A 122,227-nucleotide genomic window follows, 5' to 3' on the forward strand; every position below is an offset into this window, starting at 1 on the left:
CCCTGGGCTGCTGCGTCCCCTGGGGGTCCCCCAGCCTCCTGCCACCACCCAGCAATGGACACAGGCTGGGCCCCAGAATCTGTGGCTGGTTTCTAAGAAATCGGAATTCAAGATTTGGGCTTCCAAGCTGATGTCTAATGGCTCAAAGGAACGGCCTAAATGTTGCTGCCTTTGGCTCCTGTGCTGTGTGTGGCAGGAGGCACATGCCAGCATCCAGCAAAGTCCCAGAGGCCAGGTGCCCGTCACCCCCCTGTGAGGGGGCTTCACGGCACCCCTCACCCAGGTCAGGCTCCATGGCTTCCTCCGTCAGGGGAAGGCAAAAACCAAAATACGCTCCGTGCCAGCAGCTGGGCACAATCGCTTTTCCTCTTCCTATTTTCCTCTCATGCTTTTAAAACCTGGTTACAAAACCACCATGGAGGGGTTTGGCCCCGCTCCCCTTTCTCTTCCCAGGTATTGACCTAGCAGAATTATCTAATGTCCTGGAAATGGATTAGTATTGCAGCTATGTCAATAAATTAGCTTGATTACGGTAACAATGCCAAAGTTAATAATTCAGCTGGTATTTTGCTGGACTACTCAGTCATCACCTGCTATCGATCGGTTTTACACAGACAGTTCTTGCGAGTAAACCCAGCGCGTGGGTCACAGCTGTGCTGTTTGCCTGCCAGCGGGTTTGGAAATGTGGGAACTGCTGCAGGGGCACACCAGGAGGGCTTGGTTTGTGGGTCTGGGCCGTGCCTGGGGAAGCAGAGCCTCGCGGGGCCGCCTTGCACTTGCATTTCCAAGTGACTGCAACAGGGTGGGAATGAAAGAGTAGGAAGAAGCCTGGGGGAGGAGAAGAACAAAGCTCTCTGTGGAACATTTGACCCAAAAACATTTCAGGAAAAGCTGGTGACATCAGGTCCCCAGGCTCTGAGCGGCTGTGGGAAGCGATCTGGGGCTGTGGCAATGCCTTCTGGTGATTACTGACAACCTCTGAAGCACATCTTCCCACTGCCACTGCCTCCTCCGTGAGCAGGCGTGTCGGCGGCCTTCTGCTGTCACCACATGAGGTGTGAACGAAGCACAGGGTACAAGGTGGACCAGATGACCTTGGAGGTCTTTTCCAACACAATTCTGTGACTATGTGACAGGGTATGGGGACGCAGTCCGGCCCTGCAGCACCCCAGAGGACGACTGGCACCTGTAGCAGCCCAGGAGTGTTCTCAGCTCCAAATGCCTCAGAGGGGATCATGCGGCCTCTGCTCCTTGCAGACAAAGCAAACATTTAGACATGCTGGGCTGTCCCGTTGTCCTCCTCTTTCCTTAAACAACTGGGGCAAGCTATATCCCACAAAACACAAGCCATTAACCCAAGCGGGAGGGCTGTTGTGCAAGCTGACCTCTGGGCCTCCTGCAGCAGCCACAGGCGCGTGGTGCTGCCCGGCCAGGGTGGCGAAGGGCGGCCAGAGGACGGGGGCGACGTGCGAGATACAGCCGGGCCGTCCCCACGGGACACTTGCCACCCGCCAGCCCAGTGCCGGCAGTGCCCAAATTGTGCTCGTGACACCAGCAGGGCATCGGGCCCAGGCCCAGGAGCCTCCTTGGTGCTGACGGTCACTGCCTGAAGCTTTAAAAGCTGATTCTGCCGGTCACTCAGGTGGCACAGGTGACACAGGAGAAGGTGAGGGCGTGTCAGGAAGGGCAGACACAACACAGTTAGAGGAACAACCTTTGTACATTTTTCATTGATGACTCTTGGCTGCTGGCAAGGCTTGTTTTTTCATTTCATTTGTTTGTCAGCAATCCTTTTCCTTTGGAACGCAATGTTACTTTGGCAGTGCTCCTCCGAGGGATCTCTGCTGGAGTACTGAAAACATTTCACAACAGAGACTGGCAGCCTCAGTGAAACGCTGCTTGTGTAACAGAAAGGGCGATTATTAATTACCACCCCACGTGAGACCTATGGGAGGTACCGGCAGGGCTTTACTCCTCCTCAAGTGTTTGCACCAGGGCTTGGGAGCCAGGAGGAGCAGGCGAGCTGAGCTCAGCCCTGTGCCTGGCAGGGGGATGTCCCCACCGTGTCCCCCCGTGCCGAGCTGGGGCAGGGGCTCAGCTGGGCAGTGGGCACGCAGGGCCAGACAGTGCCATGCCAGCCAGAAATACCGCTGTGCTCAGAGGCCATGCCCAACAGTTGTAACACAATAGGGTTTGGCCCCCTGATGATTTTTCCCCTCATTTTTTTCCCATTATAAAGTGTTCTCCTTCCTAGAAAGCAATGCTTTATGGTAGAGAGGAAAATACATCAATGACAAAAGCATTAACAGGGAAAGAAGTTTCTGTGTAGCTCAGATAGGCACCGAAATTTCAGATCTGTGTTTAAACACTGAGTAGGTGACAGCTCAGCCCATGTAACTGGCCAAAAAAAGCAACCCAGTAGGCACTCAAGGGAACCAGAAAGCGGCACCATCCATCGAATAGTGCCGGGAGGGTGGGGAGCGGTGGGGCCGACGTGTGAGTTATCCGTATGGCCGAGTGGGTGCAGCGAGTCTGTGGCTGTCTCACCAGGCCGGCCCTGTGCCCTGAGCTCCCCCAGCACAGAGCACGTCGCTGGGCCACGAGCAGGAGGCAGTTCTGAGGAAGCAATACTCACCATTTCCACCCCTGCTCTTTTTTCCCCCTGACTCTGAAAGCTCACGATTGTGCTTGCAAGATTTGATTTTTTTTTTTCCTTTTAGCAATAGTTTTCACAAAGATGAAGAACTAGCTCATCTTGTTGCTGAGGGACATACGCAGTTTCTGCCATTTCAGAGCACAAACCAACACCTATATCACCAGTCCCTGCTATGCTGGATGAGGAGGGACAGATGTTTGCTTTCCCCTGGCTGCCACTGACATACCGCTTCGTACGGCTGCCTGCGCTGTGCCACGCTGGGTGGCAAAACAGAGGCTGAGCAGAAGCAGAGACCCTGGCCGGGGTTCAGCAGGCTGCTCCTTGTCTGCCCGGAGGCACTGTGTGGGGTGTCCTGGGGGCACTGAGGGGGGACGTGGAAGGCTGTGGGACTTCAGGAGCAAGGGGAATAAAGCAGAGGTACAGAAGGGTGGGCTACCTGCTGAACTTGGGCTTTGCAACTGCTTTTGAGTATGATTCATGCTCTAAGACTAAGGGAAGAACCCAAATCTGTAGTCTCAAGGAGGTTTTGGAGGCCCTTAAGGCACAAAGGATTTCTTGGGACCATCAAGGCTGATGCTGGTGCCATGGAGGAGCTTGGCAGGGGTGAGGTTTGGTGTGAACCCCAAACCTGGTGGAAGCGTCCAGGACCCCCTTCCACACATCCTTTTGGCCCTGAACCTCTCAGAGCGGCAGGACGGACGGTGGTTGGGCACCCACAGCCATGTGTCAGAACAGTTTGGGTAGGCCCCAACTCTGCAGAGTACTGCCCTTCTCGGTTGTATTTTAGGATATGACTTAAACAGCAATTACTGATTGTCTGACTCAAAAATGGTGTACCACAGACCACACGGTCCTCTCAAAAACCTCTTTCCTCACTGTGGCACTGCTGACATAGCATGGGACAGGACTAGCTGCGGAGGTTGCACCTTGGGTTTCTCAGAAGCCTGGCTTATCACCATAAATTCGGTACAACAGCAGTGATTTATTCCTTTTATGGAAAGCTTTGCACAAAGCAATTTTTTATCTCATTGGAAACATCTCTGCTGCTCACCTTGCAGAAAAAAAATCCTCCTCCCGCAAACCCGCAGGGAAAGCCCAGCCCAGGAAGTTTGTAGAGGCCAGGGGCATGCAGGGGCGGGTGTAAAACACTGTGGGCATGCAGATGGGTTGTGCACTTCTGGAGCTCTGCGTCACCAACACACTGCACCTGTACCTTAAAACTTCATGGGGGTGGCAGTGAGGTGAAGGAAGCAAAGGGCAGTGTCGCTGCCTATACGCTGCAGCAGGATTTCAGTCAGAGTGCAGAGGCCTGACAGCATCTCACCTGACTTACTTGCAAAGGGATGGGCACAGTGAGTAGTTTTATTTGGACTCTACCCTGTGTTTTAAGCCTAGCATGATCTGAAGGTATTCAACAGAGTCAATCTATTTGTGCACTGGTCACTAAATTATGCTCTTTTTTTATATATATAAATTAAGTTTTCTGATGTTATTTAACATCCAAGTATATTTCATTCTCTTAAGTACATCAAGTAACATCAGGGTTTCCAAGGCAGAGAAAGGCGGTGTCTTCCAGTCTGATGTGTGGTCACAGAGGGCCGTTCTCTGCAGTGTTGCATGTTCCATTGGGAAGAAAACCTTCACACGTTTTCAACCTCGTGTTGCTTTTTTCCTGTTCATTTGTCACACACATTGAAGATTTCTTTCAACCTGACTTTTTTTCCCTGGATGTCTATGACAGCCTGCTGGAGCCAGCTGCCCACCTCATCTCCCCGGGAGAAGCAGAGCTCATCACCCAGCCTCTCCTGGTGATGGGGTCGATGCAGGACAGCCCCGCAGGGAGCAAGGCACCTCAAGGGGCTGCACCTCAGGGATACCTGAGCACCTGAGAAGGAGTGTTTGCTGCCTACAGCTCCGCATGTTAAGCCATCAGGAGCCTTCTCCTTGTGTCAGAAAACCCTCAAGGGGCTGCAGTGCTCAACCTGAGACTTACCCGATCGGAAGGAACTATGAACTCCACCTCAAAAAGGAAGGAAAAAGCTGCTCCAGCAGCCACCACTTCTCCAGCTGTCACCTCCTCCACCTGCCCACACATAACTTGGGTGCAGCACTAACACATCTGTCACCCTGGCTAACCAAGCAGAGGGCTGGTGGGGTCTGCTTTTGCATCGTAACACTCGCATGTATGCAAAGCAACTGAATGCATTTTGAGGGAAATTCAAACACTGCTAAGCTGAATAATTCCATTAGGGCAATTTCTACAGCCTAGGAGAACATAGAGAGTTACCCATCCACCCACTTAAGGCTGTTAGTAATTCCAAAGAAAGCCATCTAAAGCTGCTTCTGCTATTCATTCGCAGGCTGAAATTAAACACGTGTTGTAAGCACCAAAGTGAGATAAGATTTTATTTTTTTAATTTTCACTTTCAAACATAGCATTAAAGTAAATATTAACTGAAGTGAAGTGTGTTTTACAAAACACATTGATTCATTTCCTGTGCAGTGCAGAAAGGAACGTCCTTTTGTATATATATGCGAGAAGCGCTGAAGCATTCAATGAGACGCAGCGCTGAGGCCAAGGGAGCCAGCGCCACGCAGGAGCCCGGGGCAAGGAGGGGGAGGCAGCTGGGGCTGGGGGCTCGGGCTGGCAGCAGCAGCACGCACCCGTAGCACCACCCACCCACTGCTCCCCAGTCTCTCTCCTGCCTTTCTCTAAGCTCGTTAGGTTGCTGATCTGTGCCTCTGGTGCTGCTCTGCGAAGGCATGAATGGGGGATTTCTTGAATGGGGGAACGTTCCAGTCTCTGTTTAAGAGTACTGGTAGCCAATACTTTTTGCAGGAGAGAGAAAATTAAAGAGTAAGTGTTCATTTGTCCTAATGCCAATAGCATGCATCTCTGTTACACCGATATGTCACTGATGCATATGTAAGTGTACATGTATACTGTTACAGGTAAAGTCTGAATATCAAATAGAGCAAGAATGGTTCAACTACCAGGTTCTGTCCTCTTCTTGTTTCTTATAAAAATGATGATTACTGACACACTGTCAGTACTCACACCACGTTGGAGCATGTACTATAATTTGGGGAGGACATGTATTTCAGATATTCACAGTAGCTGAATCCCTCCTGGAAATGCAAAAAATCATGTCAAAAGATGATGGCAAAGCTCACTTCTTCCTTTACTCGCTTGCTATGGCTTTTGCTAAGAAACCAGCGAGCACAGAAACAGCAACAGATTTGCAGCAGCTCAGTGCTGCTACAGAAAGCAGGTCTGTGTACCACGAGGTGGTCTGGCAACCCTGCTGCTACAGAACGTGTGAGCTAACACTGTCCTTGCATTTGTGGAGGCAATTCTGAGGCAACATTAGGCAGTGCAGCAACTAGGCTCAAGCAGCTCATTTCATAATTCAGCTTTTTTCCATCCTGGGTGAGTGATGCTCCTGGCACAAACACAGTGTGCTTGCAAACAGCAGCAGCACTTCTAACGAGGTGGCTAACAGCCAGAGTCCCTTAACAAGCACATCCACTACCAGCACAGCACTCGCAATGCTTGCTGATGGACAAAAGGACCATCGCCACCCTTATGGATTTGAGGTTTGTTTTTTTGTTGTTGTTTTGTTTTGTTTTGTTTTGTTTTCTGGCCCATTAGCCCTTGAAGAATGAATTACAGCAGCATAGTGGACTATACTGAACGTAGTACCCAGGTTTGGAGAGCAGGATTATGAAAAATGTCTTGGTACAGCCTCATATAATCACTGTAAAGAGGTGGTGAATCTTAAGGTAGTGCCATAAAATTAGAGAAATAGCTCCTGAGAAATAGCTCCGGAGAATAAAACATTGTTGAAGGAAGTTGACCAGGACAAACAAAACCCACAAGTTGCAGCTTGGGCCACAGCACACGAAACACAGATTTCAATAGAACATCCCTCTGTTTTCAAAGTACATTGATGGGCCAAGGGAGATAAGAGCCACACAGGCTTGTGGCAATGCAAACCATAGTTTTTTTGGAGACAAAAACAGTCAGTAAGACTGTGAAGACACATAGGAGAGCATTGTTGTCCAGCACGCCTGGATGAGGGGGCTCTCCAGTGGTGGACCCCGCAGCGATGCTCACTGTGGTGGTGGTCCCAGCAGACACCACCTGGGGCTCCAGACAACACAAGACTGTAGTGCGAAGAAACTTGGGCATCACCATGGGCACTTCAGTGAGAATTTCTGAAGAGACAGCTAACACGGCGCTAGTTATTTCCATGTGCTAGAGATACATGTAGAAAATACTAAAAATTTATAGTGCTTGTGTAAAAGACTGAGGAACATCCTGACCTGGACTGCTAACATGGTATTCCAAAGGGACAGACATGAAAGGGTCCGGAAATAAGCACCAAGATGATTAATGGGATGGAGGACTCCAGTGGCAGGAGGAATGGAGGAATGTTTCCTTGGGATTACCCTGCCTTTTTAAGAAACACTACAAACACAGTACTCCTCAGCTTGCCAAGCACTGTTGTTCAGACCTGTTCCAGCGGCGAGCCCACAGCATTGGTACTGCTGCAGACAACCAGGGCGGTCGCCTGGACCTTGCCCCAGCAGAGGTTTCCTCCCAGCTTTCTGTGCTGCTGGAGGCCAGCCTTCGGCACCCGGCCTCTTCCTCCTTCCCCTCCCGGCGTGGGGCCGAGCCCGTGCCTTGTGCTGGCAGAACAACACCAAGCCCTGCTCTGATCTTACACAGTGGCCTCTCTTCATAAAGAATTAGAGACACTCTGCCTCTAACAAGTGCAACTTCTAGAAGTCTTTCTTGAGAAGGGGGTGAATACTTTTACTAAAAGAACTAGGAGAGGTACTTTATGTTTTTAGCACATTCTGTCCTTGCACGTGCACAGCATCCCTGGGCAGGCAGGAGCAGGGATACGGTGGTGGCCAGGGGATGAGCAGGGCAGCAGGCAGGACGGGGACAGCTCAGGCTTTGTGCCTGGGTGTTGCTGTTAAACCAGTTGAATAAAAGAGGAAAGTAGTCATTAACAGCCTCAACTCTTAATTGCACATGGAAACCTGGCCCAACAGATACTGTTTAGTGCATTTGTGGGGAGTGGAAGCGGTGCAGCAATGTTAATAGTCTTTTTTTTTTTTTTTCTTTTTTTTTTTTTTTAATCTCGAAAGCAACTAACTGAATTTGACACCATTCTGTGAATGTTTAAAAGAATTCTTAGGAAGTAGTCATACGTTTCTGTTTCCACAGAGCTCAGAGCTCAGCCTGCCTTTAGCCCTGTATTATTGCGCAGAACCTGACAACACGGTCATAAAACACCACAATGAGTCTCTTGAAGTTAATGAGTGACCCTAACGCACAAGGGAAAATAAAGAATCCAAATATTGCTACTGCTAAATACTGTGTTATTTATACTTGAGGCTTCTTATGTTTATCTGCTCCTTCACACCTGCGTTTCCAGATGTCTTGCACAAGAGTTAAACCCTGTGTCTGAGAGAATTGTCCCAACACTCCTTGAAATCCGGCAGGCTCGGTGCTGTGCCCACATCCCTGGGAGCCTGTGCCAGTGCCCGACCACCTCTGGGTGCAGACCCTTTCCCTAACCCCCAGCCTGACCCTCCCCTGTCCCAGCTCCATGCCGTCCCCTCGGGTCCTGTCGCTGTCCCCAGAGAGCAGAGCTCAGCGCCTGCCCCTCCGCTCCCTGTGAGGGAGCTGCAGGCCGCCATGAGGCCTCCCCTCGGCCTGCTCTGCTCTGGGCTGAACAAACCAAGGGACCTCAGCTGCTCCTCATACATCTTGTCCTCCAGACCCTTCACCATTTTCGTAGCCCTCCTTGGACACTGCCTAATTATTTTACATCCTTCTCATATTGTGGCACCCAGAGCTGCACGCAGCACAGAGGACAGCAGGACGAGGCTCACGACGGCCCGGCGGTGCTGAGCCTGATGCTGCCCAGGACACGGCCAACCCTCCCGGCTGCCAGGGCACGCAGCTGACTCGCACTGAGTCACAAAGTTATTAGGCATATTTGGTTTCGTGCACTTTTATTTCTCTCTTTTATTTCTCTAAACCTAAAAAGAGAGTTCAAGCAGAAGCATGTTGCCCACATATCTATGTGTTGACTGGCACATGCGGGTATTGATTATTTCGCAGTTACCCAGTTGCTATGACACCAAACACCACCGATCCACAAGCAAACGTGCTCTCTCTGTAGTTCATAAATACCAATTACGGTGGAGTAGCTCAAAATTTTCCGTTCAGAAAATCTCTCCCAGTTTCTCCCCATCTTTTCTCTAAATGACATTCTTGCTTTTTGTTAAAAAATTACCTTTTTTAATTACCTTTTTGCTTTTACCCATGCTAGAGCGAGGTGCTGGCAGGGCACTGATTTCAGTTAGAGGTTAAAGTGAAATGCACTTCTGTGTTTCTTTTAAGCCAAGAGAAAGAAGAAAGCAGGCAAAAGAGCATTCCTAGCACCCCAGGGAAGCAGGAGCGGGAACGTCCCCAGAGACAACAGAGCTGGAGGGACCCGAGGGCAGAGCACGAGTTTGGGAGACTGATACACAATGTGCTAGCACGTACACCCAGAGTGGCGTGCATAGCTGGGATGGTGAGCACAGACACCAGTACCAGCATCTGGTGGAGATTAAGGCAGCCCTGCATCTTCCAGCCACTCATCTGTAGCTCTCAAGTCTGGATCATGCAGAGGATGGGCGGAAAGTCAAAGAAAAATAAAGAAACAAGCAAACAAATAAATAAAGCGCCATCACTTGATGTGGCTACATTGTCACATCCACTTCACCTCATCTGAGGCAATCTCTCAGCTTTGACTCAAACTCCATTTGCAGTAGAAGTTGATTGCTGTGCAGCACATGCGCTGTGCAACCCAAGCATTCCTCAGGGACTGGAAAGCTGCACGTTTTGAAGTGTAAGGCTGTCATTCCAGATCACTCGGTGACATGGAAGTGGCAAGCTGGCGCATAGCTGAACCTCTCCTAATGTTAGTGACTGAAAACCATCATGTAAATAATTGCGTTAGTACTGGACTCCACCAGTGCCGCACAGAAGCACCCCCATACAGCTTTTAACCTCAAACCTCTAACGAATGAACTAACTTAAACTCAGTAATTTAAGATATTCTTTAGAGTTTTCAGGCTGGAAGGTCACTGCGTATAATTTTACAAGACGCAGGATGGAGGAGGGGAAGTGAAAACTCTGTTGACATGGGAATGGTTTTAAAGATATTCCAGAGCTGTGTTCTGCTGAGATTCAACCTATCTTTTAAGCACCAGTAGATTGTTTTTGTCAAGTTATAAAACAGCAGCACAGTATTTGGTTCAGCAGGATCTGTATACAATACTGGTGATGGAAAGCAGCAAAGAAATTTGTTTAAATAAAAAAAAAATCCAAGTTTTTTTGCACTGGTACCAAGCCAGGTTATGTTCTCCTAAGTATCCTGCCAAGATATACAATGTATGATAGCCGTAGCTTCCCATAGCTTCCAGAAATTCGAAAGACACGGCAGTCTGCAGCTGTGCTGTGGCCTGAGCATGTCACAGAGCTCATGAGACACACAGGACCTGCATGGACTTTAGAGTGGCCCCACATTTCCATGGGTCTCCCCAACGCAGTGTGAGCTCGGGCACCACAGGCCAGGCGGGGAGGAAAGCAAAGGGATCGCTGCCGTGTTTGTCCTTCTGGCTTGTTTACTTAGCACTGCAAACCCCGCTCCGGTTGCCCAGCTCGGGCACAAGGAGCAGAGCTCTGGGTATTCCCCCATGCACCGCTGGTGCCTGCAGATGGGGTTTCCCCTGGGTCATGCTTTGGGAAGGGCTGTCCTGCTGTGCCTGCACACTGTGCTGCCGCTCCACAGAGAGCACTGTGCGGGATGGGGACGGTCCTGGGGGAGCTGGGTCAGAGCAGCAGTGGCTGCTGGCAAGTGGGGCTCCTGCAAATGTGTATGGCACAAGGGGGTCAACTGAGAGCAGAGTTCATCCCACAGATTGTATCCTTGCTGGGGATCAGCAGCCAGCCTGACACCGGTCAGAGCGCTCCAGCCCCAGCGCCGTGGCAGGTCCCACCACCCCAAGTGGAGCAGAGTGCGGTGGCTCTTCCTTACCACCGTGGCAAATGGAACAATGAAGTCACCAATTCCCGTATTTCTTATTTTTCTGCTGATCTTGTCTCTGAGATTCCTCATCCCTGGGACAAGGCTTTGCCTTATCTGGAAGTGGAGGAGGAACTTCAGTTGCCCTGGTAAGCAACTCTGACTCTCCAAGGACGCAGCAAGACGCAGCGGTGATGCAGTTTGCCCCAGCTGCTGCTGCTGCTCCAAGCTCACTCGGGAGTTTCAGGCACAGCAAGCATCAGATAGGGGCCTGGTGCTTCATCCCAGCATGTCGGGCAGCATTTATACACCTCTGGGCGGCGGTGAACCTCTGTTCGTTGGCTCATCCTGCTGAAGCCTCACACAGGGGCTGTGGGGCTAAGCCCTGGGTATATGCTGCTGAAACAACATCAAACGCCATCTGTGCAAGGCGTTTTTCCAAGTGCTATCAGCGTGAGCTCTTGTTTAAATACACGATAAATCTGAGCAAAATGTTGTTCCTATTGAGACAAGTTGAGAATAACCATAAACTTCGAGAGGCGACGCGCGAGATTGCACAAGTGGACGGGACCCTCATATTTCACCGTCCCCAGCCTCTCCTGCGACGGCAGCCAAGGGCTGCACTGGAACTAAAAATACATGGCCGTGCTAGCCAGGGCCATGCAAGTGTTTAAAGCTCCAGGCTACTTTTGCCCTTCAACACATGCCCTTCATGTGTTGGTTGGTTGTTTTTTTTTCTTTTAAAGACACAATGTTTAAATGCAATTTGATCGTTTGATGTAAATGCATGCTATGTACAGGCTGGAAGCAGGGTGCAGCAGGACCAGCAACAATGCAACAATGAGCTCTGTGGGTGCAAAGTGTTACACCCAGGCAGCTGAGTGTAATTGCTTGCATTTTTCATAGAGGAGGGGGGAAAAAAGTGTTCAAAACAAACAAACAACAACAACAAAAAACTGTTGAGGGAGAATGGTGTTCCCCTTCAGCAATCAAAGCCAGGGCCAGTCTTTCAGAAATACTCCTGCTTTGCTGTGCCATGACACCAGAGGCCAGCGCCCCGTGCTGTGCACCAAGCTGCGGGGTCCCTCGCCCACCCCAGTGCCATGGCCAGGAGCCCCACAAGGAACAACTCCAAGGCATGGGGCAGCTGCTCTCCTGCCTTGGACCTTCTCTCTGCAGCCCCTAACGAAATCCCTCCTGGCAGATCTCTGCCCCATGACAGGGAATGAGGGGCTCCTGCTCCTCCCAAACGCTTACAGCCCATGCAGGGGGAGGTGGTACTACGTCGCTCGCTGTGGGATCAAAGTCACTTCCTCGTTAGTAGCATTCCCATTAAGGTGTTTAAGATTCAGTCACGCATGGGATAAATATCGACTTCAGCACTTGTTGTTTCCCAGCTCTTTTTTTCTGGGCTAAGGTAACAGACCAAAGTGTGACAAACTTCCATTTATGTGTTTGCAAGTTGATAGCTGTAAATCTAATTGGTGAAATATTGGGCTGTAAAATAATGAAGTAAATGTGGGGCCTGTAATTAGCCTGCTGCACCCATCTGTGGCTATTTTTTTTCTGAGGTTTAAAAAAGACAAATCAATCCGTGCCTGACCAGAGAGGCATGCCGGCTGCACAGCACTGTGGCCGTATAAATGGCAGGAGATCAGGCCAAGCAAGTTTTGCTGCTTTGCTGTGATTTTGTCTTCATTATCAAATCACAAAAATCGTAAATAGCTGAAAGATAACTTGCATGCTCTTAAGGGCATTTTATACATAAATGCATTTGTCTTTAGCAGCCAATGTTTATTTCCATGTATTTGTCAGCATGGTGGGCCGTCGTTGCCAGTGTACATTTGATGCTTAATGTGAATCCATGCTATTTTACAGAGCTTTTTAAGCACGCTTTTGAGAAAAAAAAAAAAAGAAGTCATGTTAAAAGGTAGGTTCAAATGGGCACAGGACACGTATACGAGAATACTTTGTATGCAACCTATTGTCGCAGGTGTCCCCTTGTGTTCCCAGGTGGGCTCACTGCCCACCACCCATCCCTCCTGCGCCCTGTGCCCATGGGCAGCAGCATGCCCATGCAGCCGGCCCCAGCCACAGCGAGCTCCTGCCTGCACCTCTGCTGCTCTCCGGCTTTGGAAGAGCATGAAGAATGAAAATTAATTTCCTTACTTTACAGTGACCAGTAAGAAAAAACAAACAAGAAGAAGAAGAAAAAAAACTACCCAATTTGGACAAGAAATGTTCGTGTACACAAGTTTTTCTAGATAAGAAAAATTACTGAATTTGTTAATATGACACTTTGCAGTGCATTTGCAGTTCACGGCAGCAAATTTTCAAAACAACTTTGACTTTTACGAGAGAACAAACCTTATGAACATTTCTTATTTTATTTTTTTTTTTTAACGAATCAGCCATTCCATCTCCAGTCTGAGTCCAGATCCCCTAAAGGGAATCTATAAATACTGTCAGAAGAGGATTTGGGGAACCGAGAACGGAGGATTCGTGGGAGACAGTTATTTTATACACGTTGGGAAAGCTAAACCCAGCAGCCCCATCCCGTCCCACCGAGACATACCCTCTGGCAGGTGGCTGTGCTTCCTTTAACACACCGAGGTGCTGCTGCCTCTTCCAGCCCACAGCAGTCACAGGTACACACACCGATGCACAGGGCTACAGCTGATGTGAAGCCAGCTTGCACACGAGAAAGCATTTTCCAGGCTTGTCTCTACATTTACTCAAAGTACCACACAGACTTCTGCTTTCCCCAAGAAGTTCAGTCCCAGGGAAGCAGTTAAATTCAGTTGAAGACACCCTTGCAGCAAGATAATCTGTCACCGTGCATGGGACAACCGGCCAGACCCCCCAGTGTGCAACACAGCTTAGGGCTGGCCTTACGGGAAGGGATTCGCCATGTATCAACCATGTCCTGGGCAGAACGATGCTTCAGGGAAACGCTTTCAAGCACTTCAGAAGTGCTCATGTGAGTGTGGAGCATGAAATCCAGGGCAGGAACCAGGGCCCTGAAGCCGCAGCTGCTGGGGTCTGGCTGCCTGCCCCGGAGTCAGCAGAGGGAGGAAGAGGCACTGTGCTGTGTGCCGTGTGAGTACACCCTAAGCACTGTGGAAGTACTCATTTGTTTAAAACAGCACGTTGACTAAAACCATAATAAGTTTGTTTCTCTCTTATTTAATGCCAAATCCGGTACAAAGCTCCAGCTTCACTGCTGTGGCACGTCTGACGGGCATGCCTTGTCCCACATCCTCACTCACTCTGCTGCTGAGGCTGAACTATTTCTGTGCAGCTGCTCAAAGAGCAGCGGGAAGAGCAGTTCTCAGCACAAAGCTCACTTACAGGACTGCTACACATTCAGTTCCTGTGCCGCCACTCCCCAAGCTCAGTTTTCCTCATTCAGTTGCATGTCGGATATGCATATGTGTAAAGGAGAGATGGTGCAGACGTGTTCCAGGACAGAAGTTACTCTCTCCCCCTTTGTAACAGTGAGTTTCTGTGTATTTCTGTGTATTAACACACACACATTTCCCCATGCACACCTCTGCTCCTGGCAGTGCATTGGTTCGCCCAGGTGCCCACAGAGCAGCAGCAGCAGGGCGTGAAGCCCAGAGACCTGTAAGCAGCCAGGGGAAGGCTCGCAGGCATCACAGCACACCCAGCACAGGACAGCTCCAGGCCAGCCGTAGCACAGGCTTTACTGAAACTGCTCAGATCACAGCTGGAGGGCAGGTTTCGCCCTGGCCACATGCCCTGATTTCCCGAAAACCTTGCCTGCAGAGCCCAAATGGCCGTGTGGTTTGCTCTCCGCTTGGCACCAGTGCCATCATGGGATGGGCTCCACATCCACGGTATCTGTGCTGTTCTCACAGCAAACTGAGCAATGAGCTGACAGCAGGAGGGTTCGTGCTCACCCCATGCTCCAGCACCAGCTCCAGCCAGCCCATGCCCTGCCACAGGCCTGCAGAGCCCCAGCTGCCTCCCAGCCCCGCCGTTCCAAAGTGGGGCTTATTAAATTACATCTTTAACCACTGAGTCCAGATGCCCAACACTAAAATTTCGTTTGGAAGACAAAAAAGCAGAGAAGACAAACAGCCTTTTTGTCTTTGGTGCTTTGTGAAGCTGGAGAGCCATGGAGCAAACGAGCGCTGCCCCCGGGCACGCTCCTGCTGCATCCCCGGGGGGAGTGGGGCTGGCTCCAGCGAGCCGGCCGCAGCAGGACACGGTGTGCTGCAGGAGGCTGAGCCAGGTTGTTAAACAAATCCAGCTGAAGATGGGCCAATAGTTGCTCAGGATTGGTAAAATAAACATTTTGAAGTGGAAAGTAACTCTGTGCAATTGCTTTACAGGGACGTTGCCCTCAAGTCGCCAGTCCCCGGGCAGGCTGTGGACCCTCCATCGCCACAGCTGCTTGGCAGCTCTGCAGCAGCTCGCCTTTTCCCCAAACACTGCAGTGTGGCCGTGGGACTGGCGTGAGGGATGCAGTGTGGTGGCAGCTCACAGCCCACACCAGCACCCAAGGGTGAGACTCCTGCGTCTGCACCCAGCCCCCTGGACAGGAGACCAGGCACCAGCCAGCATCCGCGCCTTGGACATGCAAGCTCAGGTTTGACACCTGGGGCTAAGGAAATGCCACCTCCCCTCTGCTGCAGGGGGGCAGAGCAGCAGCTTCTCCACTGGGGAGAGTGGAAAAACTACAGATAACTGCAGATATCCTACAGATAGCTGCAGGAGCAGCTGCTCGGGGCTGCCCAATCCCAGAGGCACAGCTCAGCAGCAGCTCTGCAGGGTCCCTGGGGGAGCTTTGCGGAGTATGGAAATGGCACGAGTTAGAGTTAAACGCTGTATAAATGTAGACAATTAGGTGAATAATAGCCCTTTGGAGAGTGTAAAATTACAGGAATTTGTAGTAGCTGAAATTGTTTTCTGCTAAAGGAAGGTGGTGGTCAGGAATGCAACACAGGCAAGATAAAACAGCACATAAAATCCACCCTAAAGTGTAACAGCATCAGTGCATCCCGGCACTGCTCCAGCACTGTTTTCTCATTCCATTCCTAAGTACAGTCCTCGCGTGCCTCTCCTCGAGGTGCTGGGGATGTTGGCAGGGTCTTGCTGTGGACATTTCCAAGCACAGCCCTGGGAAGCCTGTGTGCCAGCCCCTGTGCTGTAAGGGTAACCGCCGGGCCCCTGAGCACCAGGAGATCCTGGATGGGATGATACCCAAGAACCTAACTCTCTAATCTTCCTTTCAGCTTGAATTATGGGCACTATAAAGGCGTGTTTAAAGAAATTGCTTTGCTTCGAAAGCCGCAGCAGAAGTAGTGAATTCTTCAGTGCTTTATCCCAGTTCTGTGCACATGCCATGCCGAATGTAACTAAGACGTATGACCTGTAATACATGAGGACAAGCAGGCAGGCAATAAATATGCATTATTGCCTAAGAACTGTTATAAATGTCTCTAGGATTATATAGATGCCCATTAACAACAGCCAGCATCCAGTCTGTCTGAAGCCCGTGATAATTATTTTGTGCATGTGAAGAATGCCTCCCTATTCCGCCTATTTCATCCTTCTTCTCTCTGCTCTGTTTTTATGACTTCTAATAATCGATTGAAAATGTGAGTAGGTATGAGAAAGGAGAAGAATTTATTGAAAAGCAGGGGAATAGGACAAACACAGCACCCTGCTGTGAAGTGTATAGACCGACCAGGACGCCTTTGTGCCCTCTGTGTCAGAGCCTGGGGCTGCGGCACCAGCACCTGGGGCCCCTCTGCCCCCAGTGGGATGGGGACTATTTTGGCCATGTACACAAAGCCGAGTGCTCACCCCCCTTCTGAGCCCACCTGCGTTTTGGATTCAGGCAAGAGCACACAAGGAGTTCAGTTCTCAGTGGCTGGTGGTGTATTCATGAACTTTCAGGGCAAAGCCTGCCTTTAGGTCACAGGAGGAAAGGGAAGAAAAATCAGGCTTATTAGTGGATTTGCATTTCCAGCTGATTTAAGAAAGGAGTTGCTCGGTAGAACTGAATTTGGCATGACTCCACTCGAGCAGCGTCCATTCAAGTGAAGTCAAACCAGCATTAAAGGGAACGAAAACCTGGCCTCAGTCTATAGGGCAGCTAACGTTAGGGCAGATTTAACCTTTTCTAAAATGAGAGAACAGATGCTGCTTGCTCCCTCTGGCTGAAAGAGACACAAAAAAGACACAGAAATGAGTTACACGAGATGAAGAGTTAAAATCAGATCCGCAGACGCTGGTAGGCCTAAGACGCCGTCACAGGAGCTGCAGGGCATGGCGACACAGGCACGGCTCCACACCCCAGCCCCCTGCTCTGGGCAGGTTAAACAGGAGGAGGTGGCGGCTGCTGTGCTTTGCTCAGCTTTGCAGAAGGCTGAGCTGGCTTTGTGCGAGTCCCTCACAACCTGGTGACGTGACGGATGCGAGACCGCCTATAAATCATGGGCCTCGACCACGGGGACTCGAAGCAACAACTTCCTCGACTGTCTTACATAAATAGGAAAAAGAAGTTTACATTTCCCACACTGCCATGGGAACACGCTCTGAGGAGCTACAACTGGAGATCTGCGGGGTGCAGCTTCAGGGGAGGGCTGTGCCGGGAGGATGCTGTGTGCTGCAGGCGGCAGGGAGCGAAGGGTGCTGGGCGCAGGGGTGCTGAGCTGGACGGAGGCTGCCAGCAGGTTCCTGCGGGGCACTGCAGGGTTAAAGGAAGGGGGTAACACTGGCAGAAATTTCTGATGCTGGCACAAGGGTTTAACACTGTGGTGCAGTGCGTGGGGGATTTTATAGTGGGAAATATTGGGGTATAACGGAGCTGCCACCAAAATCAGCACAGACCTTGCAAAATCCTGTCCTTGGTGGGACAGGGACCGGGCTCTGAGCCTTGCCTGTTAGAAGTTAACGCTAGTCTTTGGTGGTAAGGACCAGGCAACAAGTCTGTAAAGAACTGGTGACACATTAACCCGTTGGCTATCTGCTGCAAGGCAAGGATATTTACGTGCACACATTTCCATGTGCAGGGGGGTCTCTCAGGCCATGTCAGTGTCCCAGCTCTTCAGTGAGCGTTTCTCAGTGATGTGCTCTGCCCTGTGAGCAAGGAATGCTGCAGCGCTCGGCGCAGCACAGTGATGGGGCCCAGCAGTGACTGCCCTCATCCTGGCACATCCCTTCGTAGCTGCAGAAGGCAATTCAGAAAGGGCTGATAGGGCAAAAAAAAAACAACCGGACAAAGAGAAACCGCACTGTTAGCTGACCACCAAAAAAAATCTCACACACAAAACAATAACAAAAAATGCCATTATATTTGACCACAAAGAGATGCTGGACAAACCAAAGTTACTCTAAAATGATTTCTCCACACACACCATTAGCAAAATAACTCTGGTTTGTGCAGGCTCAGGGGACAGGAGGACGGAGGAGCCAGGGCAGCCGCTTGCTCTGAACACCGCCGCTCTCCGGCCCCCAGGCCCTGCTGTGTGGGCAGCTCGGGACCAGGCTGCACGCTTCTGCACCCCCGACAGCTGAAATTCCTCCTCGCAGTCACCATCCCTGGAAGAAAATGTTGCTGCCATGGCAACTGGCTGTGATAAGCAGATTATCCCTCCCGAGGCCAGCCACACATCACGCAAACCGCACACAGCCGCCCGCCCTCCTCGTCCCCGCTCGCTCCCAGTGCTCCAGCACCGAGGGTGCTGTGGGCCCAGTGCCTTGCCCAGCCACGGCTGTGGCACCAGCAGTGACACCACTGCTTGGGCAGGTGATGGACATCACTCATTGCTCACTTTTCTTTGCGTGTGACAGTGCTTTGAGCATCTGCCCAGCCTTCGTGCTCAGGCACCCCACAGAGCTGCGAAGCTCCGGCTGCGATGTGACCAGCGGCGCGTGCCAGGAGCACCCTGCTGGGGGGCACTGCACGGTGCTGGCAGCTGGGCACCTCCAGGGACAGGCAGCATCGGTGTTCCTGGCCATCCAGTCCTGATGAAGCAGATACAGCAAAGATCTTTGTGGCAGATCTGCACAGTGGGGCAGGAAATCCCTGTCTTCAGTTTTACGAGGTGGTAATGGTGAACAGGAGGTAGGTATGCCCTCACCAGTTATTGTCATCCGCATTTATTTGCCTACTCATGGTTATTGTATCTCTACTCCAACAAGAGAACTCAATCTAGTCTCAAAAACTAAAAATAAAATAATTAAAGAGACAGTTTTCCCTCTGGAATGAAGAACAAGTTTTTCCTCTGAAAATTTCCAATTGCTTCATAAAATCCATGAATGCCACACCTCTGCTAGCAGATGGGACTGGTGTCACTGCGAAATCGTAAAACAGATAAATCACAGTAAGATGAAAGAGCCCACTGTACCTTTGGTTTATGACTTTGAAGCCAGGCTGTGGGACACGCTGCTGACAGCACCCCGGTGGCAGCCACCTCCCCTCCTACAGCAGGTTTACCCTACAGATCGTGGGCAAGGGGACTGCACCAGCCCCTCCTGGAATAGCACGTCCCTTCAGAGCCCCAAACATTACTTATCTTCTGATCTGTTTATGTTTAATGGGGGAGGAAAGCTCCACTGCTACCTTCTTCCTCATTTATTACAGGCATCGAGTTAAACATCACTTCCTCTTAAATTCAATCTAATAAAATTAATATCAGCAATGCACCGAGCCAGGCTAATCCAATTAGTGTCAATATTTAATATATTTTCTGCAAGTTGTACTGGGAATTAGCTTCTTGCCTTCCATCATGAAGTCTGGAAAGAAGAAGCATTTTCTTCCAGTTCAGGAGTCCACCCCAACTATTCATAACGGAGGGCTGGCGAAGCTGCCATTTGCTATCCTGGCTTCCTCCTGCCCTCTGGGTACATCAGAAACGCTCCACGAGCTGTGAGAGGTCTGGCTGCCCGAGCATGGGGGGAGTTGTCTTGGAAAACAACTGTGAAACACAACAGGGGCACTGGAACAAGGTGATCTTTAAAGGTCCCTTCCAACTCAGACCATTATGGGATGCTACAATTTGATGGTAACTGAGTCACGCACAGCTAAATGTACCCTGGAGTCCTGCTTTCAGGAAAATGTTCATTTTGGCAGCCTGGCTGAGTGGCCAGGACTTTTCATGACATGATATGGTGTGGTGGGGTGGGATGGGATGGGATGGGATGGGATGGGATGGGATGGGATGGGATGGGATGGGATGGGATGGGATGGGATGGGATGGGATGGGATGGAATGGGATGGGATGGGATGGGGGTGGGATGTTTTGGAACCAGCAGCAAAAGAATAATCTCACGTCACGCAAAGAGCTTGCAGTGACAGTGCAATGGGAACGGACAGGGGACATGCAGGAAGAGCCCTGGCCACTGCTGCGTGCCACGGGGCCGGGACAGCGAGCAGAGCAGGCCCAGGCTGGGCTCACCTCTGCCCAGCCCTCTCACTCAGACTTCCCAGCCATGCTGCTGGCCAGAGGCAGCCACAAGGCTCATTTCCAGGAGCAGTCAGAAACAGGAACGTCACCCTGAGCCATGCAGGTGGCTGCAGGAGCACCTCAAATCCAGCTGCAAAGTGAGTGGCGGTGCACAAGTAGCTGTGGTGTGAACAGACACATTTTCTATTCAAAAAAAAGCAAAATACGGCATCAATTTAGAGGCTGAACTCTGAAGCGGAGATGTAGCTGCAGCTCTGGTGCCAGCAGCATCTTTCCCAGGGCTAACCCACTCAATGCTCCTGTGGTCACCACCTGTGGAAACCTGTCCCTGTGCTGCAGAGCAGTGGTGCCACATCCCCTCTCCTGCCGCCTGTCCCAGGCTCGGGGCACTCAGCTGCTCTCTGTGCCAGGCAGCGTGAAGGATGCTTGTGTGTGCATGGGCACATGCACGTGCGCCTGGCTCTCCGACAGCTCTCATTTATCTGGAGCAGATCTGAACCGCTGTGTCCTGGAGCAGTTGTTACCTTTCACCTTTTCACTTGTTTTTCAGGGCAGGAAATTTGAGCCTCAGCAACCCAGCGCTTGCTGCTGCTGCTGCGTGTGTGGCTTGTGTTTTGGTGACCCTGCCAACATCATTTTCCCTCAGAAACTTGACCACAGCTTCAAAATAAACAGACGCTCACACCTTTTACCTGGATGCAAGGATCTTTATATTTCTGCTATTTGCAGTGCACATTTTGGGAACAGCCAAGAGGGGCATGCGGGCTGGGTGGCTCCAGGCACGGAGCGGCTGCAGCCCGCAGGAAGCCCCGAGCCGCCCGCAGAGACCTGGGGAAGTTCTGCAGCTGCATAAATATTTTTCTTGCACAGTCAAACACAGACACTTTATCCTTCCTCACCGCGGTGATAAAAAGCACACTTTAAATAAACACAGCTCCGAATGGATGGCTTGCCTTCGCCTGCTTGGTGCCTTGGTTCATTCACTGAAACACGGCGTTGCTGCTGGGAGCAGGTGAGAGCCCCCGGCCCGGCTAGTTACATGCACATGGAACATAAGCTACATTTTCCCAAAGCCTTTTATTCAGTTACCTTTGATTTTAATAAATAACTGCTTGTGACAGAGACAGCTCAGGACACTGGCTTGTGCTCTGTGGCTTTTTCTCATCCCCGCCGCTGGAAGCGCTGCCCGAGCCCCTCCTGGCCGAGCCCCCGCGGCCCCGGCGGTTTGACATTAACAGACATGATCCGATTACAAGTAGTAAATTGGTTACTCGCGGAAACAGACTTTTTTCCCCATTAAGGAGACATTCACAAACTGCTGCAGATTTCAGAAGCCTATTTATTTTCAATCGACAGCTGCAAAGTAATTTGCAAACAAATTTCGGCCTGGCGTATGTTTGCAAACCGCCACGCGCCGCTCCTTGCAGGCGTTGCCTCGCTGTGGTCCAACAGCGCTGCGCTGCCTCTGGTCACAGCACCAAGCCTTTGTGCCCCTTTGCCACATGATATTAATATAAATGCTCGTGCGCTTGCTTGATGCATGACAAGTTCTCTGGCATGCACATGCGTGACACTGGGCTCACTGCTTGTACCAGTTCTGCACAAAGCATCATGGCATCAGAGGGGGCAGGAAAGGTGTAGCAATGTCAAACCTTTCAGGTAGAGGATGCTGTGGGTCTGAAGGAGGCTTGGTGTGAAAGCTCTGATAGAACTGGTGAGTTACCATCAGTCACAGTGAAGCTGTTACTCCAGCCCTTGTTGTCTTGGACACCTAGCAGCCCCTAGCCTAGGAGGTATTGAGCACTGTCGGGCTTCTTAAACACGCTGTTTAGAATATGTCTGTCTAAAGCTACATCTGTTTAAATACTTCTGTCTAAAAACAGCATCGTGAGGATTAGACACCCACGTCCAGACGTGTCGGAGGCGTCCCCAGCCCTTCCAGGCAGCGCGGGGCAGGCGCCGCACGCAGAGTCTGACCGCAGACCTGGAAAGCCCACTTGGGCCTACAGGATGCGTTTCCATTCCCCTGACACACAGAGAAGAAAAATCACCATGATCTTCCTCGGTCCGCTAGCACATGTCATCTCGGGTAGTGCAGACCGACGCGAGGCAGCTGCCAAGAACAAATAACTACCGTTTCGATAGATTAGAAGATGAATCATCCGCAGTATTTTTAGCAGGTCGTTAAGAGCTGGCAGCAAAATTTGCAAACTGAGTTGTGTTTTTTCTTATTCATGTTAGCATAACCTTTTAAAGAAAACATAAATGGGATTTAGTACAAAGGAAACTCAAGGACTGGAAGTAATATCTCCGAGTTTTGAAATGGCAGCGAGAAATTCAACAAAATAGACTTCTGCTCACTGCTCGCTCATTTGGGCATCATGCAGCTAAACAGAGCAAGGTGAGAGGCTTTAAGTAAAAATTGCCAGGGAAAGGATTTCCCTTTGTGCTGTGACCATTCCCGTGTCCCGGCAGGGATGCTGTGGCTGCCGGGAGCAGCAGGAGACGTGGTTTTGGCAGGGCCCAGCCTGTTCGTGCCCTAGCACGGGCAGGTTTCTGCTTGGAGGGCCGGAGGAGACGCGGTGCAGGTGGCTGATGCGAAGCCCTCGGCCCCTGTCACAGCTCGGGGGGTGGGGATGTGGTGCAGAGCTTCCCAAAACGTGTTTTACGAAGAAATCATGAGCTGCTTAGTGAACATTCAGCTTTTAACAGGTACTTCTCCTTTACTGTGGTTTGCTGGTGCGAGCGCTGTTCTCAGAACAGAAAGGAGCGTCAGACCTGGTGCAGTCCCTGAGCACCAAACAGCACTGGCACAGCTGGTGCCCTGGGCTGCCTGGGCATTTTGGGCTGCCCCACGCTCACCAACACACACACAGGGATGCAGGGAAGCTCCTGGCCTCAGTGAACAGGGAGGTTTTGAGCCAAAGAAGAGCAGTGCTCAGGGAGGTGCTAAAAAGCCATGTGCCTGAGCATCCCGTGAGAGGGGACGGCTGCTGCCTCATCACCTCTCTGCAGCTCCTGGTGCAGCCCCCGGCTCCTTCATGAACGGGGCAGCACAACCCGCTTCTCTCTGGGGATGAAGTAGGCTGTATGAAACAGGCTGTGTCCACTCCTGCAGCAATGCCACCAAGTGATGAAAGTCAGCTCCTGCCCTCCCCTGCGTGTCCCCGTGCTTCGTTATTTGGTCTCCTGCACAATCACATCCATACATGGATGTGAACAACACTCTTTAGAAAATAATGGAACAGATGGCACTGTTCCCAATGGCGAGGGTGACACTCCTTTTATAAGAAACAGCCACACGGCTGGACAAACACCACACACCGACCGGACGCTCACAGCTCCCTCGGCACGGCACGGACACCTGAGCCCCGTGGGTGGGGGACAGGAGGCACACTGCAGTGATCTGCTGCACTGAAAATCCTGCTCAGGTTTTGCTTTTATTTTGCCTTGAAGAATGGGTTTAATATGGAGCAAATTGAATTTATCGTTTGCTGTAAATGGAAGCATTTGTTTCTTTGAGCCTCAGGGGGATTTTTCATTAATTATATTGGGTCCAATGATCAAGCTGGCAAGAAATTTGCTTCCAAGATAAAAAAGAAAGCCAAACGTAGATTTCAGCACAGCTTTTGTATACAATATAATAAATGTTTCAGCGCTAGGAATTAGCAGTGAATTTTCCCACCTGAAATATCTCTGAAGGTGGTATGCATGGGGGACGGGCTGCCTGCTGAAAGCAGTGCTGGGACCCCGCTCCAGCACGGACCTGCGGCCACTGCAGGAGAGCAGCACCCAGCGTGGGGTGTGCTCGCTGCACTGCTGCTGGTGGTGTTCCCAAACCCAGCCAGAAACACCAGTCCTCCTGCTGCCTGGGCACAAGCATGGGGACAGAGGGAAGGGTGCTGGGTGGAGGGAATGGTGCTGATGATTGGGAACTGGGGCTGTTGCTTGCAAAGACATCACTTCAGCTAAAGCTGCAGTAAATTGTGTTCGGTGTGGAAGCCCTCATGCAAGATTTGTTATCAGGAACCGAATCTATTTCAGAAGACCCTTTTGGAAAAGGCAGCACTAGGCTTGAGGGAGGGCTTCAGCAGAGTTCTCCAAGTGCAGACGTTTCTGGAAGGAAGGCAGGGAGGAATGGAGAAAAGGAGGGCAGGCTTTGTCCACGGATTTCAGTGTGCTAATTGAACTTTTTAACCCTTTTTAAAAATAATGAATTTCTTTTGTGAAGGTAATTTTCCTCAAAAAGAGACTGATGAATCACTTTCTCCCTCCTGTATGTGGAAGCAAACCTGTGAGAGATCAAGGACAAGAGGTGCTAAGCACGCCGGGCAAGCACAGCTCCGCCTGATGCTAAAAGAAGGATGAAGCTGCCTTGCTGTTTGGCATAAGGGAAGCTCAGCAGCTTAGAACAATCTTTTAGTAATAACACAATGTACATGTCAGAGATGAAAGGATGAGAGGGATTTAACTGAATTAGTCACAAAGCTCTTTTGCTTCATTTTTCATGGGAGGTTGCAACATGTGAGCCATCGGTGACACGGCTGTGCTGGGCAGTCTGCAGGAAGAATTAGGAGGGGAGACGGGCTCTGGGGCCTGGGCCAGCCGGGACGACCTTGCACTGATTCTTGTGCCACCGCTGTTCGTGAAGCAGTGGGTGAGGAAGGAGATGGTGTCCCAGCCAAACCTACAGCAGAGCTCAGCTGCCACGCAGAATATGCCCGTGCAGGAAGCATGAACTGAGACCGAGGAGACCAGGTCCCATCTAAAGGCAACAAGATAAAATGAGGTTCAGTGAGCCAAATATTTGAGATCCGGGGAAACCTTTAGGATTTAGGATATTTGATTGGTTTTTCTTGCCATTAGGTTATTCTCTGTCTTGGTTTTCATTCATGTTCACCCTCCTTTCTATTTTGCCTACAGCAGAAGCATCCTAATTTCACTTTCTAAGTTCTCACTTCAGGTGAATGTTGGTCTTGATATCAGAAATAGTCTAAATTTTAAATCTGAACTCCCCATTTCTCCATCTTGACATGCTGCTGAACGTAGCTGTGAGCTTGCTCCCTGGACGAAATCACTTCCCAAAAGCAGGCGTACAAGCTCTGACATGAAGCCTGGGAACAGAAAACATTTCTTGTGACTTCAACAGATCTGTTTCTGCTCCTCTCCATGTACCCAAGTGAAATAATTCCATTTACATTCATATGTCCTCATGAAAACTTGAAAGAGGAGAAGAGATAAATGATTAACATAATCTAAATATAAAGATTTTCTTCATTCTCAGAGCCTTGTGACATGCTCTCCTGGGAAATATTCCCAAATGAACTGGAATTTCACTCCATTCTTTGCAGATCTGGTATTCCTCTTGTGAAGTGTAGGAGGTCTTTCAAAGCCAACTTCAAGCAGTAATCATTATGTCAACAATTGTGCCACAGTGAGAACTCATCTGGCATCTTGAAAATACTGGCAAACGTGCAAATATTAATGAATAAATAAATAAATGTTGTGTTTCCTACCCAAAGGCGCAGCAAGGAGAGAGCCATGTTGCCTGCAGACACCACAGTGGTACCAACCTGACAGCACCGAGGGCCGTGTCCATCCCAGCCAGCAGGAAATGTCTGTGTATTTATGTATAATGTATATATTTACCTGCTGCCCCGTGCCAGCCCTGCATGCAATCCGCAGGCTGCTTGAAGGCTACCAGATCTCCTCATCCACACCTCAGCCAGGCAGGAGAGGCTTTGCCCATGTGGGAAAAGGAGAGGGGCGAATAGCGTGCACAGGTTGTGCTCCCCAAACCATAACTGTGTGATGAAAGGCCTTGCGTGAGATCGGATGTTGGAGCTGACCTCACCTTCTCATTAAATGGGCTTTGCAGATAGGCTTTAAATCACGGAGGGGAGCTGTTGGAGCACTGGGAATGTTCCCAGTCCTTATACGGGACCCTGCAGGATCCTTTCCAGCTCCTCTGCCAAAGATGAATTCACGATGAAATTACCAGTGCCAGCATGATTGTCTCAGCTATATATAGTGGGTTCCAGCAATGCTCTGATTTACAGGCTGAGGATTTTGCAAATCTAAATAAACTGATCACAGACAGTTACTTGAAGTTAACAGAAATACACGTCTGAGAAAACCAGACGGGAACTGGTCTCGAATGTGGACGACAGTCTGAGCTTCATATTGCTGTACCTTAAATAAACTCTGCTGCTACCAAAACCACACCACATCTAAGAGGAAAACACAGTCTCACAGTCTTGACTTGGATTTACAGGCTAACATAGGAAACATAGATGTCCATTTTCTCAGGGAATTGGTAATCTTAATTTCCTAGTTGTCCTTGGAAAGTCATAAATTATGAATCCAACAAGTACTTCTACATACTTCAGAAATACATGTAAACAAATACTGTATATTTTTAATAATTGCAGTAATGATAAATCAGAAAAGAAATCCAGAATTTGCTATTGAGGAATCTTGGCAATTCAGGAACTAATTCTGTGCCAATGTGAGTGACGGAGCAGCAGCACTGCAGCAAGGCAGGAGCATTCCCTGAGGCGTGTGTCTTGGCCAAGCCCTGAGGAACCCTGGTCCATGCCTCTGAGGACTTTGTTTTCAGCATCTCTGATGCACTGACTTGGGCTTCTGCAGCTCCCAGCTCTCCCTGGTGCTATGTCTGAGTAAAAAGCTGTTCAGGCCTCAGTTTGTTCTTTCCAAGTCACTTTGGTGTATCAAGATACGGGAGAAATTCTCATCCTCCACTTCAGTTTCTTCATTAATTCTAGACACTAATGTAGATTTATGATTTTCAGGCTTTTTAAGAGCAGCTTGTTCAGCATTCCACATGCAAGAAATTCACCCTAAATTCCTACTGACCAACCTAATTAAAAGAACGGGAGGAAATAATTGCAGGATCCTCTGTGATTTCTAAAGGATATCAGTATCTGTGGTCATTAATTCATATTCTCTCTCTCAAAGACCACACTTCTAAGGGCAAATAAATCTTCGCTAGATAGAGCAAATACTCCCAATTAATAGGTGTTGCTAATGGGATCTTTTTCTTTTTGGAAGTGGCAGCAGAGCAGGGCAAGGACGCCACACACGCAGTTTGGCATGACTTGTACCCTGCAGGGCTGGAAGCCGATCGTTCCCCATGCAGCCAGGAGGGGCTCGGTGCTGTGGGGGTCCCTGGGGTGCACAGGCAGCCAGCAGCCACCCCATTTAAGCCTCTCCTCCATCGTGCAAATAAACCCAACCTTCTGGTTTCCATTTCTGCAACCTGTGCTGGAGACATGCAGGCACTGCTCAGCCCTGGAGCAGGGAAGCAAGAGGAGGATGGGCATGGGGGAAGAGCCTCTGGGGCCCTGCGGTGGCTGAGCCCCCACAAAGTGGGGACTAGCAGGGTCCACAGCAGCTTTGGGAAAGCAAACTGCTTCCACACCACAAGGACCTAAATCCCTGGCTCGCTGGAGGCTCTCCAGAGAGCAGTGTCAGGCTCCAACATCTTCTCTAGAGTCAAATCTTTCCCTTTCTTTCCACTTCTTCTCCCCTCAGGCGGCAGCCTGAGCCGTAAAGCTGTCACTGGGATGGTTGGAGCTCCCAGAAGCTGCCCTACAGGGAGCTGCACGGAGAGGGGTGAGCGGTGCTGATGTGCTGCTTCCTGGGGCTCACCTGGAGCAGCGACAGATGCTGTGCCTGTGCCCACTGAGATAAATGTCTGGGGAGGGAATCCGCACAGTGAGCAGGGCCTTTTGGTCTAATAAATCAGTAATGTGATATAATAGGTGAAAAATGTGTTGTGCAACTGAGCAAAAATAAAAGTTTATGCTTACTTATGGAGATAAGGCTGAAACACGGAGGAAAAAATGCTGGAATTCCCCCTGCTCTCTTGAGCGTTGCTCTGGCAACCCGTGGGCTGTGCAATGGGATGGAGACACGGCTCCAAATCCAAGCACTGGCCTGAAACAACATCTGTGACTACAGAGACTGAGGTGCACTCACCCCAGCACCGATAGCATCAGAGGAAACCTTGGTGGTGCTGAGCTGGGTTTGTCCGAGGTACAGCTACGGGGTGAGAGCCGCAGCTCTGCCCCCATCATATGACACACGTCTTTTTAGCAGGGTATGGGAAGATCAGCATTTCCCTATAGGAAGATGAGAAAAGGGAGGAACAAAAAATGCATTTGTAAGTCAGCTACCACCCACATCAGCAGACAAAACAATTACGAAGCACTTACCAGTCTCAAACTCCCTTTAGTGTTTCCCAAAGGCATGGCTGCAGTGGACAGCAAGCAGCACTACCATGAAACTGCGTTTGGTTTGCTGGCGTTAATGCCTTCGAGGCCACGAAATCGGTGAGCACACGGGACACCGTGCTGCTGCCTCCAGCCCCGTGCTCTGCCCCGGACCTACAGCAGCAGGACGCGAGGCAGCAGCACCGCTCGCCTGGTGCAAGGTCCCCGGTGACAGCCAGGGGTCAGCCGGCAAATCTGCAAAACGGGTGAGCCTCTGCGCTGAAGTGGAAAGTATGCACTGTCTCACTTGACATTTTCTATCTATATTAGTTTATATCATTATGACAAATAGCAGATTTCAACTACAGCAACTTTCCTGTAAGTAAAAGCTGGAGGTTTCTAAGAACTGTTCTGACTAATGTGGTGCGGCTCTTGGCTGTACTGTGGCTGGAAAACAAGAAAGCCCTCCAGCAAAAGGCTGCAACTGTGACGGCGGCTGAAAAATGCCAAAAAAAAAAAAAAAGGCCGAGTTCAGGGAATCTGAGGCTTGGAGGGAGCACGGGAGCTGAGGACTCCCAGACTTGCTGCCATTTATAATGCTGCCTGCCCCCACTTCTGCGGGCATTTCCCCTTGACCCGTGGCTGATGGGGATGGCTGTGCCTGGGCGCTGAGCTCAGGGCTGCGGAGGGGCAGGGGAGAGGCATGGCTGCTGCAGCCCCTGCTCCCCTAGCCGGGGAGGTGGCCCCGTGCTGTGGGGCTGACCCCGGCCCCGCTCTCTCTGGTCTCCCAGGTGCCGTGCTGGGGCACAGCATGGCAATATTCTGCCTTGGGCATCACCGCCAGCAGTGGAAAACAACCACAACCAAACGCACGTGGCAGTGGCCAGGCCTGCAGGCATCGGGATGGATTTATGCAGAGCTGCCACACCTCATAAATTTCACTTTATCCCTAATAGCATTAGGCTACCTTACAGTCTTCATTTTCTTTGACCAGACGCTCACTAATTGTTCTTATTTCTGGGCCTAGGTCTATACCGTGATTTTCTGGGGAGCAAATGTGATCTTTATTTAATACAAGTGTGATCTGGACACAACATAAAAAAGAAATTCCCCTTGAAGTGTAATGCAATCTGTATCCACATGTGCGAAATCTAATCAGGGGATGAATCTCACCCTTTGAACTTCAGAAAGCTATATGTGAAATACACATCAGGTCAGGATTTGCCCACTGAAGTCCAGAGGGAGATATGCCAAAATCTTTTTTTAAATAGCCTTACTTTGGGGGGGGGGGGGGGGTATTTTGAAACATTCTTTATTTTTTATCATTTGGTGACCATACGCCAGGTCTATCACGTTTATCTTATCACTTCCCCAGTCCCGTTGCTTGCAATGGGTTTCGTGTTATTTACAACTACACAGAATGACTTATTCTGGGACAGATCGATTGCAGAAATTTCCATAGTGAAATAGTGTGATGGTTTCCTGGGTCCTCACCTCAGTGGTCTCAGAACTGGAAGATGGGAAAATATTTTTTTTATTTTCCAGTTCAAGTAAATTACTGTGTTTGAGGCTTCTGAGGCAGTCCCAAGAGAGCTAGGGAAAGACTACAGCTAGCTGGTGGCATTGATGGACCAAGGCCAGGAGAACATCAGCACTGCCTGGCCGTCAGAAATTGGGATTCCAGGCGTGTTGAAGGCATGGTGGTCAGGGGGTCGGTGCTGGGGCTCCTGCCGGGGAAAGGGGACGCAGGGAGGATGACACCAGGAAGGCTGTAGGGGGATGGATGTTCAGAGAAGGTCTCAAATGATTGCCTCCTCCTGGTTTGGATTTATCATCAGCTTTTTAAATTCCTGTACCGTTCGCTCTGACTCCCCCACAGCAGGAGACAAGCTCCTGGCAGGCCTAATGGGGGTGAGGTTGTCCTCCTGCCGGCCGCCTCCACATGTTAGGAGACCCAGTGAATGGCTCTCCGGGAATCCAGCTGCTGGCAGTTTCATCTCATTTCCCCATAAATACAGTACAAAGGAAATTCTTATCTGCAGAAGCCAGCTGCCAAAGACTTCAGAAGCACACAGGCTATTTATTTAACGCTGGATGTTCTCTTGATGGGAACCAGGCCGTGTGCCCCATGGCAGGCTGTGGAGCAGCCGTGTGGTTACCAGAGGCTTTCCGTGGCCTGGCTTCCCACTGCTGGCTGGCAGTGCCCCTGTCTGCATGCTGACCTGGGGGAGCCTCAGGGGAAGGGAGGCGTCTTCATTGCTCAGGTGTTTTACCACAGAGTCGTTTAGGTTGGAAGAGACCTCCAAGATCACCGAGTCCAACCTCTGAGCTAACACTAACCAGTCCTCCACTAAACCATATCTCTAAGCTCTACATCTGGACGTCTTTTAAAGACTCTCAGGGGTGGTGACTCAACAGCCACATTTAAAACTTTCCAGAAGACAAGCACTTCCAAAAAAAAAAAAAGATAAGCCGGAAGGGACTGAAAGTGCCAACAGCAGCAGGAGAAAAGTTAAGAAAGGCAGCGCTGTTTCACATGCTTTACAATTGCAGGTGTTGCTGAACTCGCTGCCACGGGGCCTCACAGATCGGCACCACAAATGCCCTAAATCTCATTTAAGATCATTAGGTGGCATTGTTGGGCACGGACCAGATGGGAACACCAGCTCCACTGCTCCGCTGCCATGCCCAGAGCCCGGCCATGCAAGATGCCTTGCGGGGTGGCACAGGGATGGCATGGGGACAGTGTGGGGACGGCTGCTCCTGCTGCTCTGACTCGTGTCCCCCTTTCACACAGCTCCTGCACCAGCCCCTGCCCCAGTAATAATCTCAGGGACTGCTCCTACGTGGAGCTGCCATATCCAACATCACCGTGAAACTGCACTTTGACCTTTGTGACTGAGTCTGGAAACGTTGGTCATGGATATTACATGAAGGAAGAATGATGGAAACATTTCTGGTTCCTGATCTCCTGGGAAGGGGAAGACAGCGAGCTGCAGGCCAGGGAGCTCCAGGATCCAGCCCAGTGCTGCCGGGAAGGGGCAGAGCCCCGTGGCCTTCCCGCTGCCCCCAGCTCCTCACACACAGACCCACCTGCCTCCTCAGCTCATCGCTCACACTGCTGCATCCACCGCTCCTAACGGTAGCAAAGACCCTACAAAAACTCTCCTGGCTGGGAACAGAGTCCGGCCAGAAAGTTGAGAAGTGTTGTAACCACAAGCACGAACAGTGAAGCTAGAGGTTCATGCGGAACAGGAGATGGTTTCACGGGGATGGGAAGCAGCTCACACCGCACGATCACGATGGCTTTGAGGCTGCTCAGCACCAGCTATGAATTTTTTGAAAAATTCTCAAGATCTCCTGGTTTTCACACCATCCAGCAGCCTACCCCCCACAGAGCATTTTATTCATTTTGCACATGCTTTTATGATGTACTCAGCAATGCAAATAAGTAAGACATTTGTCAGGCATGCAGGCCTTCGTCTCGGTTTTCCCAAGACCTAATCTCCATTTAATCATTCTAGATAATCGAGACTGCTCTGTTTGAGTGTCAATACATGTAATTGTTTGCTGCTCAAAAGGCTCAGTGCCTAGACAGGTTGATAGGGTTCTGCGTGTGCTCTGTTCTCCAGTATTGACCCGGTGCAGAAAGCAGTCTTAGCTTTAATTACAACAAGTAGAAGTCTTTATTTAAAGAGGTGCCGTCCAGCAGCGGTTCTGCTCCCAGCGCTTCAGGCCACCCCAGAAGCTTGGAGGCAGAGCTGGGCAAGAAGGCTGGGCAGCTTTAAATCCGCTTCTTTTTAAAAGAGGTGACTGCTGACAGTTTAAAAACTATGCAAAAGGAAGGAAAGCCGGAGCTTAAAGCGGTGAAGTCTGAGCAGCATAGGGTGCAAACCCGGCACAGAGGAACATAAGCAGAGCATCTTCAGCCTGACCTGTGTGGGTCCCTCTGAAAAACAGCCTCAGCAAGGAACCCATGGGCAGCTGGCCTCAGGCCAGGAATGTAAAGGCTGAATGGGGTAAGTAAGCAGTGCAACCATAAAACACACCTGGCATGCCCCCTACCCCCTTTGCCAGGCTCCATCTGTGGCATCTCACAGCTCCTTCAGAAAGGAGAAGGCAATACAGCTGCAGAAAGGAATTAAAAACTAACACGAACCCGGACGACATCTTCTAGAACAGCAAAAGCTCCCTGCTCATCTATGCAGAAAGCAGTCTCAACACCCCGGGTTCTATCTTGGTGTGCTAATTTATTTTTCCTGCTGTGTGACTCACACTTCAGAAGCATCATCATGATGGTTTGGTTAAATGCAGGTTGAATACAAGGGCTTCCATGAGTCAGCAGGCAACAGTGGTCAATATAAAATATAAGGAAAATCCTTAATCATGCCAACGCTTCTCTTTTTTTCCTCCCCCCCTCCCCCCTTTTTTTTTACAACTCTAATCGTTGTCCTAGATTATGAAATTTTGGTTTGCCAGGGTTGAATAAAGTATTTTTTTTCATAGAAGTCATCTATTCTACACCCACTCTTTTAATGTATAAAAGATAGCTAAAAAAATCTTACAGTCTGTATGTGATAATCACTTCTTAACAAGTAAAAACAACGTCTGTGCAAGCCAGCCACTCATCTTTTTTCCAATTATGAAGGATGGGAAGTATTATGAAAAGAATGAAAGTAGTGGAGCACTTTGTCCCCCTGTTATCTTTGCCAAAACAAAAAGAAGGAAATAAAAGGAAGAGTGAATAATCCTATGGTTGTACTTGGTCGATCTTCTAGGTACCCAGGGTAACCAGTATTGCTAAAGCTGTACTCATAATTATGTATGCAAAAAATTACTTGCCAAAGTTTTTCCACAGAAATTAATACAAATTTGCTGCTTAAGAGTAAAAAAAAAAAAAAAATAAAAAAAAAAATCCTTACAGCATGGTAACAATGCTTATCCTGTAGAAGTCAATGAAAAGCTATCTGCAGTGTTTCCCATACCTTACAGACAAGTTCCCCAAGAATGAATCATACAAAACACTTCTAGGGCCGAGATGCAAATTGAAGGGTTTCATCTAGACTTTCAGCTTTTCATCAGCTGATGAGGGAAAAGTCCCTGAGCTAGCATTCCCTATCAGTTCCCATTCTCAGGGAAAGAAAGAACCCCACACCCCAAAGGCAGTTTCCTGAGGCCGCTGGTGGGTTCCCACCTGTGGGGTGGGAGCCCCAGGTCCGCCTGCCCTAGGGACCACAACTGGCAGCAGGTCCAGGACGGCAGGGATGGGCTTGGTGGCTGCACTGGGGCCAGCTGCAGCTTCCTCCAGCACAGCGCCCAACGCTCTGCTCCTCACTTACACCACGGAGCTGACTCTGGTGTTAGTATCAGTACCCACGCTGCCCTCCTGACCCCAGGGACCAACACACAGGCCCCTCAACCTGCCCAAGCACCAGCAGCTCCCGTGCAGGAAACCATTCAGCTGTGATCAAACGCCTCTTTGTGAGACAGCGTCTCCTGTCCAAGAGAAATCCTTGCTTGCCTGAGTATTGCAGCTTGCAGAATAAGTTGTTATACATTGGAATTTATATTTCTTTTTCTTGGCAAAAGCAAAAATATTAATGACATCATTTGCCTTAGAAGAATATAAACAGACCCAGGGTTATTTTATCAACCGATTCTGAATGCAAGTAGCATACTCAACTGTCAAAACAAGTAATACATCAGGGAAATCAAAAGCATATTTTAATCAAAACTATCCCAATTCTAACTATAAACCAAATCATTAGTACAATTAGCATTACATGATTTTTTTTTTTTTTGAGTCAGAGAATCACCTTTAAAAAGCTACCATTGTCCACCAGGTATTGGATTTAGTTTCAATACTCCATACAATATCATGGGGTGAAAAAGTACTACACATTTCAATACTTGATTTTTAAAAATCTAAATTTTATCAACATAATTCAAGTTGGACTGTTGGATTAGAAGTGATGAGAACAAATAATTTTGCATCCTGAAGAGCAGTAACAGAAACAAACCCTACTGACCTAATACCCTTGCAGCATTAGCAAGACAAATGAGCAACATTCATCTTCCTGGAGAGAACCAAGATAATATTCCTGAGTGTGTATCACGGCTGCTCTCAAACACGCATTACTGACCCCATAAATTCCAAAGACAGAGGATTACAATACAGCAGAAACAGACACACAGGAGACCACAGGCTACGTGCCATGGTGCACAGCAATGTACAGCCAGACACAAGGTACAAAGTGAAAACTCCCTAGGCATCCAGAGTTTGATTGAACAGATTTCAATTCTCAAAGGCAAATCAAAGAAAAATTGTTAGCAATTTGGCTTTCCGTGTCATCTTCTTTAGATGTTTCGATTTCTAACGACCAACTCCAGCTTTCAGTTGTCACTTCAAAGCATTATGGTCTGGGAACTGCAATAAGAAGGAAAAATATAATTAGGCTATACACCTATTTTGACCATGCACCTTTCTTTCATTTTCCATAAATAGAATACGGTTTAGCATTAGATTGTCTTCATGGCCTGTACTGGCATATAAAAACACGTGTAGTTACTGATGCTAATTTTTTGTTGACTTTCCCTATCACCAATTAGAGAAAAGTAATAATTTCCTGACTGTACAGTACACCAAACTACTACATGTCTGTTAAAATTGGTGCAAGACTTAAATTTATATTTTACTCACCAATACCATCATGTTCTCTCATACAGAGACAAAATTCTGTATTTCAAAACCCTTTATTTTTCTAAATCTTCTTTTGTGTACCTGCCAACCAAAGTGGCAGAGGAAATTAAGTGCTGAACCCAGTTCTACTTTGGCCATTGACTTAGAGTTGAGTCAAAGTCCACTAAAGACTAAACTCTGTCCTCTGCATCGCAAGGACTGCTGAGGAGTCACCAAATCCACTGAACTGCCAGTAGAAGCAAACAACCCAACAAACCAACAAGAGCTACGGTGCTCCAACAGGGAGAAAGCACAAGCTGGGAGAAGGGAAGAAGGAAGCTCATGCTTTTTTAGTCTGTTTTTGAATTAAACTTCATTCCAGGATTGTTGAGGCCCCTCTTAATGGGCTTTGCTGCACTCCTTGGTTTGCCTGGGGCCTCTCATTCTCATCAATCCCTTGCTGATCTCAGGAGGGAGGAGAACACTTGCCAGGGCACAGTGCGTGCTGCCCCAGTGAAACTTTCTCACAGCATGGCAGCAACATGTCCTGTGTTTGCCTGGGTGGGAACAATACGTGATCAAGTGGATACAAACAGGTTAGGAGTCTATTCTGATCTTGTAAATCAAAGGTTTTGACTTTCCAGGAGTAAACCTCTGTGTCAGGCACACAGGATACTTGGGAGAGGAGTCTAAAAGCTAATAAATATTGAGAGAATAATAAATTTTCAGGGTGGAATTCTGTGACAGTAGTTGGCAGTTCTGAGAACAAAAACTAAGCTTGTATCTAGAATCAAAGATTTAGTGCACATCCTCGAGTAATGGATGTCCTGAGACATCCATTGGAAATGCCTTCCAACAGCATTTGGAAGGGCTGGCTGACACACTGCCTGCAGCCATCCCATACCTCTGGGCTCTGTTTCTTGTCTGCCGGGATCAGGAGGAAATTCCCCTTCCTCTTCCCAGCACATAATTAAGCTTATGAAGGCTGGAAGGATTTTAGCCTTCCATTGAAGCTCTGGAGAACAGGCAAAATTAGAGATTAAGGTAGGGTGCCTGGGTAAGCTCAAGGGCATCTGGTTCACATGTCTTGGTCACACATTCAGATCTAAAGCTGTCATGAGACTTCACATCAAGGGGAGCTCTCCTGCATGCCAGACAGTCAGGGGCCTCCTTCTGGGGAAAGGAAAGGACCTTGCAGATGATGTGGCCTGCTTCCGAGGATTATCCAGGAAACCTGCCTAACAATTTATCTGCTACTGCAGAACCAAAGACATTGGCAAGGCCTTTGATACGCTGCAGCGTGACAAATACAAAGTACAGTAAAACACAGCATATTCTGCACTGAAATACTGGTGCATCAAACTTCAAGTCTGCAGTTTGGCAGTTTCCAAAAGGGAACCAACCATCAGACTGGTTTAAAGTCAGGTGCTCATCCCTTGTTTTTCAGTTATGTCTAGTTCATTCCATTGAAAAAGAAGGATGTAAATTATTTATTTTTTTGCAAAGAAACATTAATCCTTTAGTCACCATATTAGCCCATCTCAAGCACAGCAAAAATCTGTGTAGGACCAAAAGTCAAGAAAGGTTTCATTAGTTTCTCCCTTGGACATATGTGTGTCAGTGTACTCATCTACCAGCACACATACACCTCACATATTTTAGGAGATCTGTCTTGAGAAGACATGATATGGCATCACATTAATTACCACATGTAAGGAACAGTTTCATCTACTGTGTGAAATACAGAACTTTGGATAGAGGAGTAGAAGTAGTACCTGAGTAGAAATTGTACTTGTAAAGAAAAAAAAATGTTACTCAAATATTGGAGTCTGATGGAGGCTCTTTTGAAGCTGCTCGATGTGTTTCAATGCTCTCAAAAAATTTGTCGTGAAAAACTGGTAGTGCAAACACTCCTATTAAGCAATGTGATGCCTGCACAAGTCTCCGTTCAGGCTGACTTTAGCAGCTATCCCCATCACTCAGGCTCCAGGGATATCCCGTTTACAGCAGGAATCCACATGAACATCACATCACATCCACATCACATTCAGTTGTGACTGACAAGGATCACAAACCTTGCTGCAAAGGGAATGCTAATGATGAAAGCTTTAACAACACACATGCACGCTGTATTTTTTTTACTATTTAAAAGTAATTTGAAAGTTAAGTGAGGCAAGGTATACCAAGAGAACAGTTGCTGCATTTGTTCATTAACTTATTCCTGAGATTCAGCATAAATGATGAAAGAGCTCACGTGTCATTAGTGAGGAAGGGAGAGGACTAGAGAGGAAATTATTTTTAGAGTGATGGCACTAAGTCAACACCCAACTTACTGCAGCTTTCAGAGCTTGATCTAGGTCTTCCAGTAAATCTTCTTCATCTTCCAAACCAATGGACAGGCGAATTAATGTATCACTGATTCCAAGAGCTTCTCTATCTTCCTTAGGCACTGACGCGTGAGTCATGATGGCTCTGGAAGAAGAATTAAAAGCAGCATTTTTTCTAAGACATTTTATTTGTATTGGCAAAGATCAATCAAATTGGTTACCTGCCAGCATTCCCTGTAATTCCATTAAAACTTTATACCTTTTATGTACAACCTGCTGGAGAGCCACAGATTGAAAGGGATCTTATCATCAAATTATGCAAATTATGTCAACTGCAGGGAAGTCAGTGGCTTTTATCTTCCAGCCAGCACAGTATATCCAAACTACAAATGATAAGTACGAAGTGGATACTTAAGAATCTGGAACGGAAGTAGGGAAAAAAAAATCATCTCTCTCTTCCTTCCAGATATATTTTAAATTTTCTGGTACGGAGTATTTAAAAGCTCTATTTTAATGGTTTGGAGAAAGATCTATAGCATACAGCATCCCATATAAAATCCCGTTACTTGTTTTTAACTTCTGGTTTCTAAGATCACTCATCAAACTACACCATTTATGATGAAGAGTTTATTTTCCCCAGCTATGGAGGATATATGGAAATAGCTAAGAAGCTGTTTTTCCCGTGTGCTCAGTCACTGACATCCACCACTCGGCACTTACTTAAGTATTTAAAGATTTGCTATTATTGTAAAATGAGAAACTGAAACGATTTAGAATATGTTTAGTCATAACTTTCCTTGTATTTTTTGACAAGCAAATTGGATTTCAGTAAAATAATCTAATTATGTAAAGATCCTATTTTTAGCCTTTTAACCTAGACAGCAGCAACCAAGTATTACTAAAATCCCCACAGTCTGCTTGACGTGAAGACAGACACCGTTCAGAGCCGCATACCCAATATGCCCTCTTGTGTAAGCTGCCAGAACGGCAGGGCTCTGCCCGCACAAGCGGGATCAAATCCACTCAATTCCACTTATCCAAAACCACACTGATTACTTGGAATTGTGACCATAATAATAAATTGCAGCTCAGTCTCCCAGCAAAACCGAGGAAGTGTGGAAAGTATTAGCAGTAGTACTGCTGAAAATAGTGTAAAAGCCTTGCTAAAATTTACAGTGCTTATGGAACAATTTGTTCCACGGATCCAAGAGCTATCCGGTAATTCCGGACGCAGCCAGTGGCACCATAAAGCAATTCTGAGGAAATGGAAAAGTGACCGTTGCCGAACCTGCCTTGATATTTGTTTAAAACACAGGTCTAGATATAGCCAAGAGAGTTAGCCAAGAAGACAGAGAGGAGCAGAGCAGCTCAGGCCATCTTTGCGCCCTTGCAGACGCTGCAGCTTCCCAGTGCAGTCCCCGGGCAGCTTCCAGGGGCTGCTCCTCTTCTGCTCCTACTAAAGCACTGCGTCCTTCTTACCTCTCTGCAGTAGGTTTGGAACAGCCTATTTACTGTAACTGGGCAGTGCCATTTGTGTGTGTGTGTACGGAGACTGCACATGAATAAACACAGCTCTGAGAAGCTGGTGCCACACAGCCACATTTCACTACAGACGCTGGAGAGGCAGTGCAGAGCAGTTTAGCTTTGACAGGACAGAGGTACATACGTTACTTAAACTACGTGCACTTTTTCCTCCCCTATTGCTGGTTGTGTTAGCTGTTGAGATTTTTGAACAGGTGATTTTGGAAGAGGCCCACAGCAGGGAAGAATTGCACCCATCTGACACCCGCCTCGGCAGATGGGTGACTACAGCCAATTCCCAGGCTGTGGGCAGGGAGCAGGGGAACCACCCAGCCCTTGCCCACAGTGCCTGCAGCAGTGGAGACTTCTCTGCAACCACAGGTCTGCACGTTCACCTCACACCACTCTGACTCCTTCACCGGGGTGAAAACAAAGTGCTCCTCTCTCGTACTCCTAAGGAGGTCTTTGTACTTCTGATCCAGCCAAAGCACAAAACTGATTTTCACAAAGGTCACAGACATTTCTGCAGTAGACACTGGCTTTTGTGTTGTACAACACAGTATTCTTGTATCTCAACTATATGCAAACTATCTTAGCTTAGTACACTAGAAAATTTTAGAACTGCCATAAAAATAGACCAGGAACTCTTTTGTTACTCTGAAGCTTCTCTCAGACTGTTAGGATGAAGAATGACTTACGGATGCTCTGCTAGGCTCTCATATCCTCCCAGACTCTCAGCCAGTGCAAAAACCTGCAGGAAAACAGTAAACAGATGTTAACATAAAAAGTGTATGGTTACAAATACTTAGAAAGAGACAGTGAAAGAACAAGGAAGTTCCATTTTTAGTACTTCTGATTTTTTTCTATTTCTTCTTCTACAGTAACTTTTGTATTTTAAAAGGTGTCAGTTATAATAAGGGGAAAAGAAGTATACATTTAGCAGTTAAGAGTTATTAAGATTCAAAATAAAGTATGCCTAAAATGGCTCTAAAGAGATGCTAATGCAAAACTGAAATTAAAACATGCCCATGCTGAGCAAATACAACTTAGAATTAGTTCCTATATCACACAGCACAGTCAGCAACACAGGACGAGCAGAAAGGAAAATAAACATTAGGGCGCAGAGGCTGCCTGGACACCACCAGAGCTCTCATTCTGGTCAGAGGAAGTTTGGAGCAGGCTGAGGGAACAAAATAGTCTCAGATCCCCAAATTTTCAATTAAGGTTTAAGTGATTATAACCTATCCTTCCATACTCTTCTTCCAGCACCAGCACCGCTCACCCATATTCGCAGGTGACACCTCTGCTTCTCAGAGCTGCCAAATGGCAGATCTGTTTGGGTGGGGAGGGGTTGGGGGCTGGAAATTAAGATTCTTCCCGCAAGGCTGCACTGATTTTTCCACTCGTTCTTCCCTGGGCCTGAAGGCTAGTTTAGTGTTTTGAAAAACAGCTTAAACTTCTCAGTGCCTAAAAGGACACCTCTGAGAAATGGTTGCTGTTAGCTAAGTGGTATTTTTTAGCATTGATCTTTAAATTACGGGCATATATTTACAGATGTCAAAAAGGCTCTCTAGAGAGTCAACTGCACTCAAATACGTACGCACAATTCCTCTGCTGTGAACGCATTTACTGCCCTCAACAACTCTTCTGTATCAACCTAGTGACGAACTGATGGCTAGTGAAGTCAAAAGGGTGAAGTGACCATATCACATGGAATTATTCTGCAATGTACTTCATGGTGCTTGTTGCCAAAGCTGGGTGATTTCATGTACCGGGACCTCTCAGGCAAAAGAATATTTTGTGGGAAAATTGTATTTTTAGTATATCCATTTTCAGCTGATGATATTAACTGGTAAAGCAGACAGAAGTTCCATTTCATCTTGTCAATTATTACTGGTTTGTTTTTCCAGGAGCAAAACAAAAAAAGTGCAAGAGCGGGAGGCACACTAACCAGAGACACAGAGTAGGAAACACATGAAAGCATACAGGCAGAACTGGTGTATTACAAAGACAAAAGAAAAATTCCTATGGTTCAGGTAAAATAAACAACTATTTTCCAAATTGAGGAACTCCCTCTTTGCTTCACGATCCATGTCATTTCTCAATGGCTTTTTCTCTTGACAAGTACTTTGAAATATTACAGCAGTATTACACCAGCCACAGCTTCTCTGCTTTCAAATACTAGGGGTAATTGCAAAAGGCTGGTATGTCAGCTCTTTGTGAGGAGCAATGCCTGGGCTAACCTGGAAATGCTACATCATTCCGTGTAAACAGACACCTCAAATGAGCTGAAGCACCCTTTTCTTCCCTCTCATTAGTGTCGCATTTATGCATAATCTATTATTTAGAGATGGTTACACCCAAAAGAAATTAGGAGCTTTAAAAGTACAGAGGAAGACTCCCTGCCCCAACAAAAAAGGCTCCCTGCCCCACTTGCTTCCATCATCGCACTCAGAGAGACAGATTCAATTCCCTTTAGGGCAGAGTATATTTACTGTCATTTACCTTTAAATTGTTGAGAAAGGCAGTAGCGTTTTCAAGATCTCCTTTAATGTAAAAGGTTATCATCCCAGGACAGCCAGTGCACTGCCGCTTGATCAGCTCATGCTGAGGGTGTGAAGGCAATCCTGGAATTTGTAAGAATTGCTGTAAGTTATTTAACATCACTTCAAAGAGTAAAGCAGCTCACCCCGAACTACGTAAAAACATCCTTCAGCTGGAAAGGAATGCAAGGGCCATTGCCAAGGCAGACACCTAACTGAGAGTCATCAGACGTGAGGAGTGTGCAAGCGACACGTACTATTGCAGTACCCACGTCCAGCCCCACGCCAGGACGCCACCCGCTCTGAAGCCTTGCCAACCTACCAGGGAAAATGACTTTCTCCACCCGGGAATCTGACTCAAGAAACCGAGCAACAGCTAGTGCATTGTGGAAATGTTGATTCATCCGGATCTTCAGTGTCTTCAAACCACGGTTGCACAGGTAACAGTCAAACGGAGACGGGACAGCTCCAAGCGCTGCAGAAATTGAAACACAAAGATACACATGAAAAAAAGAGGGCTTTATTTTTCAGTAAAACAAAATGCCGTCCTAATTTCCCAAATTTCTTCCGCAGAAGAACAAGACGTACCACATAACTGCAGGTGCTGTTCGTGGGAGAAATGTGAGCTGCCCTGCACCTGATGCTTTCTGTGTGTGCCACATCTCCTGCCCTGCTGTGTGACACACAGAGCATGTACTTGCGTGCGTGCACCATGCTTCCTCCTATGAGCCGGTATATTCAATTACATAGATTTTAAGATATTTCCTATATTGACTACTTACAGTTTTGTAAGAATTTGAGCCTTTCGTAGAGGTCGTCACAGTTCACTGAAACAAGCCCCATTACAACATCGCTGTGCCCTAAAAATGCAAGGAGAACGTAAGAACAAAGTTATCTGCTCCGGGGTTCTGTCACAAACCCCCTCTTTTTCTCAGCCTCGGTGCTGAAAGAGTCCCATTTTGGCAAACCCTTGATTCCTTCTCATTACCACAGCTGTCCTCCCTGCACCCTCACATGAATCATAGGCAGATTTGTTTTATTCTGAGGCTCGCCTTGGCGGTGTGCTTTGCTGCACGCTGCCCTTATGCCCCCAGGTGCCTACCAAACCCGCTGCAGCTAGCTGCCAGAAAGCAGGACTTTGTACAGACATCGCTGAGCTCCTGTGGGGCAGCAGCAGCAGCCTGCTGTTTAACGAGAGCAAACCCCAGCCAGAATGCTTCCACTTTTATCTGCACCACAAGCGGACGTGTGGTTACAGCGCAGCCACCGCAGCCGAGCTACCTCTTAGCCTGGATTGTCTGGGAAGTGCATGTGCTTTTGAACAGGCTCCAGCACTGCCATATAAACTCCCTTGAACTTTGATATAATTTCCGGCAGCTACCTTGTACGAAGCCTTGCATTTGGTTTTACAGCTGTGTGTATGAACGTGGCGCATTTCCAAACCCCACTTTTGGCTTTTTCTTGCCCTAGACAGTTCTGTAAGATCAGCTGAACCTGGGGGGAGCCAAAGTTTGAAAAACACAACCTCATCTTGTGGATTTGTTCTCCTCATTAAGGCCAACCATCTGGGCATGATCACAGTGCAAACCGTGTTTGCACAACATCACTCGCCGGTGCCATTAGCAGCAAGTTGGCAATAGCTATGTGCAGATTTATCAGTAGCATAAGGAGTTTAAAAGCTTCCATCAGACATGGAAGAGGTTCAAGAGGTGAATGCAGAAAGGCTCAACAGTAGCTGGAACAGTTTTTAAATAACCAGCCTGAGTCGTGTTGAATTCAAGTACCTACCGTTCATGTACTTGGTTGCAGAATACATGCAAATATCAGCCCCCAGGGACAATGGACGCTAAAATGATATGAAAATAATAGGTCTGATTAAACTTATTTTTGCCCTCTGGTTCATTTCAAGCTATCCAGAAACACTGTGATCAAACACAGAAAGTAACACTAGAAAGAGAAACTAAGAGAAAAACACAGAAATCCTAACACAAAAGACAAAAACTGAGAATGAAGGAAGACAGAACGTGAGACAGAAAGCAGCAGCACAGGAAGGCACTCAATTCACAGTAAGCACAATAAAAGAACCCACAATAAATAAAACACAATTTGAAAGCACTGGTCTAATTCTCACTGGCTTTAGTGAGGGAATAGAGCAATTAGAATGAAGTGCAGCATGTTCACACAGGAAAAAAATAGTTATATTGCTTAGCTGGGGCAGGGAGAACTAATGATGCTTAATGTATATTTCCTTAAAAAAGGAAGGCCTCCATACAAGTTACAACATTTCAGAGTTCTCTGGGTATCAGTATGGGTGATACTGCATTAAAAGAACAACTGAACACCTGCAGAGAGCACAAAGGGGTTGGTTTGCCAAGTCTCTCTCCTCTAAGGCACTCAGCTTTCCTCACAGAAGCCTTTTTAAGGGGAGAGACAAACCAAGATGATGATGGGCAAGAAGTAATGAACAATCTTCTTTCTAAATTAGTCACTAAGTAAAGGACTTTGTGGTATAATATAAACTTATTATAAGGACTGAAGAGTACTAATAAATTAAAGGGTGATAAAGCAAGCAGATTTAGAATAAAAGAGCGCTGCTGTCAGCTGAGGCACGTAAGTCTACTCCGGGAACATGGATAATGTGCATTCCCAACGTGCAGCCAAGAGGATGGTAGCATAAACACCAGTGCCTTTTACATTCAATATTACTATACAAATCACTCTAAAATTATGATTTTCTTAGTACAGTGCATCAGCAGGAGTCTGGAGGAGTTTAAAGACATTACCTATTATGCTTACTAGGCCTAATTATTACAACTCACTTTCTCCTAGGAGCAGGCCAATAAAAGATACATTAACTAGCTCACATATCCAGATGCTCAATTTTCTTCTTTCACACACATCTTTCAGAAATAAAATAAAGGTAGAAAAAAAAACAGAAAGCCTTTGGTATCTGCAAGACAAACTCGAGTGCTGCTCTAGCTAAGCATTAACGCCTTCTAAAAGGCTCTGTTAAGGACACCGAGTTCTCTGTAAATTAACAAAAGCAGACACCTTTCCTTTGGTGCTCCAAAATAAGTTTCTCTTCAGACCTAAAATATAAGGGAATAGGTTGGTCTCCAGGGAAACACACAGGGATATTTCTAGCCCATGTTAAGATGAACAAGACTTTGAAGTTTCTTATCGAGACAGTTTTAGAATTTTAAAAATTGCCTTTACTTCATGTACTCCAGTTATAAAAGCAGAAAAAAAATAAATCATAGAATCAAAACGATGATCGACCTCCACGATCATCTGGTCCAACCATCCCCATTCCAGCAATATTACACACTAAATCGTATCCCTAAATACCACATCCAACCTTTCTTAAATGAGTTGTCTGAGGTCAAAATTACAATCTTAAGCCACACATTCATCAAAATATTAAAGAAAAAGGTAACTTTAATAATCTCAGAGACACAGTCAATATATTTTGCTTATTTTAACTTTTTTCTCCATTTCCTTTTTGGAATACCAGGTGGTATGGTACAGATCATGAACAGCACATATAAAATAACTGGTAGAAAAAGAGCAAAGGTAGAAAACAGTACACTATTTAACAGGTCTGCTCTGATTCCCATCAGTTAGATCTAACAAATATGTGACTTTTGAATGACAGAGAAGCCTTTCTCCCAGTGGCTTAACTTACTTTCTTGATTGCTTAACTGTTTACTTAACCTCTAAGCTATGTTGTTTTCGTCGGTATCAGACTGGTGTATAGCTAGCTATAAAATACTTTGCATGCCATCTTTGCTAATTTAGAGAGGAGCAGAGCATTGGTTGTATTTAGAAGCAGGACAGGCAATTTACAACACGTATCAAAACCACAGTTTGTTGGCAGTGGCTCCATTTTAAAAATGCATCTCTGAATACACTGAAATAATGCGGTAATTATAAACAAAGAAGGCGCTTACCTGGAAATATGCAGACATAAAAGTGTTGTCTACTACCAGAAGAACATCCTTATGCTTATGTACAACATTGGCACAGCCCTGAATATCAATGACCTTCAGCGTGGGGTTTGTGGGTGTTTCAATCCAAACAAGCTGTAGTGATTCAACAAAACAAAACATCGGTTTAGAGATACAACAGTGCTGGTACTATCTCTGCTACGTGTATACATGTATAATGCAGTGTGCAAAGCAAACCTGTCCTCTCTTTTATGTATTTTTAAGGGTGTCAGTCTAAAAAACTAGCAATGCGTGAATATCCAGGCTTCTCTCTCCACACATAAACACAGGCTACTTTTCTCATCATTATTTATCATCATCATCTGTATCACTCAGGATAATTTTCTTATCACCAGTTCCACCATCACAAACACTACATCTTTATTTTAAGAAATTAATTTAGAAGTCATAAGGGCTTTTAAACATAACAGGAGCGGCTAGCACCATCCCAAAGCATTGCTTATTCATTTTCTTATGACAACTGCTATTCCACTAACCACAGCTCTGGTCTGTGGTAGGGCCGCTGCAGCTGTGCCCCAGCCTCCTCCCACAGAGGCCACCCTGTGCCCTCTCCACTGCCAAAACGTTGCCACATACACCCGATCCACCAGTAGCACCAATAAAATTTTTAAGAACATTAAGCAAATAAGCTTAGCTTTTTTTTTTCTCTCCCCTACCTTGGTTTCTGGTGTAATTGCAGCTTCCAGGTGTTTCAATTTTGTACAGTCAACAAAAACTACATTTATACCCATCTTCATGGCTACTTGCCTGAAGTACCTGTTTGTACCTTTAAAAAAAGAAAAGGGAGAGAGATGACACAAAGTGAAACGACCTCCCTAACTCTCCTTCACTGACCTCCAGTCTCTTGTATGCATCCACAGAAAATCAGCAGTGTGTGGTTTTGTGCCATACGCTACAAAGGGCTGATTAGTATTATTTTATTTCTGAAGCCTCTAAAGATTGCTGTGTTTTTAAACATGGAGAAGGAATAGTGGGAATCACGCTGATTATGAAGTACTTTTAACGAATAGTTGCTCAGTGGTTTTTGTTTGTTTGTTTGTTTTTGTTGTTTGTTTTTTTGGAAAACAAAACAGAAAATGAAATCCTTTTGCTGGCAACCGAGCAAGCGCTCACAGTCACTAGGTGCTGTTCTTCCAGCTCTTTGGTATGCACAAGCAAGCGCTTGCAGTTTTTACTTCAGTTTTCACCGACCCCGGATACAATGACAACTTTATTCGATCTTGTACTTTCAAGGTCTTCCTCCTTTTTAGTGAGCTTAATAAAAAATTTGGGAGAGGAAGAATCAAGGGGTAGACTCCAGATACTGTGTTGCTTATCATTCTGTTAAGTTAGCATGTAATGAAGAACTTTAAAAATTGATTATTCCTTCCTTTCTGTTCCTTTCTGTTTCCTTTCTTTTGGAAGCCTTTCCCTGGAAAGCTTATAAGAAAAAAAAAAAATGCTCATTGATCACTAGATATGTAACATATTGACCACCTGGCAACACAGCCTGGATTAAAAATTAATTTGTTAGGTCTTTCTGCCAAGGTTATTCAACATTTATTCACTTCTGCAGATAGCCAGCTGCCATCTTGCCATAAAGGCATTGGACATGCAGGGTTAGATTCTGTCTGAGCACTGTGTGAATGATTTTTATTTTAGAAAATACTTGTATTTCTACAATAAACTATATACTGGCTTCTCTCTTGTGTTGTAGGGAGCTTATTCAAGCACAGGAAATTTTCACATAGGCTGTGAACTCTACAAACACAACCCACAGAAAAGCTGCTTTGTAGTAGTTTTATGTACTTTTAATAACAGCCCACCACACAAAACGTTTGTTGGAAATGAGTGGTTACACTGAAGGAAGCCCTTCTAAAAATTACATCAGTGGCCTAGAATTCAGAGGCGTCAACTTCCTCCAGCTCCTCCTCACGCATCCCAAAACTCAGCATCTCCTAAGCACATCCCAGCCAATATACTTTCCACCATGGCCCTTGAGAGCTTCTCAGGTTTTTTTTCTGTTCTTCTGACAAACTTGAATACTGAGGACTCACTTGATTTAGCAAGCACAGTACGGCCATCCTAACCAACAAGGCCTTTTACAATGAAATTCATCACTACAAAACTGCTGTAGGCTGGGGCTTTAATGAACAGGTGAACTGGTTTTGCTGGAAAACTGCACCCATGGGCCTTTTGGGAGTGAGGAACTGATAAAATGCTTTGACCAAATTGCTTTGATTTACTGTTGTGTGGTGGGAGGGCTGGAACGAACGGCGCAGACTGCTGAGTAGGGGTTTCTGCTGGCTTCACTCAGCTTGGTTTCAGGTGTACTTTGGAGAAGGGCTATCTGGCATGACAGAGCTCAGATGCTAAAATCCAATGTGTGTGTTTCTGTTTGATGTGCACAGGCATACAGAACTGGCTGGCAAACAGCAGTCACTCCTAGCCGTGAGAAAGGTGGTTACTCTTGCTAGAAAATTTTCAAGCTATTGCTTGGGAAAATGCTCCTCGTTGCTGGCCTCTCCAACCTTCCTTTGAAAACAGAGCAGATTTGATCTCTTTGTATCACAGTTTTGAAATAGTTGGAGGGCAATGAAGGAAGATGACGATCTTCACTGGTCTGTGAAACACAAGAGTGGGGCACTGAGGGCACCGACAGTTGCAGGGGATCCTGGCAGACTTCCCTACTGCAGACTTCTGGGTGGCATCGACCTTTTGAAGGATTTTGGAACAGGTGGATGCACTCTGTTACTGGGGAGATTTTCGGAGGAATGGCTCAAAAAAATTATGCAAAATCACAACCTACTAGTGGGCTGCAGTGTCACTGTTGCATTTGGAAGACATGGCCATGACAGGCACAAGTTTTGCATTCTGGGAAGATGACAGAATAGAGTTGTTTAAACAGTCCAGCCAAAATGCAGGTTGGTAAAGGATCAAGTCTGAGAAAGGAACAGTAGAAATAACAGAAGCTGGAAAGCTGTACTATGTTGGACAGAAGACAGATCTGTGCAAAGCTAGGATATTGCTATTTTTCCCTCATAATAGCATACGTTCCTAGTTAGCTATATTTTTGAAGCCTCCATATTGTGCAGCAGATTTTTTCAAAGTTTGAATTTCTACCACCAAACTCAGACAGGAGTGTTCTGTGTTCTCATGAAGTCAAAAAACTTTTTAAAAAAGTTAGATCAAATCAGAAAGTTCAGGAGAAACGCAAGTAGATACATTTAATCATTTGCACAATGAAGATCAAAAACACACTAGTGCCTTACTTACCTCCATAGACATCATCCATGCAGATAATTGTATCTCCTGCCTTTAACAGGTGAGTAATATTCAAAGTAGCAGCTAAGCCAGAAGCATAGGCTAAACCTAAAACCAGAGAAAAGTGGCAGACAGACCATATTTTAATATGATACAACCTTGTCAAACTTGCCTTTGCATTCTTTACTTTGCTTTTAAAGGAAACCTGTTCCGTCACTCTCCCCTGTGCTATCTCGCTCTCTAAGGAGATTCAATAAAAGCAGCAGGCCTTTTTTACACAAGGCGTGACCCACAAAGAACGCAGGTAGCAGCGGCTGCCTGCCTCACCCTCATGTCACCGAATTCAGTGCTGCTACACGCAGATGAGCTTAGGACAGGGAACACCATGCTTGGATTTAGCTAAGGCACCTGATGATGCAAGAAGCAAAGTCATGATACAGGGAGCAGGGACTGAGCTGGGCCTCCTGAAGAAGCACCAAGCTCTCACATGTTACCAGCAGACACTGGCTGTGAAAGCCTTACTGTTGAAGTACAGCTGGTGACAACTCTGTGTCCTTGTCTCCCCAAGATACATCTCCTGTAGCCACCATCAAGAGGTGCACGATTTCCCTCAGGAACCTGTTACTACTTACAGTATTTAGCTCCATCCAGCGCAGCCACAGCCTTCTCCAGGCAGTTCCGGGTAGGGTTTCCACTCCGGCTGTATTCATAGCCCTGTTGTGAAAGCAAGAACGAAATACAACTTTAGACAGAGCTGTGAGAAAGTTTTGGACAATAAGAGTTCTGGGTTTGCTCTAAAGGGGTGTCTGGAGCTCAGCTGCAGTCACTGGGCAGCCACCGCACCGCTGGCAAAGCCAAGGGCCGGGCGTTCAGCTGCTGACTGCAAGGCCCTGCCTCGGAACTGGGACAGCTGAGGCACGTTTAAGTGTCACACAACTTTAAAAATCAAGCTTTAGGTAAAGAAAATCTAGACTGCTGTTGATTGACAGGCTGTATCTCAATGATTAAAGAACTCAGAGAAAACAAATTCTCTGTTCTTTGAGGAGAATCCGTGTTCTAGACAGCACCCGCTGGTCTTTGACTATTCATCTCGTTGCAGCGATTATCTAAGCGGATGTTAATCACCTTGTTTAAATCTACATGAGCCGGAAAGCCCATTATGCACCCCAAAGTGCTCCGTGATGCCTCGGAGGCCGAGCCCCACCAAATGAGGAGCGCCTCCGCTCCAGGTGAGCTCACCGGAAGCCACCCGTGGCGCTCAGACCCAAATACTGGGTAGTTTGAGCCCGATCACATACCCCTGAAATTAACTCTGGAATTCCGGTGATGACTGGTGATCACCTGAGCAGCTGCCAGGAATGCTTCAGTACTCGAGACAAGAAGCGAAATGCCTTCAAAGTGGTCTCCAAGCCCTTTATGGACATCCCCAACCTGAGGATGGTTTCTACGAGAACAATGAGGGACAACTCGTATTGCTTGCCCTGTTCTCCAACTTTTTCCACCTCCAGTCACTTGTGGAGAAGAGGCTTTGCTCTGACACAGTGCCTGTCAGAGCGACGTGCCCCATCTCCGTGATGCTCTGCTTGAAAGACGCAATAGGGCACCTGCAAGTGCCAGTCTGTACCAGCTAGAAAGCTACCAAAAGCCCCAATGTGGAATTCCCTGGCATGCAGTCATGCCAGGTTCCACGTTTCTGTGCAACAGCTTTTACACAAATACCGAAAAAGAAGAAGAAAATACATATTCATGCTGCAAGGGTACACTTGTGGCACCAAGAACCTGGGCGAGCATCTTGGTATTTGCGTGCTTTCCGGATTTCTGCTTAATGAGAACTTCATCACGTTCAGGAATCTCACCGAGCTTCCTGCAAGGCGGTCGCTGTATCACCAGCACGTGAACGCAGCGCCGTGTGACTGCTGCTCCCGTGGTCTTCACAAAGCTATCTGCTCATCCTATGCAAACTGCAGGCTGGGTTACAGATCCCGCGTGGCATCAAAGATCACAAGGCAAAAACTCCTACACTCCAAGCAGCAAAGCGTGACACCCAGGCCCGGGGTTTGAACAAATCCTGATTTGTGCGTTGCAAATTTGTGTTATTTCCCTCGTACGCACACTGCGGCCATGGGAAACTTCACGACCATTCAGTGCAAACACTTGCAGCGCTTTATAAAACGCATCCCCAAACTGCTTGTGGAATATTTATTCCATCAGAAAGGCCAATCAAAGCAATCTCTTACATGATCTGTGTAAATGAGAGGTATGTTCCACCCAGCCCAGAGGGAAAGAGAACTATTGTTAGCACGCAGCCTTAACAAAGACCTGGGACCTCAAAGCGTCCCACGGCTGCCTGCCCGTGCAGCACCTGCCTCTGCCTCTGCCTCCACCAGCGCAGGCTGTCCTGCAGCCCTCGGGGCCACACGGTGCCTTCTGTGGGACGAGGGTGTGTGGTGGGACAGCAGGGGACAGTGCAGGATAGCACAGGGCAGGACAGGGCAGGATGGTGCAGAACAGCACAGGATAGAGCAGGACGGCACAGAACAGCACAAGTTATTGTAGGATAAAGCAGGACAGCACAGGATAGAGCAGGATAGAGCAGGATAGAGCAGGACAGCACGGGACAGCACAGGGCAGGACAGCGCAGGATGGTGCAGAACAGCACAGGTTAGTGCAGGATAGAGCAGAATGGCAAAGAAGAGAACAGGACAGAGCAGCACAGCACAGGACAGCATGGGATAGAGAAGGATAGAGCAGGATAGCACAGGATAGAGCAGGACAGTAGAGAACAGCACAGGTTATTGTAGGATAGAGCAGGATAGCGCAGGATAGAGCAGGCTAGAGCAGCACAGGACAGAGCAGGATAAAGCAGGACAGGACAGCACAGGATAGAGCAGCACAGCACAGGATAGAGCAGGACAGCACAGAACAGCACAGATTATTGTAGGATAGAGCAGGATGGCACAGGATAGAGCAGGATAGAGCAGCACAGGACAGAGCAGCAGAGCCCAAGCTATCACAGCACACGCTTTATCCCAGGACCCAGCACGAGGCACAGCCACCTCCCTGCTGCAGGCTGGGGGTGCCTGGGGGTGCCCGCCGGGCTCGGGGCAGCCCACGGGAGGGTGCCACAAAGCCTCGGGGAAGCTCACCCCGGCCCCAGCGCCGCCACCTTCCGCTTCCCGGCCCCGGCCCCGACCCCCGCCGCACTCACCGCGTGCTGCCCGGGGGCCCGCTGCTTGAACGTGGTGGAGAGCGACAGCGGCGGCACCACCGCCCCCGAGCGCCACTGCTCGGGCTCCTGCCCGGCGTGGATGGCCTGGGTGGCGAAGTGCCCGAAGGGCGCCAGGAAGCCCCGAGCAGCGCCGCGCTCCATGGCCCAGCCCCGACTGCCGCCGGCCCCCCCCCCGGCCCCGCCGCCACCGCCGCCGCCACCGGCACCGCCCCGCGGGGGGCACGGCCCGGGCGGGGCCTCGCCGCCGCCACGCATTGGCCCGGCCACGGCCCCCGGGGGCTGTGGGGGCCGTGTTTGGGCTCAAAGATTCTCCTGACATCCTCGAAACGTGCTCCTGACGCTTACAGCTTCTTCCCTGAAAGCTGAACTTTAAATAATTTCGTAAAAATTGGGAGTAAATTCAGAGTAAATCTGCGTTTGAGTGGAAGAAATACACCATTTAGCCCGTTTTTCAGCCCAGAGCAGAAGCATGAAGTTTAGGAAGGGATTTAATCCTCTGGTGGCAAATCTGTGTCCCGTAGGCCTGTTGGAAATGCCCACGGAAATCGCTCAAAGCGCCACTCTGAACCTCAGTCACCAAGTTTCTTCACCAAAAGGAATTAATACTTTAATTTATAAAGCAGCCATTGAGGCTGCAAGGTCTGACATTTTCTTGCCTACTTTTTCCCGTGAAATGTCATTTTCTAAACAGGTCTTTGCCACTTTGGCAGATGTTTTGCTCTGTAGCATCTCTCCCAAGCCAGCCATTCTGAACGCCTGGGAAAAGGAGAAGTTAATTTCTCTACAGAGAATCCCATCCACTGTCCTCCAGTAATTAATTTATTTCTGTGTTGCCCTTTGGAAATAGGAGAGCAACAGGAGAGCATTTCTCTTTACATGGGTGTTTTCAAGACTCTGCTGGGCTCTCTTTACAAGTTTAAATGTAACACACACTTACAGGATATATATTTTTATTTCCTACCTACTGTTGGGTTTTGAACATTTTTTGTTTTAGTCTTTTATTCCTCCCTGTTTTGTGACCTGTTCATTTACACACTGAAAAAGCTGGCATTGTTCCTACATATACCCATGAGAAATCACTTCTCCATTAGTTACTTCCTGCATGAGGAATCCCGTAAGTGAAGTTTCGTTAGGCTCACAGCCCAGAAACCTGCAGAAAATGCAGTTTTGCGTAGTCACAATCCCTGATCCTACTTTTATCTAAATTGCCTGGTGCTTAGAAGGGGCGAGTTAAGTAGCTCAAGAAGATGGAGAATACAAACACGACAAAGGTAAGTTGTTAGATAGTTAGATAACAAAACAAAACAGATCTCTCAAGGGTTTGTAGGTGCACAGTCCTAGCGAGGGAGGACTGCTGCAAACTCCAGTTTCCATAGGGCAGTTGCCATTAGTAATGCACTCATTATGGGTTGAATAAGGGGTCCGTAATAAGCTGGTAAACAGTGACTTCATGCCTCTGCCTGCTCTTGGCTGGCTTTTGGTAATTACAAGGGCACCGTGAAGCTCTGAGCACCTGAGGAGCGTCAGGGGAGCCGTGCTCCCTGCAGGACTGGCTCTTGTGGGGTGCCAAGGGCTGTTTGTGGATGGCTAGTGGACGGATGGTGGGGTGCCCATCGCCTGACCACATCCACGGCGTCAGCCTCTGTTGGAACGGGTTTGGGTTTCCTCCAGCAATAAGAAAACCCAGGGAAACCTCGCAGGATGGACCCAGGGACTGCAGAATGGAAGGGATGTGGGATAAATTTTTTTGGACTCGATGATCTTGAGGTCTCTTCCAGCCTAAAAATTCTGTAAAAGTGACTTATGTAGAACTCCCTGCTCGTTACAAAGAGCTGTGCTGACACACTGATGTCGGCGGGTGCTGAAGCCAGAGCTCCTCATCCTCATCCTCATCCTCATCCTCATCCTCACCCTCACTCTCACCCTCATCCTCATCCTCATCCTCATCCTCATCCTCATCCTCATCCTCACCCTCCTCATCCTCATCCTCATCCTCATCCTCATCCTCATCCTCATCCTCATCCTCATCCTCACCCTCACCCTCACCCTCCTCATCCTCACCCCCTCAGCCCCAGCCACAGCCCCGCGGCCGGGGCGGGAAAAGGGGGGGCGTGGCCTGCTCCATAGAGGGGCGTGGTCCGATCATTTGGGGGCGTGGTCTTGTTACTAAGGGGGCGTGGCCTCCCTCCGGGGCGTGTCCCCCCGCCTCTCGCGGTGCCGCCGGTCTCGCCCCGCGCCGCGCCTCTCGCGGGAAGCGCCGGCCAAGATGGCGGCGGCGGCGCCGGGCCGTTGAGAGCCGGGCCCCGGCGGGGCGGTGCGGGCGGTGCCGGGCCTGAGGGGCGGTGCCGGCTGTGTGTGGGGGTGGGGGGGGGGCCGGAGGAAGGGAGCGATGCCGAGCGGCTGCGAGCGGCTCCCCGGCGGCCGGCCATGACCGGCGAGAAGCTGCGCTCGGTGCGCCGCGAGCACCGGCCCTGCAAGGCGGGCGGCGGGCTGCTGGGGCCCGGCGATGAGGAGGCGGCGGCGGCGCCCGGCGGAGGCGGCGGCGGGGGCGGCTTCACGGCGGGACGCGCCAAGGCCGCGCGGGCCGGGGGGCGCCGCGCATCGGGCCCGCAGGCGCTGAAGGCGCCGCCGGTGGCTGGAGGAGGAGGAGGAGGAGGTGGAGGAGGAGGAGGAGGCCCCGGCGCCGAGCCCGGCAGGGGCCCCGCGCACTTCCCGGTGCACGAATGCGTCTTCAAGGGCGACGTGCGGCGCCTCTCGGCCCTCATCCGCACGCAGGGCATCGGCCAGAAGGACAGCCACGGTGAGTGGGGGACGCTGCCCAGGCACAGCCCGTGCTCCGTGCCCAAATCGCTGGGAAAATGTGTTTATTCCGCTAAGTTCTGCTCAATTTTGGGTATGGCAGTGCTTAGGGATCACCCAGGAGTGGCTCCTTTGGGTTATTTTTAGGTTTCCCCCCACGTTAAAAAAAAAAAACAACAATTGACAGCCTAATTCTTTGCTTCTGGGGTTTGAAAGCACCAAAATCCTGTCACCAGCCCCCCTGCAGGCTTGCTTTGGACAGAGAAGCAACAGCAGAAGTAGAAATATCAGCCTCGTGCTACTTGAAAACGTGTGTATGTTCAAAACCTGCCTATTTTGTAATAGGATGCTTAATTTGGGGAATATTGTACATGGTTAAAGAGCAAATCTCCCCGTGGAGTCAGCTTGCATTCCATGGTGAGTTCCCGTCTGCGTTTCCTGCCTGTTTGGGGTCAGGCCACGCGTCCGGGAGAGTGGGAGCCGTGCGGGCCGGGGCTGTGCACAGGCTGTGATTACAGGGCAGGGTTATGCTCTAGTTCTGGCCGGGAGATAAACGTCCCCTTTGTGTTGCTTAATTGTGTTACATAAAATAGAATCACCTCCTAAGACAGGGCAATCTTCGGAATTGGTACAATCAGCAGAATAACTAGTTAGCAACGAAATCCATCTCCGTGGTGGGATCAGGCACTCTGCAACAAGCAGACGCGTGCTGGTTGGTGTAACTTGCAGCTCGGTTTCCTCCGTCGGGATGGGGAGGAGTATTTCTTACAACTGTCATAACATTTTTCTAAGTGGTTTGCTATAAATACAGCCACGGGTATATTTATCCTGCCATCCTCATTCCAAGCGTTGCAGCAAAGACTAGGAGAATGAAAGCACCAGACTCGGAGGGAAATGTTGTCGCTGTGTGCCTTCTGCTGGCTTCTCCCCTGCAGCCCTTCTCGTTCCTCATCTAGCTCGTCGGTGTGAGCTTGGGGTCTTCACTTTGAGGGCTCTTCCTGGCACACCTCTGCTGCACTGTCATCTGCAGCGTGTCACAGACATCGATACCAGCTTCTAAAACATATAAAAATATCCACTTATCTATATATCTACATACTAATATAAGTCTTTTTCAAACGATCATCTTTCTTCTTTCTCGCTGCTGATTACAGTAGGAGTGCTGTAGATTTATCTCTTGGTCTTTCTCCAGACTCTTACTTGCAGTGTTCCTTTGTTCTTAGACTTCAAAAAAAATAAAACAAACAAACAAACAAAAAACAACAAAACTAAACCCAAACCCTCGATGTCTGGACGTTCGGAAGGCCTGACAAACATTTCCTTGTTGTTGTTTTCTTCCTGCCTGAATCCACCCCTCGCTTGTTGACGTGTTTGAGTTGTGAGTTACCTGGGCAGGTAGCTGCAGCTTACAGCTGCCCTCAGAAGTCAGCCCGAAGAGTCCTAGCGCGCGATGAGGAAGTGATGGAGGGGAGGAAGAACTTCTAGTAACAATTGGTGTTTATAGTTCGGCTCCATTTTTAGCATGTGGTTAAGGGCAGAGAAGCCAAGTCCTGGAGAATGTTAAACTCACGGTAAAACAAACACTGGAGGTGGTTTATAAATGGGGCTCAGCCTGCCCCACGCTCCGAGCTAACCTCAAAAAAGCATCACCTGTCGGTAAGGCCAGCGCCGGCTTTCCAAAAGAGGGTTTCTCTGGGGAAGCTGGTAGGTATGTGCTTTAGGTTACTGTTATTTTTGTTATAATGCACATTTAAAAGCTTCAACGTAGATTTAAAATTAAAATGTTGGTTTTGGAGTAGGCAAATCTTGCTGAATTACCAGGGGAAAACACTCGTCCTCCTCTACGTGCGTGCACGCAGAAGGTCTGCCCTCCTGTTAGGGCAGTGCTGGGCTCTGTGTTTGTGCAAACAACTTTTATTTGCATGCCCTGGCTGCAGACGTGCAGGGTTTCGGGCCCTGTTGTACTGCTGCCATCTCAGAGTAAGGCCCTGAGGGCTGCACGGCTTAAACTCGGGCAAAATCCTCGTCCTGGTGGGCCTGGGGCTGCAGCCGCAGCTCGTCCCGGAGCCTGACACCCCGAGGTGCTTGGGTGTCCCTGGGGCTGGAAGGAGCGAAGCCTTCTCCCTGCCTGGCCTGCCAGGGGAGCGTGGCTGTGCTGGGCAGGGAAAGCGTGTTAGTGGGAAGCCGTGCACTTCCCATCAGGTTACTTTAACTAGAATTAGCCCGTGTGCTCCGGGTGGGGACTGTCCTAGAGGGGCTTCGGCTGTGACTCGGTAAGGAAACGTTTTGGGCGGTGGCACTGGAGGCTGCAGCACGGTGAGGTTGCAGCGGGACCGTCCTGCTCCAGTCCCGTAACAGCCGCACTCTGTGAGCATGGGGCTTGTAGCTGGGTGCTAGCGAGGGGGTTGGTGTGCCCCTCTCGGTAGCTGCTGGCGTCGAGGATGTGCTTGCAGGTCCCCAGCCTTGCTGAAGGAGCAGACGTGAGCTTGTCCCGATGTGCCTGCCCCCAGCCAGGCTCCTGAGACGAAATCTGCAGAGCTCTTGTGCTGCTGCCTGCTTCAGAGCCTGCTCCGTGCAGCAGGTGGGGTGGCATCCCGAGGCCCCTGCCTTCCCTCAGCTTCCCTGGGCTGAGCGAGAGGTTTGGTGAGCGAGGGGTCTGCTCCGACAGCGCTTCCCGTCTGCTGCAGGCTGTGGGGAGATGTTCTGTGAACCGAGGGACTCCTCGCCATGATTCCTGCCTTCTGTGCCAGGTAACCTCACGTGGCTTGCTGTGATAAACCACCTAAATGTGCTACTGATAAAAAAACACCTTTGCTTGCCCCAGAGCATCGAGGCCTCCCCAGGTTATCAGACCTTGAGGCAGGTTAGGGATGACCCGTGCAGAATGCTGTGCCCAGCGGAGCTGGCTTTGGCCCTCAGCTCCTGCTGCCACTGTCACCTCTGTGCAGGGCACCAGGAGCGGGCACTGCTCGCTTGGCAGGCCTGGAGCAGCGCCTCCGTGTGCGTGCCTGGCTTCCCGTGGAAGGGAAGTGCTTTGTGTAGAGCAGCGATGGGACTGGGGTGGAATAAAGCCCCGCGTGAGGTGAGCTGCTTCCCATGGGGCTGCCTGCAGTGCGGGTGGGGAGATCTGCCTGGGGCTGCGCTGCTCGGGGTCAGTGGGCTCTGAACAGGGATTTGTGCTGGGCCCTGCCAATGGGCTCGGCTGCTCCGGCAGTCAGTGGGGCAGTTTTTATTCCCTACTTCTCGGTGTGATGCAGGTCGCAGAACCAAAGCGAAGTCGGTGCTGGAAGAGCTCCCTGGAGGTAACCCAGCGCAGCATCCTGCTCGGAGCAGGGAGCCTCCAAATCGGATCAGGTAGCCGAGGAGGTTGCCCGGAGGAGTTTTGAAACGCTGCGTGTTGTTGCCCAACTGCAGTTCCTGTTTACCAGCTGAGAGATTTGCCAGTTCTCAGTGTAGCTGTCACAGGCCCGGTTATTTTGGTGTTTCTTGCCAGTGTGCCAGGCAGTTGTACTCACTGGGCTGCCTGCCTCCTAGGCTGCAGTGGTTTGTTAAGTAAACGTAAAGCTCGGTTCCTACACTAACGGGTGTAGGAGAACACAGATGTGCACAGCTCCTGGTGAGGTGCTGACGAGGGGAGGAAAGCTTTTTCCCCAGACTTGTGTAACTTGAGTTCCCTGAGCCTGTGGTCGGGCTCCCTCTCAGGCTCGTTGCTCAGGAGCGTCCTTTCCATCCCTTAAGAAAGCCTGGGTGCACCCAGGATTTGGGATTGTGGCTTTGGCTCGCAGGTGTTACGGAGTCTCTGAATAGATTTGAGGTTAGCCGAGTGAGGTGTGTGCGGCGGGCTGGGAGCCGGCTGCCTGAGAGCCTCAGTGACCCGCAGCAATAATTTGTGCTGCCTGGAATAGCTGATGCCAGGCCGCCCGTGACCTCTGCCTTTGCCTGCTGGCCTGTCCTGATAGGGGATCTCGTGGTGCTGCAGGTCACTGGTAATCACCGTGCAGGAATGTTTTGGAGCACGTCTGTTGGGTGTGTAGTGCAGCATCCCTGGTGTGCAGCGAGTGCTTCTTGCTGATGCCATAAAATACCCCCAAAATCCAGTGCATGTGTTGGAACAAGCAGTACGTTTCGTTAGCTTTGCTAGAAGATGTTTGAGCAAACAGAGGGAAAAGGAAGAATTTTACAGCCTTAAGTTACAAAAGTGAAATGCTTTGGAATTAGCAGTGATAATGCAGCACAACACCTCCCTGTCCCTTACTGTGTGTGTCTGAGAACAGCAGTACCAAACGTGTTGTGTGTAGCCAAACAGCCCTGCTTACGGTACCTGCTGGTAATCCTGGCAGCTTTCTTTGGAAAGATGGCACTAAGCTAACCGCAAGGTCCCTGTGCTTTTGGACGTGAAGTTACCATTATTTTTCAACCTGTCCGTTTGCTTTTTTAGTAAAAATTGTATTCCAAGTCTTTGAAAAATTCATAAAATATGCTCTTAAAACTTTAATCAGTATTGTAGCTTGGAGTAGCTTTTACCCTAGATGTGTCATTCTCTGTAAAATACCACACTCGTCAGCCCGTGTGAGAGGGTTGGGTTATCACTCTCTTGAAGATGTGATTGTACCGCTTTGGCTGGAGCAGGTTTCGGGATGTAATTATAAAGCTCTGTCCCATGAAATGTTTCAGCTGTGTTTATTTTAACAAATATAATCAAAAGACTGTACGTGGGACTTGCTTAAAAACCTAACTGCTCTGGTGCACGTCAGTGTGCTCCTTCACCGGGTCGTCTATCTGAAGTTTCTTAATGCAGAGCGTTTGAGCTGTGTGTGCAGCCCTACCGGGAGTTGCAATGGTTTCTGTGATGTCGAATCTAATATCTTTTTTTCCACTCTATTTTAGGAAACACTCCTCTGCATCTTGCTGTGATGTTGGGGCATAAAGGTTGGTAAAAATATCCATTTTGTTGCCTTATTTTATCTTGAAGACCGAGGGGCAAGAGTAAAGATTTTTTTTCCGTTTTTTCCTGAATGCGGTCTTGTGTTTCAAATTACTTCAAAGTTGAGGTTTTCCAAAAAAAAAAAAAAAAAAAAAAAAAGTAGTCATGCAGATTTGGAAGAGAGAAGTCTGGGTGTTGGTCAGGCCAACATCAAGGAACGAGGTAGGCAGTGGGCTAGGCTGGAAAGACGGACCGACCCCCTTCAGCTTTTTCCCAGTTATGAATAAAAATAACATTTCCTAGAGTAAGTGACTCAGTGTGGGTGAAAATCGCTTCCCTGCTTTTCATACACTCCTTCATTCACTTGATTCAGATTTCTGACCCACTGCCCAGCTGTTGCCTTGTGTTTGAAGACCGACTGCCCTGCGCAGGGCCCAGCACGAGGCTGCGGGACCATGGAGCCTGGTGGTCCGTGGTGGCTGTCATCTTTGTAGACATCCTTTGGGAATTTTTTACAGCAGGATTTCCAGGCACAGGATTTCTATTTCTAATAGCAAGCGTTGAAGTAGGCATATTTTAAGGCTGGGGGAAAAACAGGGAATATAATCGTTCAGTCTCCATGACAGAAAAATTCTTGTTTCAGTAGTGAAAAGGAAGAATGCCTTGGTTTTGGTAAGCCACGGGAGTCCTGCACCTGGCATGTGCTGCTGCTCTGCTGCAGAGCTATTGTCAGCTACAACAGCACCACACCACGCTGACAAGTACAAATGATTTTGAACAAAGCTCTTTCTTTAATAACGCTGATATAGAAGAATTTATCACCTTTAATTCAGTCCAGTTGAGTTCTACGTCTCTTTTGAGCTGTGGTTATTTTACCTTCCAGCTCTAAGATTAAAAGCCCTCTCTGTGCAGTGCTGACAAATCCCCTGGTTATCGCAGCCCAGCATGGCAAGGAGGGGCAGTTCTTCCTGTCGCTCCTTTTCCCATCGGCTGCGTATTTGAGATTGCAGTTTGCAGTTCCCCTCTTGGCTCCTTTGTCAGTTGTCCCATGTGTGAAGCCCTAAATCACTTAGGATGTGTATGGTAAGCCTTTCTGTAGCTTGGCTGGAGCAGGAATATTCACACGGGATGTCAAGAACAGCACCTGGGTGTACTGCTTTGACTGACTCCTGCTTAGTCTTTGATCCACCACGAAGCCCAGGTCCTTTACTGCCTTTTAGTCAGTCTCGTTGATCCTGAAGGTCAATTTTCTGTCTTTCTGGGCTGGTGCACGTGCCCTGTTCAGCCCTACATGGCAGCATTATAGCCAGACTTGTGAATTCCAGGGTGAATTTACATCCCGTGTGTTTATCTGAAGGTGTAATCTGCCTGTAAGCCTATCTGCCTCTCAGTGCACAGTGCTGCTCCTGATAGGCACTATCTAAGCAACCACAGAAACACCGCTCTGTGTGTGGACAGAGCAGTTAGGGCTTTTGTTCCCTTTCCACAAGGATGATGTACTCAGCACCGAGGTGTCTCTTCCTTCCCGCACGGTGCTTGCAGTGACTCAGGGTGGCTGTATCTGGCGGGGCTGGTAGGGTTTCCTGTAACAGCGGCAGGTGAGGAATGCAGGAAGTGCCCCTGTTGGTGCTGATCTGATTCATAATGAGAGGGTTTGTTCAGCCTGCGGCGCCGGCTTGATCCTGCTGTATCGCTGCAGATGGGTCAGGGTGATCCTAATGAGATGCGGTGAGGAAACGCTCCGTGCTTAGAAACGGAAGGACCACTGAAAAGGAGGGCAGCTCATTCACAACGTGGAACCGCTGAAAGCTCTCTCCCCGTAGTTTTAGGGGCTGCTCCTGATTCCTTCACCAGCCTTTCCCCTTAGGGAAGGGAACGCAGGCTGAGCTGTGGCTACGCTAGGAGCTTGTGTGATATTTATGAGACATTAACGTTGCTCTGACAGCATGGCACGTGCATGCCAAGTGTCGGGGGGCACTCATGTCATGCATATTCTGAGGCTTTCCGAGGTCAAAGTGTGCTCGTGTGCCTCCTGTAGATGCCATGTTGCCACAAGATGATGTAGCGTGTAGGGATACGTTGCTGACAGGTTTCTCTCTCCCTCCTGTATGCACAAGGTTGTTGAGACTTAATAAAAACTCCGTGCCTTCATGTGGATTTCTAGGAAATGAGTTCACCACTGACCTTTGGGCAAAGGGGGTGAGATAAGGAGAGGGAAGCCTGCGCACGGCTTCCACATGTGGAAGGGCATGAAACGTCTCCTAATAAATGTATAGCCTTGTGCAATGTGAGAGGTGATGTCAGTTTTACAATATCTGCTATATAGAGGGAGGGATGTACACACACAAAAATGCCGCCTTATAAAAAGCAAAATACAAGAAGCAGAAGGAAAACTCTTCCAATGGTGCTGTAATTGGTCATTGATTACCAATTATGCTTTTAGTGCTCATATTTAATAGGAAAATACTACAAGTACTTACATGAATGTTTTTTAAAATGTGTTTATAGTTTGTGTTCAGAATTTGGATGTGTGTTTTGGTAGTGTTTAATATATTGAATATCTACTATTTCTTATATTACTGTTTCCATGAACGATATTGATGGATCCATTATGTTTACTGTAATTATTACTGCTTTGTTCCAGAATGTGCCCACTTGCTTTTAGCCCATAATGCTCCAGTAAAGGTGAAAAATGCTCAGGGATGGAGCCCTCTTGCAGAAGCCATCAGCTACGGAGACAGACAAATGAGTAAGAGCCTCTGAACCTCTGCTTCCCAATTAATCAGAAATGGAAGCCTCATTCAGGATAGGAAAACAAAGGTTTTCAAGCTATTTTTTATATAATACCCACGCTTATGTTCTCTGCAGAATTTATCTTAATCAGATCAACTTTTTTTAATAGTTAAATATGATTTGATAAGCTTGACACATGCCCGTTTCCTTATCTTGATAGGAAAGAAATTGCATTAGGATATATAACGTTGAACAGAGTTAAGATTTTTGGTTAAAGCCATTGTAGAAGTTACAAACTAGCATTCTGTATTTAAATTAGGAGTTACGGTGATGGAGAATGGATTTCAGCTATATGAGATTGTTTAACAGGAGCTAGGCCATGCATAGTAGCCGTATGGATGGTATTTGATGTAACAGTTGGCAATGGGACATTGCTTTTATGTTGCATCTCAGCAGGTCAATAGACAAATACGGTGATTGAAGTGAATTACTTCAGATATGAAGTAGTAGAGTAAATCATTCTGCTTGTGCTCGCTAGTGGGTGTAATAGTATTTATTTTTACCACATCTTCCAGCAGAAAACTTGCTGTTCTACTTCACAGTATATTAATGCCCTAGTTTGTAAAACACTAACAACATTCTGCATGTCGTCTCCTCACTCCTGACAAATTTTGTCTATCTGTAGGCTTATGTTCAGTACTATACATGTTTACTAAAACATGTAGAAACGTGTAAAAAGCCTTCTTGATATGATTGAATACGTTATATTATTAACAGTTTGAGGCTTTTCTTCCTGTTGTGATCAGAGTGGGTTATGTATAGTTACTATAACTTTATACAACTATAAATCTAATGAAATGCTACATTGGCATTAATTTTTTTCTAAATATGTTGAATGCCAACCCTGACCTCCAGTTAACAACCAAATAGCATAGTTTTTCCTTATCGTTAATTTCTGTTCAGTTACAGCACTCCTAAGGAAGCTTAAACAGCAGTCCAGGGAAAGTGTTGAAGAAAAGCGACCTCGGTTATTAAAAGCCCTGAAAGAGGTAAGTTCAAGGCAGTTACGTTGACAAAAGCATGGTAGAAAATAGTAGCTTATGTTCATTTAGTAAGGATGCGCTAGCAAACTATAAAAAGACTTCTTTCTTGCTTGTGCAAAGCTGGTTGCTCTTAATAGTAACCTTAGCTTACCATGTCCATTTTAAAGGGTCACAGAATTGTGTGTGTTTTAAGGTACTTCCTCCTCAAATTCTAGGAATTTGACCAGTTTTGTGCAAGACCTATTAGTCATCTCTGCAGTCTATAAGTTAAAGAATGTATTTTTCATCTGCACTTTTCGTTTGATTTTTTTTAAGGCTTCCTTAAACCCAAAAAAGGGAAGATTTTTTTTTTCAGTCTAGTTCTTCACCTGCATGCAGCAGCCAGTTTTTCTCAATCACAGTAAAACTTCCCTGACTTTAGAGAAACTAAGAAGAAAAGGCCAGATTCCTCTGTTTCAGCATCTTACTGCTACTGGTAGTGTGCTAGAACTGTGATTACAAAACACAGGTGTTTATTTCCCTCTAGGTGGGGTGAGCTTCTGTGTAGTCAGATTGTAAAAACAAGTGGGTTTGCAGAAAGCAAACCAGTTATCTTAATTAAACCATATATCAGAAAACTGAGCTAAGCTTTGTCAGCAGTGCAGTCTTTGAATGTGCTCTGCCCATGTTCCTATGTTTTTCATTGATCCAAGGGAGGAAAAAAAACTGCTGTCTATCTAGAAGTGGAGAAAAAATCAGGTTTTGTGTGAGAGCAAGCAGCCTTACTAAAACAGCTCTGCTGTTCCTTCTTCCTACTAGTGCAAGGCCTGGCTTAGAGTTGCATGTTTCCTTACTGGAGTGGAAAAATATGACTACCTCAGTGTATTATCAACATTGCTGATTTTTTTAATCATGTCAATCCTTACTTTGCTTTTGCATTTGCATACAGCCTAAAGGAACTGACTGGTGCATTTATGGTATTAAGTGTATTTCCAGAAGATAATTTGAAATGTGTATATGTGGATGCTGGTAGCTGAAACTTGACTCATTAATTTAAGCTATAACGTATAATTCCATGTCATTGGTTGTGGTCAATCAAAGCAAACAGCGGCCTTTAGTTTTTTTAATGGATATTTACAATTAATCTTTTCAAATCCACTGCTTACTAGCTGTGTGAATTGTTTCAACAAAAAAAATAAATCAAAATTGCTAGCTTAAATGAACTACATAACTTTGTCATTGTTGACTCTACTGTAGTTAAAGCTTCAGAAATGTTTAATTTTAGTATTGATTCAACTACTTGCATCAGAGGGTAAAGAGTATTCTTTGGTAGAACACAGTTCTGCCTCTAACTTTCAACAAATTTTACAGTTTTCACTTAGACTAAAATGTTTGTTAATGTATTCTTCTCCTCTCAGCTAGGTGACTTCTATCTAGAGCTTCACTGGGATTTTCAAAGTTGGGGTAAGTGGCTGTGTATCCTCTTTCATAGGGAGATAACCTAGTCAGTCTTCAACACACTAATTCTTTCAAGCTGATTTTTTTTCTGATTTTTGGAAAATTCACGATCCTGTTGAATAACTGGACTGGTGCCATTTGATTCCTTGAATTTCAGTCTGTACGCTGAATGCCTGACTTCCAGTTAAGTGCAGCTAGCTACGTGTTAGTGTTCAAACCTTAATCTGAATGTGTTTTTGTGTGGCAGTAGAACATACAGTGTTTCTTGATTTCATCTTCCTCCTATCAGAAGAATAAAAGTTTAAATAAATAAACAAGAATGTGTTAAGAATGGTCACCGTGTCTGAATAATTTAAAAATGTTGGTGATGTCTTCTGCTACTGGTGGAAATTCTAGTAATTCTATATACCTATGTATAAGCATAGTCGAAGTACTTGATACACTATATGCCTCTTCCAATATTCATAGGGGGAATCAGGAGGCAGCCTGCTATGAAATCTTGAGCAGATCCTGAACAAAAACCTTCTTTTTTATGTAATTGATCGTGCACTTTTCAGAAGAGTCAGCATGAAAAAAGAGTAGATACAGGCAAGGAACAGGACATTGCTCAGTGATGATATTGTGGCCTGTCTTGCAGAATATTATCATGGCAGTAAGGCACTGCACAGAAAATGCTCCTAGTGGTCCTCTTCTCCAGGGGTCTCCCCGTGCAGTAGCACATACCTTTTGTTCAGTGCATATCTTCTGTTCAGCTGATATAATAAAAATTTAAAATATCAAATCATGGAATTAAAATTTCAATTGGCTGGAAGACAAATCATTATAATCTCTATATGATTTAGCTCAGTTAAAACGAGGACATTTTAAGATCTATCCCAATGCTGAAGGTACTCTGTACAGTTATGTAGCAGTCTTACAGTTATCAGTTAGAAAAACACGGTGTCAGTCAATTGTACTCGTGTAGAGATTGTGATGGAAATGGGCATGTTGTATTTCTGTGTTACAATGTGTAGAAATTCAAGGTGAGGTATAGTTTTAATAGACATATCTTGCAGAGGAACCTCAATGTTCTAACTGTATGATCTCTGTCCCTACTTGCAGTGCCTTTACTTTCCCGAATTCTGCCTTCTGATGCTTGTAAAATACACAAACAAGGTATAAATATCAGGTAAGTACCGATTTGTAGTTTGTGATTCCTAAGTCACAAATATCTGTACATTAGTGAAAATGCTGGTTTCAAGTGTGGTGTGAAAGAACACCAAGGAGTGTGCAGATGCTTGTGAAGCACTGTTGTGTTGGTACGTAGGTATTTAGAGGCAGGAAGTGGTTTGCACTACAGGAGTCTTTTCCACTGTCAAATTGATGTTAGCTTTAATTCCTGAGTCACTTAACATAAAGCAAAAACAGTTGAGCTGTGTAAGGCTGTATCTACCAGGCATGACAGTGACTAATTGAAAAAAAGGAATTCTGTGGAGTAAGAAAAATTGTACTGTTTCTGTTTTTAAAATGCTCAGTGCAGAAGATTCACAAAATCCTGGACTTTTTTTCAGCCGTTCAACTGGTTTAAATTGTGTTTTCAGACTCAATTGTCTTTTCTGTTTAGGTTCCAAAACTTTAATGGGAAAAAATGTTAGGATTCAGCAGGTTATATCTATAGAAAATTATTTTTCTTATTAAAGCTTTTAGTATAGATATATGAAATGACTTTTTAGGTCAAATTTGAGTCTGAGAGCATTTTTTTCCTCCTTTCTCTGCTCCACTTATATAGCTGGGAGTTATGAGACTGGCTCTCAAAGGAAATAGATCCAGATTCTTCCTTGAATTCAGAGGCCAATATATGACGAGCATTAAGGAATCACCCCTTAAAGCTGAAGTTACTAAATTCAGGTTCTTTAACCATCTGCTTTGGAGGAGTAAATATTCTAGCACTAATGCATATGAGTTGCTAGAGAGATCTCTTTCCTTGGCTCTGTCTCTAAATTATTCAGGTCAGCAGAAGCCTTTCTTTTGTGTTGGCGAGGGGAAAAAAATAGCAACAGTAACTAAAATATATCAAATGAACATTCAGTCTGTTTTCTAGCCCTCTCTCTAAGATGGGTCACATCCTGGTATTGCTGCTCGAATCAGTGGTTGCTCCCTGTGGGATAGGATGCTTGCCACGTGGAGTAGCTGCATTTCTCAACACACATGCGGGCTACGTAATTTGTCACTTCCTCATTCTGTCAGCTTTGAAATAAAGATGAACTTTTCTTTATAAAACACTGTATTTTAGATTATGTACAATACGAAGGGTGCTCTAGCACCCAGGGCAGGTTAGTCTGGAACCAGCTGCAGCCTCCTCTTTTTCTTCCAAATTTAGTGAGATGTTCACCCCGTGGTACATGGGGTGGTTCCTGCTGGCGGACAGGTGCTTGTTGACTTGTCTGCATCGTTAGGAGGTCATTCCTGGTCTGAGGCTCTGCAGCAGCTCATGCTGTCTGCCTCCTCTACTTTGTGTAGTTTTTTTTTGGCCACCGTGGTCACTCGCTGCATGCTGGCGAGATGTTGGCACGTGATGAAAGATGGAGCTTATTCTATGAAGTTAGTGCAAAAATAGCTTGGAGTGCATCTTTGATGGTAGACATTGTGATGTGAAACCTATTATGTGGTTATACTAATTTTCTATTTCTACATCCAGGCTTAATTTATGGAATATTTTGTGAAGACTTAGGTCTTAATGTGTTTGGTTGTGACAAAAAAAAAATAATAATTCCTGCTTAAAAACAGAACGTACCAGTCTATTTGAGTGTTTGTGGGTAACTTCTTTTAAAATACTGCTGTATTTTCACAGGCTGGACACAACTCTCATAGACTTTACAGACATGAAGTGCCAACGAGGGGATTTAAGCTTCATTTTTAATGGTGATGCAGCACCCTCTGAATCTTTTGTAGTTTTAGACAATGAACAAAAAGTTTACCAGCGAATACATCACGAGGTGGGTAACCGTGTGAAGGGAGGGTGTGAAGTACCTCAAGCTTTTACTGCCCATCAGAAGTCTGACTGAATTTACTAAACAAAGTGTGCCTCTCAAAAAGACCCAAACTATGAAGTAATACAAACCAAGTATTTTTTTTGTTCAGCTGATGTAACTGAAGCTCTGTTGGTGACGTAAAATTGTCTTAGGAAGAGCTGCGTTTGGATACAGACTTCTAAATGGGGGAAAAACCTAGAGTATGAAATACCTGTTAGAAAAGACTGTTTCATTCTGAGTAGGTAAATGGGTTTTAAAGTTTGAAGCATGGCACTTCATCTTTCCAGTGGGCTTAAGTTGGGTGTCCTCGGGTAGGTTTTCAAGTTTACTTGCTGCTGCTTTGCACCCGTTTAGTCACTCTGTGGCCAGTGCAGCTGTAAACAGTGCAAGGCTATGACTCATTGGTCCCCTAGTATTTATTTGAGTTTATAATTATAGCTTCACCCACCAATCACTTAAGCATGGATCTTTGCTTATGCGAAGGGTGTGGCTGGTGAGCTTCAGGATAAGTCACCCTTAAATATTAATGCAGATGAAATGGCCAGGATGAAACTGTTCTGTTAACCAGCTCAGCTTCTGTAAAACTGGCTGAGAATTCAGGAAATGCTGATTCTGGGAAAGGTTCCAAAAGAATAGGTGCATTGATTCTAGGTTTTAAGAAGTAATCATTTATCATCAGTTCTTTGCTGTATTTGGAAATTTTCCTTCTAGGAATCGGAGATGGAAACAGAGGAAGAGGTTGACATTCTGATGAGCAGTGATATTTACTCAGCAACATTATCAACCAAATCAATTACCTTCACGCGTGCCCAAACAGGATGGCTTTTTCGAGAAGACAAAACAGTAAGCTGAAAGAAGATTTCACAGTCTGGTGTTACCGGGGGCAAAGTTCAGAAAGTCTTATGGCAATGTGATTGTGGACAAAAGGAGAAGAGAAAGAATAAGACATTTGAGGGGTGGGGTGGTGATGCTTTCCTTGCCCTCACTACTGTCCCTAGTTTGACCACGTGGTGTATCTGACAGACTCCCTTTGTAAGAAAATGGTAGCCTGGAAGCAGATAACTGTAGCTGGTGTTTGTGTGCGTGGGGGAAACAGACTGTACAGAAAATAACTTTATTCTGTGATTATATAGTCTGTGCAAAGTCAGTCCAGGATTTATGGTAAGGATTCCCTGTATGCTCCTGTGTCTGTGAAATGCAGGAAGATGAAAGCGTTCTGGGTACAGTTTCCTTTGCATGTTCCTTCCAGTTATTGTCGTGCTGTTTGAGATACAAATTCTTAGCTGTGAAAACATTGAAGCAGCCACCTTCAGAGCTTCTCTAAGTAAGAAATTGCTTTCTGGTGACTAGCCCTGAAAGGTTTTGTTCTCACCTGGATGTTAAGTTGTGCCATTTATAGACAGTTTTCTGCTGAGCTAGTGTTTCTGAGCTGCGTCCATTCATGAAATAAGGAATCCATATTTTATATGTGTAAAAAACCAGAAAATCCATGCATATAAACTACAATGTAACTTGTCATTGAGAGAACTTCTAGTCAGATTTCCCTTGGCCACTCTCAGATTCTTAAACAATCTCTTCTCACTTAATTTCCATTGATAAAAAATAATTGTTTTTGATGGAACTCTCGTGTTTGTGCTGTATGTATGTTAGTGGGACTGTACGGAGATAGCTCATGTGGTTGGTTGTGTAAATTTAAATTACAACCTCTCAATCCTGCAGTCATCATACAGTAATGTAATTGTGTGTATATACAGGAATTTAGATATTTTTATTTTATCTTCTGCAATTAATTCATGTCTAATTCCTTTCTTGCAGGAAAGAGTAGGAAACTTTTTGGCAGATTTCTACCTAGTTAATGGACTTGTATTAGAATCAAGAAAAAGAAGAGAACATCTCAGTGAAGAGGATATTCTTCGAAATAAAGCTATCATGGAGAGCCTGAGTAAAGGTGGCAACTTAATGGAACAAAATTTTGAGGTATAATTATGTCATTCTTTACACTGATTTTTTTTCAGAAGGGAATAAACTTTCACACGAATAATTTATGGAAGTTTTTGTTCTATTATGACTGTCTGTATTTTAAAGTAATAAATATTACCAATAAGTGTAATTGTAGTCATTAGTTTGTTAATTATCCTGATTAGTGCACACATTGAGAAATTTTTTTGGTTATATTGAATATTTCAGTCATAATTAGTATCTTAATAAAAGATGATGTTTTTAGCTTTGACAAATCACTAAGTTCTTTACACCAAATGTTTGTTGTTTAGAATGCCCTTCTAGTTCTTTTTCAATCCTGTTTTCCTTTAGCTTCATTAAAGTGGACTAAGTCTGTTATTATCTCCATGAAATCAAGAGCTATTCAGAGTGAGCCAGACGTCATCTGGAAACATGCATACAGCCTTTTAAAAAGGATTAATTTATTTCTGTATTAGTTTGTGGTTTGTTACTTGTCATTCAGGCTCTTGAATTAACTGATTAAGCAAAGCATTAAAACAGGCAGCTTCTGTGTAAATCGCTGTTTGAGGCGTAATATCTGAATGCAGCCTGTGAAAGGAAGAGTAGGAGATGGAAAAGCTGTGTGCAGTATCAGCTGCAAACCGAGTACATCTGTTGAATAGTTAAATTCTGAGAACATATGGAAAGATAAACAGCTATGATGTGTTTCTCTGAACAGCCCGTCAGACGGCAGTCACTTACTCCACCATCACCCAATACAATTACATGGGAAGAGTACATATCTGCTGAAAATGGAAAGTAAGTGATTTTGTTTCATTGGCATTCACTTCCATAGACACTGTTAGGTCGCTGGTACTTTTTTTCAGTGTCCTGTAGCTTGTGGGTGCTTTTGGTTTTAGTTTTCAAGGGACAGGAATCTTGTTGATTGCTTGGATGTTTCACGTGTGTCTGTGGATGGAAGAAACTGGCTGGGAAGCTGATACCTGTGTACAAAAAATATTGTGTCAGGTGACGATAAAATACAGTTTGGTCGTGTGCCTGGTAGCTATGGCTTGAAATGTAAACACTTTGAAAATACGTGCATCTTAGCTGGCATTTTTTTAAAGGAAGGCTTCTGTCAATTTCATTGCTGTAATTCACTGATGTCTTCATGTGATGATAATAAATATTCCAATTCACTGTGTTTAAAATTCAGTGTTTAAAATTTAATGAGCCTAGTAGCAATGTCAGTGTGCGAAAACACACTTCTTCCAGAGTACCATGGCATACAGAACTGCTTGTACTAGTGAGGTTTTTGCAAGATGCTCTGCTCTAGGCATGTATTTAGGTATTGAGCAGTTACATTTTAAATTAATTTGCAGTAGCTTCACTTGTAAAATATCCAAGCAGTTGAGGTTTTTTTCAAGTGTTAAGTGTTACCCAGCTGTTGCATGTAGAAGGGCCCAGAAGTAAATAAGTCCTTTTTTTTTCCCCAGATACCATAGCCTATGCTATAGGCAGATGTAACCAGGGAAGATGATGACATTACAGTTCAGGCTTACTAAAAATGCACATGTATTTTTTTCACTTTCATTTTTATGTGTTTAAATAAAAAAAATATTCAAGCATAATAAATAGGTTATGCTTGATCAACATAGAACGTGTCTGTTTGGTAAGAGCAGCATTTAATAGTCTGATAACCTAAAGGGTGTTCAATGGAAATTTGAGGTTCTAGCTAATAGAAATCAGATGCCAGTAACATCTGTTACCTGATGTTTGTTCTTCTCTTTCTGTTTTTCTGTCCTGTTTTTCATTATTGTCTTCTAGTGACAATAACTTTTCTGCTTTCTCTGAGATTGTTTCAGTCTCTTCACAAACTTAACACTTAAACTTTGCTACTTTTTTCACATACAGACTATTTTAGCTTACTTCTGCAACCAGCTGGTGAATGTATTTCTAGGTAATTGCTGTACTATAGCAGTTATTAATGTAATGTTCATGTGGAGTTATTTGAAGACTCTTGTCTTTTCCCTAACTGTATCTGTCTTGCCTCCAGGTTTAGCAGAACTCAGTGATCTAAATTGAGGTGCCTACCAACTGATGCCTTTTTTCTATGTACAGCCTCTATTTTGAAGTACTTGCTTTAATTTAGGGATTCTTTATTGGCTTTTCAAAACTGAGTCTTGATTCTTTCCTTTAAAACTGAGGTTCCACTGAGAGGGGGGGGAAAAATGACTTTGTCTTTCTCCCCATTGCAGGGCTCCTCATCTGGGTAGAGAGCTGGTCTGCAAAGAAAGCAAGAAGACCTTTAAAGCCACAATAGCTATGAGCCAGGAATTTCCCTTAGGAATTGAATCGTAAGTCAAAATTACTGGCCATAAATAGTACTTACATGTAAGAAATATGTTAATGCAGAATGCTTTGTATCTTCAGGTTAGGGACTTCGGTGGTTTAAAAACCATGTATGAAGCAGTGTTGTTAAGCAAGCAAACTGTTAACATTACAGACATCACTGCTGGTGTGCCTGCTCTGAAAGAGCTAAGTACTCGCTCCCCTGATGAGACCAGGGGCTTGATGAGGTTTATTGTTAATTGTCACAATGCTCATGTGCCCGATCCTACAGAATACTAAACCAGTTGTTATGGGCACAAGTTTTAGCACAAAGTTATATCCTCCATACAGAACCATGTCAGGTTCCATATGTCTTTAGAGAAGAGTGTGCGGTAGTATGTGCTTCAGCTGCTGGTGTAAAAAGAGGGCAAGAATCAAATGTCTTGGTGTTTGTTTGTATGCCCTGATAATTCAGTATGGATCACTAAGAACTGAGTGTGACGATGATATTGAAGCCATACATAAGCACACATGCACAATTGGCATGATGTAACTTTTCAAATCCTTTTTCATCACCTTTTAACATTTTTAAAAATCTTGTATTGTCTTCAGGCCAACTTCCTCTATTTTAACAGATTAATCTGTGTGTTTGCAGCATCGTGCTCTTTGGGTTATTTTTATCTCTTCCAGAGGGAAAAGCCTGCGGAAATAATTGGTAATGAAATCTGTTCTCCTTTCCAGATTATTGAATGTTTTAGAAGTAATTGCACCCTTCAAGCACTTTAACAAACTTAGAGAATTTGTTCAAATGAAGCTTCCACCAGGCTTTCCTGTAAAATTAGGTAAGGCTGCTCGAACAATTCTTGGGGGTTTATTTTGCCAAGATGTGTCTGTTCGTTCTATACAACGTATTCAAAAATTCTGAGTTCTGGCAAAGGACTTCTACATACATGTCAGTGTGTGTCCCTGTAGATTTCAGGGGAATGCAGTTACAGTACTGCAAACAATGTTCGGTTTGAAAAAGAAAATCTGCAGCTCAAAGGAGATTATAGCCCTAGCCAGGAAGAGACCTCTGTAATTTACGTTTTCCTAATGCTAGGGTCTTGTTCTAAGAATAATACAGATAAGCTGAAGCGTCCTTGCCTTAAAGCATCATCTTAGTCACGAGTTAAGTACTTTAGCATTTTTGTATTGCTTTTTTTCTCAAAGTTTATAGGTGACATATTATTCAATTACAGATAAATAGAAATGAAAAGATTACCCTTGCTAGCAGATATAAACATATGAAACAATTTATTTATGGGTATTGATTATCGCAGTGCAAACTGTCACAAAGTAATAGCACACTTCCTAAATGTTAGAGGATTTCTTGGTACCAGTAAGCTGTTTAAGCTTGGACATTCTGAACAGGCTGTATTCTGCCCCCTGTCACACTTGCACAGTTCTGTTTATGGTTTGAGGCTTGCAAAGTTCTTTCAATTCCCCCCCATCTCACTGTGGGGGAGTGAATGACCGGCTGTGTGGTGGTCAGCATTCTTCCAGGTTAAACCACAACAGTAGGGGAAGGGTTCCCTGGTTATCAGTCTGCATCAAGAGAGGAAAGTCACTGAGTTTATTATGTTAATATTTTTGAATGGTGTATTGAGTTGGATATCGTTTCACTGCTCAGGGTATCTGAGCATTTTCTGAAGTAACTTTATTATAAAGCACCTCTTCCTTTTCTTAGGAGTTTTGAATTGCCATCTTGTGAAATATTAAACAAGCTTCTATACATTAAGCAAGTCTGAAGTTATAATTCATTAAAAAATAGTTGGCAGTTATTGGTAAGCCTGTGTACCTCTGATTTTTCCCTGTCTTCTTTTCCTGTCTAGATATTCCTGTATTTCCCACCATCACAGCCACTGTGACTTTTCAGGAGTTCCGTTACGATGAATTTGATGAATCCATCTTCACTATTCCTGATGATTACAAGGAGGACCCCAGCCGTTTCCCTGATCTCTAATTAAACTGGAAGGTTAATGGTGAATAACAATAACAATACCAGCGTACCACAGTGAGAGCAAATGGATGCAAATAGCCCACAGATGTAGATAAAGGAGTGGGTCATAAAGGAAGGGATAAACTTAATCCAGAAGAAAAGGGAACATGCATCAAATGACTGATGTACCAATACTCACTCTAACGGGCATCTAATCTAGTTCCTGATTTACAGCAAGTCTCCTGCTGTGTTGTTCACACTTTTATACATCCAGTACTGCAAGCGTGGTAGTCTGACACCTCAATGACCCTGAGAATACTTAACAGCTGTGAGGACTATCATTCGTTTTTAAATTTTTTTACATTTCTTGGTGATACAAAAAGCACTCTTGGACCATTAGCATAAAAGTGGAAATGTCTTAGCTGGATATCAATCCTTTAAAACATCCCACCATATTTTAAGATGACGGTATTACATTCTTTCAAGCTTTGTTTTTGAGAATTGTAAACTATGTATCATTATGTATAGTTCAGTAATTTGAATGTTAGTTGAATGCATATTAGGAGGAATGTGTTTTCTGTAGTTGAATGAACCAAATGGTAACCATTAAACAATTGCATTTTCTATTGCAATGCACTTCAGAAATAGCATTCACTCTGCAGGGAATAAGGTACCTCCTCTAGCACCTTAGTGCAATCCATTGTGGTGCTATCCATGTCTCTGAACCATTAATTTCTTCACTGAGCTGTTTGTTAATCTTGCTTTCATTGGCCCTGCACATAACTTCTCTTCAAACTGGCTTGGAAAAGCCTCTCTGTGTCCATGATGCGTTCTTGATTAGCGTGCTTGGAAGTTCATTAGCTCGAAGTCACCACTTTTCATCTGTCATGTTCACTTAGGAGACTTGCTCCGTAATGGTTGAACACCAACTAGGTTATCTCGTATTTGTATTTAGCAGCCACTGGAAAACATGGGGTGCTTATAAAGAGTTCCTAGAACAATAAGCTCAAGCCTTTGTATGAGGAGAAAGGTTTTCTTGAAGTTAGTTCAATTGTAGTGCACATTGAATAGGGCTCACCTTAGAGGATTTTATTTGCAAATGCTTAGAATGTTTCCAAATTATTTTTTCCCCTTATTTTTAATAAGTAGGGGTTTCAGTACCCTGGCTTCTTGAGCTTATTCTCATTCCAAGTGGTTCCAGTCTCCTAATTTGACAAAAATCCAGCTTTTTGGTTTGTTAGGAAGAATTTGTGCAAAAGGCTAATGGTGCTATTTGTTTTAAGAAATTTAGATTAAAGTGCTGTGGTGTAATTGTACAAAAATGTAAATATTTTCAAAATTATATTCTTTGTGCACTGTAGTTAAAACTTTTTCTGGAAATAATAGAGTTAAGTATCAGAATTTATTATGAAGAGTACCATCAATGCTTAGTAAAGGTAACCAACCTAACTAACCATGCGGATGATACGTGGAGATAGCTTATCACAAGGCAATAAAAGCTGACTTGTCAGGCACATTGATAGAATGTGGAAATACGTGTCTGAAGGAGAAACTCTTTCTGAACTTCTAGAATCTACCTGTATAAAACCCAAAGAGGCTGCTCTAGAGAAATACAGTATCCACTCTATAAACGAGTCCTGGTGAATCACTATCCGCAAAGTAAAGATGAGGTGAAAATAGGAAATTGAGGTTGATCCTTGTCCAGCATCACTTTAAACCTGCACCTTGGATGGGTGAGTAATGCTTACTTTGCAGACTGTGACTGATACACTGGAGATACTAATTCAAAATCAAATAAAAAAAAACAATAGGGAAAAAAGAAAGGGAAATGTAAAATTTTTGTAATTATGTTTGAGTACTGTATCAATAGCAGATGTTGAACATTTTATAGGAATGATAGGACTTGTTCTTCCAAGTTGTTATGAATTCCTAAAGTGTTTTACGTCTATGGTATAAGTTGACACCCACCTCGAGGTCTTGCTTAGAACCAGCTGAGATCCTTACCACAAGAGACCCAGATTGAATGTATGTAGAGACTGAATTGTCCGGTCAGTGCTGGAGGTCAGGATTAAATACTAATGGGGCCAAATGCCGAATACTCCTGTTGCCCTCTCTTACAAATACCTAATGTAGAGAAGAATGTTTGGGGCAGTGCTGCTGGATCAGGTTTTGTGGCAGGCACAAAACCGAGGAGAGTACGGGTGCCATAAAGTTGCTTGGAAACTTCAGCAGATGCAGAAGGCTGTTTCTTCATAAAGTGAATGTTAGAAATCTTTTTTTTTTTTTCTCCTCAGTATTACAGGGAAAGAACCATTTGTTTTGTTGTTTTGTGCTTTTGGTTATTCCAAAATATCACAGAGCTTGCTGACATAGGAAGGAGCCAACATAGCTGGGGCTATGTATTTTGGCAACGTAGCAACTGCAATGGACTGGATGCTAGATCTTAAACAAACAAAAAAAGAAAAAAAGCAAAAAAAATCCCACTAACAACAGTTATCACCTTTGAGTGTAGCCTTATGTGAAACAGAGAGTTCTGTGTATCTCCACCTGCCTGTAGAAGAGACTTTACTTCTGGTGGGGAGTGAGGTATGGCTTGAAGCCCACTACAGGTTGTGGAAATGTGGTCAGTGATTTCCATGGACTCTGGCTGGAGATTTTTTTTTAAATCTTCATGACTACACAATGACTAACTTTGATACATTTTAAGATTTGCAGGAACTTTTTCTAGTGCGTTGCTATATTAAGGCTTGCTTTAATTTGGAGCATCAGCAGAGAAGAATGGACACAGGTTTTGTTGACTGTAGTCTTTCTGCATTGTTGTAGTGAACATACTACTGCTTTTCTTACTCCGAAGCCGAATGCTCTGACTCCATCAGATTGTCCTTTCCAGTTCAGTGACTGTTTTTTAGACTCCTGTGACAGCCTCATTCAGTGAGAGTTGAACTGTTTCTCGGTACATTTCCTTCCAACTTCTGGTGATGTGTTTTCTGTCTGAAACATTCCTAGCGGTGAGTTTTAAAACACTGTTAAAAACGTATGGACACTTTGGGTGTGGTTTGCTGATGGATACACTGAAAGCTGTAGGAACCTTCGTTAGCGAGAGCAACGTGTCTTGCGTTAGGCTGAGCCTGTGCTGGGGAGCTGGGTGCTGAGCTCCCCGGCAGCGCAGCCGTGCTGGTGCGGTTCTCCAGTGGTGGCTGTGTCCACACCGGTATAAATGTTTTATCCAGTATCATTCATTTTGCTTGCAAGGGTTTTTTTTTTATTGTACTGACACCGCGCATCTGTCAGTACGGAGCCATCCACGCAGAAGCTTTGTCGGCGCTGTAGGTGGGTGAAGTGTTTCTCGTCTAGATGTAGCCTCGGCCCCCAGCTGTGCTGTGGGCGTTGGTGTCCGTTACCACTTAGATCTCCTCTTTGGATATCTTTTGGAAAACTTGTCTTTTTAGCAGGATTGATCTAGCGGAACTTAATTTCTGTTTTTTTCCCTTCATCTTTTCCTTGAGGCCACGTTAGGTATTAAGGAAGGGTTGTCCCTTTACAATGAGTACATATCCACTGAGGCTGTCTCGTTACTGCTGCATAGACAAAAGCTCGGCAGCTCCAGCGCTTTAACGCCACCTGTACATGTGTGGGGGCTTCCATTGCAACACGATTCCATGGGATGTGAATATCTGGGTAACAAAAACGCATTCCTGGACCTACTAACGGAGTTGTGAGGTATCACTTGTGCTGCACCCAGCTGGGCTGGGAGAGGCAGCTTTCACAGCCTGTGCAAGAACCACGGTGTTGGGATACTCCACGGTGTTGGGATGCTCGCTGGCACCGTGGGGCTCCCGGAGGCAAAGCTGACGGTACGGGAGGGATGCCCAGAGGGGAGATCTCTGTGTCCCAGGGCTGTGACAGAGACAACCTCAGCGCAGAGTTTGGGTGGTGTTTCTCTCTGATCTCACCACCTAATTTTTTTCTGATTGATGAGAGAATTTTTTTATGAATAAGTCTTAAAAAGACAGCCACTAATTTTGGTAAACTGAAATAAGAAATTGTTGCAAATAAATTCTAGGGGTTGTTTCTTAACCAAACTGTTTTACTGGTCTTCCAAAACATTGCTTTAATTTGTGGCAAAGGGAATGCGTTGTCTTTTTCCTTTCAAGGAGCTGCTGTTCCAGTCACTGTACTCACTTTACTGCAATTCTTGATTTATGTATAGAAATGATTTGTTTAAAAAAAAAAAAAAAAAAAACTCTGGATATATTTGTGCTGGAAACCCACATTGTTGATATTCAAAGCAACTGTCCATTTTTAAATGTATTTGTTCTCAATTTTATTTCATGCAAGGATAACTGCATTATTTAATCTGTATTAACAAGTTTCCTGTAATGCTGCAGTTTCACATTTATTTTCCTTACAATTTGTAACTATCATGGAAACAATGTCACTTTTTTTGCATCTTACTAGTTTTTTGGTCCATGTTTTTAACTTACCTTCACTAATAGTAACTTTTCGGTTGTATCATTTGTTAGAATAAAGACCAAAATATGCTGTTCGATTCTGAAATTGTTCAACATGTGACAAACATGTAAAAATCAAGTTCAGTGCTCCCTCCATGCTGTACTCTCAAGAGTATAGAGGTGTACATCTCTGAGCAAGGATTTGATTTGAGAAGATGAGTTCACACTGCTGCATTCTGCAAGGGCATTTTATTGGTCAGTTTTTAAATAAAAGTCTCAATTTTCAGCCTAGCACTGGTTTTTACCCTTTGTGAAGCTCTAAAATGTGATGGGACTGTTTACTACACTGGGGAGGTGCAGTAGTGGTAGATCATGAACACGGCTTCCACCATACCTGAAGGTGAAGGAGACAGAAGCAAGCTCTTCTTAGCAAGTAACAAGAATAGCTACCTTGGAGGGAAAAAAGAGACCTTTTAAGTTTAACCGTGTTCAATATTGACATTAGTTTTATCTCTTAAATCCAGAATTATATACAGAAAACTGGTCATAACAGTAATCTCAGAACAAGTGTGGACAATGAACTTTTAACAGTCAGTTGCAAGAGGAAAGTAGAACCTAACAATTAGAGAGCTACAAAGTTAATTAAAATAGTAAAAGCACAGACTGAAGTCAACAGGTACATTGTAATCTTCAGGGTTGGGTTGTAGTAACCTAAAATAATGTCTAATGTAGGTAGCTTCAAGCCTGCCTTTGGCCAAAATGAAGTGCATTCGATTTAAAATGGGTATGCCAACACCTACTCTTTCTTCAGGGATTTCATCCAGTGTCTTGCTCAGCCTGACTTCACAATAATCATTCTTCCTTCATGTAGTGGGAGCTATCCTTGTAGGAAAGCCAATCTGCTGGAACAGGAGCCCCCAGCTACAGCAGGACAAAACCTCCATCCGGCCTGTGGTCCCTCATCTAACACCGTTTGTGTACATTCATGCCAAATGGAACGGGGCAGCTTCAACTGCACACTGGTAAGGTACCTGAGGAGCTGGAACAAAGCCAATATTGACATTTACTAAATATTTTAGTTTCATTTTAGGGGAAAAGATGTCCCATTCCTCAAGACTAGAGGGATGCTTTTGGGTGTTTTGATAGTGGCATGCAAACAGAACAGCCACTACTAGGACTGTGAGTGAATACTGCTGAAATCTGGCAGTGGTGAATGTAAGGTTGCTGTGTAAGCAACAATTAACCCTATTTGGTACTAGGTTTTTTGTTTGTTTGTTTTTTTAAGAATGCTAGTGGCAGAAATAATAGCTATTGAAATACTTAATATAGCACAGGAATTACCATTTGCCAACATAAACAGTCACCTCCTGTATTGCTGTGCTCTTGACCTTTGGTTCCTAGCTGTCATTTTCCAAGGAGTTTAGGTTTGGCCTAAAAATAGCTCCTGCTCTTTGCTTGCAGTCTGCAAGCAGGAAGTGGGAGAAAAGCAAGGAATGACTTTTATACACTCGTCACTTCACAACTGGCAAACCCTCACTGACCAACTCTCAATGCAATTTTAAGCAGAAAAAAACACTCTGCCAGTTATTACTTTAACTTAAAGCCCCTTCCAGGAATGCTAGAGGACAGGAGCAGCTGCTGCTCAATCAGGATTAAACTACTCCAGTAAGGCAGAGACTTGTTACATGACTTGAAAAGCTTCACCTCAAGAGGGAGGCGATCTCAGTAATAATTACCAATCAATTATCAAGCCAAACTTAAATTACTGAAAATAAAGATCTTGACTCAGCGCTCTAAGAGCTGGTGTACACGTACAAGGGCGCAGCGTGTGCAAGCCCTGCAGGAGGAAGGCAGCGCTGAGCTCTGCACTGATACAGAAGGAGAGCCCCGACCTGGTACAGCTGTTTCCTACAGCACCCAGCAGCCCGCCTCTCATCGCCCTTCGCTATCGGCTCCCAGGCTGTAAGAGGCAGCCGAGACACGCTGGCATGCTGGAAGGCAGTGAAATGGGCACAATTAGCAAATGTAGCCTGGGAACGCACGCTCTTGTTTCTCCAGTCTACACATTTAGGCTGGGGCAGCCTGAGGTACCCAGTTAATGCACAACACAGACTTCGTTACTAAAATAAACCACCAGTCATTTAACTTAATTAAATGTAGCACTGTATATGTCAGCCCCAGCTTTACCACCTTTAGCTCAATACGCTGGTAAGGATCTGACTTAGCCCTTTCATTACAGCATGTTAATGACTTTCACAACAACGAGGTCTAAGGATCAAGGAGGTTTACTTTATTACTATAAATTGTTTTATGTTCTTATACTTCACATATAAATACCTTGACAACTAAAAAGGCACATCTATGAAGACATCATGCACCTTGTCCGTGTCTGTATTTTGTTACAAGAACTATCAGGTTCTCTGCACTGTCAGAAATAAAAGGCTAGAACTGCTTTTATGACATATACCTCTCTGTATTGACAAAATACTTCAAACAGTTGGTAAAAATTTACATTTCTACAAATTCTAAAAAATGACACTTCATATCTAAATGGCAAGTTCCACTTCGCCTAGGGCAAAAGGACAGTTTAAAAAAAAGGTGATTTGACTCATCAGGTTCTAAAATTCAAGCACCACTTACAGTTTTATTCCAAAACTTACTGATTCTAACCAGTAAGGTTTCAGTTCCTGGCATAACAGCCTATTTTATACGTACAAAGCACTTGCTGCTTCCTGTTTCTGTGTCTTCCATTAGCATCCTAAAAATAAAGATGAATGTTCATACTTCAATGAAAACACAGAATTTACAAATATGTTTCTTTAAAGTATTTGCCCCTTAACACCTCTAGATTACCATTTCAGCCTGTTCCCTTTATTCCCAAACGAAGTAAAAGAATTCTCTTTAGTATACAACATATTTAACTCAAGCTAAAATGGCAGGCTTAACAGTTTTGTCACTGTACTTCGTTTTTAAAAAGATGGAGTTGTTATAGTCTTTTTGAAATACATAGATGAAGAAAAATGCATTCTCTAAAAAGGAATGAGGTAAAGATCCACACATTCAGTGGTGTAAATAAATACCAGTAAAGTTTTATAGGAACAGGAGTATAAGTTTACGGGTTTTATTATCAAAGGTTTGTAAAACAATTTCAGAAACTGTACATCAACATGGCACAGACTGTAGCCTACTTTTGTCTTTTTACCTGCACAAAAGTAAAAGCTCTTGAACTTCTGTAACTAAGAAAACAGCTTGCCTACCTACTTTGCATATAACATGGAATCACTGTGTGCATAAGATTACTACTGCAGTGACAGTAACACAAATTTATTAGTTTATACAACTTGAGATCAAGTAGAAAGTACATTATCAAGTAGACTTGCTTTTAAAAGCATACAAAGATCAATTTTAAAATGCACTACCCTTTTTGCAATATGTCTAGCTCATTAACAAATAAAACAACCTGGATTATGAAGACTGCACAAATCAACCTTTAATCACCGGGTACAGTTCAAGCAGAGACTTTCACTCCCAAGGCCCAAGATGAGAAGCTAAGAACCATTACAACTTGTCACTTTTTGCTGCCTGGGATGGATTTGAACTGACAGATTAAAATAAGTCCTCAAAAAGGTCAGTGCATTTTAACTTTGTCAAAGCCAAACAAAATCCACCGGAAAAAAAGAAAAACAAAACAAAACGAACAAAAAAGCCCAGCTGTATGGCTTAAAAACAAAACAAAAAACCCTACCTATATCAGAATGGTTATTTTCAGATGTACTGTCATTTTCTGTGTAGTCACACTTAAGACCCTTAAGTAGATCCACCATATGTTGTAAGATTTTAGAACATTTAGGATGTTTCTGCCACAATCAACATGCAGTCAGTGCATTCCCTATACTGCTCTATTACTGCAATGAATCAAATTCTAGAAACACTATCATAAGTGAGCTGATTTACTAAAGGAGGTCATACAACAAACAGTCCATGCCTGCTGTAGATGCATGCAGCTTTTTGCTTTTGCTTGAAGCATCACCGAGTTAGTAAGGATTGCTTGGATACGCAATCCCTTTCGTCCGGAACAAGAATGGTTACCTTTCTATAAAGCTTTTGATGGGAGTTAGTATCAGGAGCTTTACAAACCATATATAGCTTAGAGCTGTATACATCTAGATTTAGGATTAACAAGTACAGCATAAAAGAATCACACAGGAATGACACTGATGCACGTCTGCAGCTGTGTTGACTGCAAAGGCAAAATTCAGTCACTCATATCCATGTCTTCTTCGTGATGATCATCCCCATTTACTTTGGACTCCCTTGATGAATCTCCGCTTCCTTTATCTGCTGCAGACTCCTTCACTTTAGGAGAAGAAGAATCTGCCATTTTCTTTTCTTCCTTTTTCTCCTTCTCGCTGTCATATCCTTGTTCTTCTTCATCATAATCCCTTGTGACCTGCTTCGCCGAGATAAAAAAAAATAAAAATTACAATTTGCTTTCAAAGCCCCCGAGGGTTTAAGGTTAATGCTACAGTAAAGGTGGTGAATAAACAGGTTTTTAAAACATACTTTCACATCTTTATCACTTTCGGATTTTCGTTCTCGATCCTTCTCTTTGTCTTTGCTTTTTTTTTTCTTGCTGGTTGATCGTTCCCTCTCATCTCTACTTCTCTCTTTGTCTTTATCCTTCTTTTTTTCCTTTTTATGCCTATAATGTTTAAGAAGAATGAAAATCGGAGTCACACCATTCCATAAACAGAACACAAATTACATCCGCACTGTTACCCACTGTTTTTTAAAAATCTAAATGGAGAAAGAGTCATGTGCAACTAAGATGCACCATTTGCTTTCAGAAAATAACCAAACATCCTGATTTCTTGGCTCCAGATCAAAAACAAACACTGCAAAGTGAAGCCTAATAAATGTTTTTGTTAAGAATAACATTACAGTGGTTTAAGGAGAACCGCAACTTCCACATTTAGGGGAAAATGATCATAATATGGCTAGGCCACACAGAATTCAATTGACCAGTACTGTATAGAGCCAAATAGGCCAGGAACTCGGGATGTCTCTTACTCCTCATCCCTAGAATACCTCATTTTGGAACTCTTGGTACTAACAAGCTCTATGCTTGAAGCCAATTAAATTATGATAAAAGGTAGCAGGCAGCAGAGATCCACTCTCTCTTAAGAAGTCAACCCATGGCCTAGCTAGAAGAAACATGCCAAACCAACCACCTGCGAGCTGACCCCACCGTGATCTCTACTATAAGTTCAGGTTCAGAATTTTCCACCAGCTTTTTTTAGCCAATTGGTACTGACCTTCTTGGAGACGGGGACCGGGACATTTTCCTTTTAGGAGACCTGGGTTTTTTAGGTGACCGTGTTCCACTCCTGCTTCTTCTACGTCGTCTTTCTCTGTAAGGAACAGAGATTAAAGCCTTTCTATTTTTTTTTCCTTTTTTTATTTTTTTTTATTTTTTTTTTTTATTTTTTTAAGCTACAAATGCATCCATGGCTCCATAGTTAGTACTGGTTAAAACGTAATAAATATGTATTATAAATGGAAATTGATATTTACTATTAGCAGTACTGCAGAACCCCTGCAGTTGCTGATCAGCAGAGTAAACTGTTTTCTATTCTACCACCACCTTAATGAATAAATGAACAGTTTCAACTCTTTTAGGGATGCTGACTCTTACTTTATCCATAACAGACACAAACCAATTTGTTCTCGTTACTACAGTAAGTAGATTTTCAAAGCCACTTTCAAAAAGAACACGACTATACATCATGCCAGGATATATTCCAGAAGCCAGGAAATAGTTTAAAAGTGATACAGAGCAAGGAGTACTGTGCTTTGGGGTCAAAGAGAAACTATTCTAAGCCCAAATGATACCTCCAGAAAATTACAGGAAAAAAAATAGTCTTAGAGACATAGGTGTAGAGAGTACATATGCACTTGTACAAGCACATGCGCATACAACCAATATATCTGCATCGATCATCATCCTATTAAATACAAGAATGTTCCTTCTATGAAGTGGATAAAGCATACTGGAAATAGAGACTGCAGAAATTTTTCAAGTTACCATACCTGCTTGTGCTTCTAGATCGTCTAGTTGTGCTGTAGCTCTTGGGAGGAGTTTTAGAACGCTTCTTCTCTTTCTCTTCTTTCTTTTTATCCCTTTTAGTAAAATACACATTTTAAGTCATTTTCAGACTATTCATGTATTCGCTACTAGTGCTATATCAGAAAGTGAATGAAGACATGACAGTTACATTGGATAGCATAATTATTTCTTTTATTTCTGGGGCCAGTTATATTATGTTAATGGAAAAGAAGAAAGATTACATTTATGGAGAAATAAAAGAAGAGCTCTTTTATAACTACTGTGCACGAACAGCACAAACTCTTCAAGTCTAGATACCTGCATTTCCTGTTTTCTAACGATAGCTAATGCATGATTCAGCTAATGCATGCTGCAACTGTTGACTCCTAGGAAAAGCACGTTACCTCTTTTTATGACTAACTGCACATGTGTAGGACAAACTAAAAAGATGCAACAAGAGATTGCTATTAAAGAGCTGTTTGTTCATTTTTCCCTGGATTTAAATTCATTTCTAGAAAATACAGTAAGTTTAGTGAAGGATTACCTGGTTTTGGATGTGCTCCTAGATCTTCTGCTTCTCTCTCTGGAATGAGACCTTCTTCGCCTTGGACTTTTAGATCGCCTCCGGCTTCTCGATTTTGAATGGGACCTTCTCCTTGATCTGCTTCTTGACCGTCTACCAATAATACATTGGACACATGAGTTAAACACACGAAATGCTGATATACTATTCAGAATTCATCATCTCAATACTGACAGTATCGAAGTGCAATGATACAGAAAACCCAATAAAGAGTACAGAAAACCAAGCAAAGGCGTCACATTCAGTCCACTGAGGAAATGGAAAAAAGGGAGTGCACAAATGCTAGAAATGAAAGAAGAAATGATGCTTTGATCAGCTCTCTTACTACGCTCATTGTGAAAAAATAACAGTCCTATAGTAGAGAAAAACTGGCAAGTCACATTGAAATGTGAAGAAGAATTTTAAAATGCTAAAACCAAATAAGGGCCAATTACAGAATATGCAAATAGCAAAGAAGTACAAATGAGAGGGTCATAGTTAAAATGGCTTTGCACGGACGGCTAGCATGGACTGCTTCATTGGAGGTGACAAGCCAACAATGCATTTGTTTAGGTAGGTCAGTGTTAAGATCTTTAGTCAGGATACCCACACAGACCTAGGTTTTGATTTTTGACTTGGGTAACTTCCACCACGCTGAATTGCTGCACATACTAGAAACAAGCAGCTCAACAGATAAATGTTCAATGTACATCAATAATCATGCTCACAGAAATTTCTCAGTACTTCCTTCTAAGACAAATTATAATTACATAGGCACACTGGAAAGAGATTGAAGAAAGAAAAGAGGTTTAAGGAACTAGTGCAAAATGGACTGCCTATGGTAGCTTAAGTGTTGATAGCAGTAAGACCTATGTAAAAATCAAGGCTTTATGCCGTTTCCTATCTGAAACAAGAAACGGTAAATTATTTAAAAACAGAGCCCAAGCACTCCTAGAAAAGGAAGCCCTGTCAGAAGATGTCCCATTCTTACTGTTCCTAAGTTCTTGCTGCAGTGGCTTAAGGTATTTTTGAGATATTTTTGCTAGCATTACCCTCTCAACTTTCCTATAAAGACAAGAATAGGCCTTCATCTCACACTATATTCAAGCCAAACAATGGTTGTAGTTTCTTTAGAACATTTGCATTTTTTTTTTTTTGTCAGCCTCCATGAGTCCAGCATCACTTTAAAGCAGTAATTCTGAAGAAATTGTTCTGTTTTTTTGTTTGTGTGTTTTTAAGTAAATGCAGTAACTACCTGTGTCTAGATGAAGAAGGTGTCCTCCTCCTCCTCGAGCGTGATCTTGACCTTGAATGCCTTCGTTTTTCATCTTTTTTATCTGGAGTTGGAAAGGAAAACTATAGTTAAAGAGATGCTAACGTTATTTTAGTTATCTAAAACTAGAAAACTACAAAATAGAAAAATATTTACTAACTTCTACAGCTCGGGAATTAAAGGAAAACATTGCCATGAACAAGGATGTCAAAGTTAAGTCTCTTACAGTTTCCAATGAAGTCTCAGAGATGGCAATATGAGCTTCAAACAGGGGAAGCTCAAGCGTTTTGCTATCTTCAAATCAAGTCAATTTTGGAAAACAGATGATTCCCTGCATCATTCTGCTGGACACTTTCAGCATTAACACTGTAGCACAATTAAACACTTGTGAACTATCAATTCGGTCACCACAGATCATGAAAGCACTAAGCCAATATTGTGCTGACCATTACTTTTTGCCATACACTATGTGGGAAAAACACCTTGAATTGATAATTCCATGATTTAAAATTACCTGGCTCTATAGCAGCAGAAATTAATGACTGTGCTTCTCGTACTCTTTTCATTGCTTCTTCTATTTCTTTACTGGAGGTATCTGATTTCAGACTTGGCGAAACAAGACCTGCAGCTACATGGTTCAACCTGGAATAGAAAAACAGAATTTTACCTATTCAGTACGTCAGAATCCAAAAACCACAATCCTCCATTGTCAGTTTATAGCCTATCCAAAATGACTGATCCAAGTGAACCAGAACCTGTCTGCATTTCGTCATCACTCAGATAACAGAGAAGTAAGTTTATGATGAAAAAGTCCAGAATGAAGCCTGTAGTGACAACAGTTGTATAAAATACTAGCACACGTGGCTTTAGAATTCTAGTAAGCTCTAAATAGTAGGAGAGTTCACATTGTCTTGCATAGGCAAGTTTCTAACGACACTTTTCAGTACATTTTTGTATAATGCAATTTCAATTTTCATCACCTGAAAGAGCAGCTCCACAGGAAACAATACATTACACACTAGGAAGTCAGTTTCCACTCTATAAGCCATACTGAGAACCCCACAAACAGTGATGAAAATTAAATTTCATAAGTTCTGCTCTACATGGTAGTTTTAAAGACAATCAGGCATACCCAACATACCTTTGGCTGATATTATTTAATATATTACCCTTGATAACTAGTTTGTTCAATTAGTTGTACATTCTCTACTTACAGAAATGTCAATTTAAAAGAGAATAATATACTGGAATAAAATTAAAAATGAAGGTAGAACACATCCAGCGTTATCCACCAGTATAGATCAGATGGCTTTGACTTGATACAAGAACAGTGCTTCCCTACTTGCTCTTCACATGTTATAACGTTTTGGACAAAATTGTTGCTTTTCTATAAAATTAAATAAAAACTAGCAAATACACGTGTTTATTGTTATTTGCTCCTTCTATAAAGTAAGTAGATCTGCTATCTTTTATTACCTTCTGACAGCTGTAACATAACATATGTATTCTTATTCTAGTCTTTTACAACTGTTGCTCACTTTAGAATATTCTTGGCCATAGCTTGTTTTGCCCCTCTGGCAAAAACGTCATACAAGAAACTAAATTTCTGTCTTTAACACAATGAAATTCCAGGGATGGATTGGTGTTATTCCATAGATACAAGGTGGAATAATCTTAGTTTCCTACCCCTCTTCCCCTTACTGCAGAAAATAGAACCCACAACAGATTCCCAAGACATTAGGTTTCTCCGAGAGACTGGATATTGAATCACAGATGTAATTGCCAAGATTAAGTGTATTGTACAAACGTCTGTAAATACTGAAGCTTACTTTGGATCCACTGTGCTCATAAGTTTTAGTAGCTGATCTGCTGCAAGAGACTGTGGGGAATAAAAAGAAGAAGTTAAAAGCATGTCGGAAGATGCATGTGCTTAAGATTATCACCACCCTCAGCAGTGACTATACAAAAATCCCAGCAGTATCTATACAAAAATCTCTACAGATGGAAAGAAAAATAGAGGGGGACGAGGACAAAAAACAACCCCCCAGTAAGTTACCAACAGAAAGATATACTGCTCTATTTTAAAACTTGTGGATGGGGGCAAGGGTGGGGATGAAGATCTGACCACTACATTTCATGGATGCTTAAGTACTTCTTTTTCCCCCAAAGGAGCCAAACAGCCTTTCCTGGGTGGTATCAAAGCACTTCAAAATGCAAACTGCTACATAGTTCTGGTATTTGCAAGTTATTTCTCTGTCACTCCAAGAGAATAGCAAACTCATTAGGGAACTAAGTCACATGCCCATGGGAAGTCTTCAATGTCAACTTATAAATATGCAAAAGCTCCTGTACTCTAAAAATTTAATTACAAAATGTGTTTTATAGCTCTTAGGAAAATCCAGGTATTATCACTACTGGTAACATCACGAACCAATGGTACATTAACAAAGCAAAACGTTTTGTTCACAATAAATTATTTTATATGGAGGCAGCCATTTGCTGAATCCAAACAGCTTTACAATCTACAGGCCTAAAGAAAAAAAGAAAGAGTGATTCATCATTCCAAATGTGTATTTTTCTAATTTGCAATTCGAATGCTTATTTTGCTTCTTTTATTTCGTTGTCACTATTATTTGGTTTTGTGTGGCATGCAGAAACAGAATGCTAAATGAAGGATTTCTTAAGGAAGCATTAATAATTTAATGCAATGTTTATCCACAGAACATGCTCTGTACAATATTTGGTTCTTATATAAGCCTTTGGTGATGTTTTAGAATGACAGAATCATAAAGGTTGGAAAAGACCTCCACGACCATCTGGTCCAACCAGCACCTTACCAGCAATGTCACCCTTGTTCAAACCCAAGTACAGTACTTCCTGATCTTCACGTTGGTATTTAATACACTGGTGAACACTAAAAGCACCATGAATCTTAGCGCATCTATTGACGTACTAGGGACAATAAAACCAATTTTAGAATGTGTAACATACCTGAGAGTTTAAGTTTGCTCCAGGAAGCCCAAGAGCAGCTAGGGCAGGATCAAGAGCAGGAGCTCCTAAAGCAGCTAAAGGAACAGCACCAATCTGTAACAAAGAGAGCAATTGGTCAAAACCATATTAAAAATCGATAAAAGGCTGATAATTCAAGGTTTACAAGCATTACATGCATGGAGATTTGAAGCTAGCCAGAGAAAACTTTATAGTAAAGTCAGTAAGAATACTTTCTATAAACACTCTAAAACGAGTGTTTCCACTGCATCCCAGCAGGTAGGGGGGAAAAAAACTAAAACCTTCCAATACATCCAAGAAATAGTTTAAAATGAAATTCTGTCAAGAGTTACCATGAAAATTCATTAAAAGTTTCTGAACCAATTACCTCCTATTTAAGTCAGTTCAGGATTTGAAATTAACATATTTTATGTTAAAAGACAATTATATATTTCTTTATTTTTCTATAATTTGGTTTAAAATGGCAAAGAGTTTAAAAAGCTTCTGGGAGAACGGGTCTGAATTCCTTAAGACATGGATCTAGAAGCCTCATAAAAGAACATCATTTTTCGGCCATTTAAAGCAAGATGACCGAAACACAGACTGGAACCGATCTGCTCAAAAACTCATGATCTTAGACTAATCGAATGGTTCACAGTTACTGTGAGGTCTTGCTCTCCCTCCCATTACTTCTCACTTCTTCCTTTTGGTCTTCTCTGGCACTTTTGAGTGTCATTTGTCAACCAATTCAACCAAGCTGCCAGAGAAATTATTGTTGGGCTGCCTGCAACAAACTTCTATAACTTTCAGGTTTCAAAATTATACTTCAGACTTTTCCCTCTACATAAGGTTAAAAGGAGTTTCTGAACAGCGGCAAGTACATCTTCAATGCAATTGGAAGTAACAGAAGCTATACAAAGTCCTAAGCACGAGCTGAAGATTTAATCTGAAAAGTGCAGAATTAATGAAGCCTAACTCCTATTAATTTTACTCTTGCACTTTGATTCTCTTTTTCGTAGTAAGCTATGTTCTCTGACAGAATTCTTCCATACTGTACTACTCTTACTGCTCAACTTCCATGTGAATTTTTGTGTAGTTAGATAGAGAAAATACATACTGCAATTTTTTCCCCCCTTTAAGCTGGAGTATTAATGGAAGTTCTCTCCCCACAGCACATTGCTCTCTCAAACCTCACAAATTTAAACTTCCATCTGTAAGATCTCTACTCCTTGCCCAATTTGTCAGTAAGCGTACAATGGAGGAAAGAGGGATAACAAATAGATACAAACACAGAGGTCATGAAACACCAGAAGTGTCATATTATGGAAACAGAAGAATTCCACCTAGCACCTGATTACTGCTTTGCCACAAATTGTATCAGAAAGCTGTAACACCACCATCCATCAAGGTACACAAGCTAGGACATTCGATGAATCAGCATTAGCACAGTGTATTTGCCCCCCGCCCCATCAAAGAAACACAACAACAACAAAATAATTAAATCAGCATCTAACGATACACTTAATAGTTTCCCTTCATGTCAGTCTTAATTGGAAAGCCTACCTGAGAAAGTGGGTTGGGAGTAGGCAGGAGTCCACCCCCAGGCAGCAGACCTGCCACAGCATTAGCTGGTGCCAAGAGAGACAAAGCCTTAGTCTCATCAGGAATAACTCCTGCAGAGAAATAGCCTGGCATTAGAACGCATTCTGTTTCAATAGCAGAAAATACACAAATACACCCAGAAAATGTCTCCCTGATACACCACCTGAGTTTGTTGAAAGTACTTATGTTGGCTAAAATACAAAGCTTGATGTCTATTAATATTTATCATTAAATTTTTTGTCAGAATGAAACTTCAATGTGTGAAAATTTGACTGTTCCTTTTTCTCTACAAATGGTTAAGTATCTAGAGCAAAAAAATAGCACAATACACACTACTTTTTTGTTAACACTGCCAAGATTTCATCACCTGTACTCGATTTTTAAGTCATGAACCAAACGTAAGCAAGCACAGTCGGTTCTCCAGGGGTGTGCTCTCAACTTTCAAAAGCTGTTTTATGAACAACGACTCGTGTCGGCTGCTTCACTATAAAGCACACAGAAAAATCAAGATACACAAGACAAAAAAAGTTTGATTTAGGGGTTAATAATATGGTACAGTTCACTATGTTTTCTTTTACACCTACCATATAAATTTTGTAAAACTTAAGAGAAGGCATGGAAATATATTTTGTTGAATCAAGCGTAGGGCTTTTGCTGACTTGTCAAATAAAAATGAAAGTCTGCAGATCTTCAAATACACGCTGTGTGTGTGTGTCTGTGGGTGGGCAGGTGCATACATACAGTATATGGTGGCACATTCCTTACCTGTGCAGTAAAATGCTTATGTTCCAATATGTGCCATGCTTATTGTACCAAGAATGCTGCTACATACTGCCATTTCAGAAGAAACTTCCGGCCCCAAATCTTGCAGCCAACTAAGACAAGTGTCTTATTTTACTGCCTGCTCTGCACATATCGTTTTAAGGGTCCTACTGTGAAACAAGTACTTATGTAGGTATTTTTTATTCTATCCAACAGCAAAAGCCCTATACAGATGGATTAATTTGTTAATGTGCCCAAGCCCCCAAAATGAGAGTTCAATAAAACAATTTTACTATATATTTGCAAATACCAGTAGTGTTTCTGTAATACATATTAAGAAACTGCATCTCATCATAAAACATACAATATGTACAGGGCACTTAAGAGAAACTGGATAAGCTGCAGAAGAAAACTGTTGGGTGGTATTTTCAGCAGGGCCTGGTATATAGTTCAGGCTGAACCAGGGAAAAGAACTGTAAAACACAACAACAAAAAAGAAAAACCACTGTTAAATAAAGGTAATGGTTCCTTCCACCTATACTGAGAGTGCCGATAATATAAACAAATGTATAATACACAGCACTGTTATCTTGCTTGTGTCATTGAGCTGTCATCAATTTAGATACCAAAAGTTATGGAGGGAGAGGGGGGGAAAAAGGTCATTTAGATAAAGGGCATTAATGCATAAATATATTAACATACCTACAGAAAGATTATGGGGTAATTTTGCATGCAAAATTATGTCTCAGAGGATATTTATAAATTATATCTAAACATTTCAAATTAGTGCAACTACAACATTTCTGGCATCTAAATACAAATCCTCAGACTTATTTTGAGACACCTCATAGAAGATCTGCATTCATTAAAAAAAATCATGCATCTGATCCTCTAATTGTTTTTAAAAAAGTATTTAGAAATAAATAAACTACAATTTAAAAAAAAAAGCAATGAGGCCCCTCACCAGTTAATTTTCATGCTTCAAGAGTTTTTTTTACTGCTGCTTTGTTAGAACCATGAAATACTGTATGAATGTGTAGAAATGAAAGAAAAAGAAACAGACAAAAGAAACAAACATTAACCAAAGAACCTAAATACCCCCCCCAGCCACCTTTAATCTTAGAGTTCCTTCCAAATCTAGGAATAGCACAGTGAAAATTACAATTAATACTAAACCTTACCGTAGACTTTGTGTATAGTTCTATAACACAAAGCAACAGCCAACACCAAAATGTCTGTGTATGCTACAATTGGAGTGCACTTGTGATATAGGGGATAAGTACTGCACTAAACAGATAATAAACATTCACTTTAGTGACAGGCAATATTAATACAGAATTATCACAGTAGAAAACAAAAGCGAAAAGGGCCCAGTTCAGCACACCAGTTAAGCATATGCCTCACTTTAAGCACGTGAGCAATTCCACTGTGGCTTTAAGAATTTTGCCGTATCGTGCTTCAATAAGTTGTTGACTTGGGAGCCTGGCAGTATGTATTTGGAGAGAAAACTATACTCCAATACAGGGACAAAAGCATGTGATTACAAAACCAGGGGGCATAACTTTATTGGCTGAACACATCTCTTGCGATATGCCACAACAGTATGCCAAACCCATTATCATTCTGATTTACCACCACAAGAAACAGCCCATAAGGAACCCCGTGACTTAAACGGGCCCATTAAAATACAATAAACGGGTATTTTATTTTCTTTACCCAGTCCAAACCAAAACTACTGGGCAGATTTCTCTATGTGCCAGATTTATCCACCATCAAGCACAATGGACAAGTCAGACGGACAAAGAGAAAGTTGTTTTTATCCTTACTGGGAAAGTTAAACACTAACATTTTTCACCTCAGGCCTTGGAGAGTATTTCAGTATAAGCTCAGGTGGACCGCTACTTTATCGTGCTTTAATATAAAGAGGAGAATGAGATGTCTTTCAACTGCTGTTATACCTGAACTAGCGAAAGCAGAGGCAATAACTCAACAGCAATTTCAGAACGGGTTCTGTACTAGCAAAAAGCAGCAAGTCTCAGTCAAAGGTCATGCTGCAGATTCCTACAGCCCAGAAATTAAGTTTTCGTATCTTTTAAATTGCAGGAATACAAAGATAAGACAGCTCCCCAGGCCTCAAGAGACATTCTATAGCATTATGTCTTGGCAAAAGGTCTGAACCCAGGCCGTGTACCAAATTTATTATTGTAGCATGACTTAATCTGCAGAGGTTGTATTTAATTCAAGCAATTTGGGAAAATCCATTATTTCAGAAGTAAATCAAGAAACAGTACAATGGAAATCAATTACTTCTAAAGCAAGTCTAGAAGAGTTTAATAAGACTTCTGCAAGAAGAGGTGTCTTCTCAGCACTTTGCTTTTAAGTTCCAAAAACCCTGCTCATTGCCTTTCAAATTACTGTAACACCCTAAAATGTAAAAATAAAAAGAAGAAGAGAAAATGTAGTTAACAAGTGGTTACACCAGGAAAACACTTGGGGACTTGAGTGCTTGCTGGCCTTTAGTTAATGTCTAGAATCCCCTGTAGCTGCAGAGGACCCACTGTTTTTCAGTCATCTGGAAGGGCTTTGCATTTGCCTTCTCCACTACAAAAATCACACACACAAATAACAGAGAGAAGAGTTTATTATTTAGTGAAATTCTATCAAATATAGCAAGGCTGAACAAGAAAACTTGGAATAAAAACTAGCACCAGTGCCCATTTGGCACCTCTTGGAAGATCTCACTTCCCAATTAAACCGTAATTATTCAAACCCTTGGTATATTGGAGTTCACAAGAGTGAATGGCTTTCCAGGGAAGCTCCCAACTAAACGCAGTGGCAGCATCTCCCAAAACGTTAATCTACTCTCCCATGTCCTCTCAGGGCGGGAGGAACCGTTCCCATAAAGAAATTTATCATAGGTGATAGAAGCAAACACTTATGGCAAAATTTCCTTAAAACGTTGACCTGTTTGCATAAGTTCATTTAGGAAAACATCTCACTGAAATTGATAAAGGGCATAATTTGCAAGTAATTCTGCCTAAACTGTTCGTATTCTAAACTGAAGGCACACAAACCCAGTAAGAGTTAAACTCCCCAGTTTCATTCAGTGTCGCTAAACAACAAAAAAGTATTTAATCCATGGGCAAATTGCAATATACCAAGGGTTTCAAAAAGTTAATCTCTCGTATGTTCGACATTTAACTAATCCTCATTTTTGTGAACTATACTGAAATGAAGTGCCATCGTATGTTGGCTTCATAGGCCATTAAACAATTCACAAACCTTCTGCATAGGGTACGACTATCAACGCTCTGTCAACGAATACAGTGTTTGTCAGATGCTGGGCCACAACTGCCGAGTCAGGATCATGGAACTTTACAAAACAGACACGCGATGAAACAGGCAAAGGAGAATCACTGAAAAAGAAGGAAAAAGAAATTAGTTAAATGGAAACTTGTCTGCCATTACGAGACTTGTAACTAACACGGTCTCTCCCCTTCCATCAGCTAGAAAGTCATAAGGACTGTGTAAAAAAAAATACAGCTGGATGAAGCTACTTTCCCATAAAATCACAGGAAGTTTCATTGCCTCTTCCGTAATTGGAAATGAATTCTAGTACGCAGGATGCATCTCTGCCCAGACACCTACATGCAAATTAGTTTTTATGACCTATCTGTGGGAAAGGAAGGCTATGAAGTACTCAAGAGAAATAAGATTCTTACTTCATATACGACAGAAGTTGACAAGATCAGCAGTTTTATACTCTCTGTGTTAGCCCCCACGTTAGGTTTTTGCAGTACACTGTGAAGAGGGTAGCGATGCAAAATGCCACTACTATTTTCCCTATTAACACAATTCCAGGAAAGCTTCTAACCCAACCTCCGTTATACTTCCCTTAGCCAAACACTCACGCACAGATCTGCCAGGCTCATTTTGAAGGGCTGTGCACTGCTAAATACATGCCTACTACTCAGCAGTAACAGCACTAAACCAAAAATGCAGGAAATTCACGTAGGCAAAACTACAGCTGAAATCTCACTAGCAGGTGAAAACTTTCTGAACAACCCACCAGTAACCATAAAATCGTTTGTAAGACGGGTCCCTGCCTACTCCACAGCTCACACAGGTGCCCGTCAGCAGAGCTGTGGAAAAATCCTCGGGCGTGGAAAATCCAAGAGACCACACAAGTTTTGAGTGACCATATAGCCAGGAAACCGTGCAGATTTTCCTTTAGCCAGAGGTATCAACCACAAGAAAGCAAAAGAAAATGTTACACAGACAACTGTGCCACAGATGAGCTAAGAGCTGCCTGCAGAAAACCCAGAGCAGATGCAGCAAGCAGCAGCAAGTCCCTCAAAGCCCAGCTTCTAACCAGGGCCAGATACGGCCACCCTTCAGCTCTGCCCTGAAGTATCAGACAAATTATTCCGAAGAGCTAGGTCTGAGCAATGCTGAGCAACTCCTCATGACAATCACCTGCCTTTACCAAGCAGGTACCCAGGTACAGCAGTAGTTTTTTGAAGTGCATCCCACTGCCAAACCGTTTAATCTAAGTTGAAGCAAACTGATCAAGTCTTTAATCAGCTGAGAGAGAACCTGTCAGAATTTAGGAGAAAGGAGAATGACTTTGATACCAAACAACATCTACTACAAGTTCTTGTCAGTGTAAATGCCAAAACACTACCTAACCTTCACCACCAGGCACAGGCTCAGCCCAACATGCAAGTTACATAAACTCAACAGCTGTCTTAAACGAGTATCAGGTTACCCTTAAATATGTACTTTACATCTCATCTGGCATTAAAAACTAGATTGGAGCCAGTGCCTTTTATCTTTTAAAAGTATTACAACCAGAACTATCCAACCTGCGGCTGTGAACAGAACACTGACAGCAGAGGCCAAGGAAGCCCCTTCCAACCCAACAGAGACACAACACACCAGGAACTCCCAGACACCAGGACGACAAACGCTGGGACACACGACGATGACTGCAGCTCGACACTGCACCAGTTCTGAAACACAACAGGGCAGCAGGGCACTCCAACCTTCACCTCCTAGCCTCCAAACAGAAGCAGCGTTCCCACACAGCGCAGCCAGCATTTTAAACATTAATCTGATTTCTGAAGGTGCGCTCCTGCCGCTTACATAAACCTCCTTGCTCATGTAAAACGAAGCTAGAAGCAGGCTGGAGTGACACGATTGTGCAAGCAAGAGATGCTCTTCTGCATTACCATATTCATACCAGAGTGGGAAGAAACAGAGTAAAAATACCCAGCCATGCTCCTCACTTTGAAGCCCAAGTTGTCATCCTTTTCTCACTGAGCACCCAACTCCCAGTGGCAACTGCAGGCAAAGTCAGGATTCTGCGGAGCGCCTCCGTCTAGCTGTCACTTCAGTTATTGCAGAGGAGGGAAAAGATCTTGCAATTACTGTCATCCAGCTTATCAAATCATTAAAATGTACGTTCCTAATTTTATTAAGCTTTAGCACTGTAGATGTTAAGTTTTCCATCCAATGTGCTTTTTGCTTGGTAAATTTCTCCATCCATAACGATTTGACTGGACTGCTCCTGCCCATGAGCAAGGCCAGAACACACACTGGGGTCTGTAACTCCGGTAGCAGTTCTGCCAGTAAATCCTTTTGTACTTCAGCTTTGATGTAAAGGCACTTTTCTTAGGCTAAACAGGATGTACTGAAATTAGCTTTTTAAAAATACGTGTATGTGTGTGTGTGTATGGATGTATCTGTATTTTTTTTTTTCAAGCCCTCTCCAAAGTCCATCCCCTCCACTTTTCAGTGCTGCCTGTCACAGAGTTGGGAAAAAGCAGCAGCAGCAGGGGTGACACCCTCCTTTTCAAGGAGAAGTTACGGAGCCTGCTGTGGGTTACAGCTGCAACATGAAGCTGAGGAGCATGTAAAGCGTGTAACAGCTGATTAAATAAACTAGGATGGAGATGGACGATGGCAGAGAAGGAGAAATGAAGAGAAGTTTAGGAAGCGACTGTTCTGGAAGCCCACGATGATAACAAACTTCTACAGGGGACAGCAGGATCAGAGTGACAGGAGAGAGAGATCAGCTGAGGAGGAGAGCAATGAAACAGGTGCCCAGGAACAGCGTGTGTAAGAAACAACCCCGGTACAATCCGGGACAGAGAGAGATCCAGATTAGGGAGAGAAATTACACTTTTAATTTGTCCTTTACCCCCCAAAAATGGGTGAATGCCAACAGCAGGGAGAAGTCAGGAGGAGGAACTGGAAAGCACTCAAGGAGATGAAAGAACCTGCTGCTGCTAGGAAGTAAACCCCTCTCCAGGGTGAAGTGAAGCTGAAGCCCTCAGAGCATCCCTCCCCTGCCAGCACCGCGTGGCGGCGGAGCAGAGCACTGCCCCCTGGCGCTGCAGCCCGGCAGGGACCTGCCGCGACCGATCCCTGCGCACCCCAGCGGAGACCCGCGGCGGGTCCCGAGGTGCCGGGCAGAGCCCTCGGCATCTCTGCCGGGACAGCCGCACAAAGGGAACAGCGGGAAAAAGAACTTAAAATAGTCAAATTAGAAATGTAACCCCAGCCCAAAAACCCACGAGTTCTCATCTTCATCAAGAGCACAACCTTTGGCTAATTTAAATGCACTCACAATTTGCAGACGTGCTGTTTTTCCACCAAGCCCTACACTCTGCAGCGAAGACACAATGCAGCTCACTCCCGCAGCTCTTCAATATTTTCTCCATCTCTGTGCCAGACCCACTTAGCTACAATGCATTTCCTCTCCTGAGTTCATCTCTTCTATGGCTCTGCCTTTTTCATAAATACTCAGGACCCTTCCCGACATCCCTCCGTGGCGAAGCACTGCCTTCCTCTTTCATCTACAGAGTTGAAACCTAAGAAATGTAGGCCAAATGTTTTCACTGATTTTTAGTCTTCTGCTTTGTGATACTTGGAATCTGGGTCACTGGAGTTATTTGCATCGTGCTGCCTTTCCCTTGGTCAGCAGCGAGCCCTCAGGGGCCCTGAGTAAAGGCAGGCAGCTCACTGATCTTCTGTAGAAACCAAGCTGAAGCCACAAAACCCCCAACGCCAGAACAAAGGAGGCAGAAGGCAGCAGGCAAGTGCAGGAGCCCAGCCTGCTGGAAACAAACTTACACCAGGACACAATCCAAAAAGCTTCCCTTGAACACAGGCATCCCCTCGTACCCAACTAGTATCAGACACTACAGACACCGGGATTCAATTCAGGCTCTCCAGAGCCAGCTGTCCCGCCTCACAGCCCAGCCCTACAACACACCCTCACAGGCTTCCGAGCCAGGTCTCGCGGGGCCACCACTTCACAGCACACTGGTGCAGAGGAGGTACCTCACAAACACACGGCCAGCCTCAGCTGAGCCAAAAAGAGAGCTGCTGGGATGAGCTTTTTTTTTTCCCCCCCTCAGAACGCTTCATTCTGAAACCACAAAAGCGATCTTCTGACACCTTAGTTAATGTGTATCTAAAACAGTACAAAGTTTCAGAAGCAGAGCTCACCTATAGTAACCTCTCTTGAAACCTGGACAAAACATTAAAGTACCGAGCAGCACGTCAAATAACCGCATTTTTTTTTAAAGGCGGTTCACTCGGTTGGCTGCTGAGCACCGCTGCTGTGCCGCTGCAGTACGGCTGTCCCGGCCCTCACACAGCAGCACTCAGGCCTGGCACTGTCCCACACCCAGCTATGAACACATCCCCCTTCCTTCCGCGCCTAATTCCCGACATGAAGTCACCGCTGGCCAACTCAAAGGAACTGCACGGAGCCCCAAAAAAATGATCCTCAGTGTGATCTGTGACCGGCTGGCGGGACGGACGAGCACCCCCAGCTTTGGGCTAGCAGCGATTGAAGGCTGAGCGATAAAAACCTCACTCTGCGATGCCTTTTTCCCTGAAAACGGCACCTATCAGGCTTGCGAATCAGCCCCCAGCCGCCCGCTTTGTGCACAACTTTTAGCAGGGAACCACGCTGCTGTCCTTAACACCAGCTGGGGACCAGGCCCCCAGCAGCCTCCTGCAGCCCCGCTGCCTGCCCAGCACGGGCGGCTCCGCCGGGAAAGAGGCCGCGAAGGCCCCCCCAGGCCCCACACCCGCGGCTCGGGGCCGTGCCGAGCCGTGCCGGGCGCCATGGCGGCGGGAGGCGTGCCGGGAGGGGGGGAGGGGAGGCGGCCGGGCCGACTCACTCCGGGGGGAAGAGGCGCAGCTCCTCGATCTTTCCCAGGAAGCCGAAGAGCGTCCGCATCTGCTCGGAGCTGGCGCTGGGGGACACGTTGGTCACCTGGATCACGTCGGTGCCGCTGCTGGAGGCCATCGCGCCGCCGCTGCGAACACACGGGGAGAGGGGGGTCAGCGGGCGAGGGCCAGGCGGCTCCTCCGGCTCCGGGCGGCTCCGGGAAGCCCTCAGCGACCCCCCCCGCTCGGCCGGGCCCCGTCACGGCCGCTCCCGGGCCCCGCCGCCCCCGCCGCGCCGCGCGGCGCCTCACTCACCCGCCCGCCGGGCCGCAGTATCCCACAATCCCCCGCCGCCGCCCACCGCGCAGGCGCAGCGCGCGCGCGCCCCGCCGCCGCACGCAGCCCCGCGGCCCGCACCGAGCCGCCGCCGCCGCCGCCGCTGCCGCTGTCACCGCGCATGCGCGTGCGCGCGCGCCCCCTCCCGCCTTCGGCCGGGGACGCGCGGGGGGGCGGCGCCTGCGCAGTGGGGCGGGGAGGGGGGGGGAGGCTGCTGCGCCTCAGTGCGTGCGCGCCGCGGGTGTGGCGCATGCGCAGAATGCTCGGTTGGTTCCTGAGGGACCATAAGTGGTTGTAAAGTAATCACAGAATCACAGAATTTCTAGGTTGGAAGAGACCTCAAGATCACCGAGTCCAACCTCTGACCTAACACTAACAGTCCCCACTAAACCATATCCCTAAGCTCTACATCTAAACGTCTTTTAAAGACTTCCAGGGATGGTGACTCCACCACTTCCCTGGGCAGCCTGTTCCAATGTGAACGTTAACGTGCATAAAGGTGTTTGTAGCGTTAATCGGTGCGGGAACGCCGCCCCTTCCAGCCCCTGTCACGGCTTCTGGGGGAGTCACCTCGGCTTGCTTCACCCCCGCGCTTGCAGATGTCTGCCTCCAAGTTTAACTTGAGCACCTCACACACAACTGGCAGGTGCCGGCGCTTTTTTTAAAGGCCGGGTTGAAATATCCGGAGTTTTCCTATGGGGTGGAGCCCGGTGACACCCAGCATGAGAGGAGAAGGAACAATGGGAACTGAAGAGGGGTTAAAAACGAAAGGGCCAAGTCCTTGGTCACAGCCCAGAGCACAACGTATGGCGGGGGCTCGAATCACCAACCCGCTCACCACAGTGGTATTTAGCCCTTAACGAACTACTTCTACATTCAGTGGAACTTAGATTGTAGATTAAAAAAAAATAAAAGTAAAAAGGTTGTGTTTGGAACACCAGGTGCTTGAAAACTCAAATGGCTGTAAGTTTTTAATGACTGAGGGAGAAGCGTGTTCATTTATTTGCTTCTCTAAGGGAACTGCTGGGTGGGTCAGACACCGATCGCACACAGGAGCCGAAACCAGGGCTGGTCACCAGTAACGGCAGGTGTTGGTGGGCAGCCAGCGCTGATCAGGTGGGAGTCACAGAATCACTGAATATCCCGAGTTGGAAGGGACCCATAAGGATCATCAACTCCAACTCCTGGAGTATTTTCACTTAGTTTGCCAACGCTGGGCAACAAGGAAACGAATTGAAGTAAAAGTGCCTTTTTGTGTGGCATACCTCGCATGTATATTTACAGTGTTTTCCAGGTTATTTGGTCTGGATTCACTCCTGCAACAGAGGTGAAGACCTTAAATAAAAAGGGGGAGAGGAAGGAAGTGAAATCTGAGCAACACAGCGTCCAGTTGCAGCTGGCTTGTTTCTCCATCTCCTTTTGTAGGAATTTTGTACCCTCCGTTCTGCTGCCATCACGCAGTTCCCGGCCTGGCTTCCCTCCCCACACGCCTGGCTTTGTACCCGCTCCCTCCCCAGCCCCAGGCTTTTTGGTGCGGCACCAAATGGCGCTGGGGCTGAGGCCGGGGCCGTGCCTCCCGCTGCTGCCTCCCTGAGCCCGGGGCGGGCGCTGGGCCGGGCCCCGCCACCCTGCGGGGCGGTGCCGGCGGCCGAGGCTCGGGATGGCGGCGGCGGCGCGGAGGGCGCGGCCGGGGCAGCCCCGCTCCGGCTTCGGGCGGGCGGCGGAGGAGCCGGGCCCCGCCGTGCCTCAGGGGCTGCTCCGGGCCGCCCGCAAGAGCGGGCAGCTCAACCTCGCGGGCCGCGGCCTCGGCCAGGGTGAGCGCGGGCGGGGGAGCCGGGGGGCTGCGGCTGCAGCGCCGGGAGGGCCGGGGGCTTCCGAAATACAGCGATAAGGGAGGGCAGAAAGATCTACAGGGGGTACAGCGGCCATAAGGAGCGCTCCCTGCCCTCCTTGCTGCCGCCTCCAGCCACGTCCAGTTGTCAGCTCTGGAGAAATCTCCAGAAGTGTAATCGTGTGCATATGGAAAGCACTCAGAATGGGGAAATTTCAGGGTGAGTAGCAGGTGTATTTAGCTGACCCGTGTGTGTTTGTGCTTGTAGTGCCTCAGCATGTGTGGCGGATAAATTTGGACACTCCGGAGGACGCCCATCAGAATCTCTCTTTCGGTGCCGCGGATCGCTGGTGGGAGCAGACAGACCTGACCAAGCTGATTTTAGCCTCAAACAAGCTGCAGCTTCTTTCAGAGGATGTCAAGCTTCTGCCTGCACTCACTGTGCTAGATGTACGTACAACGATCCTGCTATGTGCTCTCTCTGTAGGAGGTGGGACAGGATGGTCTTAGGCCCTTGTTTTCTGTTTCCTATGGAGGTGGATGTGTAGAAGTGCCATTGGTGTGTTCTCAGGATAAAGGTTTGTTCCATACCACCCTGCTGATACATCAGTTTATACGCTGGTAGTAGGCATTGTTCTGTAGAAAGATTTAGGAAATATTAATACGGGCACTGAAAGAAGATCTGGTATTGGATGCAACCACCTTTCATACGCTTCCCCCTACTTCATATTAAATAATTTAATGTCTCACTGCTTACTGTCAATTAAGTAGAATTTTGACAGATTGGCGGTTGCAGTGCTGTTATTGGTAATTGTATCGAGTCATATACACAACTGCTACTACTGGACAAAACTATTCTTTGTATTAGTTTTTTTTAATATCTTTTTGTCTTTTGATGTTGGGGAAGAAAACCTACAAGGTGCAAATTAGTAACTCTTCTAAAAACTCTATTTTTCAGGTACACGATAATCAGCTGACATCTCTTCCATCTGCTTTAGGACAATTAGAAAATCTTCAGAAACTCGATGTCAGGTAAGCACGTTACAAAACTAGAGCATTGGTTTCCAAGGTGTGAATGAGAGATTGTAGTACGACAAGTTTTGTTGCAGAAAAGTTAACTTTTGGTTTTTAAATAAACAATATTAATATACTGAGAATCATAGGTTTCAGGTCAAAAAAATATTTAGTTTTGTTACGATTATTCTGACTAATACTCAAAAGTCAGTCTCACTTGGAAGCTGAAAACTGGTATTTTGAATAATCACACAAAAGTAGTATCAAGTTTCATTTGCTTCAGTCTGACAATTTTGTTTTAAAGGATTAAAAATGCTTTTTTTTTTTCATGAATAATATACATTGGAAATAACTATAGGCCTCGTTTATGCTTTTCATAAGTTAGCATTCTTCAGTTACCAGGAGTAACTATGTAAGTTTGTGCACAAGGAGACACAGGGTACATTCCTTTTGTGTGTGTGAACTGCATTAAAAAATTAGATCCATCAGGAATATTGTAAATTCAGATGAGGATTAAAACTTGAACAAATAACCAGACATAATTTCTCCTAGGAAACCGATCCATTGCAGAGGGCTATAACAGCTGTAAGAGAGATTTTTCTTAAAGGTGATGGTGTCCTGAACAGCATTCATATGCAAGCTGCACTCTGAAAATGTTTCGCAGGAGCCTGTCTCACTGCAGCTGTAATGAACGGTCGGTCTGTGCCAATATCAGAATTTCAGGTGCATGCTGGAAATGCTTGATACTTGCTCGAGGGCCTGAACAGTTTGGATTTCAAGGGGTCATGGTGGCTAGGACAGCCCTGTAGGTATTAGGGTTGTAACGCTAGTTTGGATGGCATCAAGTGTAACAGAAGTTTTTTCATGCAGTTATGTTCTTAAAACTACTTAGTGATTGTTATTTCCCTTTGTTTTCCACATTTTAATACCAGCCATAACAAACTGAAAAGTATCCCGGAAGAGCTGATGCAGTTGTTGCACCTGAAGAGCCTTCTTCTTCAGCACAACGAGCTGAGCGACTTGCCGGATGGGTTTGGGCAGCTTGTCAGTTTAGAAGAATTGGTAAATTACAACTTTTTGAAAAATATTTATTTGCTCAGAAATGTCAATTTATCCATGTTTTGCTACTGCAAATGTAAATCACAAAAAAAAAAAAAGTCTTACATTGCAGAACCTTATGAATATCCCAGTCATTTATGTAGCTTATCAGCTATTACGTTTTTGTGTGTTTGCTCAAAACCAAGCTTTACTTTGGGTTTGCCAAATATTTTAAGAAAAATCAAATCCCATATGACCTGTCAGTCCTGGGAGACTTGTCTCAGCCATTCACATTTCTACCAGGGAGATCCTGAAGATGTCAGCAAACTAGTTTTAATGTTCTGCCAGTAATTAACTTTACAGTAGCAGTACTCATGGGAGACTTTAAACATCTCTCTTTGTAACCTCTTTCTCTCTCTTTTTATTTAATCTGCAGGATCTGTCCAACAATCATCTTACAGACATTCCAACAAGTTTTGCTTTGCTCATTAACTTAGTGCGACTCAACTTGGCTTGTAATCAACTCAAGAACCTGCCTGCAGATCTCAGTGCGATGAAAAGTAAATTTGTTTCCTCAGCTTATTAAGTGTCATACAGCCATTTCTGTGGTTATGTTCGGAAACTTGTTGTATGTTATTCAGGATTAAGACAGTACGTTTTGAAGGAGTTAAAGTATTCTCAAGAGCTCTAGTTCAGTGTTATGAAAAAAAATCAGCTACAGCTACTATATATCAAGCTTAAGTCCTCTCGTGGTTTGTGTTTCTTGACAAATGGAGCCCAGAGAATTGTTAGAAAAGCCTAAGGATTCCTGTTGCTCAGCTTTGAAGATATTAGCCTTAAAACTGCAATAAGCAATTTGACAAATGTTTTCTTTAATGCATATTTTGAGTGGAAAATAAAGCATAAATAAGAGGGTTGAATTCATTGGAAAGAGAAAAAACACGAATTTTTCACTGATGAAAAAATCTACTTTTACTGTTCAAATGTTAAATATCAAGCTTATTCGTGTCAGATGCATATTTGAATAGCCGTGGCAGATCTGATGGCAGGACCAGGTGGTAGATTGCCATCTTTTTTAAATGCTACAAAAATTATCTGCAGATCTTTCTGAGGTGGTCTGTGATATCAGACTGAATGTTTCCTGTTGTCTCCAAATGAGAACTGGTATCTGGTAGGGTCACTGGAGGCGTTCCAGAATGTCTGTGAAGAACGAATGAAAAACAAATGTTTTGTTTTCAGAAATGCTGATGCTAACTGACTTGATTTCTTCCAAAATTCCAATTGGCAAAATGTTTTTAGGCCTACATCAAAAAGCAGGAAATGTGTGCTTCTGCAGAAAACCATTTTTATTTTCTTTCTTTGTCATTTGCACACTTACTTCTGTAGGCTTAAGACAACTGGACTGTACTAAAAACTACCTGGAAACTGTACCTGCTGAATTGGCGAATATGGCATCTTTGGAACAACTTTATCTGAGAAAAAATAAATTACGTTCCTTACCAGAACTTCCCTCATGCAAACTACTGAAGGTAAGGTCTGAAATAGTTGGTGCACTGTAAATGTGTTTGCAGTAAACTTCTAAAATAATGATTGTTATGTCATGAGTTACTGTGAATCACTGCGGTCAAAAATTAAGAATTCCCTGCGTAGAATTCTGTTTAATATGTACCCATTTGCAATTACTCTTATTGTCCGCGTTGGTCTGTCCTAATGTCATTTGGAAGGCAAATTTACAGTGGTGCTCTTCAGATTTGGAAAACAAAAGAAATATTTAAGGAGAAGAATGACTGAAAAATAGATGTAATGTTGTCTGCAACAGTTGTGTTTTATCTCTGGCAACATCTTCTGGATGAATTTACATTGTTCACTGTATTTTTTTCTTTGTAACTGCAGAGAAAATATGCACTTGAAAGAATCCCATGTTTCAAATATTTTGTAGCCTTAGTTCCCCATATGTTTATAATTGAAAATTCCCTGGCTCAGAACATCATGTTTTTGTTGCTCAACTAACAGAAACATGATTGGGCCAACTGAATGCCTGTATCACTGTTGTTTCCAATGACCAAATCCATCACTGAATGCGGACACCTTCGTTCCTCCAAACTCTGAACTCAGCCTTTACAATCCCAGGCTATTGCAGCATTTTCTAACCAAGCTCCTGCTGCTGTGAGAAGTTCAGTGTCTGTAGGGCATCCAGTAGCATGCGTCTCTTTGGTCTAAAGCACCGTTCAGTTCTTCCATTGTAAGTGAAGCATTTCCAGTAGGGAGATGGAGAGCTGCCGTCTCAGCTTCCTATAGCTTAGAATTTAAGAAACTTCTTGGGTAAAGTAGTCGTTAACAAGTTCTTGACAAAAGCGGAGCAGATTTATTTCTAACTTGGACATGAAACTCAAAGCTGGGAGTTCTCTGATGGTTTCAAAACAAGCTGAGTTCAGACACATGTCCCCGGATCTTTGGAAGCTTTGATGTTTCCTGTGTAGATAAGTGGGTATCAAGATCTGTATCTTCTCCACGCCATATGTTTTGGCTAGTGCCATGATTTGGGAGATTAATAACTTGCAGGGTAATTTTACCAGGGTAACATAACTCTGTGAGGGATCTCTGTCTCCACAGGAATTACATGCTGGTGAAAATCAGATTGAAATATTAAATGCAGAGAATCTTAAGCATCTGAATTCCCTCTCTGTATTGGAACTGAGAGACAACAAGATAAAATCAGTTCCTGATGAAATTACTCTGCTTCAGAAGTTGGAGCGACTTGACCTTGCCAACAATGATATCAGTAGGTAATAATAAAAACCACATATGTCTGCGACGAGGCCTTGCTCAGGGCATCTACTGATGGCTCATTCTGTAGCTAATGTATTACGCTTTGTAAAATGTGATTAAAAAAGGACTTGGTTGTAAAATGGAGGAGCCCCTTCTGTGTTATGTAAATGCTGTGATCAAACTCCGCCTTTCTTAAACGTAATACATTCTGTATCTTCTTATTTGAACCCGGAGCTTCAGAATAGCAGGCCATCTGACAAATAATTGCAAGTGCTTTGGGATTTATTTTGAAGCTGCTTTGAACTGAAATGGGTTGTTTCTGTTTGCAGATTGCCCTATACATTGGGGAACCTTCCGCAGCTGAAATTCCTGGCATTAGAGGGAAACCCTTTGAGAACCATTCGAAGAGACCTTCTACAAGTAAGCATGTTTAGGTAGTGTTGAAAATTTGGCTCTGTTGCATACTTATATTATCCAAATCATGTAGCCAAAATATTATTAGAAAACATCGTAGCCTGCGCAACTTTAATCTGTCTCTTTTGTTTGTGTAATTCATGTGCTCTTTCAGTGGGAGTCTGATAAAATGCTTTAGATCGTAAGGACTGTGGAATAAGGGAGGTTGATGCTTCATAGGACCCATTTCTGATTTGCTGCAGAAGCTGTAATATATATTGCAAACAAAGCAACAGATGTCTGGGGAGAAAAGGATAAGGCAGCTGTCTGCTGCCTAATTCTGCTGCAAGTCACAGTTCATTGCAGTGCTAGGCAAGTTCTTTATGTCAGGCTTTTCCTAGATGAGCGTGGATTTCTGTTTCTCATTTCCTACTTGCCTGAATTAAGGATCTAGGATTCAATTTCCAAAGAGTTTTTGAAAACAGATGTGTTTTGAGCCATGACAATATGAGGTACTATGTTTTCTTGTGGATAACCTACACCTCAGATCTATGTTCTCTCTGTAGGTAGATGGCAAAGCGAAGGTGTGAGTTGTGCATGAGAAAACAAGTATGGAGGGCAGCAGGGAGGCTGGAGCATGGGCACTGCTGCTGCTATAGAATTCTCTTTTATTTTTATCTCAGCAGGCTCTTCTTGGTGGTGGTATACATTATTTCTTCTTTTCTGTGCTTTCGCCAGTGCTTTAAAATAAATGTTTCCAAAGCACTTGGATTCTCTAAATACAAACAACATCAAAGGCCCTCAGTTGAAATGCATTTTTGTAATATGTCAGAAATAAGAGGGAAAACATACGTATCTGATTAAGTGTGAATTGTAGTCACTGAATTAATGAGAACGTCATACGTGATTCTGGAGTTCAGAATTATCTTAAAATGTACATACAAAGGAGTCTGAGTTAGGGTTGCTTGGCTACTTCAGTTCTGCTGTTCCCTAGTATCTGAGGATTTACTGTCTTTCAGCAGTAAGACCACAGATATATGTAATTTTTTTTGTAAATATTTCTTATTTATACCAAACTACAGCTACAAGGATTCCAGTATGACATTTTTTACTTATACCATCTTGATCCGTTTCCATTACACTGGAAATTTATAGCTGGAATTTTATGTGCCTGACTAGATTTTTTTCCACTTGATTTAATAGAGAAATAGATAAATCTTGTAGGGTCCCCAGGCACTTGCTAGCAGCAGGTGAGTGCTGAGATGAAGGAGTTGCAAAGACGGGGGATAAAAGTATAGCCTAGCAGGCACAGATTCTGTCTTGTGCATCCCTGATTCATCTCTTCCTGTTCCTCAGGCTTCTCATTCTGGTCTGAAACCCACTCTTGTGTTTTGTTTTGCTTTGTTTGTTTGTTTTTCCAAAATCCAGTCATCTCTTATTAAATCCTAGTCTCTCCTATTTGCATAAAATTATCACCTGACTGCTGAGCTGTGTCTTACTGTCTGCCTTCCTCTCCATGAGCCAGATGACCATCACTTAACTTTCTGTTTGACCTTCACCTTTTTCTTTTCAGTTTCTCCTATATGGGCTCCTCTTGCCTTGCTCAGCTCAGCAGATGCCAAGTCTTCCTGTGTCTGCATTCACTCCCAATCTTCTCCAGCCTCTCTTTCTCTGTCTTCTGTCTTCAATTTCTGTCTGGTTTCATTAGATTCCTTGTGAGAATTCTTCCTTTCCCTTCTCCGTGTTTTCTTTTTCCCCTCCGCATTCAGATCAGTCTCTTCTCGTGTATAATAAATGTCAGCTAGAATGAGAAATGTTAATTAATGTTCACTGCTTAAGTTCAGTCTCTTCTTTTAAAACTTAGAGGAGAAACACTCAAAATCATGAGGAAAGCCTAGTTTTATCCTAAAACAGATGGGCTGGATGAGATTATGCTTAACTACTCAGAGATTGTGCAGATAGTAACTGCGTTTGACCAGTAGAGGTTGCTATGAGAGGATTGCCAATCAAATCTTTGGACAATCCAGCAGTTAAAAATCCATGCAAATACATAAACCGTGGTGATACAAACAGTTACTGGAACACTGAGCAGTCAGCTTCCCTGACAAATGTTAATTTTCTTCTCCAATGCAGAATTGTGTTAGACCTTTTAAGAGAAAACTAAGTTCTTTTGAACAGTTTTTCCTCACTCTTGGCCAAAGTCTTTAGATTAAAAGCTAAAAATGTGCAGCCTAAGGTGGTAACATGGGTCTGGGCATTTCCATCTGGAATAAACAACACTCTAAATAAGCAAGTTCATAAGCTACCACAAGAGAGTTTTTCTACACGACCTGTTAGGTAGTTTTTATAGTTAGCAGTGCTATGAGCTCTACCTGTGTGACTGAAATTGTCGTTCCTGATTGTCAGAACAGCTGTATAAATACTGGCTAGCAGATGCTTACTGATCTTTCCTTTTCTTTTCTTTCTTTTTTAAGAAGGGTACCCAGGAACTTCTGAAATACCTAAGAAGCAAAATCCAAGGTATATTGTTCCATCGCGCTGCATTTTACAGATAATCTTTCTAAGAAATTGCAATAAGCTAGAGTCTACTCAGGGTAGCAGTTTTAATCCAGTTTCCTCCAGTTTTCCCGCAGTAATAGTTTTCTTTACTCAACAATGTGCTCTTATATCTCACTGTTGTTTCTTTTTCTTATTCTATTGGATAATACTGAACAACAAGCATTCTTTATGGAGCACTGTCACTTAGAAAAATAATCTTAGGTGTTATGCCCTGGTCCCTTTATGCATTTTGGATGAAGAATTCCAGTAGCTTTTTATTTTTTCCTGAGCATCACAGGAAGTTTGTATAACAAGTTCTTCATTTTAAGCTTGCCATCTGTCTGCTGGCTTGGTCGCAGTATGGAAGGGCAGGTGAGATTATGCAAAGGTACTCTGTATTATTGATTCATTCATGTTGGAATGTGGGCAGTAAAGTCCAGTGATTCCCAGAAAGTATATGCATGAAAAAGTCTGCCTTGAAATCATGGTGGTGCCATAAGGTCCAGCATGTAGCTAACGAATAGTATAAAAAATTCTGGGGGAGAAAGTAGTTGATTATTTTAAAGAAAATTCTAATCTCGGCCTACTAGAATTCATCTTTCTATGACGTATGAGTCTTGATCCCAACATTCCCTATAGAAATAATTAAAAAGTCATAAAGCAGAAATTCAGATGGAATATCTCAAGATTAATTCTCTGGATGCCTGCTGTGTGTTTTTGCAGAATCTTCTTTTGGATTCTGAGATCCAACTGCATGGATTAAAAACCACCTAGCTGGTTGTGTATCACATTTCTCTAACAGATGCAGTACATTTTACTACCACCAGTTCTTTTTACAAAAAGGGATCAGAAGTTTTTAGTTGCTTCCGTGAATGGAAATCACTTTCCAGATTATTACCTGGGCCTCCCATTCAGTGAGATACTTTGCCTTTTTTTAGTTTTGTGCTGTATTTTCTAAGTAAAGTGGTGGAGATGACACTGTGTTTTTGATTATATAGGAAACAGGCTGTCAGAGTCTAAGCAAATGGCATCTTGAGGAGATGAAATCTTCTCAAAAACAGGATTTTTTTTTTTACCATCTTTAGAAATCTTCATCTTTCTTAAAATGTATGACATGAAACAGGCAAAATAACCGGGTTTGCTGATCATGTTAAATATCATATGGAAATGATTTTGCAGTGCTTAAATGGCAAAAAATGCTTAACTTCTTCATTGAGAAGGGGCCTTGATAAGACACATAGGCAACTTTTATTGAACATGGTACGTGTAAATTTGTATGCTTTCTGTAAGTGGGCTTTCTTTCCATCTGCCAGATGATGGCAGCATTAATTAGGTTACTGCAGTGTGTGAAATTGCTTCAAAATGCCCGATTCCATGCAAGTATAACCTAGTAGTAATTTCGCAAAAATTAGTTGGATGCTAGAGTACATACTCAGAAGCTCACCTGATGACCTATGACAGTTAATACAATTGTGGATAATAAAATAAGCTAATGTCCTGCATGGATGGCAGCGTTTGTGATTTTACTGTATCTGTTACAGCATCTAATAGGGAGTTAAACCAGTAGCAGTAACAGTCTTATTCATGTAGGGATATAATTGAAAAAGTGGCTCTTAAATCTTGGTTTTGGTTCTTCGTAATGTAAAGCTGACTCGCTGGGCTTAGGAGCAATAGTCAATTGACTTCTATTCATTAATGCCACTGAATTTCCTACAGTTCTGTTCATTTATTTTAATGGAAGCTGGGTTTATCATGCTTGGACTTCTGGGTGAGCTTCACCCTACTTAAGCATATGTTGAATGCCTAGGGTGTGATGCCGCAGCTCAGACATGCAGAGCATTTTTAATTGACTACATTTCTTACATACTCAAAGGAGCAAACAACTTTTTCATGTGGATTGTAGAGAGTAATCAAAAGGAGCTTTACAGAGGAGGATATTAGGAAGGTGTTTATAAATATTAATGTTTTAACTGTAATTATGGTCAGGTTTGCTGTTCTGCAGATAGTTGACCCTTATCACTTCTTGCCTACCTTCCCTGTTTCTCACTGTTTCTAACCTCCACACTTTGGAGGGTACTGGCTAACAAAAGCTAGCTAGTGCTAGCATACCAGGTATGGTGTTTAATGACCCGTTTTTTCAAAATCCAAGTCAATTCTTCCACCCCCCAAAAAAAGAACCACAAACAACCCAAACCCTGAAACCCCAAAATATATACAAAAAAAAAAAACTTATTAGGAAAATCTTGAAATAATCTGAATTAGATTATATGCAGTCAAGCCAGAAGATAGGCAGAGTTAAAATGGATGATGGCAGGTGACTAGGGACCCTAAAAAATTCACCATCTATGCTGCTCAGGGCACATCTAGAGCAGCCTGTAGGTTGTGTGACTGTCTGTGTGTGCTATCTCCAGATGATGGACCTAGTCCAAATGAGGAGCCTCCCGTGACAGCCATGACTCTCCCAAGCGAGTCAAGGATTAACATGCACGCCATAACTTCCCTAAAATTACTGGAGTATAGGTAAGTGTTTTATATTGCCTATCTTTAAATTTATAGGAAAACCTGTGGGACCCTTCCAACTTGGATATTCTTATATTCTTATATTTTTTTTATTTATTTTTACCTCATGGTGTTTACCAAACACTTTTTGAATTCTGATATATTTGTGCATTTTTCACTTTAATTTGAGTGCTCAGGAGTAGGCAGATGTGATTGCAGTGTGTTTCACATCTCGTTTTCTTTTTTTTTGGCCTGTGTATTGTCAAATACTCCACGATAACATTCCTTTTAACTCATTGAAATGCTTAATATCTTTAGATGCTTTTAGAAGCTTTTACACTTCCTTAGTTATTATCATTAAGTCTCAAAAAATCTCCTGGTGGGTGAGTATTTCTTCAGTTACTTCTTAAATGTAGCCAACAATTTAACTTGTTAGGCTAGGAAAGGGGAATAAAACCCTGCTTGCTGAGAACTGCTGGGTGAAATGCACAGTCCTGCAGAGAGCTGGAATGTAGAAGGGGCTGCACTGTAGTGGAAGGGCTGGGATGGACGCCTTCAGTCTGCTCAGATGGTCAGAGGCTCCAAATTCAGTACGTACCTGAGTTACAGCGGGGGGATGTTTTCTCAGCTGAGAGGAGGAAACAAGTGAAATGCTGATTTACTCCAGTTTCTGGCCCAATATATGGCATTGACACATTTGTTGATGTAGTGACCTAATAAAGCTCATAATGATTTTTCCTAAGCAAGATGACAGAGCAAGATGTCAGCTAACATGGTGCAGGGATTGGTAGCTTTTTCACAGCCGTCCTTTCAGGACTTTTATTTTAGATATTTATGTATTTCTTTTATTGCTCATCTTTTTCTAAAAGAAAATGAAAATGTTTTGTTAATAACTAGGAGATGATTAACATGTTTGTGTAACTTGGGTAAATGCTTTCTGTTGTTCAGTGAGAAGCAGGCAGCTGTGATTCCTGATGAAATGTTCAACGCGGTCAGAAGTAATCCTGTCGCCACTGTCAACTTCAGCAAAAACCAGCTGACTGCCATTCCTGCAAGGTACTTTCAGAAAGATCATCCTTGTTCGTTTTTATTCTGCCTCTGTTCCTCAGCGTCTTGTGTTGTTTCCACTCAAGCATATTTACACTTCTTCCTCTCTCTGTGTACACACACACAATGCAATTGAGATGCTGAAAAATGTGCTCATGTTTCTGGTACAAGTAGCCTGCAGGTGGGTCCATTTATTAGCACAAAGATCACGGTAAAAACAAGCTTGGCTCTGCTCATCGGTGCTTACATTATACGTTGTCTTTCATACTGCTTTTCTAAGCATTGTTGAAATGAATAGGGGTGGACTCTGATGTGACTTCTAATAATTATGAAGTGCTGTACTTAACTGCAGGCTAGTATTGTTTTCCTTGCAGAGTGGTCCTTTTCCCATACGAAGATAATCTGTGTGTATTCACCACTTTGTTAGGTGATAGCTTCGGACTATTGCAGAGATCCTTTTTCAATGTGGTTTCTTCAGACAGTTTAATTGTGAGGTTTTGGGGTTTTGTCTTCGGAAACCTGAACAATATCCATGCCTTTTTTCTTGATAGCTATTGTCCCACCACAGCACTGGATATTATTGCACTTGTTCCTTCATCCCCAGTCAAGGAAAAGCTTTCTGTTGACAGTAAGGGGAATAAATACTCTTATTGCATAAGGAGGAGGCTTACTGCATCTCTGTAAGCCTAAGAGCATCATGACAGCTGATTTTTAAGGATACCACCCCACTCGTGGGGATAACTTACTTCCGTTCTTGGACACAAATGTGCTGAACGTTTAACCTTTTGCACATAGAACTCGAGGAGGTGCTATCTCACATGGAGAAAATGTCTTTTCAGTACAATTTAGTGTAGCAAATCAATTTAGTGAGATAATGCTTGCGCCGCCCATGCTTTTTCGCTCTGTGAGAGTCTGTTGCATTCAGGGGGAGGAAGGTGTAGGTGTGCAGCTGCTAGGTGCAAGGGAATTCAGTGACAATCCAGATAGGAGAGGCGAGTGTTTAGTTCATTTAATTACTTTCTGTTTTTAGGGTTATGACAGACATTCTGTTGTCAGGATTCAGCTACTAACTTTTTGAGCTTTTAAATGCTTTACATCAAAGCATCTTAATTTAATATAGAAGCAGAAAGAATAGCAAGAAGCAGCAAGTGTTGTGTTTCTTGCCGTTTGTAACAGCAGAAGTGTTGAACAGAATCAAAAGATGGAAATAAAATGGCAATCTCTTTCAGTTTGATTGCTTAAAGATGGATAGTCTTCCTGTCAAAGCACTTGCAGGACTGGCGATGGAAGTGATTGTCATTTCTGCCATAATTTCTGAAATCTCTAAACTGCATTTAAGTGAGTAGGCTTTCTTAGCAAATTTACTCTCCTAATAACTTTTTAAAAGTGCTTCTGAGCTTTGTTTTTTACATCAAGTGTAACTCTCCAGGATGGAGAGTTTTCAGAGGTGGTTTCTATAATCTTCACAAAATTGCTTCTGAAACATCAAGAAACACCAAATGTTCTTGATTTGTAGATTTCTAGAACGAAATATTTTTTTCAGCAACTTAGAAGGCAACATGTGCTTACGTAGTAAAAGGATTTTCACGTTGGGTTTCAGGATCGTGGAGCTGAAGGACTCACTTTGTGATCTCAACTTTGGCTTCAACAAAATCTCATCTATTTCCTCGGAGCTCTGCATGCTTCATAAGTTGACACATTTGGATATCAGGTTTGTGACGTGTGTTGGACTTCCTTTCCCAGTGACTTGTTTTCGTGCCTTTTTAAACCAGCCATCTGTTGCAGTGGAATAGCAGTACTGAAATAATTTTTCATTTCCCAAAACAGCTCCGTAGCAGCTGAATGACCGGCAGATCCAAAATAGCAAGTGGCCTAGATTCAGGCACTGGTTAAAGCACAAAACAAGTGGGCAAGCTCCAAGATTTGCTGTGATGGAAGGGCTTGCCTCAGTCACTCAGTGGTTCTCAGAGGTGTTAAGAGCGTGTTTAAAAACAAAACAACAAGGAAAAAAAATAATCCTGGGGGATATCTGGGAAGTAGGACAGTGACTGTACCAACTCTGGTGTGCTGCCTGAACCTGCAGCTGTCAACTGGGATCTTATTGCAATACAGCAAGATACTTACTGTCATTCTTCCTTGCATAACTTCTGAAATATGCTCAATGCATGTGTTTAGACCTCAGGGTTAGCTTGCTAGCATTTATTATCTTGGCTGTTTCACAAAATGAAGAGCCGCAAAGCAGAGTGCAGAGACAGGTTTGTACTTTGGCTTGGTTTAAAGTAATCTGCCTGAGGTATGTGCTGCTGGTGGAGGAGTTCTGCTGAAGACTGCAGAAATGGATGATAATGAGAGACTGATGAGGGGACAAGGTTGAATATCTGATTAAGGATTTAGGCCTAAGTCTGGGCATCTTTTAGTGAGTGGCCTTTATTTTCCTGTAATGAGACTTTGTGTCATGTTCAAGAAATACCTTGTTGGTCCTTACAAAGCTCTGTCTTCATTTTATTTAAGAATGGCTTCCTGTTGTGGGAAACTGTGCAGTAACAGTAGCCATAAACGAGTTTGTTAGAGCAACTGGATAGCAGGCTAAATGAATTTTGAAGAGGTTTAGAGTTATCTTAGTGATTCATGTTGGCACCAACATCTGGGCTGTTTCATGAGATTTCCTCTGAAACCCAAGTAGCAGAATGCCTGCTTCAGAACTGTTAGATGCTTTGAAATGCCTGGGAATCTTTTAGAGAACAGGCTTTTATGTTTTCTTATTGGCAAAAAATGAAAATGCAAACCTGGTTTGAGCATGGTCTTGATCCATTTACGAAGCAATATAGTGGTTTAAAAGATCACGTTAACACTGATAAATATGCGTATTCCGTCTGTGGATTCTTAATTTAAACATCTTAGAAGTTAGTGATTATTCTTTGTCTTCGTTTGATACACAGAAATAATTTTTTGACATCTTTGCCTGAAGAAATGGAGGCGCTGACAACACTACAAGTAATAAATCTTTCTTTTAATAGGTGAGCAACTGTTTTTTTGTTTGTTCCTCTTTTTTTTGTTTTTGTAACAAAAAAATCAATATAATTTTAATGTGTTGTAAGGTTGAGTAGGGACTTCATCAGCTAACTGTGAGTTTAAACAGTTGAAGAGAACGTATTTCTTTACACAACGGTAATATATTTTTGGAACATCCTGCCACAAGTTTTTGGAGAGAGACAGTAGAAACCAGTTAAAAAAGGGTTTAAACAATCTTGTGAATGATAAATCAAAAAATGGCTTCCAGCGGGACTATCCTGCAGCGTCCCTAACACAACAGTTCTGGATGATGGAAAAATACAAGGGGAGTGGGCCACAGGAAGCAGCTGGGAGGTGGCCGTAACTGATAACTGTAGCCACCGTGCTGGGCTGGAAGCATCTTCCTCTGGCTCAGCAGGGCAGTTGTTAAGTACACAGGAAAACGACTGCCCATTGCTCTCCCCTCCTTACACTGGAGAGTCCCCTTCTGTGTGACACAAACTGTCATTCACAGCTGGCCTGTAGTTCTGCTACAGGTGCTGAGCTGTCACTGTGCAAATTCTGTCCAGCTTTTTCACCATGTGCAAGATAATAATAAAATAATCAATGCTTTCTCCTTCCAGAGCAGCACGTTTAAACATTGAATTTCAGTAAACAACACTAAAATGCCATCTCACTTAAAAGGCTGTTAATTTTTGAATGCCTTGTTTCTGACTTTCATTTGTTTTTCTCCTTTTTACTGAAGGTTTAAAGTATTTCCCGGTGTCCTTTACCGCATCCTAGCACTGGAGACCATCCTGCTCAGTAACAATCAGGTTGGGTCCATTGACCCTCTGCAGTTAAAGAAGATGGAGAAGCTTGGAACACTGGACCTTCAGAACAACGACCTTCTCCAGGTGCCACCAGAACTTGGAAACTGTGAAAATCTGAGGTGTGTACTTTAAGTGACGACATGTTTTATAAAAAGTATATTCTGACTGGTTTCTTCAAGGCATGTTTTGTCAGAGCGTAAAGGGTTTAAAAAAAATCAGTCTTATTTATTAACAAGAAGATGATGCATAATAGTATGTAGTATCTTGAGGTAGTCTGCATTTGGAGAATATCTCCAACTCCTGATACTAATTGCTGAGTTCTCAGCAGCTTTGACCACTCACCTATCTCAGTATGAGTGTCTTTATCAGCAGTGTATGTTCACTGTGTTCCAGCTATGGATGAAAAAATTAAAAGAACTGAGAAAAATGCCAGGATACCTAAAAGAAGTATGAAAAAAAAAAAAAAGGAAGGTTGTGTTGGTTTGTGAAATGCCATGTCAGAGCCTCAGTCAGTTACCTTGTCTGTGTGTGTGTACACTGCTGGTGTGCCTGCGGACGAGCCTGTTGGCCAGGGGGGTGAGCCATAGCACTGCCTGTCAGTAACTCCAGTTGGCTCCTGAACTGTGTAAATAAATCCAATTGCTAGAAAAGAGATGGAATAACACTCTGTAAATAATAATGCTCATATAGGAACAAGGCTGTCAATATCTTCAGTTACATACCTCAAAACCAGTTGTGGATAAGTGGTCTGTCTTGTCAAAGATAGCAGATTATTGTTAGTATGGTTTTCTCCTTTAAAGGGCACTTCTCGAGGGACTTAAAAAATACAAAATAAAACAACCCCTCTGAACACAAACAAGCAAAAAAAACCTCCACAGACATTTATGTTTAGCAAAGAGTGAGCTAGCAGCCAAGCTAGAAAATGGAGGGTTGCAATTTAACCCAGCTTTTCTGTTTAATTTTGCAATGTACATACTTCAGGAGCTCTTTTTCTCACTCTGTATTTTGACAGGTTGCTTTAGAAGTGGGGTATGTGTGTATTGTGCATCTACAGTAATGTACCACCACTGATTTATTAGCATAAATTAAAATTCAGATGTCTCTAAAGAAGATAGGTTAGTATGAAGTAGGGTAGCAGAAGTTAACATTTTTTGGAAGAACAAAAGAGGAATTACATAAGAATTTCAAGATTCATAAATCTATCTGCAGTGTGTGTGTGGTACAAGGAAAAGCCTTCATAAAATAACTCGGCATCTCTGTCTTTGCAGGACGCTTCTTTTGGAAGGCAATCCCTTCCGCACTCCCCGAGCAGCCATTTTGGCAAAAGGGACAGCTGCCGTGCTAGAGTACCTGAGAAGCCGAATTCCTACCTGATAGTCCGTTTCCCTCCCAGACTTGTGAATCGAAGTACAAACACAATTCTTCTCCTGCCTGACCAAATGCTCTGCGATTATATTGCCTTCTTCCTTCTTTGTAAACTTCTTGTTAATCTGGCCCGTGCCATAAAGCATTTGTAATTCTGTTCATGGTTTGCATGTTAAGAAAGAATTCACCCGTGAAATATTTCCCCCTCAAGGCTGCATGTCTCAAGAGTGCATTTTAAAATACCACAACCTATGTTTACACTTTTTTTAATAAAGAATACAGTTGAAAGCTGCATTTAGTAAGAGAGACAATGTTTTTCTACAACTAAGCTATTTTTTTTTAAAGAACTGTAAACACCAAAGTACTTGAAAAAAGGTATAAGTAAACTTACTGATTTTTGTATGCCTGTTTTATAATCTTCTGTAAGGTGCTTGGTCTCTCTTCACTGCTGCCTCAAACAATTAGTTACTGGTCTGTATGTGGTGAAATGCTTGAACCCTTAAACTGTATGGTTCTAAGAACACATTGTGAAATGTACTGCAGATTGCCTGCATGCCTCACGTAAAAGTAAGCAAAATGTGGTTGCTATTGGTAGCTACTCTGAAACAATAAATGTTTGCTCTTGGATGTGTGTTTTCTTTCTACGTTTTTAAGAACGTGCTCTAAATTTTGTAGCCAGTGGCATATAGACATTTAATTTTTTTATTTAAACACACTTCAACATCATGAAAGTGATCTCTTTATTTGTAACAGTAACACATCATCGTTGTTAATAATATAAAGGAAGGGCTGCTTGATGTTACTTGCTCTGTGACTGTAGATCCACTGCTTCTCTGTTAGACTGCCACAGGCCTGTGAATTGACATGAAATTGAAGAGAGATCTATCACATGGATTTCCACTGGTAGGGTTTTTGTTTGTTTTTTAAACTACGCTAAGTATTTCCATGATGGCATTTGGATGATTGAACTGCTGCTGCTCTTAGCCCTGAGACCCTGTCTTTTGTTTCCCTGTCCTGTGTAAAGCATTTGTACCACAGAGAGCAGCAAATCCTGAGCTTTTCTTCCTAAGAGTGCAGATGCTGCACTGCCATATTTGATGTCTCACCAGTAGCGATGTGCTGAACCAGTGGAGTTGCTCAGTTTTCAAGTCTCTCTCTGACATATCTGTAATTATCTGTAATTAAAATGTCTCTTTCCTGAAACGTTGCTTTGTTTGCTGGTAGACAGAGCAAACATTTCTGAAGCTGTAACTTAGATCACTGATGATGCAGGTGTAGCTTCTAGCTCCCTGGCCCAGTTTTAAGGAGATGGGTTGGTAACAACCGCCTCACCTTCCATCCCTTGTAGAACTGCGACTGTGGAAAACTCGGATCCTTTCCAACAGTAAAAAATGACAAAAAATAATTACAATAAGGTGACATTTTTATTATTTATACAATAAAGAGACTTTTTAATGTTATTCAAAACACTTTTTTAAATACTGAAAAAGTTGGGTACACCAAAGCCGAAAAATGGCTCTGCTATACACTGCACAGCATTGTTTTAGTCCCTGTATTTGTTTTATGTACAGAAGCATCTGCAAAATGCATTCTAAACACAATATGCACCTTACGGATAAGTGTCATACATGAAATAAAACTGGAAGGATACAACCTGCATGTGCAAATTAACCGACAATATAATTGATTGCACTGAATCAATAGATTTAAAATATAATTTTGAAGTACCTTTTTGCACATAAAATGAAGCAGCTTTCAAGTTCAGTTAAGTCTTTATACTGCAAAAAACATTAAGTACATTCACAATCTATGTTAATAAAGTAGTAAATATTTTTCATTCAGCTTTATTTACATTAATACTGTAATTAAACTGAAAAGTACAGTTAGTCATTTGTAATATAGCAATCTTTTAACACATACAAAAATGACCATTTTCTGTATATAATTTAAGCTCAAAATCACAATTATCTCAAAATATTAATTACAATACAGCCATCTCCATCATAATTAAACATGTCTTTTATAAAATGGTAAAATTTTTAATAAAGTAAGCTGTTGGTTTTGAACTGGATACAGTACTCACAAGTAGAAAACTTAACTGATAAGTGTTTGTTCTGACCAGGGTTTCAGGGCAAAGCCACATATGCTAGCAAAGAGACAAAGAAGGCCCCAATTTACAAAGATGAAGCCTCTTGTGCTGCAGGGCTGTGGCTCGGTTGGTGGTGCTGCAGGAAAAGCCTCACGAGGGCCGTGTAAATTCAGCATACAACGCAAAGATGTCATTCACTTCTGGAGTATTTGCTTGGATTCTCAAGCAAAGAGGATTGGCAAAGGCTTTGTTTGTTTGTTTGTTTGAACAAAACTATTTTAAGTTTATAACTATTAAATTCTGTAATTTGAAATTTGCTTTTGCAACGAAAATTCACGTTGGCCGCCCCAGGCTCACGCCGCTGGGGAGGAGCGCGGGTTTCCTTGCCTGGCCTCTGGTGTCACTGCTGTGCTGCACGCGTGGCTAACGCCAGCGATCAAACGTACCCGAACCAAAGTTGTTCGAAACAAAACCAAACCACCAATTAGTTCATATCCTATCCAAACTACTGGCCTGAAAGTTGTATCATCACTTTGTATTCCACTCATACTAGCAAGACGGACAAGTGAAATAAGTCCTTAAACCTGACTGGCTGAAAATAAAATGGGAAGTCTTTGTGCCCTTGTGAAAATGAGAATTTTGAAGGCAGAAGAACTGGGAGAAGAGCAATAGCCCCTGGGTAAGGAACTCAAGCTTTAGACAGCATTTTATTCTGAACTGGAAATCCCAAAGGTAAATTCTGCAAGGGTAAGTAGCCCACAGCTGAGGTTTGTAATCTCCTGTGCTTGTTTACAAATTTGGGCAAATTGATACTTGTGTTTTCTTTCTGTTTTATGTGTCCTGCCTGGCTGTGAGAGCGAGGGGTTAGACCACAGTGAAGCAGATCCCCGGGTGCTTGTGAGCTTCACTTTCATCTGGGAGGCTGGGCAGCACACAAACCCCAACCCTCGTCCTGCTGCCAGTCAGCTCCCCAGGAGCCAGCGGCCAGCCTGGTCTAAATCCCCGTGTCTGAGAGCAGATCCTGCGTGTGGGCAGGTTGGAACGCGTGGTTTGTCCTTTCCTCCTGTCTTTGCATTTACTGTTGCATATACCCCTATCAGATATATACATATGTACACAGAGCTATAGGTACGCGGGCTTGTCTTTGCATAAGGAGATTCAATGCTATATTACAAGCCGGAGAGGTTTAACCAAGGAGAGTCTTTACATTTTAAGTGCTCACTAACAACAGCAAACCAATCTCACGAACACTTTGTACTGCATTTTTAGTTGAACTTTTGGGTCATGAAGGTTAATGGTGTTCTCCAACATCACTGATTTGACTCTTTTGATATTAATCTATAAGCTAAACGTATGGCTATTAGAGCAATGTTTCCAAGGT

The 122,227-nt window shown here is 44.4% G+C and overlaps 4 protein-coding genes across 8 annotated transcripts; 2 read left to right on the forward strand and 2 right to left on the reverse strand.

Annotated features, from left to right (window-relative positions):
• Positions 1-34,264: 34,264 nt before the first annotated feature.
• CTH (cystathionine gamma-lyase) lies at positions 34,265-52,119 on the reverse strand (the record flags this gene model as incomplete). The annotated part of the gene is made up of 12 exons (XM_084291503.1): positions 34,265-34,856; positions 37,442-37,580; positions 39,655-39,707; positions 41,462-41,583; positions 41,822-41,974; positions 42,282-42,359; positions 43,288-43,345; positions 45,450-45,581; positions 46,163-46,272; positions 48,762-48,857; positions 49,382-49,463; positions 51,958-52,119. The coding sequence occupies 12 exons, from the start codon at positions 52,117-52,119 to the stop codon at positions 34,830-34,832; spliced, it is 1,212 nt and encodes a 403-aa protein (XP_084147629.1). The 3' UTR covers positions 34,265-34,829.
• Positions 52,120-54,368: 2,249 nt separating this feature from the next.
• Positions 54,369-75,772, forward strand: ANKRD13C (ankyrin repeat domain 13C). Of its 2 annotated transcripts, XM_084290702.1 has the most exons (14): positions 54,369-54,778; positions 59,665-59,706; positions 62,346-62,450; positions 63,398-63,483; positions 64,875-64,920; positions 66,016-66,082; positions 67,745-67,889; positions 68,637-68,768; positions 69,741-69,902; positions 70,603-70,682; positions 72,122-72,220; positions 72,936-73,036; positions 74,066-74,208; positions 75,743-75,772. In XM_084290702.1, the coding sequence occupies exons 1-13, from the start codon at positions 54,406-54,408 to the stop codon at positions 74,194-74,196; spliced, it is 1,569 nt and encodes a 522-aa protein (XP_084146828.1). In that variant the 5' UTR covers positions 54,369-54,405; the 3' UTR covers positions 74,197-74,208; positions 75,743-75,772. The 2 variants fall into 2 exon arrangements, with proteins under 2 accessions (XP_084146828.1, XP_084146827.1); XM_084290701.1 differs by lacking the exon at positions 75,743-75,772 and having other exon boundaries at positions 74,066-74,800.
• A 5,958-nt stretch (positions 75,773-81,730) lies between these two features.
• SRSF11 (serine and arginine rich splicing factor 11) lies at positions 81,731-100,545 on the reverse strand. 4 transcript variants are annotated; one of them, XM_084291217.1, is made up of 13 exons: positions 100,419-100,545; positions 100,115-100,252; positions 95,199-95,332; positions 91,116-91,225; positions 89,556-89,648; positions 88,394-88,443; positions 87,079-87,206; positions 86,547-86,628; positions 85,274-85,405; positions 84,714-84,803; positions 83,939-84,034; positions 83,187-83,325; positions 81,731-83,073 (listed from the first exon to the last, which is right to left on the reverse strand). In XM_084291217.1, the coding sequence occupies exons 2-13, from the start codon at positions 100,240-100,242 to the stop codon at positions 82,879-82,881; spliced, it is 1,377 nt and encodes a 458-aa protein (XP_084147343.1). In that variant the 5' UTR covers positions 100,243-100,252; positions 100,419-100,545; the 3' UTR covers positions 81,731-82,878. The 4 variants fall into 4 exon arrangements, with proteins under 4 accessions (XP_084147343.1, XP_084147342.1, XP_084147344.1 ...); XM_084291216.1 differs by having other exon boundaries at positions 81,731-83,076; XM_084291218.1 differs by lacking the exons at positions 95,199-95,332; positions 100,115-100,252; positions 100,419-100,545 and adding exons at positions 92,281-92,389; positions 92,881-95,189 and having other exon boundaries at positions 81,731-83,076; positions 91,116-91,638.
• A 1,554-nt stretch (positions 100,546-102,099) lies between these two features.
• Positions 102,100-119,203, forward strand: LRRC40 (leucine rich repeat containing 40; the record flags this gene model as incomplete). The annotated part of the gene is made up of 15 exons (XM_084291135.1): positions 102,100-102,253; positions 102,539-102,720; positions 103,229-103,302; positions 104,217-104,346; positions 104,759-104,882; positions 105,709-105,851; positions 106,936-107,108; positions 107,421-107,511; positions 109,959-110,004; positions 112,434-112,542; positions 113,470-113,577; positions 115,169-115,279; positions 116,508-116,585; positions 117,326-117,511; positions 118,661-119,203. The coding sequence occupies 15 exons, from the start codon at positions 102,100-102,102 to the stop codon at positions 118,764-118,766; spliced, it is 1,815 nt and encodes a 604-aa protein (XP_084147261.1). The 3' UTR covers positions 118,767-119,203.
• Between the last annotated feature and the right edge of the window lie 3,024 nt (positions 119,204-122,227).

The sequence above is a fragment of the Netta rufina genome (genome assembly GCF_964035555.1).
Source record: "Netta rufina genome assembly, chromosome: 8".
Lineage (NCBI taxonomy): Eukaryota > Metazoa > Chordata > Aves > Anseriformes > Anatidae > Netta > Netta rufina.

Coding starts and splice junctions, on each gene's coding strand:
- SRSF11 (XM_084291216.1), bottom strand. CDS start 100,242: ATGGCCTCCAGCAGCGGCACCGACGTGATCCAGGTGACCAACGTGTCC. Junction 89,649..91,115: donor CTCCCAACCCACTTTCTCAG/GTAGGCTTTCCA, acceptor TCTTTGTTACAG/ATTGGTGCTGTTCCTTTAGC. Junction 83,326..83,938: donor CGGTCCCCGTCTCCAAGAAG/GTCAGTACCAAT, acceptor TAAACATTATAG/GCATAAAAAGGAAAAAAAGA.
- ANKRD13C (XM_084290702.1), top strand. CDS start 54,406: ATGACCGGCGAGAAGCTGCGCTCGGTGCGCCGCGAGCACCGGCCCTGC. Junction 66,083..67,744: donor AAACAAGGTATAAATATCAG/GTAAGTACCGAT, acceptor GTATTTTCACAG/GCTGGACACAACTCTCATAG. Junction 69,903..70,602: donor TAATGGAACAAAATTTTGAG/GTATAATTATGT, acceptor TTCTCTGAACAG/CCCGTCAGACGGCAGTCACT.